Below are 114192 nucleotides of genomic sequence, written 5' to 3' on the forward strand. Positions count from 1 at the left end.
AGTAAGTATTTACAAGTCCTATGAGTGATGAACTTTTAAAAGGTACTTTTAAGTGCATATGGGTTTTCCAGACTAACAAACAAAAAGTCACATTTAATATTACAGACCTGCTTTATTGGAGACAGGCACTGCACAGGTTTTGACAAATACAAGACTTTCTTAAATGCTATTTCATGATCTCACCATTAAGCTCACAGATATTTAAGATGCTATTTAAGTTTCAATTAAAGTTAGTCCTCTATCTTAAAAGTCAAGCAAATTATGTGGGTTTTAATACTTCAAGTCATCCTGCAAATAAAGGTGGATCATAAAATGATGACACATTCATAAAATAAATTACTTTAATTTCAAAGAAAAAAACATTTATTTTGATTCATGCTGCCTAGAGGGCAAACCTTTTGGGTGCCATATAAACTTTTCAGATATATATTGTTCGAGGACCTCCTGAACATACTAAAATGTTGAAATTTGCAGTTCTACCAATAATTTGTCAAAGAGGGATGTGAAAACAGGCATGTATTTGTTGAAAATGGCAAAGGTTTATTGACTGCCCAAAAGACCCATTCCAAGCTGCAGAAAGTATTTCCTTCACCATGGTCTCTAGTCCCTCCCTTAGCATTCCTCAACTGCCGAGAAAATTCCCCGCTTGAGAGTGCAGCGTGCCATGAGGACTCTCCAAACCACTTGGAGCTATAGGTCTATATGCTGACATCCTGTCAGGTTCATACCTTTCGATCATCACTTACAAGACAAAGTCTACATTTAAATGCTTGAACTCTGGCCTGAAGCATTTGTTACTGCTATATTTCTTTGGAGATTCTGCTTATCGAGGCACAACAGGAAAAGACAAAAAATCCAAAACATAAACATTAAATATAAAGAACCAAATCAAAATCTTTGTTGTCAGCTTAACTCACTTAATGTGTGGAACATAAACACAATCTGTTTTCTTAATAGACCTTAACAAATAATGACTGTAGACTTCCCGAAGGTAGTTCTTAGCTTTTATCTTCAACCTCAGACTTGGAAGGAAAATCTTTTTGAGTGTTTTTGGTTAGCAGGTATAGGTCTTTGTATCGCCAGAGTCTAATTTGAGTTGTGTCAGGTAGTAAAACCTTCTCAGTTTGTTTTATGTGCAAGTTTGCCAGACTCAAAGGAGCTTTCACTTCACATGGCATAACACTATTATAGAGCACGGGTAATGTGCATCTGTGATTCATTCCACCAGCAAATAAAATATCTATTCATTTAGTCTGGCCATGCAACCCAACCTCCAGTGCTGCGGTTAAAAGCTTTCCATTTTCCTTCTTTACAGATTCTACAGATTTAAAAAGATCCGAGTTGGTTGTTAAAACATGGAGCGAAATCCCATAATCATGCATAAATGCAACTTTTCTCTTTGCATTTCTTTCCAAAGTATTCAACAGACATTTTCGTTTACATCAAATTCCACAAGTTCTCTAACCCGGACTATTTTTACCCGATGCAAGAACAAATACTTAATGACAAATATACTTTTCACAAAAAAAAAACTCATGTCATGCCTAAGAAAAACAGAATATGGGTTAAATTGTCATATTCGGAGCATTCTACTTATAAAATAACATTAACAATTTAATAATGAGCTCGTTAACAGTCCTGGACATTTACATTCTGAATTCAGAAGAAATGCGAACAAATAAAATCTTGACCATTTATACTAATATATATATTTCACAACAAAGCAGCAATTTACTTTCCCCTCATAATGCTGTATGTATTGCAAAACATTGCTCCCATGCCTTAACCAAGCAGAATAAGAGGCAAGCATATGACACATTATTAATATTAATATGATGTGTCATCACGTTTCAACCTGAAAGCGCGTTTCATAAAACTACTTTAAAATTGAATTATAATTCGCGTCAAATATCAACTTTAAGAGCCAAGCCGGTTCAAACACAACTTCGCGTAGCTAAAGTTTTCCCCTTCTCTTACCTTAATAAACTCTCAGTTCAGTCTGTTTAGTTGCTGCTCCACAAGCTTTTCTAATTTAACTTCATCTGTCTTCCACTCCCCTTCCACGGCGAGTTCAGATCGGATTTCGTGTTGATGCGCTCCGCCGCTCCAAATGCGCATCAGGCATGAGGCAGGCAGCAGGCTGGGGCACTGAACACGGCTTTGCTTCCCTTTTGCTTTTTTAAGGATGGGCAAAAATCTGTGGCTATGCTGTGTGACGTTTCCTCTGTTTTTGGTTTGGTACGCGTCATTTTCAGCTGAGCTACACATTAGTGAGCACCGGGGCTAGTTGTCACACGGAGAACTCTAAATCAAACGTCAAGTAAACACACTGGAATACATTAAAGGGTCAGGAAAAATAACTAAATGTTGCCACGCCCTAAGCCAGCTAAACATTTAAACAGTAGCCTATACACTTTCACATTGCATGTGGAAACTGTAAGAAACAATAGGTTAAACCTGTAAATAACACACATGTTCACCCATTTAAACAATTATATGTTGGTTTTTGTCTTTATTCTTTTAAATGTTTGTATATAGTGCATTATTGTATTTATATAGTTCAAATGTTTTCTATCTTAATGTATATATTTGTGCAAAATATTTTGCACTACGTTTACAGTTTCTTCTGCACTAAGCTCCTGTCGCCAAGTCAAATTCCTTACATGCTTGGTAATAAAGCTCCTTCTGATTCTTCTGAAAATATATATAAGAGTTAACACATTGAAAGTTTTTTCCTCTGTTATGCAGAATCAGATCTTTAGTTTTCGTGATTTTTAGAAATGCTGGGCTGGGTAAATGGGCACCTAAACCAAGGGTGGAGTTCAGTTTAAGCCGCAAAGATTTGCTTTCTTAGCTGACCCATGTCTGACTCATAACCCTGATGCTTAACTCATCACTAACCTGCAAGGAAAGGCCAAAAAGCTCTTCAAAAACAGCAGAAATGTGGGGCAGAAAAATAGTTCCCCAAATCCATTGGCAGTGAGCTGCCTGTGATGTGTATAGCCCTTCAGTGTTGAAAGATGATGGAAATTCTTGAGGAAGCTTGAGATTTTGGGCTTTGGTAGCCTAAGGGATTGTATATCAAAAGGTCAGATTCCCCTGTCGGATGTTATGGTTTGTTAGGGGAGGGTGGGATAAAATGTCACTCTTCCTCTGGACAACGTGTGTGAATGTATGAGGAATGGAGTGATGCTGTCTACAGAAGAAAAAATCAATGATATGCACTTGCACCTTACTGTGGTATCTACAAAACCTGTTCTGGGAGACTCACACCTCTAGAGGCCAACACTCACAAAAAAGCATTTAACAGATTAGACATGCCTCTCTTTTGAGCTTCTACATTACTGCAGATTTCTTCTCTATATCAATCCTGAAGCAAATGAATTATGAGCATGAAATAGAGGGTGTATTTCATTTTCCAGAGCAGTGCTACTAGAAAGTCAGCATCTGGAAAGAGACATTAAATACAAGCATTCAACAATGTATGTCAACAAACTACAACACTGTGTGAAAATGACATCGTTGCTAACAAGGAGAGCGAGAAACAGGACATATAAAGGAAAAACTAAATGAAACCAACAGAAGACGGAAGAATTGGCTGTTATCTCTTCGCTCATTCAGCTCAAATACTGATACACTCACTTTAAAGCTATACCGACATCACAGCAGCATCTCTCTCATCAGAGTTTTGCAATGCCGCACACTTGCAATGGTGCTTGGTTATCTGCAAATAATACACATTCCTTCCAGATAACTTTTCCTGAAAGCTTGAACATTATTGTCACTGGGTATGCACTGACGTTCTATTACTGAACAGCTCATCTGTGTCTTTGCTGTGAGGAAACAGATGTGTCACTGAGGGTTTATTAAACTCTGATGTCTAAACGGTTTGGAAACAGTCGCATTTCACATCTCCAATGCATCATCTCGTGGCATCAAGTATAATGACAGGTAACCACTCAGAGGTGGCTCTTATACAAAACATTCAGAGACCAACTTAACATTTTCTAGTGACTGGTAACATCTACATTTTTCAGTTGACTCAGACGAGGGTTGATAATCACTCGTAGCAACCATCTTTTCAACAGGCATTAGAAACATTTACATAAATGTGAATGTGAATAATTTTTTTTATGTTTTTGGTATTTTTTTTACAGTGTCGCTTGGGAGACTTAGGAGTTTTTAAATGATAATTTTAAGTATACACTTTACTATCTATTGTTCTTTAGGATAAGTAAAAATTGACAGGAATAGTTTACCTTAAAAAAATCTGTCATCATTAATTCACCCTCATGTTTTCGGTCTTTCTGCTGTACACTGTACCCCTAACACAAAATATGATAGTTTGAGAAATGTCTCTGTGGTTTTGTATCCACACAATGGCAGTCAACAGGGTTCAATGCTGTTTGGTTACCGGCGTGCTTCAAAATATATTTTGTGTTCTACAGAAGAAAGTCATACAAGTCTGAAATGACATGAGGATGAGTAAATTATAAATTGTCCATTTCAATTGTTTAGTCCAAGTATTACAGTAAAAGTGACATGCCGATTACGTCTTAGATGCCTTAATGAATAATGTTTTGTTTCATATTGAGAACTCAGATTTGCCAATATTCATGAGTCAGAGTAAAGTTTGACTCATTGCTGAAACTCGACCAGAGACACATGCGAGATCTTTTGTGATTTTTCTTTCTTATGGTCATTTAAAATAATTTAAAAGCTGTATCATCTTATGTGTGATGGGTTTAGGTTTTTTGTGTTACTAAACTGTTTAATTCAAGACCAGACTGGACTGCATTGTAATATAACCTGCTCTTTTGACTCAAAGTTGCAAACAAGAAGTAAATATTTACTTGTTTTCCGTTCCACCTGGCTGATGCACATCGTCAAGCCTTGTTTTCCTTTGACCCCACAGTGATCATCTTTCTCCAAGATCCAGGTTCTCTCCAGGGACTTCTCTGAAACAGCCCTGTCAGGGGTGGATGATGTGGCAGTCGGCCCACCCCAGCTGTCCCCTCTCCTCAACGGCTCAGGTTTATAATCCATCTTTGCTTCTGCGCCTGGTTTTGTCGCTCCTTCACAAACTCTCTCTTAACTGATCTCCCTCTTAGCGTGCACGCTCGCCTGGGTGTGACTTTGTTACTCAGCAGAGGTGTAAGTTTGGCTTGTTAGAGGCAGTTTCGGCTTGTTTTAACCCTTTTGACTTATGAAGAAGCGAGGATCAAAGTGAAAGCGCTACATTTTGCTAGGTGTTTGTCTTCACGGTAATCCTCCGAGCAGACCCACTACCCACCAGAGATGAGCTGAAAAGTGCACTTGTACGTTCAATCCACACAATATTACTCAAACTCTAACAAGACCTCCCAGGAGGCACTTCTCAATGCACTTTGGAGCAGTTCCCATGGAAAACTTCCAAGACAATTTCACAACTTGGATATGCTCTATTGCAAATCCGGTGAGGGCTCAAGACTCTCCGCTGTTTTATTTGTCTGTGTCTGTTTATATCCACCGATCCAGATATTTTTCTTTCTTTTTATAAATTCCAGTCAACAAAGCATGTCCCTTGAGTTTACCAGGATCTCTCCGAGACGGTTTCTCAGAAGGCACGCGTACCCCTTGCTCTTAAAGATGAAGGGCAGTAATTGGTGCTTTCCTGTCGTTTCATTAGAGAATGACAGATACATTCAGCTTAAAGGTCATCCAAATGTTCAGCTATTGTAATCGTTCACAAAGTTGAATTTCAAGCAAGGCTTCGTTGGGATCAATCCATATGTTTATATTACAAACAGATGTTTTCTGTAGTTTTCTTTCTATATCCCTGTATTACTGATTGGGTCTCTCTGGGTGGCTTAAATGGGCCATATGATCTCTAACTCACCATCAAGGCTGACGTTTAGTTTATTTACTCATTTCAGATTACGTCCAATGAGATTCCACAGGCAATGGTGTATCCAGACAGGGCTTAATGTCTTAACCTCTGTGTATTTGTGCTTTTGAAATGAACCGCTGCCGGTGGAGTCTGTGTTGTTTGGAAAGATGTTCCTCTGAACTGCCACTTCCTGAAACATAAAGGTGGAAACAATTAAATTCAATCAATATAAGTGCATTTATAAAAATAAATAATATTCTACAAAACATTAAAACATGTCATAATACTGTGGCGATCTGAACTAGACTGACGTTGGGAAACATAATGGAAAGAAATGTTTTTATTACATACAGGAGGGGCATTTCCTTTGGCCTTCTGCACTTGATAGCAGTTGTGAAAATGACACCCCACCCATTGTCCAATCAGTGGGAGAAATGAACTACATTTCCTACATGTGGAAACAATGCATATCTAATTTTTTCTTGAGCATTATCAAAGAGACAGGATATTTAAAGGAACAGGAGTTGGTCAATTATGAGATTTCATTCAATAAAACCCAATTTAAGGGAAGGAAGGTCAACACTTTTTAAAGTCGTCACTTTGGATTCAATTTAATCTGGAATTCCACTTTATTACTACCCGCACCACACTGAACGAAGAATCAATTTATGAATTTAATAATTCAAACATAAAAATGTAAGTTAATAAATCACTTTTCGATGGACAAATTAAAAATTTTAAATGCTGTTTAAAAAAACAGTAACAGCCTTTTTCGACAGTAATAGACCTCAGCAGAAACCATGACAGATGTCACCAGAAACTATCATCCATAAAATTATTTATGCTTAATTTGGCTAGTTGGCTAGTATTTTAACATGCTTGAATCTACACCAGATTTGCCCGTAAAAACATTCACACATTTTATCTGCAAAATCCATTTAACCCTTTAAATGAATGACAAACCTGCCAGGCTTACAAATGTCATGTCTCAAAGTTGTCACCATAGATTATCTGGTTTCATGAAGCCATTTATAAATGTATTAAGGAATTTGCTTTAATGGGAAGGGCTTTCATATGACCTCCAATTAAAGATGTTTCATGCTCAAACTTAGACACTTCGGTACCTGCTATCAATTTACTTTCCACACTGAGAATCGTCCCTCACATCCTGTAGGCAGCAGCAAAGGGTCACATGAGGTGATAAAACCCCATTAATCTTCATCAACTCCCATCAACTGTCGCTAAAACCAATAACACGCATGACAAATAGGAGCTCTCACTCTTCTTGTGATTAGCTTGACCCCTGTGCGTTTATGTTTGGGAGTTAATATCACACCCACTCCAACAGTTTACTCAGGCCACAAAGAAAATATTCACTGATCACGCCCTCTCTGACATCTTTACAATACAGACAACAAAACAAATACAAAAGCCTCTCACAATCTCTGCCCCTTCCTCTGCTTCGGACCAAAAGTGAAGAACAGACGCTTTGTTTGAGATGCTGCTGTCAAAGGATCACCATTAAAAGTGCTCATGAAAGATCTGAACAAACCCTAACACTAACCAGGCATGATGCAACAAGTTTCTAGCGAATTATTTGCATGTCCACAATGAACGAGAAATTACTGAGTGCTACAGAAATACAGGCCACACCATCTGTGCTATAACCGTGAATGATGGCTCAATTCATGTGGCCTTTTTGTAAAGTAGAATGCATCTATAATAGAGTTCAGGCAGTACATTTTCACCTTGTGGATGGTAAAAAAATGGAAAAACACACCAATAGATAATGTTAATCCAACACATATTAAGAATTCAGAATATCAAAAGATAAGACAAACTCGAGCACTCAACACTCAAGTAATTTACCCAGTGCTCCCTGCACTCAAAAAATGGATTTGTTGAATTTACTTTAAAAAGCTGCGTCAAGGGGTTCCACGCAACAATATTCAGTCATTTGAAGAAATAACACTTTAGTTATTTGCAAAATTAATCTAAGTAATGTTGATACAACTTTTTTGAGTATATCCAAACCATTCCGATTGAACCAGTAATTTTAAGTTAAATCAAAATCAATATTTATCTTTCTCAATGGTACGTTTTGTTGTCATACACATATTATATTCAGACTTACCGCATGTAAGTAAAAAGAGAATGAGTAAATCAGAGGAGAGGCATCTCAGTACATGCATTAGCACAGTTAATGCTCATTGAATGATGCAAAAGACCTCTCACAGCCTAAGCATATGTATCACTTTTCAAAACAATGGCAACAATAAAACTAAAACATTCAACAAACTCAACAAACCTCAAAGATAAATGAACATTAAGCATAAACAAGTCTTTATCTTTACTGAAAAACACTTAAAATAACACAAAATTTCGACATTTACTGCCTAAATGCATTCTTACGCAAAGCATGCTGGGAACTGAAAATCCCCCTCAACCAGTCATGTGGAATTACTTGTTTATATCAAGTAAACCCGACAATAGGTCCATTAGGTTTTGCGTTCTTCTCAACAATGTTAAGCTGACCAGTCAAACACTTGTTAAGTAAAGCTGACAGATCTACATTTTACCATAAATAACATAGTTAACTTGTGTTAATTGTTACTTGCACTCTGTATGGACTGTGAACAAGGATGGTTTAAGTAAAACTAACAGCAGCGGGAGTTCATTTTTTTGAGTGTTGCCTTGTTGCTCACATTTGGAAAACCAGCCACCACATTTACATTTTCTTAAAAATGTAGCCATGCCTAATGTGGCCTCAGATGGCATTTTAGAGACATTTACTAATTGCAAAGATAATTATACAAAATTTAAGCCAAAACACTAAAACATTTATAAACTAAGTAATAAAATAAAAGTCAAATAAATATAAAATATTACAAAACAAAAGTGCTAAAAGTTCAAAAATTTAACACAAAAACTAAAAAGATAAAAAAGCTAACTAAAAATATGAATGCAACTACAAGAAACTAAAAAACTAAACTACACTAACTATGACCTGCAGTGATCCCACACATTTCTCAGTTATGCTCTAATGGTTTATCATCCGTATATCTGTCATTCCAATGCAATGAGGCCATTCCTGTGCCCACACACAAATTCAATCACCCGCATTGTCGAAAGACCGCTTCCATAAGTCCTGTGGCACAGGAGACAGGTAGCGAGAGGAAAGTATTTGTGTGCTTTTCGAGCAACCGTAGGTCCATCACAGTGCATATAACAGTGATGGTGTACACAAGAATGTCTGACACAGCGTTTTGATAAACTTCAGGGGCCCGACAGGTCTCTCTAATCACCCAGATCCATTACAGCCCTCCAGGGCCGGATCCTTCAACCGTACGCCACAGCACAATGCAGAGACCTGCTCTTCAACTCGGCTTCTCTTGCACAAAGGCCTATTCAAGCACCTGTAAGTGGTCTGAAAAATGATTTGGGGGTTGCACTTAATATTTGGCATTCTTGGAGAACAATTCACAGCAAGATTCTGATAGCCAGCATGCCTTGGCTTGCGCGGCTTGATGACAGACAGCGAAAACACCATCGCTTATAAACTTCAATGGAACATGGTTCCTGATTCATAAAAGTACAAAGTACATAGCGGTCCCAGGTATAAATTACGATGAAAAGCGTCTTGTCATCAGGATCGCATTACATGCATGGCTTCTCATTGGATTTGTCCAAGAGCAAAGATGAGCATCTGACGATAAAGATCAAGCACAGGAAAGAAAACAAATCCAATGTGCTTTGTTAAAAAATGTACTACTGTAAATGCTTTGTGTCAGCGCTTACTGGGATAAGAGAGTTTAGGTACCTTTTAATTTGATTTTAATGACATGCAAACCTTAAACAAGATCAAGGAACACACCACAAAAGGAGAAAAAGCAGACACCAGTGAATACAAATACAGCACCAACTAAACCAAAACTCAACCAATGAAATTTACAAACGTCTTGCAAATTATGACACACATGAAAGTTCAGATTAGATACAGCAGATCAGTGACAGATGCAGAGCCTCTACCTAATGTATAAGTCATTACCGTCGCTAAGAAACACCAGCGCCGGATATTTGTTCTACTGTTACAGGACGCTGCTCAAATTTATTATCATAACAACCACACACAGGCAGGACAAAGAACAGCACTGAGTACACACGAACAGATGAAGCCCACCGCCAGCGAGGTTATCCCTCCACAGGGAAGAAAATAAGTTACATCCTTAACTAATAAAACATCAATATTTACATGTTTGCGAAATACATACTTCAGATGCGTTCTTTAGTGCAGTAACATATTACCAGCACAGTTGGATACCTCAAACAGTTGAGAAGGTCCTTCAAGGATGTAGTTTCCCATTCAACAGGTGATAAAGCTCTCCTGTGTCAAATCTATTTGCAAGTTTGTCTTTCATATAGTCTGCAAACTCGGCAAGAGAAATGCAGTTGAAATTGTGGAAGAGATAGCAGACTCACCTGAACTCCCAAGTGTTTCGTGTGTATGTGATGGCTAGTTTGCACTGCCCCTTTTCAGGTCCTTCCTTATGTTCACCGCCCTCTCGTATCTCACACGAAGCACCGCTCTCTCTGTCTCTCTCTCGCTCTCTCTCTCTCTCAGACAGAAAGAAGGGGAAAGGGGGTGTGGACGAGAAGGAGTTGGAGCACAGAGAGTTCTTTGTCTGCTTACTTCATATGGTTTCCTTCAAAATTGCATACTGAACACATTATACCATCATATATTCTCAAATATAAAGCACGAGCGTGCATCCAGCTTTGAACTTTTCTGCTTACATTTTTATGAACAATGTTGTTAAACAGGGAATAACCATACGCAACATATCCATAGACTTTGAGTGCAGAGGAGTGCTTGTTTCTGATTGATGAATCATATAAGGTAACCGTGGAGAGTGTATTTTACTCTAGAGAGGATTGCAATTGGAGAATAAAGCACAAAAGCAGCATGCAGATGGCTTTTGCAGACATGAAGAGCCTTTGCAATGATTCTTGGGCAGTAATGCATGTTAAGGCAAAGCGAGACATTGAAACTCTCGCTGGGATGGGACGCAAACCCCACTGATGTGCTGATAGTGATGTCTGCACGAGGACAGAAACTTAAGATGGAAAACAAGGTATCCATAGCAGAAATGAAAGACGGGAAGAATCCTGAACATTATTACCCGTTATTGTAATGAAAATGATCTTTATGATATCTCAGCGTTGTATGCAACTGTGTAAACTAACCTCTGATCTTCTGGCCATTTAAAAAACAGAGTTTCTCCGAAGAGCCATAAAATATTTGCTCCTGTTTGAAATGTCATACCTGTGTGATATTAGGAGGGCTCAAGCTCCATTCAGATCACAGTCTGGGTCATGTCTATTATGAACAGGGCAAGAAGTAACTTCAGAAGGCTCCAAAGCTTAAACTGATTTAAACGTATGGTTTAAATGAGACGCGACGCAACAAGACTCCATCAAAAAGCAATTTGTTTGTCTCAAAGCTAAAAGGAGGTGACGAGACACAAATCAAAACCACGCTATAGACCGCTTAACACATCGCATACCGAAGGTTTAAAACTTGGTATTCGCAAAGCTGTGCTTGTTTAAAAGCACAGCTTTGTACGTTATTACAGTACGTTATTACCACCACGGAAGGAATACATTTGATGCCGCGCAATGCAACTGACATAAATAGACTCCGCATTTGACCGCTTCAGTCCGTTTCTGAGATACATCAACCTCGCCGCCATATTGGACCGGGGGGGGATGTGGTTAAATTGAACGGAGATATGTTATTTTAGGATTAAAATGAAAATAGTGATCATATAATCATATAACCAAATTAAACAACATTGGGGGGTTTACTTGGAAATATTTTACAATTCTAGTTCAGATTTAATTCAATAGTTCAATTAAAATCCAATACCAGACTATACCTACATGATGATGTTTCTTTGCATGCTAAGCCATAGAGATACGGCACAGAGCATATACATGTCAATTCTTCAGTGTGAACCACAGGACATTTTTCCTTTTACTTCGTTCTATCGCCCCACCTCTGCAAACATATTTGTATTTTCTTGGCGCCCTCTCTACAGCTGGCCAGCCTGACATAGCTTTTCATCTTTTAGTAGACTAGCGTGACTGACTGTTCCAAAGGGCAGCTGTGTCTATGTACGTCTTTGAGTACGTGTGCTTCTCCCACTGTAGCATCTGTGTCCATGTGTGGGTGAAGGAACCAGGGAAGGAAATGTTACAACACATTCCATCAAATCTGGGCTTTTCTTCTGAAGAGCATGTGGAATTTCCTAAGTGTTCTGTTTTACATTCTGTCCTCTGACTTTGTTACTGAGAAAGTGTTTGTCTGATTGGAATCATACGTAGCCTGCAAATGAACCTCTCTGGAGACCACCAGCACCCTTTTGAGACATGAAACTGAATCTGTCTATATATTTGATTACACTACACCGGCAACTGCAAGAGCCCTGTGGGTGTCCCAGACTTCAAAACGGTTAATGACAACAATGTTATCCAGATCCCCCTAAAGAAATGTATTTTTGACAATTAGTAAAATGTGTGGGTTTTTTCTTCAAATATAGCTAATTTTGTGTCTGGAAATGTCAAACTACTGAAATGTTAAGGATCTCTTTTTTCACAAGTACAGAATGATTTATGTTGATACTGTATATCCCAGAATGCACCGAGCGCCACAGACAATGCAGGGCCCGCTGGGCTGTGGTCTGGAGCAAAGTGTGTATTCACACAGCATGCCCAAACGTGGTACAGGGTGTGGGTGTTTGTATGAGTAATGACGTGAGAAACCCAGAGGCGTCCTGGGCATGAGACGCAAAGGCAAAGTCTGGGCCGCATCTCTGTAGCGAGCATCTGGGCGTCTTTATGTGGCCGGAGTTCCTCTACACATATCCAACCATCAACCATCTATGTGCCTCTGCAATCCACACCTCCCATCCCAACTTTTCAAAATTACTGTAACATGTTTGTTTTATGGAGCATCTTTTGGCCTCTGGCGGTGTTTAAAAGAGTTAATAGAACAGGTGATTTCATTGCTTAATAAATAATTTGTCATAAGGGAAGCACAATCATCGCCAATCTGTCTTCGGTCTACAGGGTTCCCGTGTTCATGAGAATCCACCCCGACCGCAAACACACCTGGGGGTGAGAGCCGTTGCCGCTTGTTCTGCCAGCAAAGCTTGAAACGTCATAGATAAGATTCGGCATTACAAAGCTGGATTAACCATAAGGAAACGATCAGTGCAGTTTGGTTTCCAACTTTTTTTGATAGCTTGCTTAATATGACAGATACTGGCTCTGGTGCGTTTAATCTATCACCAGACATGATATGATTTTACACGGAAACATATGGCAGATAAGGCCATGAGGTTATTTGAGCAATAAACGGAAATTGGAGAATTGTTATTCTAAACATCTGACGTATATTTGTCAGTCATTCTTTAGATAAACGGAATGGATGTTGAGGGAATGTAGAAAGAGATTTATCCCTAACTTTGAGGTCACAGGTCAAGTCTAAACCAACACCTGGAAACCCTGAACATCCCGTATCAAATGCCCCCCCCCCACTAATCAATAAATCTCCATAAATCGGTGCACCTTTGAAACCACTCCGGGTCTTCAAACAGACACCCACTCAATGAGAGATTCTTCAAACACAAAACTTCATATTTTCAGAACAAAGAGTTATAACTTCATATCCCAATGATTTTTGGCATAAAAGAAAAATCTATAATTTTGACCCATACAGTGTGTTTTTGGCTTTTACCTAAATTGTTTCCACTGCTACTTAAGACTGGTTTTGTGATCCAGGGTCACATATTTTCATATTTTTATCAAGGCGTCAATTTTGCCACTATTTGTTAAAAAAATATGTCAAGGAGCGTAGAACAAATTCTGTTCAGGGTCATGGAATACAGTGTACCCCTTATTTAAATATCATGTCATGTCTGATTTATTGAGCATTGGCAGATTATATCTGATTCCACCCTGATCATAGTATAATAGGGCACTGTGGAATGTCTGGCAGTACTCTTACACGTATTAATGATGCTTAGACGTCAAAGAATGACAGGAAACGGGTGGGAGCTTTTCCTCTCATGTTTCGTAATGGCACAAACACCTCTGAATTCCTGCCGTAATGCACATTTACTTGGCCTGTATGACTATTAGGTAACCAATACTGCTAAAACAACAGCAGAAATACACCCTGTAATGAAATCCTACGGGTATTAGAATGTATCATTTATTTTTTTCCAAAATACATTTTGTGACTTGTTTAAAAAATAAAACAACATTTAGAATAAAAAATTATTACAGTTTAAATTCTTAATAAAAGTACTGGTGTGTACACCTGTTTTTATTAATTTTAATAATATTTTATCAAATTTTTCAGTGGGAATTTTACTTTTAAAGGCTGTGAACAACAAACTGAGTTTTCTCTGTTATTAGATTGTGATAATCCTATAAAATGTAAAAACTTATTTACAAATGCAATATTTAACGATAAATTCTAATAGACAAACACTTGTTCTTTATTTCTCAATGTCATTTTTTCCTTAGTTCACCTAAAATTAATGAAAGTAATGAAATAATGTTCTTAAATGTTATGACAACAACAATGTTTCGAATGCAAGGTGATGGTGCCTTTTTTCGACTTTCCTCCATCCTATACCTCCTTCCTTCAGTTACCCAGCCCCCCAACGGCCAAAAATCTCACTCCAAGCTGAACTGAAAGGTTTTCAGCTCTGTAATATACGTATCTGAATTCAGGTTTCCCAATATGTGTTAAACAATCATGATTATTGCATATAAATGTTAAATTTAAAGTTCTTAACTCAAATTTGTATGCTAACACAACACAAATAATTCATGTAGTCCAAACTTGAATGAATAAAGTTAGATGACAAGTAAAAATCATGTGTCGAAATGTTTTAAAAATCTTTATTTTAACTTGTTTAAATTAAGTCAACTCTACAAGAAGCAAAATTCCTTTTTTTGAGTGAACATAATCTGTTCTCAAAATTTAGCTATTCATAAAATGACGATCACATGACGATATAACCCACTACTCTCTCTCTCTCCCTCATGGCTGAGCATATACGCCCGGCTAACGTTAACAACAAATAAATCCAATGTACATCACTAAATGAATCTATACCTCTACTCCTTAGTTGTATCTTTCAAGTTTTTAATCAAGATGTTCGGTGGTTTTGTTGAGACAACTCTCAGGGCTTTTCAGACAGTCCAAATATGGTGCTCGAGTCTGATAGCCTCTTAGGAAAAATATGAATCCCATGATTCACAGCAGTATTTGTACAGCTACCTCTCTTCTCTACTTTTGTAGCGGGCCTGGAAGCAATTACAGACTATGACTTCAGCCATATGTGCTCAGGCTTCTCAAATTCTTACACACTGATTTAACAACTCCCCTCATATCCTTTCCATTCAGTGACTTGAGGTATTTTTATTCTTTGGACATTAAACACAATGGTTTAGTGCTTTTATAACTTCTGGCTTTCAGCAATCATATATATTTCATGAATAAATAGATCAAAATATGTATAAAAAATATACAGGCATGGCAAAGAATTAAAACACCTTTCCAAAGGTTTTCGCATAAAAACATAATTTGTGAACCTTTCTAAATATGTGTACAAATATTACTGTTAGATTGCTTTAAAGTGAATATTAACTTGTTTTCTTAGCAGTTTTTGAGGTCTGAAAAAATACAGTGATCGAATAGTTATTTTGACCTGTTCCTCCGGTTTTCATTTTCTGCAAATAATATATAGAAAAATATTTTTTATTTGAAATTTGGGAGAAATATTGTAGGTAGTTCACAGAATCAAACAAATATGATCATTTTACCTAAACACATAAATTGTAAATTCTGTATTTTTTATTTTGATATATTTTGATAAAATAAACTTACAAATGAGAGAACATTAAGCAATAACCAATACTATTTTATTTCTTTAATCCTCATCGGAAAACAGATTTTCTCTCATAGAAGTTGATCCTGGGATTTGGTTGAGAACCCGGAATTTAGAGAAGTTTACCCTCATTTTCAGCATGAACTATATGCATCATTTAACCACAGGGTTTTCCATTTGCTCCTGCTGTGGAAAATGCGAAAGGACTTCGAGCGAGCCAATAACTTTCGCCAGTGCCTCAGGCCATAGACACAAAACCAAGCCTTTCAACAGGCAGAATGAGCTTATTCAAGTTCACCGCCTACATAACGGAGCTCTGGAGTTGCAGGGCACGAGCTGGGTGAAAAACCCTCCACCCCAACGAGCTTTCCTACAGCTGCTGGACAGATGCGGACTGACCCCACATCTCTCCTTCTGATGCAGAAGAGCAGATAAGCAGACCGACTTACGCTCGGTCAAACAGGACAAGATGAAAGTAGAATGTCAGCTCATTAATGTCATTCATCACCATCAGGCTGTATATTTGTATGCACATACAACGTTTTCTTTTGTAATACACGTAAACTTGTGCACTTCAGATTACATCTGTGCCTTTTACTGCGTCTGTTTAATGCTTCATGCTGATATTCTCTGCACTGACAGAGCAGGTTCAAGCTTAGTCCTGCTGTGGTTGACAGTCATTTTAGAAGTGATACATTTTAACACACAGGTTGTTTGATTGGTTTCGGTTATTTAACACCTTCAGCATGGCATTGGAGTTCCAGATGGCCTCTGTGCGGCTTCTCGCCAGGGCTCGAAATGAACTTTCCAGACCTGCAAAGCCAATAAATATTTATCATCGGCCATGAAACATAGCTGCTTTTTTGGTGGATACAACTAATAAAACCCATAACCCAAATAGCAAGTTTATATCTAATACAGTATATGCTAACAGACATAATTTCAGTGTCTATGTACTGTATAAATACTCCGATCATTATTAGACATTCGTTTTATTTATCTATGCAATTTCTTCCAAATTGATTTACAGTGCAGTCAAGACATACGTTTTAGCAGAATGTGGGGTTTTTGGGAATCAAACCCATTACTTTTGAAGCGAATTGGTTCATATAAGAAACATTTTGGGGAACCAAAATGGTTCTTCTGCTGCACTCCTGTGAAATGACTGCAAAAACGTATACCTTCAATACACTTCATCACACTTTAAATAAACGCTTTATATCTGCATAATGCATTTGTGTAGTTTGTATAGTTTTAAGCACATACATCTTAATTGCATTTAATGTTAATTTTGGACCCCATGTTTCACTTTAAAGTTGGCACTGACTTTCTTGCAACTTAATAGCGGCGTCTCTTTACAAGTAAGCAGAGCTCCAATATAGAAACCAAACAGACTTAACTGTTTTGGAAAGTTTATGTCACAGTGGTGGCCTCATGCTCCCACTTTTTCTTTTTTCATCCTCTTCAGACAGCTGGATTTTTATGCTTTCTATACTTTCTTTGGTTTTATGGGCACTCGTGGCTACTTGAAGGGGTGAAAGGTCGACTGTCGGTGTGTGTCCTGTTAGCTCAGCCCTGAAAGAAAGGCTTACGTTTTAATGGTGGGACTTCTGTGTGTTGTTAACAGCCTCACGTAAGTGCCCTCAGGTGTTTAATGAACGTGCATTATCACAACAAACAGCGTGACTTTGAGATAGGATGCATGGGTTAACTTGAGCTGGGAAAATAATGTCCTTTGTTCTAAAGGAAGCGGAGAGGCGAGAGAACGGGAGGTTTGGGTAATTTAACATTACCTATAGTTAAACAGGCTTTTCTAACACCGACATAACTGCAATGATTTATATAGGCTTGTGATATATATGTCCGTTTGGAGAGGTGTTATTGTTTTGTATGATTGTACGAGGCCTTAGTGATTAATTTTTCGAAAAATTCAAAGCCTTGTAATTTATTATGGAACCATTCCCATAGACCAGCCTTGCATTGTGGTGAACACAACATTTGTTTTTGCTGATAATAAAAATGTTGTATAATGTGCACCGCATTTTCCACTGCCAGTATAAAATAGTTATGCGTTTCTTAGAATTTCTCTAAATACACCCTAAATCTTAGAATGAAAGATCTATAAAACAACAGACCACAGTGGATATGTAAAATTTGTTCACATAAAAAAAGATTTAAAGATTTAAAGAGCCAAGCGTTTGAAGAGTGGGCATACATTTACCATGTTACAAAAAGACCATATTTTTTTTCGCAGAGGACATGATTTCCATATCCGTCTACTCTTGTACAGTACATAAACCCCATACTTTTTAACTCTGCTTGGTAATACAAAACGTCAAGGTCATCCTCTGCTGGATAAATAAATCAGTCAAGGACACAAAACTTTCAGCGTGTCTTTGGAGACCTCAGACTCTTTTTTTATTAATGTCCAGTTAAGCAGAACCTACTCTTGGAATATCCCTCCATAAAAATACTTCCTTCTCTCTCCCTCCTTCTCTTACCCACACAGGTATTAAAATGAGGTGTGTGTGTGTGAGGTGAGTCAGGTGTGTGTGTGTCTTCTGGACTCTCACACAAAGGCAAGACCGCAGACATGCCCTCACCCCGGATAGCTGGATGAGACTTGTCCTCGAAGGTTTTGTTGTGTCACTATTTCCCGTAAGGATGTGCTAACCTCCCCCCCAGCCCTATTTAAGCTCTTGGCTTCCACATAAATGTGTTATTCTGATCAATATATTCCACAATGGGAGTATTCTGAAATGTCCTGGCAGTATTTTAAAAGATTGGACATACTGTAGATATGTGTAGTCTACAGTGATATCTCAAATACTTGCAATACATAAATAACACAGTATTTTTGTGTCTCAAAAATGATGGTTTGTTATCAGCAGGCTCTGAAGATGATTTGGCTTCGGTTTAGATGAACGGGCCAGTCTGATCTTTGAAGGAATGTGGAGGGACCAAATTACCAATAACCATATTAGGTCAAAGCTCTTCTTGGAAAACTCTCTATTTTTGGAGGAAAAGGGTCAAAATGAAAGACAAAAACACATGCACCATTTTTGCAATTGCACATGCATTTCTCAAAAAAAAAACTCTGAAAGAAATATAACTTTGCTGTCTCTGAAAACTGACATTTCCAATTACATGAAATATTTTCTAGCCCTGACATGAAAATACATATGCATATTCTCTTCCAGAGGGAATGTCCTTCAGTGAAACCTTACAGTCCCTGCTGTACATGTGAGGCATCCAAATTGAATAAAGCCAAGTTCTCCTCTATCTTTCTTTCCATTTGTCACTGTAATGTTATTAGTGTGCGCTCTCTCACAGAGAGACTCAAGGCACCTTGTAAAGAGTAGACAAATGACTCCCACTCCCAAACAGGTTATTTTATTTCATTCTGTGGTCTGAGTCTGAACAGTTTGTTGTGGTATGGGTGTTTTGACTGCAAGGAACGGGAAAGTCTTGAGATTTAAAAGATCAAAACAGACCACAAAATTCTTATGAGGAGTGTTCCTTATTTTTTATCTTTGCCATAACATCATCTCTTCCAATTCCTGGCAAATAGTTTTATATCTTTTGCTATTGGATAGCAACAACAAAAAGTAGCGCGTAGACTTCGATTTATTTAATCTTCTTTATGTTAAGCAAAGGGTTTTTGCAGCTTATGATTAATAATGACATCCACTGTCAGACACGATTAATATTAGGTTTCAGGTGGAAACTTGAATGTTTTACAGCCTGATATTATAGAAGAACATTTACAAGTAAAACATAGAGCTTTGGGTTGGGTTCTGTAGATCAGTGGTTTGAGAGCAAAAAACGAATAAAATAAAATAAAATGAAATAAAAAGAAATAAAAAGTAAAGTAAAGTAAAGTAAAGTAAAGTAAAGTAAAGTAAAGTAAAGTAAAGTAATAAAATAAAATAAAATAAAATAAAATAAAATAAAATAAATAAAAAATAAAAAATAAATAAAAAAACAGCACAACACAATAACATAAAGAGTTAATGTTTTTATACAAACATGAAATATTGTGTAACCAAAATGGATGGCAAATAATGATAAACTTGCATGCGAGGACACTTTCAAGATGCACCGTCTATCCCACAATCCACCTCAATAGCGTGACATTTGGCTTCCATAGAAATGAATCACAAATGCTAGCTTACCTTTGTCAAAACATTTTTTTTTCGACACTCTCAGCCTTTAGAGTTTCTGTAAAAAATGTTACATTAATAATAAATACAGACATAGAAGAAATCAGCTCAAGACTATAAAAAACAAACATTGCAAAGTTAGGGTTTGGCACAATTTTAAATTCAAATAAGTATTTTGACTATTTTGTAATAATAATAATAACAAGTAAGCTACAAGATAAATTTGTGGCATGGTTTATACTCTATACTGCTGTAAATAATGTATGCTACTTGATGTAGTTCACATAACAATATTCATAACATAAGTAATATTCCTCCTGCTCAAGCAGATGGTAAGTTGGCACTTGTACAAGGGGAAGCTGGACACCGTCTGTACGATTATGCCTCCCCTGCATGTATCAAACAATTCCATACTTCAGTCAACATGATGCCCGCTATGGTAGCTCAACATATGTTGAAACCCTCTTTACAGTATTTTCCCTGCATGCTTAAAATAACAACAAGAGAAACAAGGCTTGTGGTGTTGAGAGCTGCAGTCTCTTTTACATGGGTGTCTTGTGTGATTGGAGAAGAAATGTTCTTCATCATGTTTATATCATTTCCAGGTCTTCTCAAAAGCCTGTTTTTGCAGTCTGTCGTCTCTGGGAACAGACACAGATCACAGCGTCTAGAAAATGTTTGATTGAAGGTCTGTTTAAAGACACTCTGCAGCTATTGTTTGAGCCATCTTTGTTACATTTCTTGCCATCTTCCATTGATTAGAATCACAGCTGAATTTCATTACGGATAGAAAACGTTACTTTTTCCAGTGGCCAACTATAATTTTTTATCTTTTTATAGACAGAGAATGGTCTGTTCCACTGCAAAGACCAAAGGAAGGAATATTTTGTGTTAACACTTGTCACGGTTTCTGACATTTCTGTTACAAGAGGTCTTTGAGCAGACACCAAAGTCCTCTTTAGAAAGAGTGGCCAAACTGCTGCCAGACTCATCTTTTCCACTCTTGGAGTGCCTTTAGTTAGAAAGGTTTTAGAAAAACACAAAGTGTGTTGCCACAAAAGTTGGCTGCAGGTTTTCGGGCCTTCCATAGTTTTTGACATATAATATAGTCTGTTGTACAGATCAGAGGTGTCTGGGACAAAAGTATTTTACAACCGCTGAGAAAGAAACTAATTACAGGGAGTAAAACTGTATCCAGAGGGGATGATGTCATGTTTGTTATGTCTTATGCACTTAAAAATGACTGCAGAGGCTTCTATAAAAAACACTTTATTTTCCAGCTCTGTTTCAAAACTTAGTGAGCTGCCCATGTGTGCAGCATCTTAAGTCATCATTTATTTACTTTCATAAACATTTTTTTACGGCAATTATACAGTAAGTATTATTCATAAAAGGAGCAGTTCAATTTCAAAATAAATTGTCATGATAATAAAAAACCTGGAATGTTTTAATAAAAACCTTAATTACTTTTCGACTAAAGAGACACATACACTAACATTTTGGATGACATTGGGGTGAGTAAATTATCATGAACATTTATTTTGAAAGTGAACTCCTCCTTTAAAGGGGTGTTGCAACGGTGTGTCATGCATTCTAACATCTTTACAATGTTAAACGTGCTGTCTTCTCATGCTTGACATGGTCAACTTGTCGAAAAACAAGTTGGACATATGACGTAGAATTTCTGTGCTCGATACATTTACATTTAGTCATTTAGCAGATGCTTTTATCCAAAGCGACTTACAAAGAGTTCAAGTAGCAATAAGCGATATGTCATATTAAGAGCAAAAGTACGATAGGTGCTAATACAGAGTTACTAGTTTCAAGAAAAAATGCTAGGCCTCAACCTGTTGAGAGAAGAGAGGGGTTAGTTTTTTTCTGTCAAGTATTCACAGAAGAGATGGGTTTTAAGTCATTTATTTCAAATAAATGTTGCATTTTATTTCATATTTTTGTGCTGCATATATAATTTGTGCTGCATATATGTTGCCTTTCATGCTAACATCCGACATCCATTCAAAACAAATTGTGTAAGTACAGTGTTTTAAATCTTAGAATACGACTAACTTTTTAGCCATGATAATAGATAATAATGCCACTTACCAAGATTTGGAACAAAGCCACCAATAGTATATGGAATGGCAACTTTATGGCAAACAGGAGGTTAAAGGTTAATCTTAGCAGAGGAAGGCCGGTTGTTGGCAAACGAATGGGAAGTGTCATGATTCTCTTTGACCTTGAGAGGAAATGACACAGGGGAATTTGCAGCGGGTTATTGAAGGCAACAGAAACCCAAGCCTCGGCGCTTCAGACTCCTGCTGCGTGGGCCTGACCCGGCTCTCAATTCCTTGGATATGATGTGTCCAGGAAAGGGCTGGTGGTTAACTGCATACCTCAGAATATGGTGAGAATAAGAGACGTTATTTCCTCTTTGGCTACGTGTGCTCTATTGTGATGTCAAACCCATTTAACTTCTGGCAGTACTTTCAGTGCAAAACGAACCATTTTTTAACCTAAATTACATAAATAATATTGGTTGAATAATCATGCCTCTTAGCATAACAGAACAGAAGAACTATTTTCCGACATCAGAGATTGATCAAGGAGCATACAGCAACATGTGGGATGTGTTACCACCCAAACCCTGTTTCCAGTGTGCTCGGTACCCTCAACAGAGATGTCTCCTCTATTTTTTGCTCCATCAAGTAGGCCACAACAACCCATGCGTGTTGTCATTTCAACCATTTGCCAAGCCTTAATTGCCTGGTCGGGCAGTAAACATAAATTAGTTGCTTGCATCTTTTCAACAGAGAGCTGGCTGCAGAAACATTTGCATTGCTTAGTGAGAAAACAACTTGTAACGGACCTTTGGGATTCAAATGTGGCGATGTCTGTGGAGGGAGAATGACATTTTGAACAGAAAAGCTTCGGTCAAAGATCAAATCATGTTAAGTTTACGGCGGCTATAACTTTCACCTGTGCATATACACTACCGTTTAAAGGTTTAAGGTCATATACTCATTCACTATTCATTTATTTAAAAATCATCAAACTCTGTTATATTTAACCATCTTTAGTGTAGAATTTGTAAAAAGGTACTTTATCAACCAGCTTCTTGAGGTCATTTACAGAGTATTGAATGTATAAGCATTTAATCTGGGTTCTATGCTATATTATTTAGTCAAAATAAATGTTGACCTTTTGAAGTAAACAATGAACATAAGCAACTTTGTTTTGACTAGTGACCGAAACATATTGCAGAATCTTAAATGTTATATAGGCTAATCATTTACATCACATCAAGTAATAACATACAAGCTCATACGAGTTGCATGAAGAGACGTATAATACTGTATTGTAATGTTTCTCTTTTTAGTTTAACTACTCCTTTATGTGTGCCTCATTTTAAACGTGTTTAAAAATAGCCTGTAAACATTTTAACAGCACACCCACCCACAGGAGAAGGTGTGACATTTAACTTGTCAAAGAAGATATTAAATCATTTCAAATTGAGGAATTGGTGATAATAACTCTGAGGACTTTTTTCGGGACAATTCTTGTTTTTACAGGACCCCACTTCCTGGATGTCTGTCTATGTACTTGGATTAGCCTAGCGTTTGCAGAGTCCAAATAAAACACGGCTGACGTCAGTCACTGGAGTCCTGCCCTTCTAACGCCAACCCAATCTAACGCATGATCTCTGAGTGGGATCCTGTCCAGACAATGCCCCATTTCCCTTTACACCAATGCAAACAGGTCTGGCAATGGAGCGCTCGCAGTAAAAACAGGCTGACAAAGAGCTCTGCCTGAATGGGGGTGGAGGAGCTACAGTCTGGGATTAGTTAGCGGAGGGTTGACGGGGTCCGGGCAGCACGGACGTGAACTTCAAAGGCCTGACCTCTCACAGCCCTGGCACACAGTATGGGAGTTATATGTGTTATAGTCTGAGTGCTTTTGTTCTGATGGACTGTATTGGTCATCACTCATCACATGGGAGTTTGGCGCACTAAGGTGCCAAAATGCACTTTCCGTGAACACAAAGAACAAAATTGGTCTGAAACTTCTTTAAAAATACAGCTAATATTCAGGAAAGGATCAATGTGATAAGCGTCAGGAGGTCATAAAGTTTCTACAAATTTTCCCTAACAGCGATGCTGTAGAAGAACCATTTTTGGTTCCCAATCTTTCTCCACTATAGAAAACATTTTATGCGACAGAAAGGTTGTTTGGATATAAAAACAATCGTTCGGGGCAGGCAAAATATATATGTACATATAATAATATCACATGTTAAAGCACCTTTACTTTTAAGAGTGTATGAGGCTTATTTTATTAAATGTAAATTAGTTTCAAGCTCTGATTTACTTGAAATAAACATTAAAGAAACACAAAAATTATGTAAAAATTAATAAAAATGATGATATAAAAAGAAACAAACGAAATCCAACATCAGTATGGGTTAACGGGTTCCAAGTTATTAAATCCAAACTGTTTTATTGAATTTGATCAGATTGTATTTGTTTAGTTACAGTATCTTTATTTTTCTTACAATCATTTGGTAAAATGGCATTTCTGTCAATAGATCCTCCAAAAAAAGACACACTGGACCTTTAACAGATATATTTTTCTCTTCTAGGTAAGTTTTTTGCAACCTTGGGAAATCCCAAGAGCAAAACACCCGGTTTCACACTGTCAATTTCACACAACAGAAATTGAGCTGAGCTCTACAATCCTGTCGGATGGCATTATACAGCACTCCGAATGTCCTGATGGGCCAGCGGAGTTTCTGGATTCTGTTTTCTTCTTTTCGGACACTATGACAATGCCTAATCCAGTTTGGCTGGTGTTGGCAGTTCTGGTTGGGCCACCACAATGCCCCGTTCTTTTCTCCATCACAGGTCTCATGCGGAGCTGCAGATGTGACTGAGTAGGAGGGACGAGTACCGCCAACTTGTATCCACTTTGGATACAAGTCGTCTCTTTCAATGGCTTCATCAGTTTTGCAACCCCTGTGAGATCCATCCCATAAGCCTGTCATCGCCTGCAGAAACAGCTGCCAACAGCTCACAGACAGTTAAACTCAGGGGATGGTAAAAAAACGTCAGCACAGATTAAGGAATTAAACTGTGAACATGAACAGGACAGTTCACCCAAAAATGTCTATCATCAATTACTCACCCTCAGGTTATTTCTAAACCTGTATAAATGTATTTGATCTTCGGAACACAAAGGAAGATATTTGGAAGAAAGTCAGTAAATAAACAGATCTAGTCCCCCCTTTACTGCCGTAGTAGGGAAAATAAATAATATGGGAGTTAATGGGGGTTGAGATCTGTTTGGTTACTGACATTGTTCCAGCAGAACAAAGAAATACACATAAACAGGTTTGGAACAATCTGGGGGTTTTGGGGGGTGAACTATCCCTTTAATTTTGTCTGCTGTTTGGATCTTGTCCCACTGAATGACTCCATAAAACCATTTTGTTTATACCTACTGATAACATGTTTACTCCACATGCACTGTAAGTCACTTCGGATAAAAGCGAGAAGCTATTATTTCATTCTAGCATCCAAATAACCTGAAATTCAAGCTCTTGATCTTCAAACAAACCAGAAAAAGAAATCAAATCGACAAATCATGCCAATGAACTTTAAATCTGCTGAATGCTGCATTCGTCGAGGGAAATGAACTGTGAGGCTTCAAAGAGACTAGATAACAGAAGCTGTTTATTTTGATGCAAAGCTGCAATGCTATTTACGTCACACAACCAGCACATTCATCATTACTGTCTACAGATGTCAGCACTTTAGGTTAGCATGGGAATTCAACGGTCCTTTATACATAACTTAGAATCTTCAAAGGTGCATTTTCGCTGATTGAATCAGAAACACATTCAATATGATGCATCCCGTTTTCAGTTTAGTTCTTTTGTTGTGAAAACAGATTGGTAATGACAACAGTATTCACCTTATGTGTGGGGAACATAATATTATATACACATACAAAACTACACATTTCTACAAGTTTAGAACTCTTTAAGGGAAAAAAATAGCAAGCATAGTTCAAGCATTATTTGCAATATTTCTTTTATACTGTGCACAACCAGATTCTTTATATTCTACAGCTGTGCTGAATTTCATCCTTTCAGTCTTGTTCTCTGATTTACAATCAGAGTCATTCGCTGATGTGCTGTGGGTCAGTGAGGCAGGGCACTTTCGAATTCATGCGTGTTGTTTCAATTGGTCTGAAAGCCACATTCAGTGAAAGGAAATCCCCGTTCAGTGACTCAGAGCTGCCTGTGAATGTGTGTGCGTGTCCAGACTTCATTTCACATGGATATTACCGAAACATATTTACAACTCATGGTCTATAGAGCTGACAGAACATCAACGATTGATTTCAATCTTTAACATTATATGATTTCACAGAATGTTCTTAATATTATGTAGAATGATTTTATGTAGAAAATCACAAAAAATACGTTATACATTTTCACAGAAAGGGTAGCAATTATTATTTGTAGGCAATCAACGTGAAGCACAAGACAAACATTGCAAGACCGTTATGAGAAGCTACACAGATGTTAAATGCCAGTTTTGGTCTCGAGAAAGTCTCTTCTATAAAGCATGAATTCCAGAAAGTAATGCTTGCAAAAGAGCATAAAGGAGAGGGATGGTGAGAGGGGAGAGAGAGGGAGCAGGGAAATTGTGTGATTGTAATAGGGTCAGACTTCTATTACAGTATATATACCAACCTGCAGAAATTTACCATGAGCTGAAAATGAAGAAAATAGAGAAAAACTAGACTTTTACTTGGCAATGCGAGACTTGTCGCCATGCAGAGATTGTATTCTGTGTGCTTTCCAGGACATTGCAATATGCTTGCTAAACCATTACTAAGGTGTTCTGAGTTGTGAGAATGACCATGTGCAGTTGCTGGGGTGTTTAAGGTGGCTGTCATGTGGCTGTTTACCGACCCAAGTCAAATGTACCTGTACCTGTAGGCCTACATCATTGTTACCCATGGGTATGAAAAGAATACATATATTTAGGGTCTTGGTCACCACTGACTACCATAATATAGAAAATGTTATTTATAAATGTCTTTGTTCTGCTAAACACACAAAAAAAGATCTTTTGAAGAATATAGGAAAGAAAACAGTTCTGCGGCGCTTTCGACCATTGTAATTTTTCCTGCCATATGGAAGTCAATGGTGGCCAAGTTTGGTTACAAGCATTCTTCCAAATATGTTTCTCGGTGTTCATCAGAACAAAGAAATGTATACTTGATGGAAAGTAGAGGACGACAGATTATTTTAAAACTAAAGTGATGTCTATCCACAAAAGTGATGGAAAGCAAACACTGCTCTGTTTAAATTTGGAGACATTGCGAATCTCACTTTTAGAAATTTTATTACATTTAATAACCAATTCTGAAATGTGCACTCACCAACAAACAAATAAAAACCTTCCTAGGCTTCGAGTCAAACAGCTGCGGGATGTAAACAGTGAACAAACTCTGTTTCCATATTTCACACCAACATAAAAACATTTGAGAACCTGAAGACTTTTTCAGATTAAACAGACTTTAGTTTGCACAGCTACATTTTTTTTAAATGATTAAGATGTTGACAAGATCACAAACAAACACAGCGTTTGTAATCCCTGAATCAGCATTGTGGACCATGTGTTTCACAGAATCGAGATATCTATCTAGACGGCCCGAAGTAAACACCTGCCATAGCCTCGCAGTCATATGGGCATCTCACATTGCATTAATGAATCCAGAGGAGAGATCTTTCTCTCTCTAAACATATTCATGAGCACTGCCGCATCTAAACACCAGCGCATAGGTGACGACGTGTTAGGCTGTCAATAAAAACAGTCCATAGGTTGGGGTAAATCCGATTATTTTAGGTGTGGGAATGGCATGGGGTCACTGGTTCTCCCCACGGGGATGTTATTCACAGGTGGATGGGGGAGCGGGTGACCAAGGTTTCAGCTTTCTGACCCACATGCTGACAAACACACTACATGGGCTTTCACTGGCAGCAAACCAGGCCTGTTAAGACTTTGCAGAATTCATGAGCTAAGCAACTTGAGTTGTATTTTTACTTCTCTTCAATTAGCAGGCAGACAGACGAGGGCAATGGATGGACATAAAATGTGGAGAGGGAAAGAATAAGGGAAAGGCATGGACTTAGAATGCATTCAGAGTTATGTACAGTATTTTATCACAATGTATGTTCCACGTTAGGCTACAAGAACACAGATACAAGAAAAGAAAATGCAGCACGGCCCTCTTTCTGAGTGCACGAGGAGAAGAAATGCTTGGTTTTATTGTTTCAGAAGGTCATGTTGTGATAACCCTCAGCATGGAAATATTTATGCGCTTGGCGGACCATAGAAGAAGAAAACAACTTTTAATAAAAGACCACGGCTGACATTTACTGGCATGTGTTAACATTATTGTGCAAGCTCTGCTAAACAAAAAGACACAGTAATCGCTAGAGAAATCACAGTAATATCAAGATGACATCACAGGCCCTGACTTAAAGGAACAGTTCGCCCTAAAATGAAAATCTGTCTTTATTTACTACTAAAGTTGTTTCAAATCTGTATAAATGTCTTTGTTGTGATGAACACAGAGAAAGATATTTGGACGAAAGTACTACCAAAGTAGTATTTTTTTTAAATCTTTGTAAATTTCATTATTCAGTTAAACACAAAAGAAGATATTTTGAAGCATGTGGGAGAGAAACCAGATCTGGGGCACTTTTGACTACTATACATTTTTTTCCTACTATGGTGGCCCACCTGTTTGTTTCAAGTGTTATTCCAAATATCTTTGTGTTTAATAACAAATAAATGTATGCAGATTTGAAACAACTTGAGGGTAAATGATGAGAGAATATCATTTTTTTAAGGGAACGGTCCCTTTGAACAAACAGTACATAAAAAACATCTCTATGTAAATTGCTGAATGACACATGCACAGCTTTGGCCACATATATGAAGAATATCTTAAGAAAGGCATGTAAATAGTAAACTGGTCCGACTTCCTCGAAAATAAGAAGTGATCCAGCCCTCCTCTGACCTACTTCCAAGTTTCAAACCCACATCCTGCACAAAACCAAAGCATGTCAACTTTGTCAAACACGGTCCAGCCTTCAGCACAGACTAAAAGCAGACGGGCGAATAAAACGCATCTCGGACCCAAAATGAATGCCTAGCCTTTAATTTTCTAGGATTGAAAAGATCGGATCACATTTTACCAGCACAGGAAATAAAATCTTTGAGCTGCTTAGACGGAACGGGAAATGAAACAGAACAACATGGTTTAGGTCTAAAGTCCAACCAAGCACAAAGGATTCATCAAAGCCAGACCCAAACAACCAAAAGCAACGTTGATTCGATCACTCTCACACACTATCCAGAGGCTTGTTTCTTTTGAAGATAAACACAGAGATCATGTTCCATGCATCTTAATATCTGAGGATTACAGAATGATGCTCCAAAAAAGAAAGTGCAGCATTTACCATTCATTTCTATTAAGACCTGGTCTCATTCAAGAACGCAGTATCCGTCTGTAATATTTCCAAAAATATTGCTTGGCTAATCTCATAATAACACAAGCGCACATCTTGAAGCCACGAAGCACACACACGGTTTGCATTTCATCCAAACGTCTCATTGTAAAAGCAGAGAGCTAATCAAATCAAGGCCGGGCACGTGGTTCTACATTCAACCTGTCATTTCCACTGTGCTATTAATATGTTGTTGAAGAAGAAAGAGCCACATCTGGGTCATCTCAAAACCGGGCTATGTCCAACCTCGATAGAAGATCCAGATAATACACCCAAATGAAACTTCAAGACTATGGTAAAAACATCACAGTCCGGAGGACTGGAAAGTGCATTCACATTGAATAGCGTACCGACCACACATCAATGTCATTACCAGCATTAACCACACAAACATGCTTAACTACAACGTCCACTTTTAATCTCTGTGTATTGCTCTCTACTCTTCTTTCAGATGATGTCATAAACAGATTATTTGTTTCATCTCGTTTTTCATCCACTTAAATTATTTAATTTAGGCTTAGAACGCAAACCCAACCTCGTTCCAATTACATGTTATATTGTAGGCTGCATTTAAAACGGCCGCATGCACTCCTTTCTAATAGCCCATAATAAACCACAGTCACCATCTACAATAGGAGAGGATCTATGTAGGATGTGGGGTGGTTTTGGCACCGCCCGGCCTGGAGGGAAGGATGGAGGATGATGGAGGATGTGCCCGTTTTCAGCATCCTTCCACACCCAATGAGCCATGGCAACAAAACAACATGAACCTGCAGAACACAGCCAACAAACAGATGATGACATCTCAAAAGCTGTTTCAATATACAGCAGGGGTTCCCAACTATGTGGTGAACACGAACAGCACATTAGGCTTAAGTAACATATTTTACTGGATATAATTGAGCATTGCTATGAATTTCTAATGGAAAGGTCTAATGGTCTAATTTATAGAATGCATAAATTACAGATTAGTGATTACATAAATACAAATATTTCAGATATTATTTCAAAATCCATACCTGTGTAGTTTAAAGGGATTCAAAAAAGAAATTGATTCCAGATCTGTATGACTTTCTTTCTTCTGCAGGCCACAAAAGAAGATATTTTGAAGAACGTTGGTAACCAAACTACATTGACCCCCATTCACTTCCATTCTGGACACAAAACCACCAAGCCATTTCTCAAAATAACTTCTTTCATGATTCACAGAAGAAAGTAAGTCACACATGTTTTTGAATGATAAGTCTGAATTATGACAAATTTTTATTTTGGTGGATCGATCCATTTAAGTAGGCTTTAGGATACACAAAATCTGTGTCCACATTTACCCGAGCAAAAATGTCTGAGGCGTTTAAACTCTTTTCCAGAAATCCACAACCAATGTCAGACTTGACTTCTCAGCTTTATGTTCTTCATGAGAAATTCCTATAGGGGTTCACACGGAGCAGCAGTTCACAGGTTTGCTGATACTGCCGTGCTGTTGGACACGTAACGGTCACGCGGACAGACGAGCGCTTAAAGAAAACAGTGAGTTTGGGCGACTGGCTGCATGTGTGATGGTTTCAGGCAGAGCAGAGCGAGTCTTTCTCACATTCTAACTTTTCACCAAACTCTCCAAAATCAACATTCCACCACAAGCTGAAAGAACGAGGGCTGTTATAATTATAAGCAAGCCTGGATTTCACAGGTCTGGCTCTGTTATACGGCTCAGTGACTGAAGACATTTGTCTGTGTAGACATGGTCAACTACCTGTAATCAGTCAAATGATGGTCCGGTGAACAGACGTGATGAATTGGGTTCTCTTGCTAACATGAAGTACTGTGCCATAACAGAAAGAGTGAAAATAAGGCCTTGTAAAACGTTGGCACATTTATGGGGGATGTGGGTTTGAATCATGCTTGCAACACTGATGTGCCTTGCTCTTGTACTTATTTCCTGTAGTATTGTGTAATTTCGTTAAACATTAAAAAACGATAAAACTTAAATAAAAATAAGTCACAATTAAAGCGAAATAAAATATTAAGGAATATAAATTAAGAATACATGAAAAATACATCAACTCACAGCTGACTTCTTAGCCATTTAGTTTTAAGGTCCAATCAGAGTTTAAGATTGCTTTTGTAGATGATGTCATGGTGGAAATGTTCAGGCATCTGTCAGCTCAGTGGAATCTAACTGGAAGTTAAAGGGATAGTCACCCCAAAATAAAATGATGTCATCGTCCATTTACTTTCATGTCATTCAAAACCAATATGAATTTTTATTCTGTGGAACATTAAAGAAGATATTTTGAGAAATGTCTTAGTGGTTTTGTCCATACAATAAACATCAATGTTGTCTGGTAACCAACATTCTTTCAAATATATTTGTGTTCTGTAGAAATTTTTGAAAAATTGAGTGAGCTTGCAAAACTATGTGAACTTTGTGAAAGTGATTATTACTTCGAAAAGACAAGAGATACATTTCAATGTGTGTAAATGCCTTGTTTATACATCTTTATAAAATCTTCCTAACCATTATTTGCGGAAACCGGTCACTCATCAGAACATTAAACAAGTTCTTACCATGACTTTCTATGCAAACATTTTTCCTTTTCTTGAAGGTTTCCAAGTGCCCACCATCAAAAGATTTCAAGCTTCATTTCCGCTGCGCACGGAATAGAAAGCTGAAGATTTCTGGCCTAAATGTGCACTTGAAATCGTCCAAAGCGGTTTCACAGGTCAGAACGTAACTGGGGCTTCACGTGAAAATCTGTCATCTCCAGTACAAAAGGCCTTTAAACAGCGCATAATGGCAACGAGGTACATTACCCTTGCAGTAAAACATGACATATAGGTTTAACAGTAAAAGAATTCCGGAAAAGGAGAAACACCCGGATGTGTCTAATGCTGCCCAGAGGAATCATTAGTGAGTTATACCAGCGCCTCTCCAAACATCCTCCGGGTTATCCTTTACACAGACGTAGATGCACAGTAGAAGATATCTGACACATCATTCATCAAATCTCTCTGTGGGGCGTTCAATTACAAAGTCCCAGAAAACCAGTCTTAAGAGTTCTTAGGGTTTATCATAGTAGACGGAGATTTTTAGTGTGGCCGTTTTCGACTTTTATGAGAGGTCGGCTGGGCTTTAGACAAACAGTACTTAAAGCGTCACATGTGTAAAGTCAGTCACATACAGTATATGCTACAAAACCAGACATGTTGGTTGTTAACAGGTCAGATTTAAATGCTACACAGATCGTGTAAAAGTGATTATGTACTGTGTGTTTGTATTAAAGTGATAAAGTAACAAATCCACAGGCTTTACAGTCATGCCCTTTTGCTTTACTGTCATTTCATATATGACACGTAATAAAAGCATGACAATGGATGGATCATTTTGACAGTTTTGCTCATATAATACAGCAATGTGAATGCAATGTGGATGGACATCAACACTTTCAACCTATTAAAGGTCCAGTGTATACAATTTAGCGGCATGTTATGAATTGCGGTGATGTTATGAATTGCAACCGATGGCTAACTCCTTCCCCCTCGACACAGGCCAATTATGTCGTCACCTTTTCAGCCTCTTTGCCAAAGGAGATAATGTGTTTACGAAGTGCTCTGTAGGGCAGTTTGTCCATTAGGGCTACCGTAGAAACAACATGGCGCATTCCAATTAAGAAATAGCTAATTTGAAGGTAATAAAAACAAAACGCATCAATATGTAACGTCTTTATACACCTCTGAAGACATATGTACATTATTTAGCATTTTTGTCACTAAATATTACACGCAGCACCTTTAAAAGTGACATATCAAGATGAATCAGATGGAAGTTACGTCAACACAAACTTATCTTTAATGGATCAGATACTTTTAAGTGACTTTCCTCACACGACTTCAAACACAAACGTGATCTGGATTCACTGGGTCACACATACACGTTATGATGATGAAGACTCACACAAAGCTACTGCTTCCTCTTCTTAATAGAGCTATACTTTAAGATGATTATCTGTGAGACAAGTAGACAAAACACATCTGGTTACTGTTCTAAAAATATGCAAGTACCCGGAAAATCTAGATTTCTATATCCGCATCATCTACTGTGAGCGCTACAGCCGTGCCAATGTCAACAGTCCAGAGGAGTACTGGAGTTTGCCAATTACTGTTAGGGCTGACTTCATTTTTGTATTCGGTCTCTCAAGAACAATTGCTGGACTGTTACAACTATTAGACCATCTGCAAAAAAATTCTAATCAGGTGTGCTGAAATGTGTACCTGTACGCTATCATAACAGTGCAGGAAATGCTGGAACTATGACATCATTCCCAATACACTGTGGGATATTGTGTAATGTGTAAAAAACAGGGTGAACGTTTTACCAGACAGGACAGAGTTTCAATCGTTCCATTAACTAAAGTCAACACATTCCTGGCTTGGACTGTTTTCAGTAGGCAAGAGCATTAAGGACTGTGGCAAGTTTATACATTGGATACAGGTTTTCTAATTTTTTTCTAAACAGCTTCTAATTTGATGTATAGGAGTTATAAGTCAAACATAGTATTGCAAAGATAAAGATATAGTTTTAAAACCGTACAGGCTCATTTAAGTGCTTACTTTTTAGTTTACCACGTTGTGTAAGACTGCCATCTAATGGGCAAACACTGAATAGAGGAGATAGTAAAGTCATATTTTCTAAAGATTTTATATTTAGTATAAAATATTTAATATTAATTCTATATTATGATAATATATTATATTCTATATAGATTTTTTAAAGGAATAGTTCAAAGGCATCCAAAATAAACACACTGCTAACATTTACTTCAATTTATTTGGTTTAATACCTGTAAAATGTTCTTTTTTATGGAACACAAGACACAAAGCCGAATGTTAGCAACAGACAGCCCAAATGACAAATATATGAAGAATGATTAAACAACAAATCTCAAAATGTTCTCATTGTGTTCCATAAAAGAGTAGATTTAGAATAGTGGGTTTCTTTTTTTGGGGGTCTTTTATTCAACCTCTTGTCATTTCAAACCTGTTTTACCTTTTATCGCAGAACACAAAAGAAGATATTTTAAATAAAGTTGGTAACCGAACAGCGCCAGCACCTATTCACTTCGATTGTATTGACACAAACCTGATGCAAGTGAATGGGTGCTGGTTAACAACATTCTTCAAAATATCTTCTTTTGTGTTTTTCAGAAGAAAGAAAGCAAATGGGTTTGAAATGACAAGAGGGTGAGTAAATGATGACAGAATTTTTACTTTTGGTTAAACAATGACTAAATTAATCTGATCACTGTTTTGAATATTGTGAAGGTGTCGCCATAACTTCTTTGGTGGTTAAAGAAATAATGAGTAGTAATAAAATAATCCAGTGGAAAAATACCAATTGACAAAATTATTATACTTTATTGACCAAAGTCGGTCAACCATACTTTACGGAGGTCATATTACAAACTAGACAAGGACTTACAGCTATCGTGTTGAGACAGATGCACCGGCTCACCATATAATCGAAAAACTAGCATGGTTCACATCAAATAACCTTGTCTCACTAACTGTGTGCCACACACATGCAGGTAACATCGATTTACTGTAAATAAAAAATATTAAATTAACACAGTACTTGGATGAAGCATTTATCTACACGTCTTTATTAACACTGAGAGCTACAGCTCTGCTCAGAGTAAAACTGGAGTTGATTCTGTGAATTATAACAGTTAGTGATGTCGCTTGTGACCGCATGCATTTAAACACACCAGCAGAGGCCGCTTGAAAGAGACGGACAGCACAACTAGAAGCAAGTGTAGGCGTAGTGTGTGTACTGATGAGTAACTGTTACTGTAAGTGCCTGATATTTACACTCACTTCATCAGGATGGGAATTGTCTTCATGAGTAAAACAGAAGTTTGTGGGTGTTATCTTATTCATATTATATCACTAAGCCTGTTTGACAGTGTGTCCTTTGATATTTGTGTGGGTGGGTGTGTGTGTGTGCATTCCCTAGTGTACTTATGTGTTATTTTCTCAAATTGCCATGGGGCCCAGGCTAAGCTCCACATGGTGCGTGAGCCAGATGGCCTCACTGGTGGCTTCCCCCTCCTCGGTGGGTCTGATCGGAGCAGCGAGGTTCCTGAAGTCATGCCGGAGTTTGAAGGCCACGGTGACATCGCCCTCCTCCTTCTGCGGAACCACTTTGATGAAGAAGCCGATCTTGTTGGATTTCCTGAAGGCTACCACACTGAAGACCCAAAATACCAGATTGTTAAAAACTGAATCTCTATTGAGAACATCTGAAGCATAATGTTTAAAGGGATCCTGTTATCATTTACTCACCCTCACATGGTACCAATCCATTTAAAATGTCTTTGTTCTGCTGAACACAAATGAAGATATTTGGAAGAATGCAAGTAATCTCATACCCCATTTACTGCAGTAGTAGATAAATTATATACTATTGGAGTCAATGGGGGATGAGGTCTGTTTGGTTACTGACATTCTTCTAAATATCTTCCTTTATATTTAGCGGAACCAAAAATTGTATACAGGTTCGGAAATAAACGTTTCGTAAATATGTTAACTCCTTCGACAAAGAAGTGAAAACATTTGAATCCTTTGTCAGCCACCTAAGAACTTCAAAAGGGAGGGGTGGAGTGAGCCATCAGTTTCAATTCACAACCTCACCGCTAGATGCCGCTAAATTTCAAACACTGAACCTTTAATAAATAAATAGACAGAGGCTGTCTCTTATAAGACTTTCTAGCATCCATTAGCAGATAAGAGGTGCTTCTTACTCTGGGTCATCTTGAAAATCCTGAGGTTCTGCCAATTCATCATATTCAGCGGCAGCATCTTTCCCTGCCAGGACCAGCTCCATTTTAGGCACCAGAATCTATTAAAACAGTACCATACAACAATTAGTTCCAATGCTAAAAACTGACTTGATAAAATTAATTCCACAGCCTTTTTTGGGACCCTCATTGATTTCTATTACTTATTTCAATGTTTATCTGTCGTGTTTCATCCCTTCGGCTGGCTTGAGAACTTAAGTCAGATAAAAACAATATGCGTCTAATTTAAAAGCCAAAGAGCAAACATCACACATTTCTTTCTTCAGCAGCTGTCTTTAGAGTGAAAAAATACTTATTAGCAGACCATGGGAGAAGCGTATCACCTTGGCAGTGCTGTAAATATCATCTGGGTCGGCCTCATCGCAGGTGTACAGAGACACATGGGTGATGTTTTCAACAGGGTTGGTCAGGGTGAGCAGAACTTGACTTTCCTGTTTCAAATAATATCCAAAATTCAACCTTCGCTGTTTCAAGATCGTAGAACTTAAACTGTATCGACATGAACAGTACTTGCCTTCATATGTCGCAAGTTTGGAATGGACATGATTCTCACTTCAGGAATGTAGCTCCTGCCAAGCAGAACAAAACAAATCAGACGTTTCAGTAAATAAAAACTCTAGGAACAACAAATAACAAGCCGTGCACAAACACATGACTTACACTGCCACAAGCTGGATTTTGAACTTTATCGAGGTTGGGTTAAACTCTGGTTTGCTCAGATTGTGCTCACATTTCTGAAATTAAGAAGCAGAATAGTAAATGCAGCATAGCCTATAACAGGCAAATATTATTATGAAATCAATCATGCTAAAGTGAAAATAAATCGGAATGATTAAGATCAGTGTTTCAACAGCGTTGTTTATGTGGAGAGAAAAAGTTTGGACGTGTACAGACCCTGCAGCGCAGAGAGCGTTTCATCAGCAGATGTTTGTGTCTGGGATGGAGCTGTGATGCTCCTGCCGGCTGAAAATCAGGCTGTAACAGCCTCTGCCGAAGAGCCGTCACTGCATTTAAAAAGTCACATTAAGTTGGCGTGAACCGCTCGTTACGGTTAGACATTATAGTTTTGCACTTATAAGCACGGAGCTAGTTGATAGCGGTTTGATCCGTGGCCCATTCAATTCGTTCAGGCTTTGTTTTGCTAATCGAGAAGGCGTGTTCGGCTCTATTCTGTTCACGCTAACCTCAACACATACTGAACCTCTGCTTTCATTTCCTTGTATACTAATATCACGTGACTCCAGTTTATTCCTGTACTCCACCACAGATAGTGCTCTCGCCCGAGACGTAAGGCACTCTCACGCGCGTCCCATTCACATCTCCACTTCTACACCTCTGACTCTCTCTGTGGGTCTCTGTAACTGCCAGTCAGCTGTGAACAAGACAGACTTCATCCATGCTTTTGCAAGCCGGTCTGACATTCACATTCTAGGTCTTACTGAGACATGGTACCACAGATAACATTAAAGTCACACCTCTTCACACTTCTAACCACTTCTTCATCACTTTCAACATGCTCCTTCGTACATGCGCTACACCTACGCCACCACCTGCTTATTTCAGACGTAACCTTTGCTCAGATTTACATCTCATTTCACCCAGACGATACCACTGTAGCAGCATTTTTGACAAATGGGCAAAACCTGGGACAGTGGCAAATGTATTATTATTTCTTTTATTATTTTTTTTAATTAGCATTTGAGGTGAAAGTAATTAGTCTTTTATAAAATATGTTTTAATACCTAATACTTAATACTGACCCATATACAGTATATGTATTCACTAGAGTCACACATCTCACTCAAATTCACACATCATTTATCTGTCATTGTGCAGTAGTACCATACAACGAAATTTGCTTGTGCATCCTCGAAAACAATATTCACTTTCATATACACACTCACACAATAAATAAAGTATAAAAAATATAAAACAATAACAGGGCATCCAACATTACTCTGAAGTCCCATTGCATAAAGTCCCTATCTATAAAGTGCAACTGTGCTGACTGGGTGGTAGTGGTGTATGATTGTTCAGTTCTACGATGGCTCTTGGGATAAAAGTATAAATAGAATAAGCAGTTTATATAAATATTAAAATTAATCTACATATAGAATGAAAGCTTGCAAGCAAAGTAAAAGGTATATGATGTAGGAAATAGGCCTAGGCCTACAAGATTTGCAGTGTGTGTAAATAGTTATTTTATTCATTCATTGTTGTTATATTCAACTGTATTTCGGTACACAGGTAAAGTGCTGCTCTGTGGTGAATTGTCATATCCTTGTCCTCATTTTTATGGGCGGGGGGGTAGGGTTACTTCGGTATACCTCCCTGAAATGACTTTTTGCAGGTTGGGATGTCTGTATACTTTAACAGTAGCCCAGTGGTTAAGACATTTTTCAGGGTTTCAGATGTTATTATGGCTAAGGATAACCCTGATTTACATAGCTTCCAACATCCCCTATGACACTTGTGTATCACCACATAACCCTGTCCAAGCATTTAAAAGACTGAATGTGTGGAATAAACAAACAGTATTTTGGCAGAAGGGATGAAACCAACCTTCAGGGAGGTTGATAGGACGGGTGTAATAGTCCTCGGGTAAGGGCTCGACTTCATCCAGAGCCTGTGCTGGCTCGATATTAATCTCCTTTTGATCCTCTCCCTCTTTTAGTCTAAAAACAAAAATGCATACAGGCAAAAAATCTAAAAACATTCATTGTGCATACATTTTTCAGGGCATGAACAAGTATACTCACGAAAGACCGTAGAGAGCACTGATCGGAGCTCCAGATCTCTGTCTCTGTAGCCTGGTTCCCAGGCCATACTTCTCCTTTCAGATAAACATGCAAAGCACATCAGTTCAGGCACTTGTCAAAACTTAAAGCCTCGTCTGTGTGTCTGTGACACTATGATGGTGTGTTTACTAGTAATAGTTAAGGGCATATGCACAACTTTCCCATTCTCGCTAAATAATTTTTCTAAATAAACTAAATAATACAGTTGGTAAAACAATCTGAACCTTTAAAATACTTAAACTGCAGCTCAAACTAATTTAAAATATCCCCATATAAACAAAGGATCAATTGTGCAGAGAATTCCAAGTAGCAACAGTGATGCTCATGTGATCTTTCATTAACAGATTGGTATGCTGTACTGATGACAGGATTGAGGGTGCGAAACCAAAGAAGTTAAATGCAGTGTTACTGTAAGAAATGTGGGGAAAAACTCACCACCACGTGAATAGTGTGTTGCTGGAGAGGGGTATAAAATATCAAAAATATCGACGTGCACAAGCAAAGGAAAAGAGAGAGAAAGAATCAAGTGAAACAAGTGCATTCAAGCAAACAAAGTTCCTGTTCGAGACCCAAGGAAACCACAAGGTTTTCCTCAATATTCAAGACATGCAGCTCAATGTGTTATAAAAGGCAATATACATTACAGGGTTAGAAATGAACCATCTGAATAAATGCGATAAATATTAAAGATCTTAAATAGCTCAAAGTATCATTTCTGACCCTGTTAAAATTAGTAAATTATGTATTTAATAGATTAAAGCCAACATCAATGCAAGCAAAAAGAAATGCATACAAATATTTGTTGTGGTTTGTTTTTGTAAAATAATTTTTTTTATTATTATTTATTAAAATCTTATATAGAAATCGAAAACAAACAAGCAATTCACTTTTATATAAAAGGACACAATTTGACACACCCGATTGCAGGTTACTAGGGTGTTTCTGAACAGTGGTGTGAGTGTATACCGAGAATGCCTGAGGCATGAAAGGGCGTCTTCTAGCCAACTTCTTCCTGTCTCTCTCCAGCTTTTCTCTTTGGGCCAGCTGTTGGTAATACTCAATCAACTTGTTGATCTAATAAGAGAACACATCATGGTCACATATTTGTTGAAAACTTAATAAATTTAAGAGGCATACACATACCCTTTGAGTGTGAGGATTCTCAGGTTCCTGCCATCCTCCACTGGCTAAAATAAAAACAATGACATGGTTTTAATACTACTTAATAACTCTATTGTGCACAATATTATGCCATTTACGGTGACAGTTTACTATTTAAAGGGACAGTTCACCTAAACGTTAACACTTTTACCCACCATATTGTGGGGGGAAACGACACAATATTGTTCCCTATAGGAATAGGGAGTAGGGACTGACACTATCATAAACTCTAATTATCTTCTCTGGTGTTCCAAAGAAAACCAACTTTGTTGGAACCCACGAGGGTGAGTAAATGATCAAGAGAATTTTAATTTTGGATCGAATGTTAAATATTTTACCACACCGCTGGCACATGCCCACGTAAGCACAAAAAGTGGAGGGACCCACCAACAGATTTGTCAGCCATGCCTACATCTCTTGAGGTCCATCGACAGAACCCACAAGCCAAGTAATAGGCCTTCTTCATCGTGGTCTTGCTTGGGTCATCGGGCAGTGGTGCTGGGATGTTGGTGGCTCGTGTGGAGAGGGTGTGCATACAGCACGGGCAGTCAAAGCAGTTGGCACACCTAAAATCAACATATTGTACAGCAATTAACAGATAATGTGCTTTAATAGATAATGTAATCCATCTGAACAACAGTCGATTCAGTCATTATATGTCATTCTCAACATCTACGTGGAAAAGGTGAATCCGATCATTCATGACATAGAAAAACATGTATGTTATTGACAGATACAAGATATTTATATGGCTGGTGTTTACCTGTTCTTTTTGAGCTTGGCCTCAGCTGATGGCATGTTCTCCAAACAGCTGGGACAGAAGTGGGAATCGACCTATATGAAGAAAAGACAAATGTTCTTCTGCACAGTATCCCTGAAAACATTTATTTGTATAGATTGTATTGTACAGGAGGGCTAAAATAAAACGGGTTTATTATTTAAGTTACAACATGATTTGTCTTGACAGGGTGTGGTAGGTGCTATGCCATCGAAATAACAAGAATAGAAACAAATAGACATCAACACGATATTTTAGAGCCTTTATTAAGCTTTTAATGCGCGTACACGGCAGAAAAATAAGGTATACGTATTGATTCAAATCGAATTTCTCGCTAAATTAGCATTTAGCTTATGCAGTGTAGCCAATCCCACAACATGTGGGCGGTACGATACGTGACCGGTAAAACAACCAATTGAATAACTCCACTGCCATCTATGTAATGACTGATGCATAAACTAGCCAATCAAGATCGAAAAGACTGTCCAGGGGCGGGTTTAGGACTGTCATCAAGAGCCCGTTAGTTCGAGTTTAGCACGACTGACATCCATTGTTGTAAACCAGACGTTACTTACTTCATGTGACACGCATTCCAGTGATCGCAGTTCACTGCAATAACGGCAAAAATACAACTGAGAGAGCGGCGATCGAATTTTCTTTTCTCCTCGGACGAGATAAAGCACTTTATCCGGCTGCAGCAACGTCGCCATTTCTGCCCGACTTCCTCCTACACACGCAAGTGTTGCGTGAGACGTCATTACGTATTTTCTGCTTTTTCTCAATGGCGCCCCTGCTGTTGCAAAATAAAAGTTCATTCATTGCTGTTACAGACATCATTTGGAGTCTTTTTAGTTTCATACATATTATTAACATATCTAACAAATAAAGAGTTTTTTTATTGTATTATCATGTTTTTATTGTGTTAGTTAGCTATATTTTGTGAGTTATTATTAATAGACCAACTGCAGTTTGATTTATATTTATTGGAATGAACAATAAAAAACATGATTTTTGACCAATTATTATTAGTTATCTCCTTTTGGAACCAAACTCTTCAAATTATCCTCAATAATAATGTTGCACAATGTGTCATGGGTCGTACACTTTTATTAGGGTTTTATTTGTTCATAATAAAGGACATATCTGCTGATAAAAATCCTATATGAGTGACTTGCTGTGCAAACTGATTCAAACAAAATAGACATTCTTCTGTTGACAGCTTTAAAGGATAAAATTATTTGTTCCTGTAGTTGTAGGCTAGTACACTTCTTCTAGATTCACTGTAGGCCAATGTGAAGCGGTTAGTTAGTATTTTCCCAAAACATATTCCACAGACCGGTCTCACTTTGCTTCATGCATCAACTATACAATGAATTATAGACCTTTAATACAAATAAAAAGATAATATAAGCTATATGGAAGCTTCGGGCAATATATATCAGAAGTTGGACACATTACAGCTGCCACACATATTTTAAAAGATACTGTAAGATAAAGACAAAATAATTACAGTTCTCTATAATCAAAAGTTGTAGTGTAGCCTACCTGGAGCAAATATATTCCCTTAGGTAGTGAAACTGTTCGCATGCATATCAAACAAGCTTTCATGACTTCATGACATGATATCAGTGTTGGAAATGAGTTGTTGAAAGACTGTTGACAAAAATAACTGTGATTATATCTCAAGCAAATAACTGCAAGGCATTTTTAGCCTCACGTTATAATTTGATATAATGTATTTAATTAACAATTAGATTTGGGTAAGACAGTAATACACTGCACATGTGTATTAAATAAATATATGTGAAGAGGCTGGTGATGTTTTGGATTGGCTGCCTGCGTCACTCATGTTATTTATCTTCAGCACAGCGACACGACACATTCAGACGCTACAGACTCCCGGAGGGAACAACACATCACCTTCATGGGGAACATACAGATCCCCTGGAGCTCCCTTTTGCTGGTGGCTCTTCTACACAGTGGACTGTGCGACACACGGGTAAAGAATAATTTAACTATGTTCGGTCAATTTGAGCAAAATATAGTGTATTGTTATATTCCGTTATTCAAAGCGAACTAATCCTATCAATATAGATTATTTGAAGAAGGCATATTTATAGTATTTTATATTATATTCTAACATGGACGAATTATCGGACGTCAACGTGTTTGCACGTCACAACGAATAAATCTAACAATCATGAAACTCATCTTATATAATGGATGCGAAAAGCGTGTTATTGAAACAATGGCATTAGGACACGTGTATAATGTAAAGTAAGTGCGCATTTTCATCATGCGATAGCAGGTGGAGCTGGTTGCCACAGAAACCGACAGGGAAAGAAATAAATGAGACAAGAAACATTGATTCTGCATCTGGTAAATTAACAGAAATGCTGTTTTGCAACCCACTAACTTACCAACCAGTAATGGCAAGTAGGTAAATATTGACTTAACCTTGTCGAGCAGAATATAGCAGAACTGCAACTTCAATGTTTGAATCGTTTTTTAAATATTTGTTTTCTGGGAAGTGGATAACTAGTCTATCATATAGCCTCTCAATATAATAATGGTTTGTATTTTTAGTTTTTGCTGTATTTATATATTTTGGTTGTGTATAGTCAAATACTGTTTTCTTTAACTTCAACTTTAACATATGTCTGTTCTTTGATGGGGAGTGCTGTATTGCACAACATTTAAAACACAAAGGTCACGACAAAGTAGCCTTTTATATTATTAATCTTAAATTCATTTATTTTAATTCCTTGAGCTCTTAATTTGGCATAATGGACATTTGTGTTTTTCTTAGGTTTGTGACCCAGGTGTGAGTGACACCATTTTCAACTATGGGGCAAAAACAGTAAATGGGACGCAATACATCCCATTGTCTGATTATGCTGGGAAGCATGTCCTCATTGTCAACGTGGCAACCTACTGAGGACTAACTTACCAGTATGTTGGTAAGCATGTTTCCATGTTACTCATGTATTGGTGTACATACACATTGTACACACACACTTTCTCATGATTGCACAACTCACACAGCAAACAGTAAATCTGTTTTAAGAAAAATGTGCTGTTTTGCTTTTTAGAACTGAATGCACTACATAAGGAGTTACGGGATGCTGGATTCACCATCCTTGGGTTTCCCTGCAACCAATTTGGCCAACAGGAGCCGGGAAAAAATAATGAAATTCTTTCTGGTTTAAAGTGAGTTTTTTTAATTCAGGGCAGTTCAGTAAATATGGTTGTGAAGCACAAAAGAATACACAGTTTTTAAAACGGATCTTGCAATTGTGTTATGAAAGAATACCAAAAGATAAATGATTCAGCAGTTTATATATACAAAAGGTTATCATTGATCTAAAGCCAAAACTGTCTTAACTGTAGGCAGTATGCAATTACCATCCATCATCTACTTTAAATTACTGCACATATCATATATCCAGAACCTAAAGCCTCTTTTCTTGGATGATATCTGAAGCCCACTTTTTAGTCCACGGGGGTCTTAATCCATGTATTATAGACAGGACCCGTGCTGAAACAAATTTCTACTTGTCTTCATAGACATGTCCGTCCAGGCAATGGATTTGTTCCAAACTTTCAGTTATTCGAGAGGGGGGATGTGAATGGAAACGATGAACAGGCCCTTTTCACATTTTTAAAGGTTGGTCGTTGCTCATTAAACACAATTAATACAGTTTTAATGCAACACAATTTAATTCAATGAAAATATCAAGCTGATAAAATGTGTAGAAGAATTAGGATCGAACACATTCTTAAAAAAAGGTCCTTCGTGATGCCATAGATTCATTTTAGGCTGAACGTTTCCATTAAGAACCTGTTTCACAAAAGATTCTTTAGATTCTTTAATAAGAAATAGTTAGTTTGTTTTAAAAATGCACTCTTTATATTTCATATTATCAGTTTTTTTATTAAATATATACTAATGAACTAATGACGTATTTACCAAATCCTTTCCGTCTTTCAGAATGCTTGCCCACCTGTAGGAGACAGCTTTGGCAACCCAACGAACAGATTGTTTTGGGAACCTCTCAAGACCAATGACATCAAGTGGAACTTTGAGAAGTTTCTCGTGGGGCCAAATGGCAAACCTGTAATGAGATGGTTTCCCAGAGTAAATGTGTCTGAAGTAAGAGCAGACATCCTGAAATACTTCAGTCAGCTTGTTCAAAGGGCTGTTTAACTATAAAACCCATAACAGTGGATGTCATTTTATGTTCCTCTCTCTCCCTCCATCTCCAGTCAAAACCCATTACTTGTAGCAAGAGCACATGTGGCCAAGTTTTAATATGTAAACCTCTGCAAATATGACAATTTGTTTTTAAAAGCATTCAGCAGGTCAATGGATCAGTTTGGAGAGTGGGCATGTGGATGAAGTTAAGGCTTGAAAACAGACACTCTGTGGTGCCTTACCTGAAACTGAGGGCCGTTGAGCAGTTCTTTAGTGCATTCAGACTGCTCTCCGGTACCTTTCAGTCACGCCTCATCTCCTGAACAATCTGTTGAACCTGCTGCTGCCTATCTGGATGTTCAGCAAATAAAGATAGAATGCAAAAAATGAAATGGTGTGCTTTGATGAATGCATGCCATGACCGGCCGTCAAATTTTCGTTGGTGTGTTGTTTGATGATATCTTTGCTGAACCTTTGGTAGCATTTCCTGCACTTATTTTGAGATCCAATCTACATTATGCATTTAAAATAGGTTAAATTAAGGCCTAAGTGCAGAGATTATTCAGAGTTTGGGAAACAGGGCTCGTGGCGATTCCTGCAGTTTCCGCGCAGGCTTCGGTTCTCACACAAAAACATCTGGAGGTTTAGACAGTTGGAATATATTTATTGTACTAATCAATTACAAAAGTTCCACAGGAGATATGCTTTCACCCACTGAAAGAAAAGGTCATTCCAAAAGCACAAAACTGCCAACCAGTTAATAAAGCACACATCTCAGAGTGCAATCCAGCTCACAGACATTTCAAGTTGAAATCACTCATTTGAACTCCATTGCGTTCATCAAATTCCACATATTCATAAAAGAAATGCCTAACTATTTTGTTTACATTTACATGACAAATATCACAATGTTTAAAAGCAAATGCTTGCCGTTGGGAATATTTTGTGCACGTACAAACCTCTTGCGTTTGGTTTAAAGCATCGGTCTACGCAGTTAGAGACACTGTACACATGTGGAAAAACAGCCTTCATGATGGCGGACGATCGGATAGCGAAGATATGATTCTTACCCTGATCATCTAGTTCCAAACATATAACATGTTTGTGAGTGCAACATCTGATCCCATCGCAAATCAGTCATTTGTTTATTTGGTTTATTTTCTCTCCTGATTCTTTCTGACGTTTCAGGTCAAATCAAAAGCGAGACCAATGAAAGTGGGCTGTGCTAATGACATATTTATTTATTTATTCTGGCCCACTTCTTGTGATTGTGCATATGCACAAAGACACAAACTCACATCCTACAATCTTCCAGTAGCTACAATATGTAAAGGGAGACACAAAACAATACAAAAAGACAACATTACTTTAGACAATAAACCACACTCAGTTGTCAAAACAATAGATTATAAATAACTTAACTTCCATTTGCACATTGGGAATAATGTTTTTAAACACTGAATATTGAACAATATTAAGCAAATCTACCATGTCACGTCTGGCATCTGTTTACTAGGACCAAAAAGGTCCTCTCGTAATTATAAGTAACTAAAAGATCAACAAGCCATAGGCATAAAAGAGTGAAACCACAACTGTGTTGTTCTTATTCTAATAAATGAAAAGATTTAACAAGTGTATATGGCTTCAGCAAATAGTGGGGCAGATAACCGGTCAGAGGGTAACATCACCCAATGGTGACATGCACATGGACATATTCATCTGTGTGCGACCATTCCAACCACAGCCAATGAATGAATCGCAAATCTAATCAGTCATAGTTAACTATTGGACATTTTGAAGACAATTCACCCATAGAGTTATTAACATTTAGAAAATGTTTTATCTTTTCTCAAATTGTGTTTTTATATGTGATTTAAGGCTCAATATAAGTTAACCGCTATTATAAATATACTCTGACTGAAAGGTAATCGCCTTATACAGTAATGTAACAGTATACAGTGATTTTTTATTTAATAGTGGTCGATCATGACTTTTTTTTATTTAACTCTATAAGTATATTGTGTGAAAATGACATCCAATCGTTCTATCTATTAAATAGCTGACTTCAATTCCTGCATAGAATTATACAAAGCAGATAATTTAAACTTCAACAATCGTAAAAAGGTAAAATAATAAATGTATATATATATTCTTAATTTGCCAGAACAGTGTTTCACAAACAGGATTATAAAACTTAAGTTTATAAACAACATTTGTATCAGTGGTATATATTTATGTATATATATACAGTAGGAAAAAAACAATAGTTCACACCATGCCAACTGAAAATAAACTGTGTCATGCTACTAGCCATGAGCCATTCCAGGAGAGAGAATGTGTGTTTAGTGCTTTCCAGGATCTATGTTCTGACGCTCCCTTTTCCCAAATCCAGTTGCTCCCATTTCTGATGGAAAGAACAAAACAGGGAAATAAGTCGAGGAAACCACACAAACATTTTCCTTCATATCTGAAATGGCAATGTAGAGAGTAGAGACTTCAATAATGTGACATACCAAAATAATATAGTGTAGAAGAATATACAGCATGAAATAATGTAGAACAGGCACTTGTTTTTACTATTAGAATTTGCTTGTATTTAAAAACCTTAAATAATATTACTATGTCAGTGGACAGTATTTATTTCAGAGGTGGAAAAATAACAATATTTTAAATTGTATTTTATGTTTTAACCTGCAGAGTAATTTGAACTTAAAAACAAGCAAAAAGGAAATGAATCTGGGTCTATTGTTATGTTTTAAATGGAGCGTAATTAATAACACTAACTCAAATGTAAACTTAACTACATAAGGTTTGTACGATCATTGTGAAATCGGAAGCTTATTCCATCTGGTTCTCAGTGTCGTCATCAATTGAACTGCCTCCAGTGGAAGCTGACTGATTCAGGCTGAGCATTTTAAATATCACCGGGTCAGACTTCTAAAATAAAAAGATCCTTCTGATGCAGAATGAAAATATGGACATTGATAAATACCTGCAGTTTCTGGCGGGGGTCTTGCCGTGTCCGCTTGTCCTCTGGAACCACGTGGCTGTGGGAATGATGACTGCCATGGAAAACCCTGAAAACACAAATACATAAATAATCATGACATCATTGCACAAACTCCTATAGACGTCTTCAGAGAACAATGGGTTCGATGTCTGTCCTCTTATGCACGTGGACCCATTGTTACTGTCAATAAAAGCCTGTTTTTACAAATCAACACCTCCACATATTTCTAGTTGTAAACTAGAACCTACATTTCTGTGTGTTAAAACCGTGACGTTTTAAATATGTGACTCAAAGGTTGAACGTTAGATAATTCTGGACAGAAATCAGCAAATTAAAACTACACCCCCGCACCAAATACATCAAAATCCAGATTCAAATTGACACTCACAGGGTTGATGGGCTGAAAATCCCTGCCGGGTGCCGTACTGATGTTAGGCATCCTGGGGGGGAAGTGTATGGGCCACCCTTCAAGACCTTGATGGCCCACTTGAACAAACGGGCCGCAGTATGGGGGGCTCATAGGTCCGTTGGCCGTGCCAGACGTGGGGTCAGACGTTCTCCTTTCCTGTTGCCCCTCCGAAACATAGGAAAATAAAACTAAAATGAGTCTCACTTGTCTACAGTTCAAGGAATGTACAAGATTTGTTGATAACAGTGTAAAAAAAAGTTTCTTGAACAATTCTGCAGTGCTGATTTTCTTTTATGTCATAGCTTACAAGTGGGCACGGATTGTTTTAGGCTTGTCCTCCTTTTTTATATGTTAGACATTCTTTAAGATTTCAAATACACATCAGAAATTCCTTAAATAAAGAAGCGATAAGAAGTTGATGATGGTTAATTTAAAACATCGAAACAAGTTTACATATGACGCTGACACAGATTACACATTCTGTTTGCGTGCATTTGAGTCCACGCGTTCACACAGGTTTCCCTCGTCCACTATTCACTGTGTTTAGTGTCCACTGTGGATGCTGTAGGCTACTTTTTCTACACAATGTTCTTTAAAGATTGTTCTTGTGGCTGTACGTTTTTCATTAGTAATTGTTGCCTAAGTCTAAGATTAAACAATCTGCACGTTATTATTATTTTTTAATTGTTTAGATTCTTCACGTTTTCATTTATTTTCAGCATGTTGTTCGCCGTTGCAAGCAGCAAAGCATCTCGGTTTAAAATAGTGCCCCTTTACTGTTGTGGTGATAATAAACGTTAAACTAACATTGCGATATGCTTAAATCGTTGAGTTGTTTTCTTTATTAAAACAAGCCAAACGTAGTCAACCACCGTCTCTAGCCGCTTGGTCGACTCTTTAAAAAAACAAAATGTTGAATTTACCAAACAAAAAAAATGCTACCAAAATGTTTCTAAATAAATTTAAAGGGAAAAAATATATATCTAACTACTTTGCCTCTAAAAAACAAAACAAAATTATTTTAATGGCTGCAGTAGTATTAGTAGTAGGCTGTGTAATGGGATACAAAAAAAAAACGGGCTCAGAATTCTGATAAACTTGTCGGGCAGGGTCGGGCTTCGATTTAAGGCCCGTGCAGGGCTCTATTAGTCAAAAAACACAAAAAACAATCAAATAAACACTTCTGAGGTTTAAACTTTATATGTTAAATATGTAATATGTTAAACTGTTGTTTTGAGATTGGTGTTATGCCAAAACCTTGTAATTTCTACGTACGAGTAATAATACCAAAATGTATGAAAATATTTTTCAGTTTTTTGTGAAGACCGTTGATAGTAAAATAATTTTGAGTGATTTTCACATTCAGCATGTTAAACATGTTTTTCATAAAGAAAAAAGCTTTTTAAAAACGTGTTACTTTGTGTAATCCGTATTAACAGCATTTTAAAATATTAGCATCATAGACGTTAAATATATGGGAGTCATAAATTGGGTCTCATTCTCCTAACTATTTTCCTATATCGTGAACAGAAACATCACATATTCAGACACTAATAAGAGTGAATGTTGAGTGAAATGAAAGTGAATAATTGAGCAGCAAATCCAGATATCGCTATGAAGTGATGTGGTCACAAGGTGGCGCCAACATGGCAAATGAGAGTCACCTGCTTGTGTTGCATCTGCAATCGCTCCAGTTTACACCTCTCTGCCCGTTCTCTCTGACACTCATTCTGTGCTTGATGAAGCTGAAAAACAGATTCAATTCAAAGACCATTCTAAAACTCTTCACATCCAACCTGTTATTCATATTCTTTTATAGGAGTTATTTCATGGGTCAGATCAGGCTATGGGTTTATTCAGGCTATGGGTAAGCTGACCTGATTGGTCAGATTGGTCATTTGACCCTGTAGCCTTTCCACCTGCCGCCTCAGATCTTCTTTCTCTTCGTTCATTCTCTCTCTATCGCTCCTTTCCTTCCTGAAGTCCTCTTCAAAGATTTTCACCTGAGAAAACAAATCAGATGAGAATGCAGACCTTTAGCAGATATGCAAACCGTATGACTCACCATGAACCCTGACACACTCATTCCTTTCAAAGCATGTTTGATATATGAGGTAAACTATCAACTAATCTGTTTCAATGAGCGAATCACAGCTCCTAGAAAACCTGAGAAAAACTGACGAAACAAGAAATCTAGAGGATGTTCTGAGGAGTTCATTTTTTGAGCTCCTAGAACTACAACAGGGCTATATAAGCATATAGTGCAGCCTATATATTCTCAGAACAATCTGTTTTTGAAATGACTTTTAACCAGCTGGTTCCAGGAATGACATTCACATAGGCAACCACCGGTGTGGTTCATCATATGAAACATTCCACTAACATCTGACAACCAGCAAGTGTTCAAATACTTTTTTCAATCTTTTACTGGAACAGCCTGTTTCTTATAATCTAAACAACATTTTGTCTCGTTTCTTCTGCCTGAAAAGGTGCGCACCAATGCTACTTGCTTGGTATTTTGAAATCTAATACAATGAGATTTGTAAGTGCTCAAAGACATATAACATCATCATATGTAAGCACCTGCTCCTTCAACACAGCTATCTGTGTGTGCAGCTCCTGCTGTCTCAGGTTGGCAACACCTTCTCCCAGGTTCATGCCTGGCTGGGTGGAGGATGGCGAGTGAAGGTTCAATGCTTCCTCTAATGCCTAAAAACAATACCTGGTTTAGAATAGTGTTTGCTGAAATGTAATATTTATTTAATTCACCTATTGGCTTATTATCAAAGTGGGTGTATAAAGAAATCAAATCACTGCCAAAAGTCATAGTGAGGATTGTCTATTTTATGTGAATATGGTGCCACACTATCTATGGATATTGTACAGAGTTGTATCATACTTCATCTTAAGTGATTTATTTGTATTACTTGAGATACAATATCAAACCTAAACGTTCATCTTAACAATTACATTTTAGAGACACACTCAATAGGAAAAATGTCACTAGACACACTGTTTTTATTTACTGGTAAACCTGATAAAACAGTTTAAATAAGGGTCTTTCTAATTATAACACGATATACCGTAAACCGAACTCCATAAACAAATAGAAAGTCCCTGTTGGGACAGCTATGATGTGGGTGAACGTGTGATTTTGGCTACTGACCCTGTTGAGCCGTTGAATCTCTTTTTCCTGGTATTCTCTCTGTTTAGTAAGGGGAAGCAACTGATCCTGCAGGTAACGCACCTTTTGTTTCAACTCACATGTCTCTGAGGTTAGGCATTCCTTTTCACCCTATAAAAATAAACAAAACATAACAGCAGAGCACAAGTTATATATCAAACCAATACACAACGTTCACATAAGAGCTGTCAATTTCACTAAATTGTATATAATTCTTTATGTGATATAAAAAATAACCAATTTGAGATGCCAATATGTCCAAAGGAGACTGTGCTGTGCTGTTTTTAATTGTTGGTTTACATAAAAGTCTGATACATGGCTCTGGCTATTACAACTTTCCGTGTTTGTGAAACCAGTCATCATATGACAGCCAAGAGCACTCAATTCAACTATGAGGTGGGTTAAATTCAGCCTGAAAAACTGGTGCTTCCCGAGAGAAAACTGAAAGTGCTGAATGACTGTTTAAAGCTTAAGGAGCTTCAATGAGCTCATCAGTCACAACTATTGGCTAAACATTACATTAAGTGTTCATAGAGGGTGACATAAACTTAGTATCTAGACTTTTGTATTAACAATGAGAAGTCTAATCTACAATGTACCTTCTTCCAGCCAGAAAAAGACTAGGGAGGCCTAACGAACAAGCAAATAACAAGTTTGTTTCTAAGTTTGGTTTACTTTCTGAACACTGTGTACGAAAACAATACCATAAAAAGGCATGGTAAACAGCACGTGAGGATGCTTTCTGATCAGATTTCTGTACAGCATAAGTAGAAGATAAATAGTCTGAAGCAGAGATTGTGGAGTACCTGCACGTTGTCGATCTTAGACTTGGCGAGGAGAAGTTTTTTGTCATAGTCTCTCTGTCTCTGCTCACGCTCTGCCTCGAGTTCAAGAACAGCTTTCTGGGAGTCAGCGAGCCTCTGCCGGAGGTCAGTAATCTAGAGAAAGAAAAAAATGTGAAGTGGTCAAACTTATGAAGCTTCTTTCTGTAAAATGGCATCAGATACATTTCTAAACTCCTAAATTCAGGTCTGTTCCTTCCAACAGTTCATTCCAATGAGCATAAAGGTTATATTTTATTACAGCATCCTGGAGTGTATCTATCAAAAGTATAATAGTCTTTTTATAGTCGCATGATATGTTTAATGATAGCAAGATCACAAAAATCATAAATAGCAAAAATGGATGGTTGACTATTTTTAACCAAGTTGCCTAGTCTGCACAGCAAAACCAATTGAAAAGCTGCAAATAAAACCTCATCCCATATATATTAAATTATCTACTTTTGCATTATAGACCAGGACTGAAACGACACGAGGATGAGTAAGTAATGACAGAATTTCAACAATTTGGAGATACCGATCAGTCGTCTAGACTGAAAAATTCAGACAGCCCACCGACTGGTTGATTCTATAGTATTGCACCCCCATACAAACAACAAACAAGGTATGCGGTTTTTGTTCCATTGCTTTAAGATCAATTATTATCTCCAGTGACGTGGAGGATGTGTTTTTTTGTGCCCTCTATTAGCCCGAGCAAATGCAGAGATGCAACGGTTGTCGCTATCGCTGAGCAGTGAGATCACACTGCTTTGCAACTTTGGCCAGCCCCTACGGTGAGCCACAAAGGAAGGTGAGGGAAATTCTACCAGAGGTGTGACGGGAGGGGCCTGTGGTCTGGTGTGACACTCACACAAAGCTGCTTTCCATTCCTGTGCCTTGCGTTTCCACTGCCACCCAAATGCAGTAACGGGTCGCTGCCCTGCGCTTTACACAAGAATCGCATGTAGTCGTAGTGATTCATATGTAACAATCTCCCACCTCCATTCAACACAAGCCGCACTTCACGGACCGACTCACTAAGCAATCGACGTTTCTAAGTAGGGTGATTCATTCCTTTTATGTTCTTATGTCATGCTTTCCAGCAACAAGATGAGACACAAAGGTTACAAGGCCAACTGGAACATATTTATAGAATATTTCTAGCGTAGTTTGTAGTATACCTTCTGCTCGAATTGTGCCTTCATAGAATTCCACTGAATGTCCCACTGTTTGTTCACCTCCAGTACCTGAGAAAGGTCAAACACTGCAGTTTACACATTCAGCAAATGGGAAATTACGACTTCTTTGAAGGATCAGTTCACCCAAGAATGAAAATACTGCAAAAAAAAGTTATTACAAACCTGTATAAATTACTTTGTTCTGCTGAACACAAAGTAAGATATTTGAAAGAATGTCAGCAATTTCTACTTCTTGGATATTGACTACCAGAGCAGACATTTTTTTAATGGTGGTCAAAGGTGCCCCAAAACTTTCTGAAATTCTTAAACATATCTAATTTTGAGTTTAACAGAACAAAGAAAGTACAATGGTAATTTTCTACTATGGTAGTGAACGACGTCCTAGAACTGAAAATTGCTGACATTCTTACAAATGTATTTTTTGTGTTCAACAGAACGAAGAAATTCACATAATCAAGTTGTTCCAAGCCTGTGAGTAAATGGTGACAGAATGTTAATTTTTGGTTGAACCGTTCCTTTAAAGCAGGAATGATGAAAGCAGGGGTGGTCTAAAGTAATACTTACATCTCTTCTCTGTTTCTCCAGAAGCTTGATCTTCTTCTCGTACACCTCCGGATCCAAGGTTTTAGATGGTGTTTTTTCTGCAGCTTTACCAGACTGTGAATGTAGAAAAATATTATATTCATATTATATTATTGACTACATTCAAGTCCTTGGTACTGAAAATGGTTTTAAAGGTCTTAATATTTCTAATATTTGCTAAAAGTTTTGTATTGTGACAATACTATTTTTTTCTTTTAATGAGGTGGAATAAAACTAAATACAAGGATTGAAATCATAAACTCAATTCAGCCAATCAAATGCTCCATCAAATAATAACCGACCAATACATTAATTAATTACTATTAATAACCATCAAATCTACATTAAGCTTGTGTATTTTCAACAGAATTTAAATTTAATATATATATAAAATCTTCCTCCTAGACCTCAGACTGAAAACTAAACACACAAATCAATCAAACCAATTACTAAACTATTTCAGAATTCTCCCATCACAATACAAAAAAAACAACCCCAAGGCTGCGTAAGAACTTTAACACAACGTACATGAATTGTTCTTTAATATTTAGTCACATAGTGAAGAAAGGCCACAATTGAGGAACTTAAAGAAAAAAGACCATTGAGGAAGGACAATTTTCATAGCCGGTGTGGCATTCCCAACACTAATCTAAGTAGCGTGAATGACTCAATAAGAAGCTTCTCAATTTAGAAAACCAGAGACCAATTTACACGCTGGTGCTTTTCAAAGAACTCCCACAAAAAAAGCCTACAAACAAAAAGACAACACCTCCACATCACCAGCGTAAGAAGGAAATGAAAGACAAAAAATACCCCGACACAAATTTAGAACGACACCAGGAATTCTACAGCGATGTCAACTGACACAGAGGTAGAAAAAAGTGCCCACCTGCTGATTCACGGTCATTTCCACCTTGGTTTTGGCTCCCTCTTCTTTAATCTGCTCCTCCTTCGGGTTTGGCTGCTCGCTCGGTGCTAGCTGGGGCCCTCCATTGACCTGCTCTTTTAGTTTCAGGTTCTCCTGCCTGTCCAGAGCACATAAAACCAAAACCAAAGCTGAGTTATTAGTAACAAAGGGCACATGAGTCTACATAAACACAGAAACGTCATATCAGGTACAGGAAAGCAACAGATGGAAAGACCCCTCAGTTCCAGCACAGCAGGAAAAACTGACACTACTTGGAGATTTTCTTTTGTTATCAGAAGTTTACTTGCATGTATGAACATAAAAAAATCAGCACAGTAAAATATGAAAACGACATTACCTGAGCTGTTCCAAATCACGGTTGCGGTACTGAAGGTCCTCCTCCATTTTTTTTCTGAGCTCATTGTTCTCTTGTCTTAACTGTTCACAAAGCATCTAGAAATGCCAATGAAGAAGATGATAAAAAGATGAAGTAAAATCTCGTAAATTACATCATGGCAAAACACAGACCTTAAAGATTCGCAGAAGCTCACCTGTAGAAGAGATGTTCTCTGTTCATTCTTTTGAACTTTGGATGATAGGTGGTGGAACTCTACAGCCATGCGGCCTAGATGAGCAAGCAACTGGTTGGGGTTGGACTCTTCAGCAAACACGCTAAAAGAACTCTCCAGTCGGCGGAGTTGACTAGCCAGCTCAAGGTTCTCCTGTGGCACGTGCATCACTCCAGCCTGCATCACAAAGCAGCGTTCGTAAATACGTGCCTAAATCCTCTTTCCTGAAAAAACCCTGACATGCAATACCCAACAACGGGAACATCTACTCTTCAGTCATCATCTACCCTTCACCATACACATGCCAAAAGTACACAACAAAACCATAAAGTGAAATAGAACAAATCCTTAAATATCTCTATACTGAGAGTTCTTGGTTTGTAACTTTACCCAAAGTGGTATACCGCACTCTCACACATGAGTTTAAGTCTATCTGCTTACTAACTAAATCCTGGAGTTTCCCTTGTGACTCATCCCGGGAACAGCCTTATACAGATTTGTTGATTCCTTAAGATGAACAAATCTCTGATAAGGAAGGGCAGTAAAGAAACAGCTGAGCAACTACGATGACTGGAATCTGTGTCACTGGTGTGCCCGTTCACAAGCGGCAGGATGCAGAATGTTTAAAACAGTTGTTCACAAAGGCCTGGGTTTCCTAACATCCTAAAACTCACCGATTGGGTTTCAGGGGCTGTCTTCCCTTCCATATTAACCACCTCAAACTCTGATGAACTTTCCTGTAAACAGAAGAATTCACAGTGTTGCAACACTTTCTGACAGTAAGACAACATCAAAACAAACCACAGCCTGCTGTTCGCGTAAAATGAAAATGGCCAGGAACTCACAAAACTGGAAGTTACATTCCCAGAATATGATTTTCACAACATGAAACAATAGCATACAATTAGAGGTGTTAAACGATTAAACACGATTAATCCCATCCAGAATAAAGGTTTGTGTTTATATATTATAAGTCTCTGTAATGAGCGTATTTATTTTGTATTTATAAATACACATGATATAAAAATCAATAAATGTTTACATTTCTGTTTAATTATATATAAACATAGGTACATACATGTAAATATTACCTCATAATATACATGTACGTGTATGTTTATAATACTAAATAAATATTCACAGTATACAGGCAAAACACATCCACATACAAAATGAACTCAAAGGATATTTGACAAATGTATTTCAGTAGCTAGCTACTTACAGTTGGCTCTGGTTGTAAAGTATTTCCAGGTAAGCAGTCTCGAGATTCTTGTCTTTCTGCTGAGGAATGGCCGTGATGTTTTCCATGACCTAAACAAATCACAATCATATAAGATCCAGTCTATCCAGACTCATACTCATCAGGATCTGAGCTAGTGTTTTGTATCCATACCTTGTGTGTCCGTCTGAACCGGTGTGCCCATGCACAGGCTGGACGCAAAGCTGGTCGCCGAGGACTTCAGGGCTTCATTATCCCTCACCAGTTCCTCAACCCTTTTGCGAAGCTTCGCTGCCTCCGACTGAGACTCCTCTAATAGGTCTCCTGCAAGTCACGGGAAATTTAAGAATGTGTTTTAGGACAAACAAACATAATGAAGGCGTACCTGCTCTTAGCCAATTGATTGTTAAATTTTACAGATGAACAGTGCCAGCTGCCAAAAGCAGAAAATCTGGAATTTCTTCATTTTTCTATATTTAACCAAACAATTGAACCATGACTCAAATTCAGCAACGTCAGACACCTATTAGAACTAAGATAGGTGTTATGGTGTCTGAAGGTGGAATGAGCAACATTTATGGTATTTAAACGCAGGTAACTTTAGTATCATATTTAGGTCACAACATACTACAGAACAGAATTTTTGATATGGAAAATAGGATCAATATAAGTTTGTGTTTACATAATATATGTGTGTGTACTGTGCATATGAATGTTGTATTTATGCACATATTTAAGAAAAATATGAAATATAAACATCGATATATCATATTCATTATTGGTAAATATAATAAAGTTTAAAAACACAAAATAAAAATGCACAGAACACAGACATATATTATGTAAACAGTGAACACAAACTTTTATTCTGGATGTTCGACAGCCCTAAAGGAAATGAATAAGGTGAATACTTATAACAGCCAAATACTGATAGCACATACATAAGAAGACATCTCAGCCAAACCGGTCTGATCAATCAGCTTCTCAAAAATCATAAAAGGTTTGATGGGGGTACAGATCCCTCACCTAAACTCTTGAGACCTTTCATTCTCTCCCTCAACACGGTGTTTTCTTCTAGGAGCTGTCTGTAGCCGAGGCTGCTGGCCTCTTCTTTCACCAGGCAATCACTCCCACCGGGGTCATAGATGCGATACGGGCCTTTTCCCTCCATCACTTACCAAACATACTTCCCTGTACTAAAAAAACATCAAAATCAGAATCACAGATGATCATGTGTGTACGGAGGGTTGAACAAAACCCTTCATTCATTGCCGTAATGAACTGAAGGCATTGAAGGCGAGTAAAGATTGTTGATTTGCAATTCAAAAACAGACATTTGAATAGTGACATCTTGGGGATTTCTCAAGACTCAATGATTTGAATGTCTTCTATCTCATAACTAAAATGAGCCGTTTTAGAAGTCATTATGATATCGAAAAACAGTGGACAGAGTTTTTCATCCTCTTTTTATTAAAGACATGAACATACCATGTACCAATGTCAGAAAAACGAGTTCCTGACGTCTATACTACGTTCTCTATAGTGACAAACCAAAACCAGCAAATAAAATAACGTTAATATGCCAGAAAAAAACAGCCACCAACCTTCACAGCAACTGCTCACAATGTGCGCCCACCCAACACACGAACTAAACCCTTTCGCTTTCCTTACCACGACAAAACATGTTTAAACAGCTTCCTTACTGTCAGTCTCAACGTTGGGCAAGAGGAAACCTTATCTAGCGGATAGTGTTTATCTCTGATCCCCCGAGCTCTGTATCACCAGTCACCAATGACTTCACCTAACAATACGATCTCAAACACACAGCTTGACCACCTTCAGCGTTTATTTAACCATAAGCCAAAAACCCCTTCCCACAGAAGGATGAAACCAACACATTATGTATTACAAATAAATGTCTCGCTTTTAGAAATACAAATATTATGCTTCGATTAGCTTAGCATCCGGCTAACGTCAGGTGATATGTTTATCGGGCTAGCAGACAAAAGCTTTCACGCTAGCTTTGCCTACGGCTAACCGATATACGCGTAACGTCTTTTTTAAAAGTGCACAACGGAATGCCACACGGTAACGGCTGAAAATGACTAGATTTTGTGTCCGTTTGGGGATTTTACAAGAAAAAATTAGCTCTGTACCTTGACGGAGACGCGTCTTTGATCGGCCGAAGGTTTGCGGAAGTGGTTCGCGAATCGAGCCGGGAAATTCCACCCCGCGAGCAGATGTAAACAGAGGCGCGTTCACGCGCGCTGAACACAGACACGACTGTGATCATTGAGGTACACTCAGTCATTTTGACTGAATCTTTTAAAAAGCGGATAAAACTAGATAAACAATCATTTCATTTTATTAATGTAGGTCATACGTTAGATAATTAATGGACATATCTGGGATCTATACAATGGATCATGCAACAAATAACAAATAGTGGTTGGTTAATAGTTATGTTAATTAGATATTATAAAAATACTTAAGTACTTGATACAAAAATACTTAAATTACTTTAAAATATATATTTGTAATAAAAGTGATATACACACAGATGAAATGCCTGCAAAACTATCTCATGAACATGGATCTGATATTGTATTGGATAAAATGGAAACTAATGGCCTTTTGTGGGTCTCCTCTGGTAATGTGTAGGATATGTTGGTCGGATGATATGCGATGTGAATTAATACAACACTATTTCATCGCATAGGAATAAGGCCGCGAGATAACATAGAATAATTTGTTGTAATGGAATCATGGAATGGAATTCAGCAGGGATAAAGATGCCAATTTCATTAATGCCTGAATTTAAGGTATAGTTCTCCCAAAAAATATGCATCCTCATAATTGTTTATAACCTCCTATATGACCCTTTTTCTGTGAAACATTTAACATTTTAAATGGGGTCAACGACACAAAAAACACTGAAAGCTATTAACTCACTTTTACAATGTTCTGGTAACTTTTACATGCAGGTATTAGGTTCTAGGTGTTACATCCGAAATAACTTCTATGCTATATCGACCATCGATTTGTAAGCCATGTAATAGAAACATATAATATACTTTGTAAGATTTGGCATGGAATGGACAACAAAACAACAAAATAAAGTTTTTACGAAGATTTACATAGAAATTTGTTCCGATTGTGTCTCATGAATTTGCCCTTTCACCTCTAAAATCTTTTAAAAAATAAATCATAATTGTCCATGGTATGGCTTTAAACGAGGAATAATGTTCAGAAAGGTAAAAGGGATACTTCACCCAAAAGTGTTCTGTCAACATTTACTCACCTTTGCGTTTTTCCAAATCTGTATAAATGTATTTGTTCTGATAAGTAAAATACTAATAATTTTTTTGTTATGTTGAACACAAAAGAAGACATTTTGAACAATGTATGATAGCTTCAGTTTAACAGTTCTGTTGTGTAATAGATGATTTGTCATTATTGGCTAATTCTGGAAGCTTTCATCTTAGAAACTCACTATACGTGAATGACTGTATTATTTGTAGATTACCAACACTTTAAGAATGTTAAACCTAAACATTTGAGTAAAGTGTCTAAATATCTGAGCAAGCATGATTCAGGTATTGAAATATGCATTAGAAAGTAGGAAGTACAGTCATGAGTCAGTCAAGTCGTGTACTTGATTGAAGACTATCATGTTTGGAATTTCTGTACAGTTAGTAATCAATGATTCCTAAAACAGTGTCGTGACAAGATCAAGATTTATTTCCTGTGAATTACTCACCAGTATTTTCACTATACTTAGGTAGAACTGTTTTTAAAGACACTTTTACTGACCACAGAACTGGATAGAGGTACGTTTTTGGCCCCTGAGAGGAGCCTAATGGGAATTTATTAATCATAAATGTCGATTTGAAAATATTGGGTAATACATTTTTTTGGTCACATGCCTTCTGAAATTGGTAAACAGTTGTATTTATAGTCCATCAAGTTATTCCTTTACAAAAACCTACACCCAAAAGTATAGTAAAAGTATGTAGTGGCCAGGGTCCAGAGATTTTCAAACTGAAAGTGAGAGTGACCTTTTTGTCAATTATGGTGACCCAGCCCCAAAATGTGACCTCTGCATTTAACCCATCCAGAGAGTCGTGAACACACGCACAGCAAGTCGTGAACACGTAAACCCAGAGCAATGGGCAGCTATCGCTGCAGTGCCCAGGGAGCAAGTAGGGGTAAGGTGCCTTGCTCAAATGCACCTCAGTTACCCGCCTGAGGATCGAACCGGCAACTTTCTGGGCACTAGTCCGACTCTCTAACCATAGTCATGTTAGAACTGATCTAATAATTGTCAGGACAGGACATTAAAGCCAGTTTGTCACAAACCATAAAGATTAACCAAACATCCTCTTAGTGAAAATTACCCTCCACCGAAAAATAAATGCTGACATCTTGTGGAAATGTATTACTGTGGTATTTTAAGATTGCAATTACAAAAATAGATACCGTTTCAAGTTTTAATATAATTCATCTAAGAATCTGTTTCAGAATTCTGAGTGGTTAACTACAAAAATTAAAAATAATTAAATATATATTATGTAAAATACATTATGTTTTTGGTAATCAACTGAAAAACATATCCATTTAAAGAAAATGACATTAAATTAGTAAGAAAAGGCAATTTAATATTCTCTGTTTAGAGAAATATGCTAACACGTTGTTTAAATAAAAAAAAGATACATATACTGTATATATATATATATATGTATATGAAGAGTTTGGATCTAAAATAAGATTACTCTGTTTTCAACATTTTATCAATATATTCAATATATTACTTTAAACACAATTTTCTCTGAGACTTCATCATCAAAAACAAATGCCTTTAACCGAAGCATTTCATCAAATGTAAATGCAATGATTTACCAGTTCCAATTTCGAAAGTCTTAAATTTAAATAAGCAAAAACATTTAAAATGATTTCCATTATTAAACATATGTATTAGACAACATTTAATATAATCATGGTTCAGTAACTCACCTACACATTATAGTTGTGTCCGAGAGGCGTTTTTTAAGGAAACTAAAGGCAATGGGGGAAGCGTTTGCAGTGTTTTTAAACAGAAGGGGGAATTCCCACATAGTGAAAGGCTCTGAAATTTTCAGCTCGAAAAGTGGGACTTGGTATGTGTCCAAAAACTGGAGTCTGTTAAGCCAAGTTTTACCCGCTCCAAATTACATTTGTTGTTTTTGATGGTTCGTAATGCCACATTTTGATGGGGATCTAAAAGGCCTTGTCTTAATCCAAATCAAATGATAGATTTATAAACCAACAGGATATTGAATAAGGTGATTGCATCAGACATGATCAATCTGTGTGTATTTGCATATATAATGCACATGATCGTCTATAGCACCTAAAAAAATGAATAATCCTACTTAACTTAAACACAGAAGTGAAGAGAAAAATTGAACAGTTTTGGTAGGCTTGCAAAATTTTGTAAACACCATCATGGTTTAAAGAACTGGATAGATGTGCATTGAGTGCTAAATGACACCTATTAGATTCAAAGTTTTGAATGCATTTCTGAAATGCAAACCTGCATGCAGTCTTGCAGAAACTGCACTTCAAATTTAACTCTATTAAAGTCTGTCTGTAAAGTAACCTACATAACCCATGACATTAAACCACCTGCAAGTACAGTTTTTCTTTGCTTTTGCATGTGCTACTACTTGCACACATTTGAAAATGTCATCACAATCACTTTAACGTTTTGTTCTGCAGTGAACAATGTTATTGCTATTGCAGACATCATCAATGGTTACTGTGATGTTGGTCTACAGCGGGGGATTTCCTAGCCCCAGAAAGCTTTTTTTCCTTTCCTCTTTTAACTAAAGATGCCCTGACAACAGCTGCGTTCACAAAGACACACACAAACGCACGTACGTTTATACACACATATAGACACGTACACCATGTACCAATCTACAGAACACAGTATAATGAATTTATTGTTTATTGCATTAAAAGTGCATCTATTGACATCCTGAAATCAGCAGAGGACGGCACCATTCCTATCTGCTAAAGGAATAGTTGTTCCAAAAATGACAAATCTTTCATCATTTACTCACCCTCATATCATTTCATTACCTGTATGAATTCTTTCTTTAGCAGAACACAAAAATATGTTGAACGACAAGGTAACTAAACAACACTGACCCCCACTGACTTCAACTGAAACAGTTCTACAAATATCTCATTTTGTGTTGTGGAGAAGAAAGAACCACATCATGTAGTGGATGTCTTGGAGGTGGTGAGAAGCACAAGAGATTATCTCCAAAATAGCACTTGCGTGAAATTTAATGAAGGTTTGGTGTGTATTGACCAAATGAAAAGCAATGAGCTCAAACGATGGGCCGCACAAAGTCGGAGCGTTGTGAGATTCAGTGCTGTTTTATTCCCAACATCCCCATTTTCGTGTGAAGTTGGAGCTTTAAAAATCTGCTTCACACTTCAGTAACGCAGAAAATTAAATATTACATTTGCCATGTGTAATTTATAACTAGACATTTCCTATTTAACATTGATGACAACAGAAGGGAATTTCCTTATCTGTCTGTAATGTTAATATGGTTGATGATTGATCTGAATAAATCGACCCGCCGGACCGGTAATAATATAAAGACGTGAGAAACGTCTCCTATTGAGTTAAACACAGAATGTTTAAGTAATGCAGGACAAGATCATTTTTAATTCTAGATAAAAAAACAACAAGGCTGTACATTTAACAACACGGATGACTTCTTTATTTTCAACTTGAACACAGGACAGTTCGGTTTAATACTGTAAACTAAAACACTTAACACCACAGAAATGCTTTCAAAACTGTAAAAAAAAACATTGCATAACATGTGATTGCAGCACATGGAACATAGCGAAAAGGTGTGGCTTTTGCATAGGTCAAAGGTCACTAGCTTTGGCATAGGCATGGTGGCAGAGGTCACAGGGACAATTTGACTAGCACCTCACAAACAAGGGCTGGAAAACAAAACACTGGTGGCTAGGCATATTTATACCGTCCCGTATCCAGGACGACAGAGGTCGAAGCTTTAGTCTTCCCCTCCACAGAGTATCAGAAGGGTTTTACGATAGTCTCCTGACGTGTCACCCTGAGACAGAGACATGATCGATAATGTTAAATAATGAATTATGTCAGGCCACAAAGTTAAAGGGATAGTTCACCCAAAAAAGAAAATGTTGTCATTATTTTCTCACCCTCTTGTCATTTCATACCTGTATGATTTTCTTCTGAAGAACACAAAAGAAGATATTTTAAAGAACAACGGGGGTACCCATTCACTTCTATATGGTCACAGAACCAATGCAAGTCAATGGGGACCGCCATTGTTCGGTTACCAACATTCTTTAAAATATCTTCTTTTGTGTTCTGCAGAGTAAAGAAAGTCATACAGGTTTGAAATGACAAGAGGGTAAGTGATAACAACATTTTCATTTTTGGGTGAACAATCCCTTTAAAAACTCATCAACTGCAGTCACGATTCACTTTTCTACTATGCAGCCAACAGAAGAAAGTCATACAAGCTTGGATCAAGGGTGTTGCATAACGGTATTAAGTTGTTATGAAATGCATTATGCAATGAGGTTCTTGTAAGCTTTCAAAATAACAGTACGAGCAGTGAAATCAACTGGTTATTTTATTTCTGTTAATGGCTACAGTAATAAAGTGATATGAAACGTGCAATTTTATAAAACAAAAAGCATTACACAGTTTAAAGCATATCTTTAACACCCTTTAAGATGCATATGGACTTAATCTCAGAATGCTTTATATAGCTGAAAATATTGAATGTCTAGGATCAATCAATAAAAATAATGCTTCAATCTTGTTTGATTTCCAATTGCTTCTATTGTTTACCTCATTTGTAAGATAAAAACGTCTGCTAAATGACTACATGTAAATGTATTAAAATCATACCAACCATTTAGTTGGTTCTGTCCCACACGGACACAACATTCATAGCAAAACTATTAATAGAGATATAAAGTTAGCTATTATTGATCTTTGAAGGGAGTTTTGACAACAGGGCCAGTATAGACCTGTCGTTAAACATTTCCTGTCTCCGCTTTTCTCCACCAATCAGATTCAGCATACTGAGAGGAAGTCAAGCATGCGGGGGAAATTCCTAAACAGCTGAGTCGAGCGAGTACACCACAGGAACCTGTCAAACACTCTGTTCCCCTCGACCTAACCAAAAGAGGATGTGCAACGCCTACAGTAAGACGACACACAATATCTACACAACTCGCTTAAAAGAATTCGCATGCAGGAAGCGGTATGTAGACGAGGAGCACACCACTTACAACGAACGCCTCTACCTGGATGAATTCGTGCAAAGTGGTGTCGTGCGTCTCCTTGAACTCTTTGCGGATGTTGAAAAGGTCGATCTCGGAGCGGGACACCATGATACGGATGAGAGCCCTGTCATCTGTCCCCAGGCCCTGCGGGAAAGTCACAGTGCTTAGGAAAGTCTCTGGCCTGACCGCTGAACTGTACCATGCTTACAAAGAAAAACATCAGCAATAGTGCCGATGCCCATCATATAGGGCCTGTGACTCATTAGTACGCCTGAACATCATCGTTCCTGACTCAATGGCAGACACGCCGTCATCAAACGTGTGCTTGGCTTATTAAAACTAAGACCATAAACTAGGTTTCAGGTCACGGTGAGGGCTTACTCACTTCAGCTTGTTCTCAGTCAGTGTCTAATTCATCACTTTTATGAAAGCTGACTGATGTCATTTTGCCTTAAATCGTTTTTTTTCCCTCAGATTCACAGCCACATGTAGATGTGAAGGAATCCATGTCACATAAGCAGGCAGACGTACCTTCATGGCTTTATACAATCGGTCAGAAAAATAAGAAGGCTGATTCTTCACACTCCGCACTGGAAAACAAGAACGTGTTATTGCTGTTTTTGCTAAAAAAGATCACATTTGTGTCATATGTTCATATGTGATCAGAAGTTTGACGTCATCATTGATATTTTCAAACATCACATGCAAAGCGGTTACAGTGAATATAGTGTAGTGGCCCAAAAACTCAAGTCACAATATTATTATAATTTATTATTATAATAATAAACACAATATGATTTTTTAGTGCACTAGATACTCATTTTAGTGAAGGTATATAGTGCACAGTATGTAGAGTATGAATCATATTAAATAGATGTGTTTAACCAGTTTGACAACTAATATTAAAGAGTATACTATTGTTTCGAAATTGAAAAGGTTTGTTTAAAATGATGTTAAATATATGTATGGCCACTATACAGTACTTTTTACAGATGGTAATTTTAACAAAGTACAACCGTGCTTACCGATAGCAAACATGGCATTTTTAAAGTCCCCTGACATCTCCTTCTTTATGATCTGTTCAATGTCTTTGTTGCTGCACCTAACAAATTCCTGAAACACTGTAGAGATACAATGAAAGTTGGCTGGAGAAATGATGACATGCATTAGCATGTGTACAGTAGCCACCTGTATTTGCATTACCTCTCCTCAGGTGAGGAAAGCTCCTCGTGCACAGAATACTCATAAACTTGTCCTCCATCTCATCTGATTCTGCATTGCACGCGTCTCCCAATGCCTAACATGAGAGGAACACATGACATCGGCTTGATCTCAGGATAATAAAGCAATATTAATGTACTTTATAAATACACAACACTAGACACATTACTGTATCACACTTACTTGGGCATCTTCCAGGACCCTGTCCATGTTAGCTGGGTCCTCCTCACGACACCCCTAAATGCACCATCACCAGTAAAAGTTTTAAATGAAAGCCGAAAAAATAAATTGTTAGTCTTGTGATGTAAATGTGTAGATGGTACCTGTGCCAAAGAGATCAGAACACGTTTGAAATGGCCTGACGTTTCTGAAGCGATGGCATCCTCCAAACTTTTTTTAAATGCTGTATATGAAAAAAGAACAAAAGTAAAAAAAAGACACATTAGTAGACATTAGTCTACAACCTGTATGATAGCTGTGAAGTAAATACACCATAGGCCAACAGGGCCCCAAAATATTGTTTGCCTTAACATATGGTGCCACCTGCTGGAGATTCAATTTTTTATGAATATAAACATGTTTATTTACCACTTTGATATGCAGAACACATGTCAATAATCTCCTGGTTGCTCCTAGTGACCAAGATTTCAATCAATGCATGTTCATCCGTGCCTGCACCCTATTGAGAAATAAAAACATTTGTCTAAAATCAACTGCATGTTAGTATCCTGAACAATAATAAAGTTGTACTAAAGTAATGTCCATGAATATTACACATACTGTTTAAATGCCCCTTTAAACCTAATGATAGAAGATTCTCCTGTTGGTTTCTTTAACAGACCAGTGAGCTTATGAAAAACTAACAGTCTATGCCCAGAGAAACCCATCACCTCTGCTCTAGTTCGGACTGACCGTCAGTAAACAAATAAATGCACAGTTTGACAAACAGTAGCAGGTCGAGCCGTTCTTTCAATAATAAAACACGTTCGTAAACAGTTTCCATCAGGACTAAGAGAGATCTGAAAGCACACCTCCATGGCTTTCTTCATCATTTTGGCATCAAACTCTGCTGGGGTCATCATGAGGCCCATGATAAGCCTCTGGAGGTTTTTGGAGAGTTCAGATTTTAGGTCAGCCATGAGATCCTGATTGAAAAAAAATCGCACACGTAAGAAAAATGCTAAAGGGACATTCACATTTATAGTTAATGGGTCAATGGTTGTCATGGATCTATTACGATGTATGATTTACATGTAAATTGCATACAAATTAACTTAAATATACACATCTACTAAGACTTCTTATCTTTTTCATCTTGGACATCCATAATTGACTCAACCAAAGTGGTATATCGCAGATGAAATCATTTAGAGCGGAGTACAAAGAACAGTGTCTTACCCGTCCCAAAAGAGATTTAAAAGCTTGTCTTATTTCCTGCCTTTGTTCGTTGCTTCTTCGTGTCACAATTTCAATTATTGTCTCTTCATCAGTGCCTGAAAATAAAAAAGTCACAGGTTCAATTCAAATCTCAGTAACATTCAATGCGATCAAAGTTAAAATACTCACCGAAACCCTTCATTGCTTTTCTCAGAGCTTGGGCATCACTTGCAGGGTCGAAATTCGAAGACGGTTTAACAGTGCCTCTTAACTGGATTTTTTTTAGAAAACATAAACAATTATCGTTTCAAACAAAAAGTCCAAAACAATTACTTTTGATCATGTTTATATTTAAATTATCTATTGACATCTGTGACATGCTGTCGATTATATCACAAAATCCTCTTTAATATAACTTCATTACATCCCTCAGTTTGTAAAAACATTTGGCATTTACTGTACAAAAAAGCATAAAAAATATATAAAATTCATTAAATTCCTTTTAAAAGAATTATTTCAGATAAAGTGCTTTGAGATATGTGGACAGTGATCTTTCACTGCAGGCATCAAGCACACATACAGACACAAGATGAGATTTCTGTGTTACGCTGAACCGAGTGTCACAGGAACTGGCAGTAAATCAAGACTTAGATTAATGAAATGAACAGCATTGGGATGGTATCTGTGCCTGGACAAAAGCTCTTCTGTCTGCTGAGGGTTCATGACATGATGATTGGCCGGAACAGAGACAGGATCATTAGAGGGTAATATGATGCGTGCCACAGCGTTGTGCTGATGGTGTGTGTTTGACTCCAACCTGGACTTTGGTCATGGCGCTGATCTCCCACATCTTGTAAGCAATCTGTGCAGCCTCAGGGAAGAACTCTCCTGCAATGCTGAGAAACAAAGAGCTCCTTAAACGTCTGTGTTTTGAAAAGTAACCGCTCGATAAACACAAAAGAGTAGGTGAAATCTGAAATTTAACATTAACATCAATGTTTAAATTAAACTAAATCAAATGCACCCATGAGGCTGTTTATATAAAATAATTAACAAGAGGAAAAACTGCAGACCACACACTCTACTGCTCTGCATTTTATAATGGTGCAATGTCTCCCTCTTTTGACCTTTTCAGAGTTACTGCAACGAAAAATTCAGAAGAGTTCAGAAAAAGCTTACTCATCGTCTCCTCCACACAACTTCAGCAGTGTGCGCTTGTATTCCCCAGATGTGTCATCCTGTGGAGTTCACACAAAGGACAGAATGTAATATTAACATTACAAACCGTAAAGAAACCACATTCTTTATGCACAGTATATACACTAACCTGAATCATGTTGTACAGAGATTTTTCATAGCGTAGGCGGAAACATTCTCTGATATCCAGCATGTCGATCTCACAGCGAGATACCATAATGCGAATCAGGGTGTTATCTGCCGTGCCAAGCCCCTGCAGAGAGATGTGAGAATAAAGAAACAGACCTTTGAGACCTTTACCCCATTAGGATTTATTGCGGGGAACATTATAGAAGCATCTACCTTCATTGATTTGTAAAGACGTTGGGCGAAGAACATGGGTTTACTCCTTATACATTGAACTGATGAAAGCAAACAAGGTAGCAGATGTTAGAATTTGAAGATTTTATAGATACTGCATTATGCATTATGAAGCCTATACGTACCGACAGCCAGCATTAGTCTTTCAAAGTCTCCAGACAGCTCGCTTTTAATACTGTCCTCGATGGATTTCTCAGCAATTTTCTGGTATTCATCAAATACTAGATAACACATTAGGAAAATTAAATTGTTATGTCATACAACAATGTAACACATTGAATAACGTTCATATTTCAATACATCTTAAAGGAACAGTTCACACAAAAATATTCTGTCATCCTTTACCCACCCACGAGTTGTTCTAAATCTGTCAAAACGTATTCGTTCTGATTAACACAGAGAACGATATTTGGAAGAATGCTTATAACCAAACAGTTCTTGGTGGTCAAAAGTGTCCTAGAACTGTTTGCTTTCCCACATTCTTCAAATTATCCTCTGTGTTCAACAGAACAAAGAAATGTATAAAAAAAATGTCCTACTATGGTAGTCAATGGTGTCCAAGAACTGTTCGGTTAAAAGCACTCGCTGTTCATCAGAACAAAGAAACTTATTAAATTACATTTTGAGGGTGAGTAAATGAACACAGAATTTTCATTTTTGGGTGAACTTTTAATGACTCTGTTTTTATTTCATTAGAGATTAAAACAATGACATGTTGGTTTTATTTTGAGAAGCACAGGAGTGATTGTTTATTAGGGGAATGTGTAGGAAAATGTACAATATATACAGTATGTGTGACCATGGTTCTCATACCCAACTGCAAATGGGTCACGCTCTGGTTTCCAAGCAACATGATGAATTTTGATTCATCTGTGCCCCACTGTGCCTCCCCTGCATCATACAGGTCCTATAGTGAGAAAGTGCATACAAGTTCAGAACTCAAGGTCGAAAGCACAGTTGTCAAGTTGTATAAAGGCTGTCTGGATATTTAATTTCATTAATTTTTAAATAAACAGGTCACCTGAGCATCCTGCTCCACAAGATCTTCACTCACAACATCATCTTCCTCTCTGGTCCCCTGAAAAGCCCCAGAATCCCCAAGAGTTTCAACAGAGACCAAACCAATTTCTAAATATAGTGTATTGTATACCTTGTATTGTACAACTGGTTTAATATGCATGTGACAATAGCACAACATGAACAATAAACAAATGAACAATATGAAGATCAATATTAAATCTAAGGTTTAAAAATATGAATATATATATATATTTGATGTATAGTCATAAATATTTCCCTGACCTGAAGTAAAACAACCAGCATCTTCTTAAAATGTCCAGATGTGTCCCCTACCACGTCCTCTTCAAGGTCTCTGCCATAGGCTATGAACACATAAAAACATTGTCAGGTGAAATGAGAGCTCAGGAGTATCTTCCTGAAACCAAATCTTGAAACTCACCATCTTTGTATGCTTCCACCAGATTTAGAATCTGCTCATTAGTTCTTGAAGCAAGAATTTCGATTAAACACTTCTCATCTGTTCCTGCTCCCTTTGAAATACAGGGTGAAAGTCAATTGCTTAGGTCAAACCAACCAAATGATGAATTTTGAAGATCTACGCTAAGATTCTATAGTCATCCAGAGAAAAATAAGTTTGGTCATGCTGGTTAACTAAACAACAGTGAACATACAGTATGGGTGATCGACAGAGAGGGGTGTTATTATTTTAACATAAGACAGCAGGTCTAGAGGTAACAAGCAGCTGTTTATAGTAAGATTAAAGAGATTCAGTGTTCTTTCATTTGGAAATGTGTTCTATTATTGAATCTTCAATCGGCTTCACTCTTTAAAATTATTTACAAAAAATGTCAAATAATTTCTTAGATTTTGTGGCCCTATACTTTACTAAGGAAAATCACTTACCGCATCCTAATGATAGCAATGCCAAAACAAATTCGTAGAAAGAAACACGCAGTAAATAAGACAGCTGATGTCATCAACTGATTTATTCTTACACAAATAGCTATTGATATATAAACCATTTCGTTTTTTACGGATATATAAATCTAGCAAACTCAACAAAATTTTATAACATATAGGATACCGAATAAAATGCTACACAAAAACAACACACAGAGCCAACTTGCATCAATCAAACATGAACTGCACACTTTAAATGGACATACAATATCTACTTCTTACCTTAATGGCATCCTTCATCTCTTTGGCATCATGGTAGGCTGAGGGTCTCATCAAACCAATGATCAGACGTTCAAACTTCCCCGTCAGCTCATATTTAAGATCATCAATTAAATCCTGTAGAATTCATAAAGCAAACATAAATTGTGTCAATCTGTCACAATTGCTGTATCCTATGAAATGGCTTAAAAATCTGTTTATCTAGTGAAGATTCCACTACCTTGCCATAGAGTGATTTGTAGGCACTGCAGATCTCCTGCCTCTGAGCATTGCTCCGTGATGTAATGAGGTCTATGATGGCCTCTTTGTCACTTCCTGTGACGCACAGGCCATAATGTAATGAGATCATATGAAGTATCCCACCTGTCAGTGAATATCTCTATACAAGAAGTTCAGACACTCACCGAAGCCTTTCATGGCATTGTAGAGAGCCTCTGCATCGCTGCCTGCATCAAAGTCAGGGTGGTCTGTGATTGTTCCTCTGAATTCCTATAAGAGAGATGCCAACCAACATGGTCTCAAGGCAGTTTGTGGAATTGGCACGGAATTTACAATCTATTGATTCGTGTTCATGGACATATAAAATCACTTTCAATGACCGCATATGTATATTTATATATTTATAACCTGATATCAAAAGAAGTCGTACATATTTTAGGTGGATAAATCTTCATAGTTGCTGTGTTCCTGAAATCTCGATCTCCATATTTCTTGATTAATTTTTTTTCCATAAATGATTATTATTAGACACCCTTTATGTTTGTCACTTGGTTTTTGCAAATATCTAACTAAGTAACCACTTTGACAACACAGTAGTTAATCATTTAAAAAGTCCAGTGTTTTTTCCATTTCCTGGAAAACTGTGAATTTGGACATCGGAGGTTTCAGGAGGACTGCAACGACATGTAATAGCTGGTTCAAACACAGATTCCTTTATGATCTGAGTAACGGGTTGGTGAGATTTGTTTATATATGCTCCCAAAATAAAACATGACACGTACAATCAGACTCTCCCTCATCTAGCCTTTACTCCTGCCTTATATACTCTCTTGTGTGTATGCCGGAGCTTTAGTTTGAATGTAGGCAGGACTTCAGAGTGGACAGCTGACACCTGTCAATGCAGCAGTTGTGTTATGGTCAGCAGCATAGAGCAATGTGTGTGTGCGTGAGAGAAAAAGAGGGGGGGGAGAAAGAAAGGAGAGAGCCAAAGCTTGCATGCAACTCAAAACTAAATGTCTGTAACCTTACACGTTCGATCCTATTAAATCTAGGGGTACATTTTTCGTCCAGGGCGCACCAGACAGTGGATAAATCCTTCATGACTTGCATTTCCAAAGCCCCTCTGCTCAATGTTCTCGGTCTGCCTACTTTCTTTCCCATAATGCTTTCTTTCTGGCACGTCGTCGTATAAGGGCACAAAGCCAGAGTCCACCCCCTGAATGCTTCTCTGCCCATGCTCAAGGCCTGTCCCGGAGCTATCGCTCAGCACAACAGCTGTGGGGATCCACGTCCACAGTAACAGACCCTTAGCAACAGTCATATAGCCAAACACACATCCGGACAGAAGCATCTTTTGCGGTACATTGTCATTGGGAGGCTTCAATAAAAATCCCGAGTATTTTAGCTAGAAAAATATATTGAAATGCAATCGTAAAATGAAATAACTAAACAATGCTTACATTTTTTGTGATGTAATTTTGCTTTAAATTGTTCTTTAAATTATTTTTTGAAATTTGAAAGAAACAATTGTGTATAAAGAGGGCGACAAAGGATCACCTTTGGTGTGCATTGCTGCATTAGTGCCATGAACAGATCTTATTTTTTAATGAGTGATTTCTTGACCTCCTCAATTCCAAACACAGGCAACCCTGAAATCTTACACTACCTGCATTACAATAGATGAAAAACGAGATTGGTCCCATGTCTTAGCAGCCATTCTTTAAACATACAACAAGGTATCTAATCACATCAATATTAAATGTAAAGACATTGAGGTTAAAGTCTCAGTTTACCTTTCCCATGTTTGATTAGTTGCTGGTTGGCAATGGAATGATAGTCTCGAACCTAGAAAGCAATTAAGAAACATCAATGAGACATAGAGTTGTTAACTACTTTCACGTTGCAGTTTTGCATATATAACCAGAAATGAAACGTAATATCGTGTTCTCATTATTAAGATGAGTTTATGAGGAATCTGAATTCAAAACACATTGCAGCTAACATTTTGCAAAGTATTTTCATAAGTTGAACGTGTTAAGTAACCTCCAAACGTGTTTCTTTATATTTGTAAATTAAACTAACACAAGAACATGGTTGTTGCCAGGAAAATCAATTCCTCCTAATTCTAACCATTCCTAAGTACAATAGGCTGATTTTTTGGAGTAGGTTCTTGGCCACGGGTATCATGCAAAGCCACATTTTCCACAGGATACTCTTGAATACACACAGCCACACTATAATACCCTCGTTCTCTACCATATTATGGCAAGAACAGAACAGGGAACTCTCTATGATACAGGGATCTCCAGTAAGGGGTTATTCCCTTTTATAATGGCAAACTGGGGTGCACGCGACTGTCTGAATATGCAGCACAATGACGGTTTACATAGGGCCCTGTTAAATCTCCTGTGTAAGCATAATTGATTTTGCACTCTGCGGGTTCAGCATCTGGGTTTTAGTCAGAAATCTCCGAAAATAAAAGACAAATTACAAACACTTTCAGTGTTAAGATTTTAAAGCGTGTCAGTGGACTCCAAAAATAGCCATCTCTCTCTCTCTCTCTCTCTCTCTCTCAGTCAGGAATACATTCAAGGTCTGAGAAAGACATATAAAACAGCCCCACCCTACCAGCCATACCATTGAAATAAAGTACATGAAAAATTAATTAAAATCTACCTTATAAGATACAGAAAAGTCTCTATTGCAAGCACCTTTGCTTTACAATATACATTTCATATTTTGAGTCCTCAATACGCTTTCTATAGAACTGACTGTGTATAAAAGTTTAGTTTTACTTAAAAATAATATGTTTACGTGCCAATTCGAGTTATTAAAGTGATACATACTGTTACATGTATTGTCGCATTGCTACATCAAACGTCGCATTTCGCCTCAATAACGATTTTTAAAAATAAAAACGATAAGAAAAACATGTAATTCAAACTTTTACCTTTTGAACACGGAGTCGCAAGCTCCAGTTAACAGTGGTCCGCTGTCTGCTCGTCGGTGGTCTTGCTGAGAAACGTCTTCGGGTATCAGCTGTTCCTCTCTGACGCACACGCGGCGCGTTTAAGTGCGCTTATCTCAGCTTTACCAGTTATGACGTAATGCCCACCGTTGACGTATCGTGACACCCTGTTCTCAAATATGACGTGACATGTATGCGGCATGGCAATACTACGACCAAGCGATCACATGGTTTCCAGGAGTCGCTAGTGTTTCTAGACAGCATCAGCTGCAGTGCACCATATGATCTGTAAATGCGGCACGCAAGGGGCTCTGGTTACTGTACGAGCTGAATCAGAATGTTTATTAAGAGCAGGAAACACACACACATCATATGTAGATATTAAAGATATAATATTATTATAATATTTATTTTCAAACTATGTTTAGTTTCTCGACGCAGTACACACATTTTAACAGTGCACCTCATTAATTGCTGTCTAAACTAAATCTGTGATGCACCAGAAAACGAATAACCAAAATAACCTGGAACCAAGATTTCTTTACATTTTACTTTTCATTTAAACATGAACAGGTACGCAGTAAACCGCACTGGATGCATGGTTGGATTATGGCCACCAGGCCTCCTTTGTTGTGACCAAATTATGAGAAATCAAGAGTAGTTATAGAGTCACACATGCATGTTAAAATAAAGTAGAAATTACAAGATAAATGCGCTGTATGACGTAATAAATTGCAAAGCGAAAACCTTAAATGTGCAGCATATAGCTGCACAAAAGCGCACGAAAATTGAAGGCTTAAACAGATAGCATTTCTTGTTTTATTTCACATCGAGCTCTAAACATCATTTTCAAGTCACCTTATTTATCTAGTATTGACCATATAAAATAAGGAAAATGGCTTCTGTGTATAAACATTATCCAAAGTTATGACAACACTGTGTTCTGAAACAAACACATTGTAAGTGCATACTATTATATCATAAGGGACAAAGTCTGGATATTAGTCATAACATAAGTCTGAATATGCAGCCTGAGCCACGTTTAGGCATGTATGTCTTTCTTTTACTGTTTATATGAAGTGAAAATGAAAAACTGCAAGTACAAGGGTGTTATAAACCACCCAAAATTGTGAATATGAAAGTGTGCCCATGTGCTCTTGGTATCCAATGGCTTAGCCTGGGTATAATACTGTGACATTGCTATTTTTGTCCCAGCCTTTGGGTTCATTCCGGTAAGAGGGTGAGGAATTCAAAATTAGAATGGCACAGTGAAGTAGACAGCAAAGAGCTAAAACATACAGTATAGTCACTCTTACAGGTCACTTGCTTATAGACTTTTGACTTTTGAACAACGACCTTGTGTTTCCCAAATAAAGCTGTTTATAATTATATTTATAAACTGTTTTGCTAAACCATTACATGAATTAAATAGAAGATCACCAAAACCATTAACTTTCCAATTCATTGTTTAGAGAAATAAGATCGCACTGTGTTGCCATCTATTGTCCAAAAAGCGCAGTGCAGACCTTCAACATGTTTGGTGACGATTTCAAATTAGATAACTCCATATATAAAAATCATGTTTTGTGCATTACAATTGATATCAATCAAACTGCAGGTAGTTTTTTTTTTTTTAAGTTCACCATGCAATCAAACAGGAAAATGATAAGTGTTTTACAAAATCAATTATTTATCCCTACACACCATTATTTGTTTTCCAATTCATCTTCCTCCTCTCAACAACAACTCTTCACCAAATGACGTCAGCAACAAGAAAGAGGTAGGATTATACTGACTGTCCAATGGCCGGGCATTTTTAGTCCTCCCCTCCAGGTCCAATTTACAACAAACCAATCAAAAAGGGAAGGCCAAAAAAAAGCCCGCCCTTGATTTTTATCTCACTTCAAAAGCCGTTTCACTCGATACGGAAAATAAGTCAATCACAACTTCTGTTTTATGGTGACTTTAAGCCATAACAACTCAAAAAACAGCTAACTTACACAATAAAAACAAGGTAATAAAAAAACACGAGTTCTCATTTTGGATCCAAATTCTTCATATGTAGCCCTTAACGTTCTTACGTGAATAAACGTGCAATAAAAATTCACGGCAATATTATAAAAGTATCTAGATTTCACCATGGAATTTCATCTTCTGTGTTCTCACACTGTGTCTTCTTGACAGCAATTATATGAGCACATTATGGGGCCGGTTGAAAAGCAGGAAAGAAAGGGTACTTTGTTAGTTAGGCCATTGAGTGGGTGGGTCAAACAAGCCACTCTTGTATATATCCTTGTAAAAATCATTTGGCTTCATTGATGTGAAAGGGGCAGATATATTTAGTCACCACGGAGACACAGATTGCAAACATCTCTGGAAAAAATAAGGTAGGAAACAATATTTATTATTATGTAAACATGCCTAAATAAATGTAATTGCATACTCTACAGTTATTTCTTGACAAATATAAATTATTACAAACGTTAACTTTTTAAAAAAGCATTCTCATAAGAAATCAAAAAAATGCCTTCATTTTATAGGTGTATTTTTACACTATAAAAAAACGTTTTTATACTTTCTTGCATGTTTTGTACTTTCTTGCATTCCTTGTAGGATTATGGATTTTAAATCTCCTGCTGGCAGATTAGAGAAAGCCATCAGACAGAAAGAAAGTGTGTCAGTCAGCTTCTGCATTCCTAATAATTATCTAATAAATTCACCAAACAGGCACCTGTTCAGACTTATTGAAAATCTAAAGGGAAAGAAGCAGTCAGGTGTCCATCACTTTGCATCTCTTATTGTTTTATGTAGCATATAGGAACCAATACATTGTGGGAAAAGTCCTGACAGAAATCATGTAAAAAAGGATTAAAATACTTAACAAAGGCATGTCGATATGTTTTATTAATGACAATCTGTTTATTTATAATCTTTTATTTTAATGCTGTTTGCATTTGTTTTAGAGGACCAGGAATTCAAATCAAGGAATTCTCTCATAAATTCTCGGCACAAATAAAGATATGAAGATATTGTGATTTAGAAAGTGGAAATGTAATGCAGATTATTTATTTGAAATTTTATGAAAATCCCAAATTAATGACAAGATGAACAGATATGCACAGTTTACAAAAAGCTTTTTGGGGTGTACTTTGGGAGAATACACATTAGTTGTCAAAGGATAAGATGAAAATGACATGATATACTGTATATAAATATATATATATATATATATCAGATTAAAAAAACGAACATTTTGGAAAACAATTTGGTTATCTCATATTATATGTTATAATTAACTAAATATGATAACCGACTTCTCATTCGCCTAGCAGACAATGCAATCAATAAAATCTTTCTTGAGGGGCCTGTGTCGCAAGAAGCCCTTGGAACCAGAGGGTGAGGTCTCCATTTTCCGTCGCTGTCTTACCACATTAGACCTGGTTGCTTTGGGAGTGGGCAGCACTTTAGGGGCAGGAGTCTATGTGCTGTCTGGAGAAGTGGCTCGTACTCTAGCTGGACCAAGTATCATCATCTCATTCCTCATTGCTGCTTTAGCTTCTATCTTTGCTGGCCTCTGCTATGCTGAGTTCGGAGCAAGGGTTCCTAAAACTGGATCTGCATATCTGTACAGCTATGTGACAGTAGGAGAGGTGTGGGCTTTCACAACAGGATGGAATTTACTACTGTCCTATGTCATCGGTAAACAAGAATTTAAAGAAGGAAAATAGATGTTTTGTTATATGGAAACAACAAACCATAGATCAAATGTTTCAAATGTTGCTTATGTAGGACTCTGTCACTTTCCTGTTATCTAAAGACTAGACTCTTGTCTAGTTTAGTTAGTCCCTGTTCCTGTTTCTGTGTTGTGTGTTGTGTGTTATGTTTATACCCTTGTTCCTGTTTTGCCCCTCGTGGAATTTTGTTTTGTCTTTTTGTAATAAATGTTTGTTAACCTTACCTGCTGTCTGCGTCTGGGTCCTCCGTCCCTGTCTCACCCCGATTCGTGATCATGACAGAATGAACCAGCCCTCACAGGACACAGCAGACAGAGGGATCATTGTGGGAGTGGTGGAGACCGCCAGGGTCGAAGCCGCCGGAATCCTGTTTCTGCCACAGATCCCTGCCGGCACTCCAGCCGGCAATCCTGTCCGTGTCTGCACGGCTTTCCTGTCCGCGTCTGCCAGCTATCCTGTCCGTGTCTGACCTCTATACTGTCCGTGTCTACCGGCTATCCAGTCCCGCCTCCCCTGTAGTCCTCTTGTTTGGACTTCCCCTGTTTGGACTCTTGTGTTCCCCTTCCCTTGGACTATTTGTTAGGACTCTGTCCTTCCTGTCTCGAGCTTTCTAGCTCCCTGGGCAGAGTCATGACATTGCCACGTTTTTCGGGTTTCTGTTGTGTTATGTGTGGAGACATGTAGCTTTATGTTGTTACTTGATGCCACGTGTCTTCCTGTTATGTCTCTCAGCCCCACCCTCGTATCGCCTGTAATTTCATGAGGGTTTCATTCCCATCGTCTGTTTTGTGTTTCACCTTCATTAGGATTTTATTCCCATCACCTGGTAGTTATTTCACTCGTTATGGTTTCATTCCAATCACCTGTCACCACTCTCCCCATGTAATCACTCCTCGTTAGTGTCTCCCTTTATATAGTCTCAGTTTCTCTCTGTTCAGTGTTGGTGCATTATCTTTTGTCTGATGTTAGTGTTTGCGATCAACGCTCACGGTAGTATCCCCGTTTCTCGTCTTGTTGGACTACCCTGTTTCCTGTTTCAGTTTTGTGAACATTTTGTTTCTAGTGTTTGTTTTCTAGTGTGTTTTTATTCTTGTTTTTCCCCATTGCGGGTGTTTGATTTGATAAAGTTTTTTTTGTTATACCTTCGTCTGCCTGCATCTGGGTTCTGTCCAAACCATTTCGTGACAGAATGCACCAACCACTAAGAACCCAGCAGGCGGCGATTTTCCCTGCAAGGTCTCCACACCCTGGTCCCCTCTGCAGCATTCGCCAGGGGAACTTGGACCTGGATGTGTACCTGGACAGGTTCCTGGAGGCCGCAGGGGAGGTGCTCCTCGGGGAGGAGGGGGTGACTGCGGCGTTCAACAGCGGCCTCAGGGTTCCTCTATCGTCAGCGGAGATGAGGAGGCTGAGACCTCTTGACTTTGAGGGCGTACTCCGGTTCGCCATGAGCCGACCGGAGCCCAGGGTCTCCGTCCTACCGAGGGTCTCTTCTCCATTTGGCACAATCACTGAGGGGCTCGCCCTGAAGCTCGGAGTCGTGACTACCTTCTCGGACCCTGCAACCTCTCCACCAACCACCAGTCTTCGGGGCAAGCGTGGAAGGAGAGAGTCCTGGGGGTCCTCTTCGGAGGCCTCCAACGCGGAGCCAGCCCCGTCCTTCACCTCCTTCCTCCAGCCGACTACCAGGCAATTGGCTCGGCAGAAGAGGAAGAGGCAACGGAGGGGGGCACGTAACCCAGCCCAGCCGGCTCTCCAGCCGGGTTTACAGCCAGCGATCCAGCAGGCGTCCAGACCTGCCTTTCCGCAGGCGTCCAGACCTGCCTTTCCGCAGGCGTCAGGACCTGCCTCTCCGCAGGCGTCAGGACCTGCCTCTCCGCAGGCGTCAGGACCTGCCTCTCCGCAGGCGTCAGGACCTGCCTCTCCGCAGGCGTCAGGACCTGCCTCTCCGCAGGCGTCAGGACCTGCCTCTCCGCAGGCGTCAGGACCTGCCTCTCCGCAGGCGTCAGGACCTGCCTCTCCGCAGGCGTCAGGACCTGCCTCTCCGCAGGGGTCAGGACCTGCCTCTCCGCAGGCGTCAGGACCTGCCTTTCCGCAGGCGTCAGGACCTGCCTCTCCGCAGGCGTCAGGACCTACCTCTCCGCAGGCGTCAGGACCTACCTCTCCGCAGGCGTCAGGACCTGCCCTTCCGCAGGCGTCAGGACCTGCCCTTCCGCAGGCGTCAGGACCTGCCCTTCCACAGGCGGCCGGACCTTCCCCCTCAGCAGGCGGCCGGACCTGCCCTTCCGCAGGCGGTAATGTTACGACTCTGTCCTTCCTGTCTCGAGCTTTCTAGCTCCCTGGGCAGAGTCATGACATTGCCACGTTTTTCGGGTTTCTGTTGTGTTATGTGTGGAGACATGTAGCTTTATGTTGTTACTTGATGCCACGTGTCTTCCTGTTATGTCTCTCAGCCCCACCCTCGTATCTCCTGTAATTTCATGAGGGTTTCATTCCCATCGTCTGTTTTGTGTTTCACCTTCGTTAGGATTTTATTCCCATCACCTGGTAGTTGTTTCACTCGTTATGGTTTCATTCCAATCACCTGTCACCACTCTCCCCATGTAATCACTCCTCGTTAGTGTCTCCCTTTATATAGTCTCAGTTTCTCTCTGTTCAGTGTTGGTGCATTATCTTTTGTCTGATGTTAGTGTTTGCTATCAACGCTCACGGTAGTATCCCTGTTTCTCGTCTTGTATTGCGGGTGTTTGATTTAATAAAGTTTTTTTGTTATACCTTCGTCTGCCTGCATCTGGGTTCTGTCCAAACCATTTCGTGACACTATTGTGCTCCCCTTTTTTGGTTTTCGTATTTATCATGTTCCCCTGTTCTTGTTCATGTGACTGTCTGTCCCGTCCTTTTTGTAGCCTTGAGGAGGGTCAGGAGGCCGCTCCTTAAGGAGGGGATTCTGTCATGATTTTGCCTCATGTCATGTTTCTCTTGGTCTACTGGCAGGATCATGACAGAACCTCATGTTTTGTGTGTAGAGAGGCATTTTTGGCCCTTATGGCTTGCCATATTCTCTCTATACTCATGACAGGATTCTATGCGGTTTCCGTAAAGTGAGTAAACTTTCAGAAAAGGTTTAAACAGGTGATTTGAAGAGTAAATTTGTGCTTTTATGTTGGCTAAATGTTTGGCTTTATTTAAAAATTCACATAAAGCAGAAACAAACATTTATTTTGTTCTAGGCACATCAAGTGTGGCCAGGGCATGGAGCGGTACATTTGATGATCTCATTGGAAATGCAATGGCCAATTACTTTAACAAGCATGCAGCGATGGGCTTGCCTGGCCTGGCAGCCTACCCAGACTTCTTTGCAGCTGGTCTTATTATGATTCTTTCTGGTATCTGACTATAAAAAATATACTCTGACTAATTCATAAACCCTTTAATTTCAATCTCATGTCTTACACATTATTTCATTTTCCTCAGGTCTTCTTGCATATGGTGTGAAAGAATCAACCACAGTAAACAAGATATTCACAAGTGTTAATGTACTGGTTTTAATATTTGTCATAATATCTGGCTTTATCAAGGGAAAACTGGACAACTGGTTCATCACTGAAGATATTTTACTGAATGCAACAGCAACGCTCAAGTAAGCTTGATTTGCCTCAACTCTAAAAAAAGGTGCTATATAGCACTAAAAGTGGTTCTTGCCCTGAATCATATGGGTAACAACTTTAAATGCCATGAAGAACCATATCTTGCTGCTTCAGTTGTTCTTCAGCGGTTCTTTAGGATGACTGAGTTGCTATATATGTCTTTATCTGACTAAAATGCGGAAGATCGCTTAAAAGCTCTTAAGAATGTGTGGACTGATATTTTAGATACATGTGCCCCCTCCAAACGTATTAAGCCCAAAGTCAGAGTTATACCTTGGGTAAATCAAAATATCCGCTCCTTGAGGCAATCATGTAGAAAAGCTGAAAGAAAATGGAAACATGATAAATTGCAAATCTCCTTTGATATGTTTAAAATCTGCCTGTCCCTGTACCAAAGTGTGGCTAAAAAAGCCAAGGCCACCTATTTTACCTTACAGATTGCAAAACAAAATCACACCCCCAAATTCTGTTCTCCACCATAAACTTAGCATTGGATCCACCTAGCACACCTATTGCTGCAATAAACAATATGTTTACAGTACATAATATCATTATAAACTTATAATATCTTAGTTCTTTACCATTTTTTAAGTAACCGAACATCAACCTTTAATGTCACGTCTGAGTATGGAGTGGGTGGCTTTTTTCCATTTGGATTTGAAGGCACGTTGGCAGGGGCAGCTACATGTTTCTATGCATTTGTAGGCTTTGACTGCATTGCAACTACAGGTACATTGAACAACAGCTATTATTCATAAAAACATACTGGAAAAAAACGAATAAGTCATGATTTTTAACTATTTTCCAGGCGAGGAGGTAAAGAACCCACAGAAGTCCATTCCTTTGGGTATCGTGGCCTCTCTTCTCATCTGTTTCCTGTCTTACTTTGGCGTTTCGGCTGCACTAACCTTGATGATGCCATACTACCGTCTCAGTACTCAGAGTCCCCTGCCTGTGGCCTTTGCTTACATTGGTTGGGCTGCCGCAAAATACGCAGTGGCGGTTGGGTCCCTGTGCGCTCTTTCGACAAGGTAAACAATCAAAGCTAATGTATTCAGGACAGATCAGATTTATCTTAAAAGCATTTATTCAATTCAGTTTATTAGGATCCATGTTTCCGATGCCTCGAGTTTTGTTTGCCATGGCCAGAGATGGACTCATGTTTAAATCTCTGTGTAAAGTCAGTCTACGGCAAAGTCCGGTGGTGGCCACGCTATCCTCTGGCACTGTGGCAGGTATGAGAAATGAGAAAAGAGTTTGTATAAAGCTTTTATCTCCAAAATTGGTGCTGTCAAATCGATTAATCGCACTTTATAACACAGTTCAATAAAAGGAAGGAGGCGGGAACCGGCGAACATAAAACAACTTTTAATTAATAAATAAAATGTAAATAGACACACACAAACCATAACTTAAAGCCAGGCCTGGTCCTTTCTCACTGACGGTCCAGTCGCTCCTCCTCTTATGCTCCCGATCTCCTCCGTGATCCGAGACCGGTGCGCGTACAGCTGACTCTCGTTTTCACTTATACACCATGTTTTTATCATAATCCGTGGCGGTAATAAAAATGTCAAAGGAAAAGACGTTGTTTACAAAGTGGACACACTAGGGAATTAGATGCCGGAGACATCTGTGGCGTGCTCTACCATTTTTAGAGTGACGTCATCTGGGCTCTTTCTTATGTCAGTCAGCACTATCCCTACTACCTATACAACCTATCTAACATTCCTCCCCCTTCAACAAAAAAGAATAATTATAATAACTTTTTTTAACATCGCCAACCAATTTAACTCTCGTTTTTGTTTTGCAAATCTTCTTAAAAGGTTACATACAGCAATCACATTACAGTCGTCATGTCTCAGGTATTCACAAACAACCTTATAACAGTAAGAACCTTACAAAATAATTCCTGTATTCTTAATCACTCAACTCTTTGATCAAGGGCGGGCATCCTAGATAAGGTATCTGCCATAACATTATCCTTTGCCAGCCTGTTTTTTTAAGCTATACGGTTGCAAGAAAAGACTCCAACGAAACTGATTCGAGTCTGAAACTTCGGTCAAGAAATGATAAGAAAAACCAAAGGATTATGATCGGTATGTACCATCAAATCACCCCAAGCACTAGAGACATAAACTTCAAAGTGGCGTACTGCCAATACCAAGAGCCAATGTTTCTTTTTCAGTAGTAGAATATGCTCTCTGATGTTTATTCAACATTTTAGAAAAATAGTCACGTTCCTTCCTCATCTCTTCCCCGAGCCATTTCAGCTGTCACATCAGATACTCCAAAATATGACAAAAGCACATTAATGAACTCAGACTTCCTCACATAATCTTCAAGTGACGCCATCTGGGCTCTTTCTTTAACATGTCAGTGGGCACAATCCCTACTATCAATACTACATACCTAAAAATGCATTTATATTTTTAAGAAATACGAGTAAAAAATTTTTTATTTATGCATAATGCTAATTTTATTGAAATATAAATGTATATATTTGTTTACATAATATATTTGTGTGTGTTGTCTTTAATATTTGTGTGTTTATATACACATGCATTTTTAATTTAAAGAAGAAAATATTTATGTATTAAGTATTTATATGTAATAAATTAAATATACTTGTAAATATAAAAATAATAGTTTTTGTAACTATGCTTCAATTAATATATACATAAATATACACAATATACACAGAACACACATAAATTATGTAAACAAAAACTTTTAGTCGCGACTTATCGTTGCGCAGCCCTAATACACGTATATTTATTTAATTATTTGTGTCTTTATATACAGTATAAACATTTACGTGTATGCAAGCATATATACATACAAATATGCACACCGCACACGTATAACGGATTGGTCGATTTGACAGCACTACAAAAGCTTAATCACATAAATTTTTTCCATCTCTCACATAAAGACACATAACAAACTAAGCCAAATCACATGACTTCTATCAGATGCATAGTTTTGTTCAGAACACAAAAGGCCTGGAAATCATGTGTTCTTTTTTTTCCAGCAATAATGGCTCTTTTATTTGACCTGAAGGCTTTGGTTGATATGATGTCAATCGGAACTCTCTTCTCCTACACACTTGTGGCTATTTGTATTCTCGTACTTAGGTTTGTATTCCCAGCTCCGCATTTCCCTCTGACCCCATGTACCGTGATGCAAATATTTGAAGCGAAAAGCTTTTTCTTTCAAGATATCAAGAGACACCTTCAGAAGAAAATGATCTGCGCACACCTACAACCTCCACGTTTGGGTTTTTAAAACCTCCTTCGAGTCCTACCAAGGAAACTTCAAACACAGTTACAACCTGCACAGTTGTTATAGGTGAGGGCTGGGGATCTAAACTATCTTGTATGTGAAAAATATATACTGTAAGAGCTCGGGTAGAAATACGTCAAATGTATCTTCTCTTGCAGTGGTGTTGGTGCTTATTCTGTCATTGCTGCTCAGCAAAGCTATCAGATCTTTGTTGTTTCTGGAGGTCTGGAGTGTTGTGAGTGTATCTGTGATTCTGGTCATAATGTTACTCACTACCTTTATTATCTGGAGGCAGCCACAGAACACAAGCAAAGCCTACTTCATGGTGGGCACAGCATTGCAACATCTCCAACAATACAACAAATCACAATGCACCTGAGATAATGTAAAGAATTACGTTTGTTCTTGAAGATAGGATAAATAATATAGACATCGAATCATCATAACACAACACAAAATTGAATGACAAGTTGTCAATGTTCATGTAGTACATATCTGTCTCTATGACCACAGGTACCATTTTTGCCTTTACTTCCTGTGGCGAGCGTGTTTATAAACATTTATCTAATGGTTCAACTGGGTGGAGACACCTGGGTTCGGTATGCTGTTTGGATGGCAGGGGGTATGGAAATTCTGAAATGCTGCCAATAGTAACATCAAGCCCATACATTTTTGTGAAACATAATAATATAATATGATTTTGTCCTGCACAGGATTTCTTATCTACTTTGGCTACGGTGTGAGGAACAGTGTCCAAAAGCAAAGGTTACTCAGCAGTCAGGTCAAGATTGAAGCCACTGAAACCAAACCTGATAATGATGGACCAAAATGACAAGATTCATAAACCTCCAAAAATATGTACTTGTTACATCTGTAAAATAAATGATAAAGGTTTTTTTCTCTTTCTCTTCTGTTATTTCAAACATATTTCAACATGTTATACAAATATTTTACATATTAATTTCTTTGTAAATTTTTTTAAAATAAATAAATGATAAAAAAATTCTTGACCACAAGCCAAGCTTGGCGAACCGTTTCTGAGATTTCAGTCGTTACTCATTCACATATAGGCTATAAGAGTTATACATACAATACTGAAATAGCTAAAATGGGCGCCAATTGAACTAAAATGAGCTAAAGGGATGATCTTACTCTAATCTTACTCTGAGGGCAAAAAGGAACAATAGTACTATTCTCAAGATCCTGCCTGTGTCATGCTCATCAGAAATGATGCAATCACATAAAAAGCTTCCCAAAACTGAGCCAAAATAAAAACCAGGCAATTATTGTATTGGACATTATGACATCAGCAGTGTTCCATTTTGTGTAAACTACAAGGTCACTTCTTCAAACAATATAGAGACAACAGAGACAATAATATTAAACTATAAAACCGTACGGACAAATAATTTGCACAAAACCATTTCTTAAGTTTATGATTTAAACGGAAACAGGCTGCATATGCATAAATGCCAGACTTTAAATCATTACATTTTTACATTTTAGGAAAAAAGCATTTGTTTATAATAAAAACATGTTTTAAATAAAATTTTGCTTACATTTCAGAAGCTTTAAACATTTGTACAGTGAGGAAGCTGCTCTGCAGCTTGTTTTTACAGCTAAATAAACAGTGGGTGATTTTTGAGTTGGGTGGCCAGCACACCTCAGGCCCTGATTGGTGGACTGAACACAGAATTTAGGGAGGAATTTAAGGAAGGAATTTAGGGTGTTCACGTTACTCTGGTAAACAGCTGACCCTCGACTACTCTCGTCCACCTCTCCGGTCTGTCTTTCACATCTCTGGCTGAATGTATCCTAAAGATTTGCAAACATAGAGCAAAGTGAACTAAAGTTTGTTTGTGGTCGCCGTGAATATTCTCCACCATGAAGTGGAGGGTGATGCTAGCAGCCTTCCTCATTTCTGTTTTGATCATTCAGGATGGTGAGTATCTTACCTCTCAAGAGGCCTAATCCACTTTTGTGTACATTTAATATGCATACAGGTATTTTGAGACTAGATAAACTTTATAAAAAACATATAGATAATCATGTCAAACTTACAAAAGATAAAAAAGTAATTAAATCAGATATCAACACATTTACATTTGGTCATTTAGGAGACGCTTTTATCCAAAGCGACTTACAAATAAAGTAAACAATGGAAGCAATTGGCACAACATAAGGACAACAAAATGCACAAGCTAAAAACAGTCAAACTGGTTTCAAACAGCCTACCAAAGCTAAGATTTTCTTTTTATTAATACATTTTTTTAAGGATGGAAAGAGTAGGAAAGTGTTAGAAGTCAGAACTAATCGGTCAGGTGCTGATGGAAGAAATGTGATTTCAGTCGATTCTTAAAGATGGCTACAGAATCTGCTGATGTTGTAGCGGGCAGATCATTCCACAAATGGGTGCTTAGTCTAAATGTTTATCAAATCTTTAGTAAAATTCTGTTTATTCACAATAGTTTGTCATTTAAACAACAGGTATTTGCCAAAAGGTTGAAACCAAACCGAAGACACAAGCTGAGAAGAGACCAAATGGCAAGTCCAAGACTGGAAAGGAGGCAGAAAAAGCTCTTGCCCCTAAACTTAAAGTGAAAACCCCCCTTCAGACCCCCAAAGAAGACCAGACATACCTCACTCAGGTGGTAAACAAGGGAAAATTCCAGAAAGTTGGGGATACGCTGACTATCCAAGCAAGTGACACATTAGAGCTTCGATGTAAAGGAAATCCTGTCCAATGGACTGTTCCTGCATATCTACAAGAGGATGATGAAGGAAGACTCAGGTATTTGCTGTACACGCAGTGTTCGGTCTGTAATAAATAATACAGATATTTGTTATATTCTTCAAATTTTGCTCATCCCAAAAGGGTTTAAAATACTTATTTATAATATATTTTTGATGTCTTCTTTGTTGCTATTTGTGTTTGTATTTATAGGATGGTTCAACATGAACGTTATGGCACGTTGATCTTGGCAAACACAACAACGGCAGATACAGGAGAGTACACCTGCTATCCAATGTACTGTGAAGATAAAGACTGCAGAAAAGAATATGGCAAAGCTATCAAAGTCTTCATCTTCTCCTCTGGTAATGTTGGCCACCAAATGTGACTGTGTGCAGTTAATAACATATTGTAATTTCAGAAAGGTTTGGAAAAGTCCTCCTCTCCCCACATTGTGTCACTTCCAAAACACAATAATATATCATTTAATAAGAATAATTATATTTACATATTAGGATTTGTTTAAATCTACTTTAGAAATGTACCATTTTAATTCGCACAGCTGAATCAGACTTTGAAAATTTTATGACAATGCAAATAATTAACTATGTTGCACATATGCAGCACATATAGCGGACACACATCTGACAGTAATATCTAATAGAAAACCTACAGCTCACGTACTATATCACTACTAAAACATACAAAAATGATTTATTTGGCATTACTGTACAGAGTTTTGTTTATTTCCCCAAATATAGGATTAAGTATTCCTTTTTCTCACTACCGAAACGATTTTTGTATCTACCGAAACAATGATACCCAATGATACGTTTCGGTCGTGACTGTTTTGGTAGTGACAATTTATCAATTATTTTGAGCCTACCTCCAAGATGCTAATCAGCACATACTTCTGAACAAATGTACACGCAAGATTTAATGGAATAATGCCAAAATAAGTTTACTTAAATGCAGAAAAATACATGTTTGGTTGTTACACACATTACAGACTTTTCAACACATTAACTTCAAAACGATAAGACCGATCAACTCACCATGTAGCTTATTAAAGCTAGGGACACAGTAATAATTTTTGATAAAAAATGTAGGGGTGTGGCTTAAATCTAAAGTCTCAGCCAATGGACTAAAACATCAGTCCTGTGCTATCATGTCTCTGACCCAGAGGACACTCACGTGCAACCGCTCGCGTGACACTAACGCAATAGTAGCTCTCATAGTCAAGGAGGAGTCCGCAGGACTCTCCAGATTCTAAAGCGGATTTGATTGGAGGAAAACTTTGACGATAGGCTGAAGTGTAGCATGATGTCATAGACTTTCATTTTGATTTCACTGGGACTTTAATGTTAGACATGTTTTCTAACATTAAAAGCATTAAAGGGACATTAAAAGTATTTATTAACATTTAAAGAGCACCGTTCAAGTACATATCTGAAACCTGAAGCGTCTGCAGCACGCGAGGCCCTCCCTCAAGAATAGGAAAATACAATATATTTGAGTAGTCTCCTCCTTAATTCATCTCTCAGTACCAATATAATTTTTTTATACAGTTTCCAACAACTATCCAATTGCTCTGATTCAAACACAAAAACAATAATGTTATGTCTGTTCTCGGTACTTTTTCCCTCTCTCAGACCCTCAGGAGTTGTTTGTACCTTCCTCTGACTATTATCAGGTCATTCAGCTTCGAACTAACTGGCCCACGGTCCTGCCCTGTCAGGTGACCTCCCCACTGGCCAAGGTGACCCTGCACCGGGAGTTTCCTCCAATGGAGGTAAAGGTGGATGGAACAGAAATCTCTTTTGATGTCAAGAAGGGCTTCACCATCCACAGGCCAAAGCAGTACCACGCGGGTTCTCTACACTGCGTAGCCAGTCTAGGGAACCTTCGACAGAGCTCAACCAAATACATGCTGATCTACGTCAACTGTAAGATAGAAATCATAAAAACACATTAGCTGAGACTGAAGAATATGAAAAATAAGAAATCAGAAAAGGATTAATGTTTGTATGCTTTGGCAGACCCAACTGCACCTCCATCTCCTGCGATCCAGGCCTCCTCTGATACCGTGACAGTGGGAAAAAATCTCCAGGTGACATGCACTGTAGTGGGAGAGCAGGACGTGGTGGTGGATTTGACCTGGGAATATCCTGGACAGAAGGTTAGACTGGAGGGCATACAGCACATAATAATTTAGATTTGCATTCCAACAGTCTTTATTACAATGCTAAATGTCCCTGTTTTGAATAATATTTCTTCAACATCAGATTGGCCGCCCACTGTACACCCAGGACAGTGTACAGACTGTACAGGTGGATGGGAGGAGCCGACAGCGTTCTGAAACGGTACTGCTGGTGGATGAGATTAGAGAGGTTGACCAAGGAATGTACACCTGCACGGCCCAGAACCTAGAAGGTTCAAGATCTGTATCCACATCTGTCAAAGTGCAGTCGGCAGGCACCACCACCAGGCCAAAGAAACCATAACAGAGATCTACTACAGAAGATCAACAGACTACACAACAATAAAAAAAACATGATAATGGAAATAACATATGTGGATTATTGCATATTTGCTGTCAAATAAGATGTTATATGTTAGAATATAAATGCACAAGGACACGACATATGCCATACAATCAGAAGAATAGACGAATATTGTACAAATTTGTTTTTGGAAAAACTCTTATTGTTTATATCTTTATTCTACCCTTTATAACAGAAAAAACTCTTTAAATAATACTTACACATTTTTCATGTATGAAAATTCCAATTCTGTATCTTTTTTTGTTATGTAAATTGAACACAATATATACAATATATTATTGCCATTTTCTGTTTTTATGTTATGTACAGCAAATTTAAGCTTATTTTATAATTGTGCTACAGATTTCACAATTTATCTGATACAGCATGTAAACAGCATTATAAATTGACATAATAACAAGGAAAGATGTATTTTTAGGTTGTTTTTCCACCTTACATTTATTTTCATGCCATGCCGGAGCATAACCAGCAGAGGGCGTTAAGTTTGTACTGTTTGAACCACAAAACACAACTGGGCCTTATTAGATCAATCACTGACCATAACAGAGATCAAACTGCCCATTATTGATAAAGTATTCATCAGTTATGTAATGCACTCAAAATTCTCCAGAAGTACCATATCAATTATAAATGCGCTTACACTCTACAATACCTGTTGAAATTAAAAGCTGTTTGCATTTCACTCTTTATTGTTTCCTGTGGCCTGAAGTTCAACCATTCAGGATGTTTCTTTTTCATCCTCAAAGGGCAGGAAATATGCAGTGTGCACTCAGGTGTGTGCCCTGAGGCTGGAGTACTCACAGTGTCTGAGCACTAATGACAGGCTGCTGTCATTATATTTTAGCGTAAAGAGGTATGGGAGACAGATATGAATCCATGAGTTCTTTGAATAGTTATAAGTTCCAGATCAGAGCCTATGATACAAATGTGTCTATTTTCTGTTCCATACCACATGTATATAATGTATACATTTAACTTATGATAATGTAGTTACACCCTCTGTTTTATACATATCCGGTCGGAGGAGAAAAGGTTAGACTTCATAAAATACTGGCCAACGAGCCTATACACAAATGCTCACAATAAAAATCATCTGAGAGTCAAATCGTATCACACTCCGAAATGTCTTGGTTATTTATAAAGTAGTTTTTTTTATTATATTCCACATGAATAAGATATATTACACAGTCACATTATCCACCAGAATGATTGAATGAATTAATGTGCTTTTAAAGCATGTTTTACAGTCATTTTTTTATCTGAAAATCTTATTGATAAGTCAATAACAAAGTTTTAAAGTTTGGTTTGTAAAGATCCCATTTCTTGTGCACGGTACTTATAAATAACTGCATAGTAAAGTAAGCAAATGTGACTGAAGCACAAAAAGCCCTTTAGAACAAAGCATGCTGGGAAAACGTGGATTGCATTGTTTTCCTCAAACTAGTCGAGTCCATCCATGCCACGCTAAATGCTTGCTGTCATAAGGACGACATGGGTCAAACGCTAAAAGGTAAACAGGAAAGAAACTGAGATCTACTTCTATTACTGCGAGATGATATTAGTAGCCTTCACGAGGATATACTCTATGTGATCTGCAGGTGTCGCTGTGGAGTCAACACCGCTGACGTGTAGATATAATCGTGAAGCTGCTCCTCCAGTGTGGACCAGTTCAAATCTCAGAGAGGGAAAGTAGAGCTGTGCTGTGCTGTGCTGTGTTGTGCTTCAGTAAACTGTAACACTTCGCCATTGAAGCTGAGGAATACATCGCCGTTTTCTCTTAAACAAACTAACATCAATCTCGCGTGCTGTGATTGAACGGGTTCGGAATGATGGTGAGTCTGACGCGACTTTAAAGAGTCCGATTGCACTTGCTGCAGTTCGCCGTAAAGCCTGGCGCATATGATTTCTCTGTACGGGTTTAAAAGAAAGATGATGGTGCACGGTTAACTGGTCTCTGAACTTTAATGCATTTTAACGTGCATGTCATTAGGATTTGTTACAGGTGTGTGTTTTACTTTGTTACACTGCAAACGAATCTATGTAGCAAAGGAACATCTTGTGTTATATAATCGTTCGATTTCTATCGTTGTTTTATTTTTTATAAATGATACGTTTGCAAACTGATATTATATATAAATACGAATGTAATTTAATCTTAAAATATATATTCTTTTATGACATCAATTATTAATGATTTAATTCAATTTCTGATCTTGTTCTTCATGGTGGTTGTGGCATGATGTCATTTTCTCAGTAATGTTCAGGGTCCATAATGAATGAAAACCCCAAGTTAAAGATTTCTGCGCTTTTGTTGTTCACTGCATTCCCAGAAGGTCCGTTCCATTTCAGTAAGGTCACAAATAAGTTTTTTTTCAGTACTTAATAGTTTGCCACAAAACATAAAACAGCAATTTGCATAGCTGGATTGCAGCCTTCCCATTCCTGTCATCTGCCTTGGTGGTCGCAGAGCGCCCATCTCGCTCACTCCATAGCGCGTACGTGTATTTGCAAGTGATTGTTGTGAAATGTTTGAGTGGGAGTCTCTACTTTAGACTCCGTTCTCCTTTTGATGGCCAGAATTTAAGGACAAAAGGCAGCGTTCTTCTTCACCAGGCTGTAACCTTGGTAACCAGGGGCCGCTGCGGGACCCCTGACCTATGGAGTCACGGCCCATTGTGGGAGTGGCTCTCAAGTGGAGCTGGTCAGAGGGCGTGAAGCCTTTCCACAGGTCTCGAGTATCTTTTTGGCTGTCCGAATGGATGTCTAAGAAGAGTTTGTCATTATGCTTAGCGTCTTTACTTACTCTAGTGTAGGCTCTTTTATGTAATTGCTTAAAAAAGACATGCAGACTAAGAGCCAGTAATGGTATTTGGCACAAGTGTCAGGAGAGCAGGTGTCCTGTTGGGAAATCATCCTTCAGTGTTATCAAAAGCTACACCTTTGAAGTTGGCCACTGCAAGGCTTTGGCTCAGCATCCAAACCATGCATCAGCATGTAAGCGCTTTACAGATTCATGCACGAAACACCAAAACACAAAGTCATGAATGAATTCCCTCAGCCTCTAGGTTGCCCATAAATGCAAAGCTATCTAAGCACAGGACCTTTGCAGGCACAGTCAGCTTCCAGCACAGCTAATGAAGGCTCTAATAATGCGGCTGAGTTACGCTATCTCTCCGCTATCCCATGAACCTCTTTGACACTGAGGAGAAAGTCCCGTTCAGGATTAGGATTAGTCAGCTTTCTTTGGACGACGTCACGAATGCACACACACACTTGATTCTCCTGCTGCTTTCAGATTGGCTTTTATCTCTCGAGAGAAGCATCTGTCATTGTAATAAAAGAGTTGTGACGCTGGAGAATGAAGTCAATACAAGGTTTTCCTGCTGTGTCACATGAAGATGAGGTGTTTGGTTTTTTGATGCAGGAAAACAAGTGTGTGTTTGTGTGTTCAATTCCCTGTGGCATGTCAGAATCAGTCATATGTTTGTTTACTGATTCAGGTGCCCTGGAAATGATATGCTACATCTTTAAATGGCTCGTACTGCAAGTAACTAAATTTAAACTAAATAAAATATCCTGCCTGTCCAGGATCAACATTCAACTGACTGGTGACTTTTTTTTATATCAAAACGCAAAAAGCCAAGCACTGACTGCACTTATGCGAAGTGGTTCCAGAATGCTGTGGTTTTGTGATGAAAAGAATGCTGTAAAATAGTCTTGACAGCCATTGTTTATATCAGGTTACAGTTAAGAACATTTGGATGTGAGTCTATTGTGTGTGGAATAGAATGGTGGTGGTTTTTGTAGGTGTGGGATTGATGGTGTGGTAGACTTGTGTATAATGTTCTGTGTTGCGAAGACAAAGAATCAGTTCCACTTCCAAGTAATGGGGAAACTGCTGTGTTATTGTGATCTGTTCTGGGTAGCAATAGTCTAATTTGGTTATTTATATGGGCTGCAATTACAATGGGTCAATTGTAACTGCTAGAGAGTCATCATGCTTCCCTATCTTAACTTTTTTAAACCCCGTGTTGGGACTTTGCCTAGAATTAATGTACTACAAGATAAAAAAATAAAACCGTCTACTAATGAGGAAGTAAGATTTAGTTCCAAGATGTGACCTTCAGTTGACATGTTCATTTCTTTCTCATCAAGATTCCATCTAACCTTAAAAAACAGAAACTGTTAGAGGGCTAGTTCACCCAATGACCAAAATATATGAGATTCTTTCTTCCGCAGAACACAAAAGAAGATATTTTGAAGAAAGTTGGTAACCGAACAGTTCCGTCACCAATTCATTTCTTTTGTATGGACACAAAACCAATGCAAGTGAATGGGGGCCGGTTAACAACATTCTTCAAGAATCTCATACATTTTACATTTAGTCATTTAGCAGACACTTTTATCTAAAGTGACTTGCATAGCAGAGGAAAACAATAGAAGCAATTTGTGCAACAAAAGAACAACAATGCATAGTTGCAGTAAAACTGGTCTCAGTTAGCCCACCACAGTATATATTTGGGGGGAGGGAGGGATAGGATAGTAGAGAAGAACTAGACGACTACACTAATGGGTCAGAATAATTATTACATGTAAAGATACATGTTTGAAATGGCATGAGGATGAGTAAATGATGACATCGTTTTCATTCTTTGGGTGAACTATCACTTTAAGATGATACTGATTCCAGCATTAGTAGTATCAGTCACATGTTCTCTCATTACGTTAAACAGGTTGTAATTCAAATCTACCCTGAGATTGGAAATTACAGTATGTTCAGTTCACACTTTTCTTTTGCTGTGCTGCCTTACAAGAGGCTATGAGTCAAACTCCTGTACGTGTCTTTTTATAGCCGTCTGATGGCTGCTGTCCAAAAATATGCAGGGTATTTTCTATGGGTTGACAACTTTGAAGATCTCTGGACATTGTATTTATGCTGCTTGTTTAGAACATGCAGTTAATTTGCCCGAATTTGGTAAATTTTATTTTATTTACAGATTTATTCGACAACCAAGAACTGAATTGATGTTTATATTTTACTGATTTGTAATTCTGCTTGCAACATGCTTGGAGTGAGTTTTACAGAGGCAAGCGCCACTTTTTCAGAAAATCATAGTTTCTAATATATTTCACATTACCATTACCCTTCTATTATTTCAGCATGTTCTCAGTCTTGTTTTTCATATCACATGAAGCTTAACGTTCTTCTGGGGAACTTCAGGGAAACTTTTTCCTCCTCGTAGTGGATCGGTTCGGATTGCTCGTCCCTCATCACGAGTCAGATAGATAACTGTGAGCAAGCCTAGACTCGCTTCCTTCTACCACGTTACTATCTCTGCTCAGGTTTGAGTTTTTCCCCATCTCAGGTCCTCCGGAACCCCTGTCAGCCCAGGCAGTGGTTAAAATGAAGGAATCTGCAGGAGTGAAATGCCTGGAGGGGTGAATATGCAACACTGTGTTTAAAAAGCTTCACTGGGACATGGGTTGCATTCACTCATTATGAAGTCTGCTTTAGAAGCTATTTATTTTTCTCTTTGATCTTCTGCCAGCCTGGCAGTGAAATCACCTCTATGTAAACACGACTTTTTTTTTAAATCTCCCTCCCAGAAAGAATGCGTTTTTCTGCTTGATCTCTGGCCCAGAGTGACATAGCCTACTGTAGTTTGGTTTGTGTGTACAAGTCAGCTGAGGCATTACAGAGTTGAGAATGACCCTCTTTGGCCCTGTAGCAATTTCGCTCATGGTTATCTGTCAAGATCGATATTAAAGCAATAAATATGTTGGTTAGACTTGATAAAAGGTTTTATTTGGTAACATTGGTAAATGTATTGGCTCACTTGAACTAAGAACAGTTTATCAGCATTTATTCATCTTTGTTATAGTGATAGTTCACCCAAAAAAGAAAACTCTTTCACCATTTAGTCACCCTTTTGTCATTTCAAACCTGCCTTATTTTCTTTTTAACAACACAAAAGAAGATATTCTAAAGACTGTTAGTAACCGAACAATGGCGGTACCCATTGACTTCTATTTTACGGACACAAAACTAATGCAAGCAAGTCAATGGGTAACACTGTTGTTCAGTTATTCTGAACATCTGTCATCTTTACTCAGCTTCTCTTGTCATTTCAAACCTGTATGACCTTCTTTCTTCTGCAGAACACAAAATACCAGGTTTGGTGACCAACATTCCTCAGAATATTTTCTTTTGTGGTCTGCACCACAAGTCATACAGGTTTGAAATGACATTGAGTTAATGATTAAATTTTTTGGGTGAACAATCCTTTTAATATTGATGTCTTGCAAAATTGTTATAACCACCTCTTCCATTGGTTGTTCAATCGTTAGTCCCACCCTGAACTCATTGGTTGAGACCAAGACAGACCGACAGTCCTTGAATCTCCACAGTTCTCATGTAGAACAAGCCCCCCATTTTACTCCAGTGTCTCCCACTATCACAAAGTAATTTGATGCTGTGGAGAGTCAAGACTGCCTACTGTAGCGTGCAAGACTAAGCCTATTGTTTGGACACATTGCAATATGACAACACGGCATGTTTCCCACTGGACACCAGCGGTCCACCATCCAAATATCTATTTTCAAAACACTGTTGAATCTGTCGACCTCAAACCATTTTCATCCACTTTCAAACAGTCATAATAAACAGCATTTTGTATTACTGCCCATGGCACAAGTAGTGTCCTTCACAATTGTCAGAAAACAAGGAGAACAGGTTCTTCCACACCGGCCCCATGGAATGGTGCGCTTTCTTTACATAAGGCTCATCCGTGTAGCAGTGGCAAGATAGAGAGAGAGTAACCAGAGACATTCTCAGGGATTTTCCCGGTTTGGCAGTGGGTTCGTGGCAGTGAAGGATGAGATATTCTGATGGGTAATTTGGATTGACTCTCCCCTCACCGGCATGAGCAGGACATCAAATGTACATTGGGACACAAAGCATGCGGCAGAGTTTTTCTCAGGTGAACAATTTGTTTACTTTGTTTTATTTTATGTAGCAACACTGTGTTGTGCGAAGGAATGCTCTTTAGTGTTTTTTCCTGCAGTAAATAAGAGGGACGGGGTGTTTTGCCTTAAGATACAGTCTCAGTGTGACATTCAGCTCTCTCTCAGCAACATAAAGAATCCTCTCAGCCTACTAGCCTATTATGGTCCGCTTGATTAACTTGCATTCTGTTTACTGTGAAGAATCTTGTGAAGTGAGACTTTTGGTAGCCTTTGGGAAGCTTATTTGCAATTGAAATGGCCTCCAAGGCTTAGCTCTTTAATACTAAGGTCAAATGAACACACAGGATTAGCACAGTTTTTTGTCTCGTTCAACATCCACGTTTTCTTTAGGGAAAACAGTGTAATCCTAACTGTTGCGCAAGAGCGGCATTGTTAAAATCAGCCCTTTGTGTAAAGAGACTGACTCTTTTAACACCTGTCTTCCATCAGAGAGGTTTATATACATACATACATGTATTTAGGTGAAGTTTTATTGTTAAGTCAAGTTTTATTGTATGACATTTTTGTGAATTTGCTACATTGACGTATGGAAAAATACAAAAACTAAAATAACATTTACAGTCATGCACTTACGATGGAAATCTATGTATCGAGTTTATTGAAAGTGCATTCAAATGAATCATTTAATCTGTATGTGTGGGATTGAACCCACAACCTTGACATTCCAAGTGCTGTGCTCTACCAAAATAGAAAGCAAAATATGTTTGTCTCTTTTAATGTGTTTTCATGCCTTGCTCAATTGACATACATTGTAGGAGCATGTCTTCAAACCTGATCTTTGTTTCGACCGCATGTCTGAAATCTTAGTTTACATAACGCAGAACATGCATTCAATAATAATCCTGGTGAGCAAGGAACTGGTTGTACAGTGAGACTATTACGTAGCAAATATTACACGTAAAAGAGCTGATTTAACAGAAATCAAACACCGGGTTTGTCGTACAAACTGAGGATTGACCTTACTTCCCGTTATCTGTGATCGTATAACGCACCCCTGCTCTGCCTGAGGTCTGAGAAACCCTTCATCCGTGTTTAGTCCAAAAACACAGCAAATGTCTTATCTACCTCAAATATGCTTTCTTGTGGTCTTATCACAGTGTCCGAGGCAGGACGTCCATATAGCTCATATTAATTATTACCTCCACAGAAATGTTAGGAATGTACATTTTGACTTGCTTATCTAACCTACTTTCACCAATGAATGTATCGCTCGGCTCAGGGTGCACGTATCCCACTGAAAAGGGTCAGAGAGAGAAAGAGACAAAGAAGGACTGGCTTGTGTTAACTCAATGAGCAAAGTCAACAGAAAAAGCCGGTTACACAATAGTTTGATGCCCCTCCTCATGGCTGGCCTCTTAAGTACCTGTGAAGATAAAGTTTGTAAAGGTATCAAGATAATTGGAAAAACACCTGTTGGCTGGATGTGAGGACAGAAAATACCAATGTTTGTTGATTTCAAAAGCATTGAATCATGGGGATTCATGCTCTGTGCTGTTGTTTAGGTTAGATTAACTCTTGTACTGCCATAGGAAAAATTACAAAGGTAGTCAAATGTGCCCCAGAACTGTTTGCTTTAATACGTTCTTCAAAGATGGGTAACATGCTATTTCATGCATTCTGACTTCTTTACACTGTTAAACGTGCTAGGATAATGCGATGATGTGCTCGTGCTGTAGTTCAGTCCCCCCTGCCTGCCTCCAGCAGCTCGTCTTTTTCCGGAAATAATCGTATAGCTCTATCTCTCTTTTATAAATTTGATCAAACAAAATGCTTTCCGATGAAACGACATATGCGGTACTACAGTATAGGTACTCAAGCTAAATGCCGATTCACATTTCGCCAAATAGGGGGCGGCGCTGTCTTTTTTCCAGGCGCATCAGGGCCGATTCGAGATGAAAAAATCTCAACTTTTCAGAAAGCCGCGAGTGCAACGCAGGTGATGTGACAAGAATCAAACAAATAATATAGATAAGCTCAATGAAGATGGAGACACAGATGATCACAGCATAACTATATCTAGTAACAGAGTTATTGCAATGTGTTTTCAGATCAATTAAAACATATATCCTTTGTTTATACCTCAACGGCTATCGTGGCCCATGGTTGCTTTGCGATGACAGACGCCGGAGAGCGCAATGTTCAGGCAAAAAAAAAGGACAACGCAGTGCAGCTCGTGTTTTCTGTGGGTTTTAGGCGCGAAATGTGAATCAGGCCAAATTTGAGATTGGAAGAAACAGCGTTTGTTACCCCATCTTTAAAATATCTTTCTCTTTATTAAACAGAAGAAAGCAATTTGTAAAGCAATTACAAAAAACTGTTTGGTTATAAGCATTCTTCCAAATATCTTCCTCTGTGTTCATCAGAACAAGGACATTTATACAGATTTAGAACAACTTGAGGGTGAATGACAATATTTGGGTGAACTGTTGCTTTAAGGCTACTTAAGTCTTTTAAGTTGTTAAATGAAAAGTGCATCAAATTTAACTGAATTTTTATTTAATTTACTTTCATGGTGAATTTAATCGAATCGTTCTGAAATTGCAGAAATCCTCTTGGAATCAAATTGAAAAACTGTTGAATCCAATCGATTCGTTGTCTACCCAAAGATTCACACCCCTATTATAAAAGTTAATTTTTTATACACATTTTTGTTAGCTGTGCTATCCAAATAATATTTCATTGGCTAAAAAAATCCTTTATGATTTGAATAGAATAAGTTTTAACCCCTATATATATATATATATATATCCAATAAGCACAAAGACTAGAGAAGTCATTGGCGTTCATTGCTCAAAACAGAAGTACGCAGATAAAAATGCACTAAAATAAACTTAAATATTCACAATAATTTTGCACTTAATAAACTAAAAATACTTTTTAAGATTAACTTAAGATCTAATTGTACTTAACTTGAATCGAATCATGAATAGAAGTACTAAAGACTATATATTGTGTATTTCCTACAAACTTAATGTGTGGGCACTTTACACTTATTGAAGTGTACTAATTGTAATTAAATAAACTGTATTTTAGTGCACGATTTTTCTTGTACCCGAGAACCCTGATCACATTGATTTAATGTTATTATAAGGCGCAACATTTGCATTCGTACTTGTTAAAATTACATAACTCAACTGCATCTACATTTTCCAGTCCTCTTAATGCTAATCAACCTGCCTGTGTCATTTAAAAGCGCATGTATCACGCATAAAACGTTCTGTAGGTGTTAACAAGCAACATGCATCCCTGCTATATACTGAAAGTTTCAAAATGTAGGTGTGAAGTTGCCATAGCGACCGTTTAAAACGTGTCCATATAATGCAGACAAGTGCTCTTAAAGTTTCACGTTCGAGTAATGGAACGTCCAAACCTAATGTTGCATGACTATCTCATCTTGTTGTTTGAAAAAGCACGGTTGGGTCGGTCTTGACAGCACTCAGCAGGGGAGAGGGCAGGGTGTGGACGAGGATTTGGACTGTTAAAACAAACTTCAACGGATCAGGTTTATGTCGGACTCTTTACGGTATTAGAGCTAATACGATTAACACTCACAGAATGACCTCCACAAACCCATTTCACAAGCTTATTGGTGTGCTTCACTACAGTAACACACGTGCAGCGGCTGACACACCTCCACATGGCTCTGGTTCTATACCACGTTTCCACTTCTTTGGATGCATGAATCGAGAACTATAGTTGCTGTGATTTGTTTGATCAGTTTGTGTATGTGTAATAGATGGACAGGCTATTATGCTTTGTCGAAATGCCATCAGCTCTCATTCAATAGCGTTATGCTGGATTACTTGACATCTGGACCGTAGAGTGATGACATAGAGATGCAATCTCAGCGAATGGGCTTCATTTGCCGTTCATTTTGGAGTTAATAAAAGCTCTGAGAATGGCTGTAATAAATATTCATCGCTACCAGTTGAATGATGTTTGTTTTTAACGAGGTTGATACAGATGTTCATTTAGCTTGCCGTGATATACTACAGTTTCAAGTCAACGGCAATTCACAGCCTATTTTAGCTTCATAATGGGATGTATTTCAAACAGAATATTCAGTATCTCAGAACAGACGTTAAGTGAGGAGGGGGTGATAAATAAGAGGAATTTATGACATCAGCCTGTTAAAAAGTAGTTTGAGCCTTCAAATTTTGACTAAATGCATTTTTTTGAATTAATTGCATAGAGGATTTGAATTCCGGTTTATACTGCATGTTTTAACAATGTTACAATGTTCTTCTGTCATCATTTACTCGCATTCAAGTTGTTCCGATCTGTATACATTTCTTTGTTCTGATGAACACAGAGAAAGACATTTGGAAGAATGTCAAAAAAACAATGACAGTCAAAAGTGCCTCAGAACTGTTTGCTGTCCTACATTCTTCAAAATGTGTTCTTTTGTGTTCAACAAAACAAAAAAAGATAAAGTATTTTGTCCTTCCATGGTAGTCAACGGCGGGCAAAATCTTTCTGGTTATGAGCATTCTTCCAAATATCTTTCTCTGTGTTAATCCAAGCAAAGAAATGTATACAGAACTCGAAAGTGAATAAATGATGACAGAATGTTCATTTTTGAATTAAGTATCCCTTTTAATGTATAGAAGAAGAATACAATACATGCCATGGTATCATTGCAAAACATTTCAACTTCTCCTTACACTACAGGTCAGTCAAATCATTTGAATATTGCAGATTTTGTTTTACAAAAAGAGGATGTGCATTGGGAAAGTCATGGTGGTCAAGTATATTATTGATTTTAAATGCATCAAAGAAAGTTTTATTTTAATATTGCACAATCACAAAAACATAATTATGGAACAACAATGTACGGTAACCATATTTACACTATCACATTTACATTTATTAGACGCTTTTATCCAAAGCGACTTACAAGTAGTTTTCACTCCGCAGCCCTCGGGTCACTCGTTTTGCATCGAGACATTCACTTTCCTCTTTGCCCTCTGACCCCCAGGAGTCCTCTAACCCTGAAGGAGCACGTTTTATGGACCTTCCCCAATTTCATGACTAAATGACCCTGTACACCATAAACAGAGGTCTCCAGAGAGCCCGTCTGGGTAAAATGAATGGATCTTCTATGCCAAAATAAGATGTATATCGAACATAATGCAATACTTATAAAGAGAGCTAGTGTTGATACGTGGCCTCTGCATGAATGAAGTCACCACTGTTTGACTCATGTCATGTTTCACAGGGAGTCATATTCGGCCTAATGACGCCGCTAAATCTGTGACTTATGAATGGGGTGCACAGTGTCACCTTGGGTCCTGGAAGCTTGGGTCATAATTCCAGGCTATTTGACCTCAAAGGGCCTTTTTTTTACTGTTCGCGTGCAGGATTGGTAAATAATATGAGAGGTTGTGCCCTACACTGGCCTGATTCATCATCTGTGTTAGCTTCAGCGAGTTCCTGAATTGTGTTGTGTGTTTGTAAGGTTCATGTCTGGTGTTGTCTGTGGCCTCGAGCACAGTGATACGAATCACAGCATGCCTTGTTACATCATTGACCTGAAAGCACATGCAATGTTGTTTTGGAGTGACAGCGAATGAAGGACAGCTCGGTGGAGTGATGTGTCATTTCCTGTGGACAGCCACGTGACTGGCTGGCAGAGGTGGCAGCCTACAGAATTCGGCGGTGACTATACGGGATGCCATCTACTTATTTTTTCATATTATTATTATTATTATAGTGTCCCTTTGTTAATAACAGTTTTTGGCAAGCAATGACTACCATACTAGGAGAAATGCATTTGTTCTGTGGAACACAGAAGAAGATATTTTGAAGAATATAAAAAGCAGACCGTTCTGGGCACTTTTGACTACAATTGTCATTTTTCCTACTTTGGTGGTGAAGAACTGTTTGGTTAAAAGCATTCTTCCAAATATCTTTCGCTGAGTTCATCAGAACAAAGAAATGAATACAGATTCGGAACAACTCGAAGGGGAGTAAATGATGACTATATCTGAGTACATTTTGGGATGAACTGTCCCTTTAATATAGCTACTAAAAAATATAGTCTTTGGTTCTTGTCTCCAGATGGCAGAGTTGTGTACACTTAGATCTTAAGTTTTTCAAAGAGTTGGAAAGAGTTTCAATAAAAAAAATGTTTTATGTATTATGTACACATACCCCTTTAATACAAATACACAGTCCAAAAAGAGATTTGAAAAATGTGGTAATGTTCTGTTCCTTATATTATTTTTATTTGAAAATGTGACTCGGTCAGATGCTAAACAGAAGATCAGGTTGAGAACAATGCATTGTGGGTTACAGTGTACTATACTGTCTACTGTGCAATTGAAATTTGCACTTTATATTTTATATACCACTGAAATATTATACATATTATATACCACAGAAATATTAAAGAGTAGAATGTAATATGCTATTCTGATCACAGTCCGGATTTGAGGAAGTTTTTACTGACTAATGCTTCTATCAAAATGAATGTACAAGGCAGTACGCAAGTTTAGAGCCAGAGGAGGAAGTGAAATTTATATTTGGAGATACGTCAAGCTAGACAGGGAACTGTCTTCGTGAGCGAGACTGCAAGCCTTAACTTGATTTTAGAAAGTATGTTTGGAATCTAAAGCATCTTTTTTTTTTTCTGTGTATTCTGTTTTAGTTCGATCTGTCTCACTTCTGTAAAGTAACAATAGCCAGTACGTGTATTTCATGCCTAGGGTTTAAGATGTTTCATACATTGTCGTTTTATTGTGTGCCAACCAATAAAACATTGCGCTCTAAAAAGTCAACTCGGCATGTGTCAAATTATAACTCAATGGTTGGGTTTATCTCTTTTTGATCTAACACGGGGTTGAAAACAAAAACAGCAGACTGTGTATATTCCGTTTCCTTACGATTCAAGCAGGTAATTTTTGCAAAGCTTACCTCTATTTACAGATAAATAAATAAAATTCTCAGAAAACACAAACACCACTTATGGAGGTTTGTGACCCTGCACTGAGGATCATTACACGATGTCCACGAAGACAAATTAAAAACTGCAAGTTTCAGGGTCTTAAACAAATGAGCTGAACTCTTGCTGTGAGGTTGACTAGCCTCTAATTAAAGTTTTCCATAATAAGTGGGTGCGTGTGTGTAAGGGCCATTGCCTCTGAAGGTCCCGACTAGGTTGTAAATCAGGTCTAGTCTTTCAACCTTCTCCGGCTGTTCAATGTCTCAGGCAATTATGGAAAGGGACTGGATGCAACATTTTCCCTGTCCTTCAAGATTTGTGGCTGCTTTTAACAGGGCTTCGAACCCCCACCTCTCCTCAATTCCCTTCATAAAAACTTCCAGCACAGACATTCATCATACACTTACCTTAGTGTATGTTTTTGTTTACGTTTAGTCATTTAGCCGACGCTTTTATCCACTTCTGTCCCGCAGGATTGTACATTTTGAAATTGTGTGACTCCTCCAGAGAAACGTCATACGGTTTCTGGGTTAGTCTGCGTGTCAGTGTTACCTGGTGGCTGTGTTCTCCCGAGGAAATGTATCTATCTGAACATGCTTTTGTGGTGAATCAGCCGTACACTTGAGGTGTTGAAAAGTTTCATGAAGTATTTATGACACAAAGTGAAGTCATACGATAAATCTGCCCATTCTGAACCATCATCGTCAGGTCATCAAGCTCGACTCGCCATCTGTTCATCTAAATATTTCATAGCCACGCCCACTTCCTTTTGCTTTCAGTGACCTATTTCTCTGACCTCTCGAATACTTTACTATTCGGCCTGTCAATAATAAACTGAAGTGGCACTCTAAGTGATGGCTTATTTATAATTAGTGCCGAGAACTGTGATGGCACAAACCGAGGAGAGCTCAGCCACATCTCATGCATAAAATCATGAGGTGCTTTTTTGAAGAGCCTAAACTCAAGTGCCACACTTATCTCTGTCCTCTCCAGACATTTGCATAATCTGTGGAATAGCAGAACCTTGAATTTGGGGAAATTACAATTTTTTTTGGCGTTCTGGAGCTATTGGTGTGTTTATGATATGTATTAAAACGGTTTATGTTTTATCCTATGTATGAATATTATTGTGGTGAGGAAGGCGGGACGAGAGCCCTAATGCGGGACCGGCACAGCTGATTCCAACTATTACTCACGCCACTGGCCCCGCCTCACGGCTCTCGTCCCGCCTTCCTCACCACAATTATAATTTTCCAGTGTATCTACACAAGTTAATTGCAGATTCATCTCCTACAGCAGGTCACACTGAGTAAATGTTTGTTTTGGGTGGGATGCCATAGGTGAAGATGCATTAGACAGGAAGGCAACACTCTCCCAGCTCAACCCAGAGGTGCTTAGTTGTGTTGTCTAGCCAAACGCTGGCATATTTTTGGCCTTAGCAGATGCATTTCTCAACATCGGCTTTACTGCGGGTCAGAATTGGGCCTAAGTGTTCAAATGAGGTCACTATATTATTTATGAGTTTTTCAGAGGGCACTGGCGCTGTTCAATACAGTTTGGTTTATTCTTAACAAAATCAGTCCTGTTGTATATGAGGGTGGGTATATATTCACAGAGGAGGAGTGCGTACACAAGAAGAAACACTGGAGTGCATCATATTTTGTCTTGACGGCTGCTGGAGGCCAATGGCGTTTGTTTATAGCAATGCCAAAGAAGGTCATGGAGGTGAAATCAATACAGGTTCTTAATGAGGTGCTCTGGAAAGAGAAAATAGATGGAGAGCAGGATGTAGGAAATACTGATGTTTTCAAACCCCTAGATAGACCAGTGCACAGCAATACTGGGTGGATAAGTAGATCAGTCTTTCTGATGGAAGACACGTGTTTTGTTTATCTTCGCGAAGAGAAAAGATTTGTGGTCACAAGTAGCGCTGTCACGATTATTACATTTGGCTGACTCTTTCTCTTAAAAAATGGGGTCATCATATATTTAAGGTCAAACCTTTTACATGTCAATAACACAAGCCGCCAAATACGCATACAACGAGTTTGATCAGGAGTGAATTAAACTGCTATCTATCAGTCATAGAAAAGCTTCTAATCTGTTTTTTTCTCACTTGCAAGACTACAGTAAAATTGTAGTTCTGTGTTAATGAAATTTTGGAAGCTGGTTTTCACATCGAGATTAGTTTATATTATATTAAATTGCTCTACAGTATTTTATGGTATATGCTTTAAAACTTTTAAGTGATTGTTGGAATGTTGGAACATTTACAATATATACACTGAAATATGCAATATGCAGGCACTACAGCTCCCTCTTGTGTCTTCTATAAAGATGTGCAATAATTGCGATGAGGTCAAACAATCGCCATGGGACGATTATTTAATAATCGTGACAGCTCTAGTCACAAGCGAGCAGTGGTAAATCCAGCAGTAATTTAGTCGAAATGAAAAGTGGCTTTGTGGTGTTTTGGCCTATTTCTCAGTAGGGATGTTGCGGTGATGAAATTGTCCCACCGGTTAATCGAAGTGTAAAAACACCAGTTGTACAAGTTAATGGTGGGTTCAATATCTTTCTTAAAAAAACACACCAAACTATAAAAAAGGTACAATGACTTTGCTTATATTAAAAACAGGCCTTACAAAACCCAAAATCACAGCACACATAAAGCAAACAAAATGAGAAACGAAAATAAAATCGATTTACTTTAATAAATTGCATATATTAACAAAACGGGTAATCACGGCACACATTGTGCAACAAATAAATAAATAAGAAACTAATAAGACAGGAATACGAAAAACTTTTCTGTGAAATAAATGACAAAATCTCGGCTTTTGAAAATTGAAACAAAAATAAAATGAATACTTAACCGTATCCTGATAACAGTGCTTACATGTTCTTAGCCAGAAAAGCCTTCGCCATCGCCTTGTCAGTAAGCACTTCACTCATTATGAATAAAACCTGACTCCTGCTGCTGATCTTTGCTGCGACACTTGTTCAGCTTACGCTGAATACAGCAGAGGCGGTCAGACATGCAACTGTAGTTTGGTCTTTAACAAAATAAAGCGATTTATTACTATAAAATAAAATTTATAATATACTATAGTAATACTATAAAAATATCTTTGGTTTTGATCTTAAAGGAATCGTTCACCCTGTAATAAAAAGTGTTAATTTACACAACCTGATGATACATGACTTGTATAACTATTATAATATTATTTAGCCCATTATTCTCATAATAAACACCTTATTGCTCCATAATTATATTTATGTCTTTTTTCGTATGTTTTTCTTGTTTTCTGTATCAATTTTCATTTTTTTCCCTCAATTTTATTATGCATTTCATTTTTTTATTAGTCTGGAATGTTCGTCCTGGTTTATTTTATTAAGGTACATAAGATACTATCCCATCAGAGGACAACCAGAAAATATTGAGCCCTGTCCCAGTGTCGTATTTAGTATAGACTAGTCATTGGGTGTTGGGAAAAAATATCATAAACATTTTGTACCAGTGGCCCTGAGCGAAGAGTAAGATTTCAGTGACTAAATTTCAGTTTCCTCACACAAAAGGAACTCCGCGTCAGGTTTCATTTGTGATCATTTGAAGAGTTTCTCACTGGTTTTCTGTTCTCTTCCAATTTAGAAATCCCAGAGGAGCCATTTGATCCTGTAACTAATGGCAACAGTCCAGGCCCTGTCTTTGACCCAGGACCCCAGCAAAAGCATCAGTACCCATTACCCAGCATCCTCACTGGTATCCGGCCGATGCGTCATGGGAAGTGTAGGCAGCCTTATCGAAAAATCTGACGCGTCACCTATTAAGTACAATAGAGCGGTACCACAGGTCCCGGGACGTCAGTACCACGGCTTGCTTAAGAAAGGTTTCAACCAGAGAGAGTTGTTCAACTATCTCAACATTACGAAGAAGGAACAAAAGAGCAGCAAGCACATCATCTCTGGAACATCCTCCATCAAGAGAGAGCACAGGCGTGAGGAGGAGGACATCTACACTAAGGTCTATCACAGGGATGGAAAGGAAGTTGATTTGGGAAAAAACTCACTTCCCATAGGTGGCAAGTTTGACAAGGTATACAATGTGCAAGGAATAACTGTTCAGTACTGTGTTTATTGGAATTGTTAGTGTGTTGTGACGGCATGTGAAAATAACTAGTAGTAGCTTTAACAGTGCTGGCAAATTATATTATATTATTGCTATTTGCATTATTAATAAATAAATATTATAAATGATATTTATTTGTTTTTTTATGATTTTAATTATGATTATAGAAAAAAATGGCCAATTAATCTCTAAATTATTAAAATATATATTCACAGCATTTGAACCTAAAAAATTAGTCAACTTTAAATTCTACATTTTTATTTATAGTAAGAATACATTTTATTTTTAAAGAGTAAAATAATTGTATTTTTAAAGGTGATGTGTTTTTGCATGTTACTATCCTGTAAAAATGTGTGCATTTTAAATAATACAAAATATTTTATATTGTCAAAAAATACATCTAAATTTACTTTAAATAATAGGATTATATATTAAGATTGAGTCCTGTTGATTTAAAAAAATAAACGGTAAGCAAATCTCCAAAAGAGCAGGTGTTAAAAATTCCCATTTACGATCACAGAATAAAAACAAGATTGATGATCTTCTCGTCGTAATTTTCAAAGCCTGTAATTGAAATGTAGAAATCAAGACAATGTTTCCAGTCCAGTCCATAAAAACTATATTTCTTTCTAAAGGAAGTATAATTTATTGATAAGTGAGCAACACCCCCCTGTTTCCAATCTGAAATAAATCATAAAAACACCTTCAGGCGAGCCGTCTGTGAACAGCCTTTGCTTGCTAAATTTATCTCTGTAATCAAACAGGGTCCCTCTCAAGTGACCTTATTGAGCGGGGAATTCAACAAGACACAAGAAATATGGATGTAAAAGCCGTCTACATTAAATTACTTTCTGTTGTTTGGCACAGCTCCAGTTTTTAAGTGTAGATCCACTCCCCTGATGCACATGCTATAATTGACTTATCCTTATTCTCTTACAGCCACGATTCAGGCCCTCAGCCTTCAAACCAGTAACGCCAAAAAACTTCAGTTCCATGCAGAACCTCTACCCGTCCAAATCGGAAGAGCTAGAGAGTGGCTTTACTAACAGCATGCATCCGTCCTATGCCAAAGCAGCATCCAAATCGCTATCCACCTCATCTTCCTCTTCCTCCCCCTCACGGCCAGCCACGAGCGCCAGCAAGGGCGTGTTGGCGGCGGTCCGCGGCCAGGAAGAGGAGAACACGTCGGACTCTGGGCACAACTCCATGAACAGCCTGCCTCCCTATCGGCCACCGTTCCGCCCTCACTTGGGACAAATCAGCGCCTCCATGGGGCACATCAACCACATAGGCTCGCTGGATCGCACCTCGCTGGGCTCCAAGGGGGCTGCTTCCACCGTCACAGACGTGTCCTGCCAGAGCATGGCCACACTAAACCGTCTGCAATGCTACGGCAGCGAGGCGCCGCCCACCTACGAGCTGTCGCATTCTCTGGAGGACGTGGTGAGGGATCTGGAGGAGCGGCTTCAGGAGAAGGAGCACGAGCTGCGGCAGATGAGGAGGAACCTGGATGAGAGTGAAGATGCCATAGCGCAGGTCAGTATCTAAAAGAACACAGACATGAAATACATGTAATAAATGCTGGTTTATACATTTGAAGGGGTCAGATCATACACATGAACACACATATATCAATGTAAATATTTATACTTTAATCTTTTTACTTTTTAATCTTCGATCGTTTTCCACATCCTCTTTGAAATCTTCATATTAAACAGCCAGTTTTTTGCTGCTGTAACTTTAAGAAATGGCCCATGTGAAATGAACAACAGCATTTACGACACTGCTGTGGTTTATAATCAAATTATATTTATCCTGTTCGTATTATCTCTCTGATGTCCATGAGAAAGTATTTGGAAAATTAAAACAAAAAAATGATACAGTTTATTTACTTATTACGTTGGGTGGGGGTTACTGAGGATCATTTGTTACAATAAGAAATGTAGGCAAATTCCTTATAATATCCCGCAACAAAAATGAAGTGATGCTTTACAAAAAATACTTACAAATTATATTAGTTTAAATTTTTGTAATTCTAATATTGATTTTTGTATGTGCTTGTCTCTGTGTGTCCCACTGTAGGTTTTTGAAGGGAAACAGCGGCTTTGGGAGAAGGAAGTGACCGAGCTAAAGCACCTGTATATGGCCAAACTTCGGCAGGTATCCCAGCAGGCCCAGCGGTCCCAGCGACATATGCAGCTGCAGCTTTACAAGGCACAGCAAGAACGCATCCGGCTGCAGGAGGAACTGGATTCTGTCAGACTGGAGTGCCAGACCCTGAAAAGTCAAAGTCCAGCTGCACAAAGCCAGCTCATTAATCCTCAGCTAGAGGAAACCCAGTGGGAGGTATGCATGGTGCCAGACTTCTTTTGAGTTTTGGGGCTTTAGAGAATTTTAGAAGAGATAAAAGACAACTTTTACTTTGGAGATAAACAGGGACGGCTCATGTGTTGGTCTTTTAAAATCAGATCAGGTTTAAACAGGTCACATGTTATGTTTTTTCTACAACTACTACTACATCAAAATACTTAATTTAAAGAAATACAGTAATTCACGCTAAATTAAAATGCAAATGTATTTATTCTTGTGTCATTCGTATTCTGTATATTACTCCTTATTTGGTACTCATTTGGTTCCCCAGTTAATTCTCTCCTTTGCTTACTACTAACGGTACTGTTAAGTGTGTTGACAAAATGTTTATAAGTTCTCCTACTTGTAAGTCGCTTTGAATAAGAGTGTCTGCCAACTGAATAAATGTAAATGTAGAACACAAAAGAAGATATTTTGAGAAATATGGTTTTGTGTCAATTCAATGGACGTTAATGGTGACCAGTGTTGTGTGGTTACCAACTTTCTTAAAATATTGTCTTTTGTGTCATGCAGTACAAGGAAAGTCACACAGGTTTGGAAGGACATGAGAATGAATAAATTATAAAATCATTAACAATTTTAAGTGAACTATCCCATTAAGGCTGATATGCAAAACATTTATATTTAACTGCTTGTCTGAACAAAGCATTAAAGCCCTGTGTTGTTAAAATGAAGCATAGCGACCATGCTTCACAGTATTCCTTTTTTGTAGCATTCATACTTTGACTCAAGGTTTTTAACCCTGTGTAGGTCTGTCAGAAGTCTGGAGAAATCTCTTTACTAAAGCAGCAGTTACGAGATTCACAGGCAGAGGTCACACAGAAGCTCAGCGAGATGTTCCTCTTAAAAACTCAACTGCACGAGGCACGCAATCAGATCCAGTCCAAGGACGATCAGATCGACATGTTGCAGATGGCCGTACAGGGTGCCCGGAGGAAATTCCCCCTGCCTAACTCAGAGGAGGGGCGAGCGGACGTCGGTGAGACCGGAAGATCTAGCGCTACAGAGGAACGTCTGCGCGCTGAACTGCTCCTGGAGAGACGTCAGAATGAGGCACAGGCTTCCACCTTTGAAACCGAGAGGAGCACATGGCAGGCCGAGAAGGAGAAAGTGATACGGTATCAGAAGGAGCTGCAGGCCAGCTATCTGGAGATGTACCACAAGAATGAAATTCTGGAGAGAGAAATGGCATTGCTGAGAGGGGGCAGGGCCAGAGCGGAAGGGGCGGGGACAGGAGCTGGGGGCGGGGCTTTGCAGGAAGATAACCCGTCCATTAGTCTGCCCTGGATAGAGAGGATTGAGTCCTCTGAAATTTGATTCGTAAGTGTTGTTCGGCGTTTAAGATTTAAGATGATGCCAACAGCTTGACGCCTGATTTCTAAAACTGTTTCAAGATGAATGAACAAATGTACACATTTTACATGTTAACCAAAAAGTGGAATATGCAAGCTGAACATTATGAGATGTTCTGTGCAGAAGCATAAAAAGGGATTTTGCTTTGATAGATGTTTATTTAAAGCATCAAATGTTTTTTTGCAAAAGAATCGCTGTAAAAAAATTGTAGAGATGAACATTGTTTTAGATCACAATGGTAGAATTAAAGTCACATCCGTATTTTAAATTCTGTCCGTTCTATATTTCGAGCTTTAGTTACTAAACATAATTCAAGTTTTATATACAAAAACCGTCAGTTTTTCGTGCTGCGGATTGTCATAGACTGAAGAAAGGGGAAAGGTTCTCCTGCATTCCCTAAAAAGCATGTTGCACTTTAAAAGCAGAGCCCAAGAGATGTGCTTGTTTGTCTCTTGTATTGGAAAAATGTCAGCAGCCGATCTAAAAGTACTTCAGCTTCTGTGTGTATCGATTGCTCAGGTGAGCTTTCCTTTCAACCTAAGATGTCCATAAATGCATGACTGTGGAAGTAAAACTCTGGAATCTCACGTCAATGTTGGAAAGACTGTTGAAAGTTTTAATTTCAGATCCCAGGTTGTTGTATCTTACCTTAGGAAACTATACTGTGACTTGTTAAACTACTGAATTTCGTGTATTAATTGTATAGATTTGTACTATACAGGTATGATGTTCTTTACCTCAATGTCGTATAAACGTTGGAATTTTACTTTAAAGTGACGTTTTTTTCCTTTTTTCTGTAAAAAAACCCTAAAATGTGTCTTCCAGTAGTGTAAAATAAAAGACATCTTTCTTTTCATTCACATGCAGTATGCTCAAATTTGTAAATAAAAGATTTCTTAAATCTTATTCACACCTTTTCATTAGGTTGTACTTCAAGGAAATAAAAGTCCAACTGTAATATTCTTTCATTTGTAACTAAAAGATTAATCAAGTTATCAAATATTTAATGAATGAGTTGAACATTGTGAATGAACAATGATCACAGATTTTCTTAATGACCAGACAGATATGTTTGTAAGATCCTTAATAGAAAGACTTGAGCTTTGTTCTTTCTTCTCGTGACTGATCAAGTGAAGAATGCACCTCCACAAAGCCACACCTGATCATCAGATCCAGCTCTCTTGAGAGTAATTTTGTGCTTGATGGAAGACAATAAGGCATCTTTTTTGTCTCCAGGTAAAGACTTAAGTTCTT

The 114192-nt window shown here is 38.0% G+C and overlaps 8 protein-coding genes across 17 annotated transcripts in view; 4 read left to right on the forward strand and 4 right to left on the reverse strand.

Moving 5' to 3' along the window:
- Positions 1–10438, reverse strand: part of synpo (synaptopodin) — a 17277-nt gene extending 6839 nt beyond the window's left edge. Inside the window, exons 1-2 of one of the 3 annotated variants that reach the window (XM_079479220.1) lie at positions 10349–10438; positions 4854–6059 (exon numbers count right to left, since the gene is read on the reverse strand). In XM_079479220.1, coding sequence (XP_079335346.1) covers positions 4854–5046 — 193 coding nt within the window. In that variant the 5' untranslated portion in view covers positions 5047–6059; positions 10349–10438. Of the gene's footprint in view, positions 1–1977; positions 2188–4853; positions 6060–10140 lie in introns of those variants that run through there. The other 2 variants (XM_079479221.1, XM_079479222.1) reach the window with 2 other exon arrangements.
- A 24537-nt stretch (positions 10439–34975) lies between these two features.
- dctn4 (dynactin 4) lies at positions 34976–41951 on the reverse strand. Of its 2 annotated transcripts, XM_079480079.1 has the most exons (14): positions 41750–41951; positions 41160–41230; positions 40784–40962; positions 40379–40422; positions 40202–40309; positions 39671–39691; positions 39197–39270; positions 39000–39112; positions 37332–37441; positions 37098–37171; positions 36952–37006; positions 36761–36868; positions 36381–36478; positions 34976–35827 (listed from the first exon to the last, which is right to left on the reverse strand). In XM_079480079.1, exons 1-14 carry the CDS (start codon positions 41930–41932, stop codon positions 35614–35616), a joined length of 1452 nt encoding a protein of 483 aa, XP_079336205.1. In that variant the 5' UTR covers positions 41933–41951; the 3' UTR covers positions 34976–35613. The 2 variants fall into 2 exon arrangements, with proteins under 2 accessions (XP_079336205.1, XP_079336204.1); XM_079480078.1 differs by lacking the exon at positions 39671–39691.
- A 1022-nt stretch (positions 41952–42973) lies between these two features.
- Positions 42974–45799, forward strand: gpx3 (glutathione peroxidase 3). Its single transcript, XM_079480080.1, has 5 exons — positions 42974–43173; positions 43984–44134; positions 44267–44384; positions 44742–44841; positions 45166–45799. Exons 1-5 carry the CDS (start codon positions 43099–43101, stop codon positions 45379–45381), a joined length of 660 nt encoding a protein of 219 aa, XP_079336206.1. The 5' UTR covers positions 42974–43098; the 3' UTR covers positions 45382–45799.
- Positions 45800–46015: 216 nt separating this feature from the next.
- tnip1 (TNFAIP3 interacting protein 1) lies at positions 46016–62332 on the reverse strand. Of its 5 annotated transcripts, none has more exons than XM_079479562.1 (18): positions 62283–62332; positions 58296–58465; positions 57444–57593; positions 57273–57361; positions 56725–56787; positions 56033–56227; positions 55840–55934; positions 55464–55599; positions 54557–54649; positions 53975–54040; positions 52779–52910; positions 51955–52083; positions 51372–51497; positions 50666–50791; positions 50452–50533; positions 48768–48955; positions 48362–48446; positions 46016–47773 (listed from the first exon to the last, which is right to left on the reverse strand). In XM_079479562.1, the coding sequence occupies exons 2-18, from the start codon at positions 58438–58440 to the stop codon at positions 47712–47714; spliced, it is 1962 nt and encodes a 653-aa protein (XP_079335688.1). In that variant the 5' UTR covers positions 58441–58465; positions 62283–62332; the 3' UTR covers positions 46016–47711. The 5 variants fall into 5 exon arrangements, with proteins under 5 accessions (XP_079335688.1, XP_079335689.1, XP_079335690.1 ...); XM_079479563.1 differs by having other exon boundaries at positions 62287–62306; XM_079479564.1 differs by lacking the exon at positions 62283–62332 and adding an exon at positions 59426–59492 and having other exon boundaries at positions 48768–48953; positions 50453–50533.
- A 1689-nt stretch (positions 62333–64021) lies between these two features.
- Positions 64022–75449, reverse strand: anxa6 (annexin A6). 2 transcript variants are annotated; one of them, XM_079479613.1, is made up of 25 exons: positions 75142–75367; positions 73985–74036; positions 72377–72461; positions 72193–72287; positions 71976–72089; positions 71233–71323; positions 71076–71155; positions 70795–70851; positions 70587–70680; positions 69899–69994; positions 69756–69814; positions 69544–69666; positions 69396–69454; positions 69034–69112; positions 68406–68487; positions 68238–68332; positions 67871–67984; positions 67428–67518; positions 67163–67242; positions 67023–67076; positions 66822–66915; positions 66644–66739; positions 66150–66208; positions 65640–65762; positions 64022–64411 (listed from the first exon to the last, which is right to left on the reverse strand). In XM_079479613.1, exons 2-25 carry the CDS (start codon positions 73991–73993, stop codon positions 64352–64354), a joined length of 1989 nt encoding a protein of 662 aa, XP_079335739.1. In that variant the 5' UTR covers positions 73994–74036; positions 75142–75367; the 3' UTR covers positions 64022–64351. The 2 variants fall into 2 exon arrangements, with proteins under 2 accessions (XP_079335739.1, XP_079335738.1); XM_079479612.1 differs by having other exon boundaries at positions 64023–64411; positions 65625–65762; positions 75142–75449.
- A 2017-nt stretch (positions 75450–77466) lies between these two features.
- On the forward strand, positions 77467–86724 carry LOC306907494 (cationic amino acid transporter 2). The gene is made up of 12 exons (XM_079479614.1): positions 77467–77546; positions 78492–78858; positions 82124–82279; positions 82368–82533; positions 83133–83269; positions 83349–83571; positions 83639–83775; positions 85572–85674; positions 85758–85888; positions 85981–86147; positions 86336–86444; positions 86536–86724. Exons 2-12 carry the CDS (start codon positions 78495–78497, stop codon positions 86652–86654), a joined length of 1812 nt encoding a protein of 603 aa, XP_079335740.1. The 5' UTR covers positions 77467–77546; positions 78492–78494; the 3' UTR covers positions 86655–86724.
- Positions 86725–87545: 821 nt separating this feature from the next.
- LOC306907988 (platelet-derived growth factor receptor-like protein) lies at positions 87546–92226 on the forward strand. The gene is made up of 6 exons (XM_079480538.1): positions 87546–87764; positions 88310–88613; positions 88767–88918; positions 90206–90499; positions 90593–90732; positions 90839–92226. Exons 1-6 carry the CDS (start codon positions 87707–87709, stop codon positions 91055–91057), a joined length of 1167 nt encoding a protein of 388 aa, XP_079336664.1. The 5' UTR covers positions 87546–87706; the 3' UTR covers positions 91058–92226.
- Positions 92227–92767: 541 nt separating this feature from the next.
- On the forward strand, positions 92768–113893 carry n4bp3 (NEDD4 binding protein 3). Of its 2 annotated transcripts, none has more exons than XM_079479289.1 (5): positions 92768–92949; positions 108739–109182; positions 110155–110751; positions 111298–111561; positions 112336–113843. In XM_079479289.1, the coding sequence occupies exons 2-5, from the start codon at positions 108772–108774 to the stop codon at positions 112900–112902; spliced, it is 1839 nt and encodes a 612-aa protein (XP_079335415.1). In that variant the 5' UTR covers positions 92768–92949; positions 108739–108771; the 3' UTR covers positions 112903–113843. The 2 variants fall into 2 exon arrangements, with proteins under 2 accessions (XP_079335415.1, XP_079335416.1); XM_079479290.1 differs by lacking the exon at positions 92768–92949 and adding an exon at positions 97872–98097 and having other exon boundaries at positions 112336–113893.
- The last annotated feature ends 299 nt before the right edge of the window (positions 113894–114192 follow it).

Source organism: Barbatula barbatula (assembly GCF_947034865.1).
Source record: "Barbatula barbatula genome assembly, chromosome: 18".
Classification (NCBI taxonomy): Eukaryota; Metazoa; Chordata; class Actinopteri; order Cypriniformes; family Nemacheilidae; genus Barbatula; species Barbatula barbatula.

Excerpts from the sequence above, each read along its gene's own strand:
- tnip1 (XM_079479562.1), bottom strand. The coding sequence starts at position 58,440 with ATGGAGGGAAAAGGCCCGTATCGCATCTATGACCCCGGTGGGAGTGAT. Across the intron at positions 56,788-57,272 it reads CTTTACAACCAGAGCCAACT|GAAAGTTCATCAGAGTTTGA; the intron begins GTAAGTAGCTAG and ends TTCTGTTTACAG. Across the intron at positions 52,911-53,974 it reads AGGCACAATTCGAGCAGAAG|ATTACTGACCTCCGGCAGAG; the intron begins GTATACTACAAA and ends TTCTTTCTCTAG.
- dctn4 (XM_079480079.1), bottom strand. The coding sequence starts at position 41,932 with ATGACGTCTCACGCAACACTTGCGTGTGTAGGAGGAAGTCGGGCAGAA. Across the intron at positions 40,310-40,378 it reads AGAATCCTCACACTCAAAGG|ATCAACAAGTTGATTGAGTA; the intron begins GTATGTGTATGC and ends TTCTCTTATTAG. Across the intron at positions 35,828-36,380 it reads GATTTTCAAGATGACCCAGA|TGTGGTAGCCTTCAGGAAAT; the intron begins GTAAGAAGCACC and ends TTGGGTCTTCAG.
- anxa6 (XM_079479612.1), bottom strand. Across the intron at positions 72,288-72,376 it reads CAATGCCATGAAAGGCTTCG|GAAGTGACAAAGAGGCCATC; the intron begins GTGAGTGTCTGA and ends TGTGCGTCACAG. Across the intron at positions 66,209-66,643 it reads AAATGCCATGTTTGCTATCG|TGCGGAGTGTGAAGAATCAG; the intron begins GTAAGCACGGTT and ends CTTGTTTTCCAG.
- LOC306907494 (XM_079479614.1), top strand. The coding sequence starts at position 78,495 with ATGCAATCAATAAAATCTTTCTTGAGGGGCCTGTGTCGCAAGAAGCCC. Across the intron at positions 82,280-82,367 it reads TCTTATTATGATTCTTTCTG|GTCTTCTTGCATATGGTGTG; the intron begins GTATCTGACTAT and ends CATTTTCCTCAG. Across the intron at positions 83,776-85,571 it reads ATCCTCTGGCACTGTGGCAG|CAATAATGGCTCTTTTATTT; the intron begins GTATGAGAAATG and ends TTTTTTTTCCAG.
- n4bp3 (XM_079479289.1), top strand. The coding sequence starts at position 108,772 with ATGGCAACAGTCCAGGCCCTGTCTTTGACCCAGGACCCCAGCAAAAGC. Across the intron at positions 109,183-110,154 it reads TAGGTGGCAAGTTTGACAAG|CCACGATTCAGGCCCTCAGC; the intron begins GTATACAATGTG and ends ATTCTCTTACAG. Across the intron at positions 111,562-112,335 it reads TAGAGGAAACCCAGTGGGAG|GTCTGTCAGAAGTCTGGAGA; the intron begins GTATGCATGGTG and ends AACCCTGTGTAG.
- LOC306907988 (XM_079480538.1), top strand. The coding sequence starts at position 87,707 with ATGAAGTGGAGGGTGATGCTAGCAGCCTTCCTCATTTCTGTTTTGATC. Across the intron at positions 88,614-88,766 it reads GATGATGAAGGAAGACTCAG|GATGGTTCAACATGAACGTT; the intron begins GTATTTGCTGTA and ends TTGTATTTATAG. Across the intron at positions 90,733-90,838 it reads GGGAATATCCTGGACAGAAG|ATTGGCCGCCCACTGTACAC; the intron begins GTTAGACTGGAG and ends CTTCAACATCAG.